The sequence below is a fragment of the Strix uralensis genome, chromosome 4 (genome assembly GCF_047716275.1).
Source record: "Strix uralensis isolate ZFMK-TIS-50842 chromosome 4, bStrUra1, whole genome shotgun sequence".
In the NCBI taxonomy this organism is placed as follows: domain Eukaryota; kingdom Metazoa; phylum Chordata; class Aves; order Strigiformes; family Strigidae; genus Strix; species Strix uralensis.
Window position 1 is genome coordinate 98,456,616 of NC_133975.1, and position 144,179 is coordinate 98,600,794.

At 37.4% G+C, this 144,179-nt stretch overlaps 1 protein-coding gene and 1 long non-coding RNA gene across 5 annotated transcripts; one reads left to right on the forward strand and one right to left on the reverse strand.

The window, feature by feature from the left end:
- Window positions 1-1,995: 1,995 nt before the first annotated feature.
- Window positions 1,996-62,089, reverse strand: SPRED1 (sprouty related EVH1 domain containing 1). Of its 4 annotated transcripts, XM_074868174.1 has the most exons (7): window positions 61,423-62,089; window positions 35,831-35,946; window positions 26,866-27,040; window positions 18,951-19,119; window positions 17,621-17,670; window positions 8,624-8,782; window positions 1,996-3,771 (listed from the first exon to the last, which is right to left on the reverse strand). In XM_074868174.1, exons 3-7 carry the CDS (start codon window positions 27,007-27,009, stop codon window positions 3,112-3,114), a joined length of 1,182 nt encoding a protein of 393 aa, XP_074724275.1. In that variant the 5' UTR covers window positions 27,010-27,040; window positions 35,831-35,946; window positions 61,423-62,089; the 3' UTR covers window positions 1,996-3,111. The 4 variants fall into 4 exon arrangements, with proteins under 4 accessions (XP_074724275.1, XP_074724274.1, XP_074724276.1 ...); XM_074868173.1 differs by lacking the exon at window positions 35,831-35,946; XM_074868175.1 differs by lacking the exons at window positions 35,831-35,946; window positions 61,423-62,089 and adding an exon at window positions 59,128-59,321.
- Window positions 62,090-62,228: 139 nt separating this feature from the next.
- LOC141942255 (uncharacterized) lies at window positions 62,229-63,596 on the forward strand. The gene is made up of 2 exons (XR_012628579.1): window positions 62,229-63,326; window positions 63,470-63,596. It is a non-coding gene; the product is annotated as an uncharacterized LOC141942255 (long non-coding RNA).
- Window positions 63,597-144,179: the final 80,583 nt, after the last annotated feature.

The following is a 144,179-nucleotide window of genomic DNA, read 5'->3' on the forward strand; positions in this document are numbered from 1 at the left end:
TAACATATTTTTGTAGCGGAAGTAGTGCACCGAGAGTCAGTTAAATTACTATGTAATCAAATATTGTGCCTGAATGCAGCTGAATGTTTTTCCCCCAGTAGATGGTGCACGAGTGCCGCTATAACTTAACCTCTTCCCCCACTTTCAAGGGGAAATACTTAATTTTCAAGGGAACAGAGACTTTCAACAAGTGAGGGACTGGATATTCAGTGATGACTTCCCAAGGCTCAGGTCTCCCCTCCAAGCAACACAAAAGCTCTACTACTACATGCCTGACAAACTACAGTTCTTATGTTAAGGGCAAGGGGAAGAGAAAGGATTGGAGAAGAAATTTCTCTTTTTCCAAATGCTTAAGAAAGGATTTCAGAAGAGACAGAATAAATGTTACATGCTATCAAAACCCGAAGATGCACGGATGTAACAGCCCATTCTGGAATAGGTTTGCTGTACGTCCACCTTCCACTACTCATCTTCTAAGTGCAACAGCGGGCAAGATCCCTAACACCAGAAGAAAAAGTATGTGTGCACCCTACTCAAACCAACCCCTACGTAACCACGTATCTTTGCAGTTCTTGTAGTTGCTCTCACACTGGGCATGCAGGCTGACGCTTCCAGCACAAGAAGAAAAAGTGAACGTGTCAGTTCAGTAACCCTTTTTAGACGGATCAAGCCTTCAAAGAGGAAAGCAAAAGATGAAAACACTTTAGCAGCAAAGTGGTTAAATGCAAGGTGAAAATATTAATGCACACATTCAATAAAAATATTAAAGCATATATGTTTCATATAAAATACAGTACAGGACCAGGAGTTTCACTATGTTGTATAGTGCTCAGAGGAAACTGTTAAGCTAATTTCTTTCTGAAGTACATACACAATATGATTCTATAGCATTTTCCTATACAGCCAGCAAGTTCTTTTCTTAGGTTGTTCATACCTCTCCTCACCTTGAATTAGGAACCTAGCACTTACAAATATTAAGTGCCTCTCATTCACTAGAAAAGCATCACCATTTTTTTATCAAAGTTGTTTTTAAAGTTAACAGTCTATTCTAGGCAACCAAGTTTAGCTGAAAATGTGTGAAGCATGAAAATCAACCGGAGTAGCAGCTTTCAAATATATAAACAGTAAAAACCAAGACTGCTGCTACTGTGTCATATTCTTGGACTTAATTCATCCAATCAACTCTTAATACAAAACTAGAAGCTCTTCCGTAACTTCTACAGTTATCAATATATTTGTCTTCTTTTCAATGTGAAATAATACTTTGAGATGATCTATGTACACAATGTGGTCAATTCAAGCTGTAATATAAATATAAATGTTTTCTTTTAAAAAGTATTTTACAGACAGATAATGTTATATACATTTGCTCATTTTACTTCTGGGCTACAAAGGAAAATTAAGGGCACTGATACATGCAGAGAGAAAAATTACACAAAATATACTGAAGAAATGCATAGGAAGTGAGAAAAGTATGTTATGTGCATCTTTTAAATTCAATTAAGTTTTTTGTTTGTTTAATACCAAGGGTTTACTGAGGACAGTCTGTCCCACTCCAGCCAGGATATCAAACAGGCACCTTTGCTAATGAGTAACGACTGTTTTTAGTGTTTTACTTATCTTTAATGAGATGTAAATGTTTCTTACTTCATGACAGAGCAAAGCATGTAATGTTTTAAAAAATTCTCTATGGGTTAATTGATTAATTCTTATCTGAATGTTAAACACCTAGTAAGTACAAAGCAGTAACAAATACCGTACACAATATACCACCGTGCATACACACACACACACACACACTCTCTCTCCCTCCCTTCCCCATCCTCCCTCCAAATTTCCTCAATTAAAGGAGTTCACTCCAATTTCGCCTGGGCTGTAATTCATTTCTCAAGCTAAGTCTTTTGTTACTGTTTTTGAACAAAACACACAGTACTTTTGTTCTTGCCCATTCAAATAAGAAAAAGTTGCAGTTCAAAATAATGAAAACAATTTCACTTTTGTTATTAATCTTTTGTTTTAATCATAGTACTTGATAAACAGCTGAACAGGATCCTAGTTTAACAGAAGGATAAACAAGAACACTGATGACAAGTCGTTACAACTGCCTTAATGTACCTTTTGCTTAATGAACATTTGAATATGCAATAAAGTATTTTTGGAGGACACCCCAAAAGAAAACAACTTGCTGGTTGACCAACAGAAACAACTTCCTTTTTGCTATTATGTTGAAATCAAAGTCATTTATATATAAAAATAAATGTTATGTTCTAACAAGAACATTTTAGACAATTACATCTGTGCTTAACAAAAAAATATTGGTCACTCAAGACTAGAATAATTAATATTTTAAAGGTTTTAGATTATCAGAATGTATGGATACAACTCAACACAAACCGTAGCTGAAGGGAAACAGGACTGAAAATATCAATTTGTCCATCTGGAATAAAAATGCGACTAAATTAACTCATTAAATATTTAAAATACTACCATGGAATGTGACAGTAGATATGGTCCATACCTACTATATCAGAGGGAAGGAAAGTTTAACATGTAATAATTCGTACCTTACACATTTAGTTAAATATAAACATTTGTTATTTATACATAAAGTCGCTTCCAAAAAACTATTAATAAGTGATTTAGTTGCACTTAAAATCAGTTTCATTTCTCATTTGCTGAGTATTAACTTTTCTTAATCTTAAATCAACTGTCACTAGTGCACTTTTAGTTAAGATTTCCCCTCAGGTAAGTTTTAATCCTTTTAGAAGAGCCCCCTCACCTAAACCATGAATGTACAAAGTGGCAAAAGTTAATCCCTTTTAGTATAATCATAGTTTATATGCTCATTTTATAGCCAATAATAAGAATAGGCTTTCCTTTGCAAAATCTCCTTCACAACTTGCAACAAATGCCACGCACTCAAAGGAAATAGTTAGGCATGGCTAGCACTTGTAAAATGCCAAGGTCTGACAAGTCTTGTCGCTTCCTCCACATCAAGCATCTCTTACATGAAAGAAGATTCCCTTCAGCTCGCCAAAAAGCTTCCACAAATCCAAGTTAGATGCTTCCTGGAAACAAAGATTTTTCAGCTCTGTTTGGCACAAGACTGATTCATCCCGCAGCTTTATGCTTTCCTCCACAGCACCCACATACCTCACCACAGTGATGGCATGCTCTCAAGGGGAGGTAGCAGCACATACATGGAGCAATGAACGAGAGTGCCACCAGTGCTAACCAGCGTAAGCAGAACTTGTCATCACTAGTGTCACACGAGCAAGGATCAGAGAAATCTCCTTCAGAGTCTGACATGCAGTGATACAGCATGCTCTCTGCGCAAAGCATGCAACTAACTTGGTAGATACATCTTTTAATAGGATCTGGCGCATCTTGACATTTTCCTCTGCCATTATCTTCATGATTAAACCTTTCCTGGCAGTATATACAGCGGGAACGCTCACCATCCTCTTTTCTTCTTTTTGAGTTTTTAAATTTTGATGAGGAAGGCTGAGTTTTAAATACCACAGAACTCTTTGAGTCTTTCAGGGAATTCAACTTAGTTCCATCCCCACATGGGTATAAATAGTCAGATTTTTTACTGTCTGATTTAGAAAATGGTATATTTGAGTCTGCGTCATCCCTCTCCAGGTCGTTCTTCCACATGTCAGGATGCCTGTAGTCTGCATAACGACGTATCAAAATGTCACGAGGGTTTATTCTAACAATTTCATCTTCATCCTGAAAACTAACGTGTCTGATTGACTTCAGTGGGACCTGGAATGGCAAAACAAGATAAGTTTACTATAGTGAGGTCCCAAATTTATGTCCACCTACAATGTAAAAATTAGAAAATTAAAAACCAGGATATTTTTCCTTGCTGCCTGAAGATAAAAATTTCAGCTTATTTTCTTATTAGTATGATTTACAGACTTCCCCACAATAACGAGCTTTTTGCATATGAGGACCATGAGATTTAGTATTCTTTCCTGACTTTTTAGTATCTTATAAAAGCTTTGGATACTTTGGTATCCGCATAAAACTTGATACTGTTCTCTGAATTATGCTCAAAATTCATGTTTTAACATCTTACAGTAGCAATTAATTCCACAGATCAATTACGCCTTACGTGAATTTGCTGATTTCATGTCAGTGATGATCCACTGCTTTAGGATTACCTCCCTGATACATTCACTTTGAGTTACTCATGTTATCTAGGAGAAGCTTTCCTTTATTCCTGCTCTAAGTTTTCAAACTCCCTCTGATTTTGCAACATGAGTATTGAATACTGGTTAGCTATTCTCAAAGCTGCGTTCTACATAAGGATTTTGCCATATGAAGAATAATATTCAATAGCACGATCAATCAATAGCAGGGGCTTCTAAATGCATCTCCCCTTAGCTAATATACAGTACTTAAATCAATTAGTTTAGGACACCAGCAGGCAAACACTTAAGTACTTTTTAAATTTGCAGTTTGTAATGAACTGACCATAATTCAAGACCTTTTACCTCAAAAGGCAAGTACAAAAGAATGTGCTAAACGCATACAAAACAAACAGCAGAGAGATAAGATAGAGTTCTCGTTTATTCTGCCTTACAATGAAAGGGCATGGGGACATGAAAAAGTTGTTTAAGGTGGCGAATTTGAGTCATCGGAATTGAAATACTGCAGACCTTAGATTTAAGTGTAAGATAGCAACAGTGGATTACCACTGAATGTTACTGAAATCACATTACAAGTGACTTTCAAGAAGAGGTGCAAATAATAACAGGATAAAAATTTAGCACACATGTATGGAAGGAGCTTCCGAAAATAGCTGACAGTGCAGCAAAAAAGCAGAAGTCTCAGTATCTCCCAGTATTCCTGCCTTACAGACAGGCAACTATTCTCCTACACTGTAGGGCTGTTATAATCGGAGCCAGAATATAATGGAGCTTCAAGTCAAATTCTGCCTTTTTCTCCTGTCAAGTGCAAGCCTGCAAATCATCTCACAGAAAAGACTGAGGGGGAGAAAAAAAAAAAAAAAAAAAAAATCATACCCTAACCCATTGGCCTTACAAATTCTTCCAGAATCATGAATTATTTGGGAATGCATCTTTGGCATCTGTTGCTTTGAGAGTGTTTACCTTATTAGTACTGATCAAATTCATGAGAATTAATGTGTCACCATTCCATAGTCTAGGACAACAGAGTTGAACTGCCTGTTCCTAATGCGTTGCAGTGTGTAACAACAAACTACTGAAGATGATGTTTTAAGTTAACACACTTTCACTTTGCACGTGTCTTATGTTCCTACTACACTGAAGTCTGCATGCCCTGGTTTTGGGATTAGGAGGCAGAGGAGGGAAGAGGGAAGGCAGCTGGGAAAGAAGAAGGAATAGCTTCTTAAAATATGCCAGCTTCTGATTATGTAAGAATACCTGTAGCCTGCTCTAACCATCACTGCCCTGCTTAATAATCCTTGTGTGATATATTTTAAGTACAGAACTGTAATTAGTGCTGCTTTGTTCTGGAAGTTTCAACTGGAGTATGCTAACAAGAGTAATTTTTTTTCTTGGCTCCAAGCCACGTAGTTGGACTTCCACAAGGTCTTGAGGATACAGGGTGAAGAAAGGTTATATCCTATTCAGCTAACATCACTGCTCTTCCATACTTCACCAGGCTCCAATGCAAGCAGTCATGCCTCCCCTTTGCTTATAAAAGCAGAGTGCTTCTCAACTCTAATCTGTTTTCAAACAAGAGAAAGAGCCTATTGTTTTAGCATCAATAACTAGCTATGGTGAATTGGCTTTTTTGAACTGTTAACAGCATAAATTTATTTAAGAGAAAAAGCATCAAAAATGTCATTACAATTCCGTATGTTACAGGCATAAAGGATCCTTACCACACTGTCCACACAGAATATTACACATGCATTTAAGACATTAAATAAAACCCATTGTTTAAAAGAAAAAAAACCTCAAACCAAAAAAATTCACCCTCTACCTCCTATTCCCCAGATGGCTAACAGCCATTAAAGATCACTACAAATACTAACAACTGTAAAATTTGACTTCTCCTCAGTCTTTGAAGGCTTTTTGTTTGAGCTGAACACACCACGTACATAGAATTCATTTTTTTCAAGTCCCCAGCCAAACACCTACTAAAATGCTTAAGGTCTGACATATTACAAACAAGGTAGCATTACGTTATTTATGCAACTGATACTAAGAAATAATTTTTTAAGAAAGCAAGTGGGAAATGCTAAAAACCAAGAAAATGGGAGAAATGTTGGAAAAACTTTATAAATAAAGTGCTTACATATTGGGTGTTTAATGGGATGTATATGAAAGCATAACGTACATGAAACCTTAAGAACAATACACAATCCAGATTCAGTTAGGTGCAGGTATCAGCAAAATTCAATGAGAATAACGCATATTAGTCCTCTAGCCATTCAAAATTATAACTCAGTACAAGTGCCATCTCTGTCCAACAGATGAAGCAGGAAGGGAGGAAGAATATTACAGCAAACTGAAATTCCACAGAGAACCTCATTAGGCAGAAAATTTCTGACACAACTGAACTCACTAGTATTACACCTGGCTTGAAGGGGTGCACCTTTAAACAAAGCTTGGACACTTGCTTGGTACTGTAGCCTTCTCTGTCTCTCCTCAAGCAGGTATACCTGACTTTGGTCAGCTTGCAACTTCACAATACGAGGACATCGGTAGCTGAATATATCATCGCAAAGTACTACATTTAAGTTAAACACACATCAGTGTATCAAAAGCTGAAGAGCTGAGGGACTTGGGTATTTTTTACTAACAGTCGAAGTATTCCAGGTAAAGACGTGAACTATCGTTAATCACTTCTTTAGTTTGAGCATATACTTCTTGAGATATTAAACTTATGAGCACAGTAAGAGTGTTCAAACTTACTTATACAATATTGAAACAAAATAGGTATTTACCTCAAGATCTGCTGTGCCACATGGTCACATGTATGGACTTTAGCTGACACAGCGCAGTGTGTGCACATACTGAATGTGAGATTTTGTTGCCTATGTTCCAAATGTGTGCACCACATGACCACGCAAAAAGCATGGAGTGTCAGATGCAGGTGGTGCTACAATATGAGAAAAATATTTTAAAGAGTATCTACTTAAATTTCTGTGGAATCTCACATAACTTCAGTCTGCAAGAAGTGAATTCTAACATTGTCATTTCAAAGAAATTCCCATTTAGTTTCTATCAGACAGGCACTACCCAGTATACCACAGCTTAAATTATCACGTTCTCAGTAGCCCATTCTGTATGTGCTCTTAAAACATACAGGTATTTTAGGCTACTGCACTTTACAACTCAGTGAAGACTAACAGCGCACAGAGTGCTGGTTACTGTAGCTGTTAAGTGTTAGCTGCAATAATCTAATCACCATTCTATTCTATTCTAAGAAATTTTTAAATTCTCCTTGCAAGTAAATGGGAAGAGGTAAAAATATGTACCTCTTGATAAACAGAACAAAAAAAAAAATGAGGTGACTTACACAAAAAGATAATTGGAGCAGATCCATGATTAAAAAAAAAAAATCAAAGTTTGTAATTTCAAGCTCTTTAGTTAGTTCTTCAGATAACACTGTTTGCTCCTTTTGCCCAATAAAGCAGTTAAAAAGCAGCTGACGCAAGACTTTAATACAATCCTGTCTTTCTTTGCAAGAATGACTGAGGGTATTAAAAAGCTTTATTTCAAGGAACAGAAATATTTTCTGATGAAGTGTTCACAACTACTTGAACTTGCATTCTGCTTTGACTTCTGTTATCAAGCTTATTCTGAAAGGTTTCCCACGTGTTTGCTTCTAGGCATAAGACCCTTAAATTAATTATTATCCAACTCACTATTATGTCTACTTCTACAGTCTACAAAAACTGTCAGTTCTTTGAGGCTTAGGAAAAAAGCAACACATATTGTTAAAGGAAAAGCTGTAACATTGCCTTTCCAATCTAATGTTGCATAAATATGACCTCTTTTAAGAAATGTCTGTACATCAGCCTTCCTCACGTGTTTTTCTTAAGTATCTGTTTACCAATAGCTTAATATTTTTGATTCATAACTGATAAAATGTTTTCCTTTCCATACCACAATAGAATATTTTAGTTTAAAGAGGCAGTTAGAAAACACAATGTTTCACTGAAAATATTAAGTTAAAATGCCCCACTGTGTGATGCATCCAAGATATCCATTTTAAAGACACTTTTCAATATTTCTAATCAAAACACTATTAGTATACATGTAACCAAGACTGAGCTCATGGCCAATTAACATTTTCTGAACAAATTTAAACAGCTTTTCAAGGCTGCAGATACAGAAGTGTGTAATACAGAAATCTGACTTCAAAGAAAGTGGAAGATTTATTCATGTAGTCTGCTGCACTACAGGCATAGGTAAAGCTTCACAAACGTTTACCTCTGCCACAATAATGCTGTAATATTTCAGCTGCAAAGCTTATATTGATAATTTCAAGAAGTTGAGAGTATAATGCTACATACAGGGACTCAGAATCAAAGTGCTTTCTTGTCAGAAACTACATACAGTGCCATTAATGCAGCAAGTGAAGTAAGAACTCGTTTTTTTGTTGGTAGTCTTACCTGGTTAGGTTGGCTAGGAAAACAGGCTCTCCTGGTGTTGAAATCCTCAAATGCTGAAGGCCTTAAATTTGCACTGTTGTAAGGTTCACTGGTTACTACAGTTTCGTGTTGGAAAAGGTGATCTTTCATTAATGAACCTGATGTATTTTCTTGAGTAGTCTAGAATACAAAAGAACTCCCTTGAAATGATTTTGCATTTATACAAAAAACACACCAAACATACCAAGTCCATATATGAATGCATTAATATTCTACATACTGCGTTAGAGGCATCCATAAACACAAGTATTTTTAAATACACATTTTTGAAGTACTCGTAAGTAGGTATTTTCTTTACTATGAGCCAGCCTTGGAAAATAAGAGTTCATTCTCTGCAGCGTGTACACAACTTGGGCATTAGACACACATGCCTTTGTAACTCAGTTGCCAAATCAGACTGAGGAACTTCTTTAAGAAAGAAGAGATTAGCCCAGTCTCTGAGATGATGTTTTCTCTAAGTACACCCAGAGCTGCCAGAATTTACAGGTATACAATTGGAGGAACAAATTTCTAGTAAGACTAATAAGGCAAAAGCTAGTCAGACCTTTTAATAAATTAAAAGCAAGATCAGCTGGAAAAGCACAGAAAGCCAGTTTTAACATAATACTGGCTCAATTAAAATACTGAATTACAGCAGTGTGTACCAAACAACTAATGACTGTCTTTTTGAAACTAAGGTTGTATCAGGCAATTTGATACAAAAAAGAGACCATGTGGCAACGTATAACGAGATATCACTCAGAATAAGGAAGAGGAAGTATGTTTGGGTGGAATATTGGCTTGTGAGATGATCCAATTTCTGAAAAGAACAGAAAAACAAACAGTTCTCATTCTTTAAGCTTAACTGACTGGGATATACTTAGGATACAGTAGAGTATATTGATACAAATCCCATCGGGCTGCCAAAAAATGTATTGTGTAATGTTTTGTTTGTATTAGAGACGCTGTAAAGTTAACTGGCTGTCATCATCTGATAGCACTGAGAAAATTCTGGCATCATCCAACTTCCAGCAATGAGAATGTTTCAGCTTTATTATATGAATTTGTGTATATCAAGAAAACATTAAGGGGGAAACAATAGAAATACCACAGAAAACTACTGAGGCAAACCTGAAGTTTTGGCAGGTTAAGTACTAACACTGAATCATTAGTTTTCATTTATCAAAATACTTAAGGAACTTATTCTGGGATTACATTAGCACCTCTCGTACATAAAAACCTAATGTATCAAGTTTGAAGACATCTAGATAAAGTGGAAGTAGCTGTTCTATAGCTCTTTAAGAGAAAGAAAATCATCACATCACAAAGAATTTATATATTGTTCAGAAGCGCTCTGAGTGGAAAAACATTAAAATTAGTAATTAATTAATGATCAGCTTTAGTTAATACTAGAGAGCATACACTCCATGAAAGACAATAGCTTAATCAGGTTAAAGTTCCACTGAAAAATTTTGAAGACAGGGAAACTCCAGAGAGAAGTACTTTTTGCAGATCCTTGAGCATGACAACATCACTAAGCAAGTTGACCCTGTTGTCAAAATTATATTTCCTGGTCAAACACTATTGGGAAAGGAGTACAAAAGAAACATTGAAATGACTGGCAAGAGTTAGATTTCATGGATATATACTTATTTTAAGAGCAAAAAGCATCAAATATTTGTGCAGTATCAAACATCTTCCTAGCAGGAGGTACTCCTGCAGGTACGTTGCCCCATGACATAAAAAACTTCCAAAACACTGGTTCAAACTACAGGAGAGCTGCATTCAGAATGAGGAAAATGCCTTCAACTATTTTTGGTTTGAGCAATGTTATAAATGCTTACAAGCAGAAACTATTTAAGCTAGGAACACACTTAACAGCTAGAAGCCATTTTACAGAAACCACAGTGATAAGCACTACCTAACCCCCTCACCCCCCCAGCTATTGTCAATTTGAGTGTTTTAGGGAGGAGGATGAGAGCTGCAAAAACTACTACTCCTTCCTTCCCAGGGAGAAAACACATACTACCCACAAGCCAGTCTTTATCCCTGGGTGAGATTTGCAGCAGCCTGCATTACTTCCTGTCCCTGCAGGTGATTCACACCTTTTTTCTCCAGAAATAAGTTACCCACACTACAGAGCAAAAAGGACACATGCACATGCTCACACAGACACTCACGCTCCCCTTGGCAGTCAAGAAGGGCTCCATCTAGTAAAGGATACAGGCGCTGATCACCTATTACAGTGCTAACTAGCAGTGCCAGACACTGATGCATGAAATACAAACCTTAATCTTAAATCAAGCCTTTGAGCCCTATACACAGCAATTATAAAGGAATACTTTTATAAAATTCCAACACAGACACCACAATTCAAGCTAATTGACTTTGAGGACAAATTTGGGGGTGGCAGGAGACAGTGAAAGGCATCTGACCTTTGTAAGGCAAGAACTGGAGATAGCAGTTTGGAAAGCACAATGCTGAGCCTACCAACGCAGACACTGCAGGTAAGTGGACACAACTTAACTTCTAGTATTTATGAAAAATAAAAAGCGATCAGGTCAGTTACGATCTTATTTAGTCTATGAATATTCACTATGCTGAACTACAGAAACGCCAGATGAATATCCTGAACTCTGTATTTTTAATTAAACTAGTAGTTTAGATACAGCCAAACCATGTTTATCGGTATTAAAAAGGCTTTCTTTGGGTGACACTTCCTGCTCCAGTGTGATGTTTTATGATAAGGTCATAAACATCTGAAACCTCACCTTTATGGTGGAAACACTGACATCCTGAAGGCAGAGGCCCTAGAAACAACAATGCTATCGTATTGAAAATGCATGTAAACATGCAAAGTTTTCCACAAGAAGTAAGCTTGGTATATTAAATATGTAGAATCATAGAATGGTTTGAGTTGGAAGGGACCTTAAAGATCACCTAGTTCCAACCCCCCTGTCATGGGAAGGGACACCTTCCACTAGACCAGGTTGCTCAAAGCCCCATCCGACCTGGCCTTGAACACTGCCAGGGATGAGGCAATCCAGCTTCTCTGCACCAGCATCTCACCACCCTCACAGTAAAGGATTTCTTCCTAATATCTAATCTAAATCTACTCTCTTTCAGTTTAAAGCCATTACCCCATGTCCTACCACTACACTCCCTGATGAAGAGTCCCTCACCATCTCTCCTGTAGCCCCCTTTAAGTACTGAAAGGCCGCTATAAGGTCTCCCCAGAGCCTTCTCTTCTCCAGGCTGAACAACCCCAACTTTCTCAGCCTGTCTTCATAGGGGAGGTGCTCCAGCCCTCTGATCATCACATTACACACATGCACAGATGCATACATTCCCCTTTTCTACTGCCCAAAGCAATTACACCGCCCACATTCAATATCCTTTAACCACAGCCTGCAAAGTACAGTACTGGCATAGGTTATTCAGTATCATCTGTAAAGTAACCTACGCCAGTTTTTAATGCACAACGGAAATCTGGTTTGCTCCCAGCTGCTGGTATAATAATTACTGTCCTATGGTTGCTAAGAGATACTCTGAATTTTTTTCCAAGACTACTAAAACATTTCTGTGCGCGCAGGCAAAAGGATGCTGGGTAAAGCAATAAAATGACTCCAGCTGTAGCTCTCCAGCAGAATTCAAAGCCAGATGACAGCTGTAGAGAAAATGAAAACCAGACTGAGCTTCTCTTCTTCTTCTTCAAATTTTCTCTCCTTACTTCTCCCAGTTTGCCAGAGTTAAGTCTGGGAGAGAATTCAACATTGTTCTGCAAACGTTGTTAAAAATGTTCTGCTCTAAGTAAGTTTAATGATTACACAGAAGGATGGATGAGAGACCACATTTCCGTTGCATCCCAGTTCTTGTATTTACTTCCCATGAGGTCTGAAAATCTGCTGTTTGATGCTAACCAACACAAGAAGCATTTAAATGTTTTTTTCCTTAATTTTTAAAATTTTGAATAAATGATACAAGTTTAAAAAACATTTGAATAACTTCCTTCGCTTTAGCTATTTCTAAGACTGATGGAACAACTATTTTCATACTTGGCAAAGAAACTCTATTATAATCAGGCATGTATTTCTGACATGGACTGAAATATTACCTAGATTACTCTGAATGTTTTGTACAGTTTAAAGTAAAAAAAATAAGGCATTTGACATGCCTCTTTCTTCCAAGGCTGTTCCACCTAAATATAAAAAGCATACTAGAGGTTATTAGGGATTCCAAGGAAGGAGCTAACAAATTAAAACACAAAGCATAACCTTAAGGAAATGAGAGAGATGGAGATGTAAAGAGACTGTTAGGGATACTAGTGAGGAAAAAAAAAAATTTCCTCCTCTTTTTTCAATACTGTTCCACAAAAAAAGCTTAATAAACCCAAATAATTTTAGCACAATATATTATTAGATTTATTTAAAATAGATAATACAAATTAGTATTATTTTTATTTCTAGAAACTACACCTAGCCAATTTAAGTGCATTATATATTGCTAAACTTTAGTGTTTTATGATGCAGTATTTTCTCCATAAAGACAATACTGTCAAGGGTAAATTATTTCACATTTCCTTACAAGTCAAAATGTCAAGTTATTTTTGTAAAATAAAATTTCTAAAAATCTTTTTTTACAAACAAAATAAATTGAATGGTCAGTAAATAGTGCATTATACAAAGGGGTCACTAAACAGTGTATTTACAGAGAGGCACATGAATCATTTATGTCCTTTTCGCCTGCACCAAAACTATTTCAGACGCACGTAAGTTGCAGGCCTTTTCCCCTTCGTATTGACAAAAAGCCCTATGTACCTATTTCTGAAAGAACAAGCCAAAATTTTTTTTTCTGCTTAGAATTTTTCAGTCTACAGTTTTCTTCCACCAGTAGTAAGAAACTCAAAAGCGTAAGTGCTCCATTTCTTTATTACTTCAAAACTGTTAAAATGCGTTGGTAGCCTATAAATAACACCAGTATGGCTGAATCAACAAAACCTGAAAGAAATTAAGACTCAACTACTCTATTTTTCAGTTCTCAAAAGCAAGACTTATGCATTTCAGTATCCAAAACCCACAAAAAAATACTTTTAAATGCATGAGCTCTAGATTTCATTTAGTTAGATTTACTTCTAAGAAGAAAAAAAAAAAATCTGATTTTTATGTTTTTTCAGTTAAGCTAAATGAGTTTTAGAGCAAGAAGTTTATATTTGGTAGAGGAAAAGAATCTGAGCCAATCTTTGAACAAACAAGCAAACTGACTTAAACAAGCTGCTTGCCTACTGCATTCAAAATGCCTGGTTTTATACCAGAAAAACCAAACCTCCTACCAAAACAAATCCTGAGTGTGTATTTCCATGTAAGTATATATACATTCCCAGGATCCGTTTACAAACATTACAGGAAGTCAGAGAGCTCTGCATTAACTCATTTGTGTATTTCTATTTGAAATTAAACTAGTAAGACTAAGGCTTATTTAATGATATAAACAATTTGCATGTAATATGTTCATTAAACAATAGTAAGCATTTAAGCAACCTTTACAAGTATGAACGCCCTTAAGTAATGGTATTTAATACTAAGATTCTAACATTATTTGTGAACAACAGAGCTTCTAAAGAAGCTATAATGAAGCTATGTCTTCTTAAAATGATAAATTTGATTTCAGTAAGAAGAATGCTTTCTCTGTGAGATTCTTCTTTGAAGAATGTAAAAAAAATTTTTTAACAATCTAGTGATTCAAGATTGACTATAGTGAGCAAAATGCTAGCCTAGAAAGCACAAGAGTTCAATTTTTGGATTTGCATTTGAGTTGCATATACAAGTTTTGGACAACCCTATTTCTGCTTGCTACGTCTATAACGTGATATAATTACTGCAAGTAGACAGCAGTGCCTCTGACTACATCAGAAGGCTGTGTTTTGATCTTATTTGGATCATTTTATTTGCTCTCTGTAGCACCAAATATAACCAGTCAGTAAAATAACTTATGAAGCATGTTTTACCGTCTTCATCACTAATCACCTTAATTTTAAAAAAAAGTTAATGAAATTTATGTACAAACTACATACTACGTTCATACTTCAAATATGCACTAAATACAGGATTCCTGATGGTAAGATGACTAGAACAGCATAGGCAAAACACCTTGATAGCAGATGATGTAACTGACAAAGACCTATTAAAATTAATATTTTCAAATGTGCCATGATGACATCCTGGGGACTTTACCTATCACACTAACTAAAGAAGAAAGAAGTGAAACTGGAGAATACCAATACACATGATAGTTACTACAGGGTACAGACAAAAATATAAGTACATTAACAAACATGCTATGAAAAGTAAGTGTGAAATAACCCTTTCTGATATTCTGTTGTTTTAGACAACTTATGGCTACTTAATATTTTTAATTAAATGGATGAGCTCCACTGCTTGATCTTTTGTACTTCATTCCTCAGAGGTTACAATTACAGTTCTGGAAGATTGTTCTGAAGAAACAACAAACATCCCATTGCCCTCATATCCAAGTGTCAAACTGCCTTTTATCATTCTGTCCACACTCTAAAATGTGCTTGCATAGATACACTCCAAAACTTACTCAAAAATACTATTAGAGATTTGGGAAAACAGCTTATAGAATAAAAAAGGGAAAAAAATATTATTAGGCCTTTTAAACTATAGTGTGGTGGGAAGAAGGGGGACAAGTCAACATGACTCTTCAAATACACATCTTTAAACAAAATGGTCTTATCAGTCTTCCAAGTTGAAAAAAACCCTGGGGTATCAAGTTCCACTTACAACAGTATCAATCTTGAAAGGGGGAAGGAATTAGTCATTTGGAGGAGAATGTACACTATTTGGTATTTCCAAGATATTCTTGATGACTAGAGCTGGTGCCTGTAACTAAAATGCTGTAACCTTTCTACACTGACACTCATAACACTGCAATTACAGCTTTGTTATTGATACATATGCCTGATTTAGATGAAGCATAGGTAAACCAGGGTGGGTTCAGCCCTCCCTGCATTTCTTTTATTTCCTCCTCCTAGTATTGTTATCGATAGGCAATTCTAGTATAATTTATTTTACTTTGGTATGCAGAGATATGGTAAGAGAGATTGGCTAGCTTTTTTTCCCCTCTAGAAAACAGGTAGTTCTTGCCATCTATCCACAGCATGAATCTGCAATTAAGCAATATGTGTTCTGGTGAAGTCATGAAATATGTTTTCCTGTCTGGAATGCAACAGACAGAACTATCAGCAGTTTACACCAAACAAGATTATACGTAACTTACAGAGACAGTCTTTTTAAAATATATATATTTATTTTTTTTAAAAAAAATCTATAAAGTAAATCTACATCATCTATTTACATATCTAAATATATCTATATTTACATCTATCTATAAGAGATGATGTAAACACACTTTTCTCTACTTTCCCAATAACAAACTCTGTAAATATAAAAGAATCACAGATATTTGCTTCAATTTTGGCATCCTTATAGAGAAACATAATAACTAAGCAGCATAATCAAGAGGTAATTAGTTTCCTCTAATCTCATTAGGCCTGTAGAAATTGCTCAATTATTAATCCTTGCAACAAAGCGTGTTTAAACAAGTCTTTTAAAAGCTGATTAAGGATTGCATTAACTTTGGCACACATTTCCTCTACCCTGTCAAAATCTCATTCCTATTTTAAATCCAAAATATCTAATATTTATAGCAATTTTACTTCAAAGTGCCTTTATTAAATAAAGCACTGCAAATAAAGAACAACAGGTGGTTGCACAGCCAACACTTACACAGAGATACATTTCTTCTACCATAAAATGGAAAGAAATCAGGAGACTCTTCTGCATTGCCACTGCATTGCAGTACCCTTTCTAAATACTTGACTCTCAGACTCCTATCATAATTTGATTCTTACCCATATCTTCAAAGTAGGCTGCTAATTTTCTTGATTTTGTGTTGTAGAGGTTCTACACTGCATCTATTTACACTGATAAAAAATTCAATGTTGCATAAATGACAAAACTCTTTCCCTCAAGAAACCACTTAGGAATACTATCAGTTTTTTGAATAGTCACTAAGACCCCTGAGTCAACTTGTTTCTGTATCAGCTTCGTATTAATTTAAGTATCTGCACTCTGAAAACTGAATGTATGTGTGAATAAATCCAAGACTTTCCCTGAAACTGTAAGTAGGAAAGAAGAGATGACAAGCACAGACACGTTTTTACTAAGTTATATTACAGCTATTTACTGTATAAATGTATCCATAATATTTGTTTATACTGGCTTTTTAATTACATGGATTCTTCGCTATTGCCAGGCAGTGCTACACATCAGTGTGACAGCACTTGATATTTGTGTAAAGCATTGTAACTCTGAAGCATAGCAGGAGATAAGTTTTTACCTCTTATGCCATTATGGCCTATAGAAATTGAATGGTGCCTATCAGGATCAATAAAAATTTGAATCTAAACAAGCGACTGCTTTATCTTGTGTTTTTAAAAATTATCTGAACTTCCATCCTTGTTTGGACTACATATTTCAGCATCTTTTCACCTCTAACCATACAATGTTAGAACTGTCTATCACTGCAGAGTGAAACCTAGGAAAACAAATAGGATGTGCATGTAAAAGAAGATGATTCCTGACCCCTCTAATTTTTTCTTCCCAGAAGAATATTTCACATTTCCATGTGTTCAAAGAGGACACATATCCTAGAAGAGACATTGTAAACTTAAAAATTAAACTCAGGATGGTTAATCATCCTATTGATTAAATATTGACTGCTTAGTTTAGGACAGGCAATACTGTAAGTCTTCTACATAACTATTCTGGAACTTACTTCATTAAACTGAATTTTTCTATTGCTCTTATTTTGCTTATTCTCATTAATAAAAACAAAAATTATTCAATGAATTTCTTCAAAAATTAACTGCACAATTAATTAAAAAGTGTAAATACTCACCTGAAAGCAGTCTTCTGCCACTTCAACATCATTTTGGGAGGGTGGATAACCTACAGAAAAAAAAAAAAACAACCAGATGAGGTTATTTTTATTTATAGTTTACTGCTTCCAGTAGTCCTCACCATCCTTTAGTATCCATCTGTGATGATATAAATATGCTTGTTTACTTTTTTAACCAGTAGATCATTGTATTTCAAGTTGATTTTAATAAGTACCATTCATTTCTACACTGTGTTTTATACACTGAGTACTCCTAGGCACACTTCTCTCTCTTGTTCACACCTTTCTTGTAAAAGCATTTCCAAAGCGTCATCAGAAGTCAGAAGCAAGGGAGTATATTCCTGTTAGTGTAGGATTTTGAAAATTAAAGGCAGATATATTTGGTTGGCATGAATGCACGCTGTGCTATATTTTGCTATAAACCAGCAGAAATTGGAACTGTGAGGCCCTAATAGAAAAGGACTCATATGTTCTCTAATTATTTCTCTTGCAGGGATATGGATGATATCAGCACAATTCAAAAGAAGTCATTCTAGTATGTCAACAAACATTTCCCTTCAGAAACATGTTTCTCCCTTTGCTAATATGATAACACACAATAAATCCCTAAATTTACAGCACATAACAGCACAGAATATTTTGTTTAAATTTCTCCCTTCGAGATACTTTTTACAAGCCTGAAAGAGATGTTCTTCCCATTCAATAGACACCTGTTCTCTTCCCTCCCTCCCTCTCCCTATCCAGTAATATATTTATCGTATTTTCAGCCCAGATTCAAGGCTTGATGATCTTCAGTTTGCTCATTAGTTTCCATGAGGACAGTGAAGCTCTGGAAACAGCCGTATTACTATCAGAGTAAATTCTTCTATTGTTCCATATAAGCCTGAGAACTACTGTTAGCTGTTAGTAAACAAATAAAACGATTAACTGAAATTATGTGCAGATAAAAAGATAACTCAATGGGTCTCAAATCACTCAACTTCACAGCTTATCCTCTAAGAACACAGAAGCTGTCCAAGACACTAGAACTTTAGCTTCCTCCATTTCTTCACCTCTCTCAAAAAAAAAAAAAGAGGCAATGCTTTATTATGTAGGGATGTTTCGAGGAATTACCTTATTAGTGTTTGTGAAACGATTTAAGACACTTGGATGAAGGGCACTTTAGAAATGCCAGAAATACTATTTAAAAACTGTCAATATCTCAATAAGCTATAGATCAATACACATCTTTAAATTCTGTCAGCATTAATGTTATGCAAAGTGCTGTGACTTACCTCATTTACTGAACACTCAACACCCACCCACCAACCCCTTCACCTGAAATATGTACCTTGAGAAATATCCTCTACTGCTCTCCGAATACCTCTGTCAAATGCTCTTGCATCAGCAGGACTCTGAAATGTGAGGCCAAACTTTTTGTCATCAATCTTCCAGTGGTAAAAAGTAGGAGTAACTTTGTTGTAAACAAGGTCCTTCTTTAATGTGCATTCCAAGACCACCTTCCAGAAAGGAGACAGGAGGAAAAGATATCACTGACTAAATATATCATATTTAAGAATGTCTTCATGAATTAACTGAAAACATACTTCATAAGGGCAGATAAAAGTCTATGTTTACATTTTTTCCTGTTATAAGAATGTAATTTTAACTTTGCTTCCATTATGGCCAAATTATTCACTTGGTGATAGGTGCTATGGGTTAAGGACACTATTTGTATACCGAGTGAATCTTCCCAGCCTCGTACCCACAGTAAGAACTTCTGTCAGTACAGACTAGCTAGATGTTCGGCATATGAAATACGCCACACCCCGAAAAAACATTACTGTGCTGATATCAATTATTACCGTATCACTGAGAATTTTATTTGTATACTTATTCTACAAAATTTGCAAGCACTTGACTAACTTTATGCTGCTTTCAGGCCATATCAGTTTTCTCCAAGAAAGACTACTGGACAAGAGAAAATAATACAAGAGAATTGTTTTATAAACTGAGATTAATCAAAACTAAAATCTTTTTGAATGTATTACTGCCTGTACCTAGACACAAATATATTTATGGCTTATGCTCAACTATAATGAAAACAGTAATTAGGAATAATTAACAGAATTATTTGGCTAGAAAACTGTTACAGGTATACATGCACATTCAATTATGAAACAAAGACGCAGTCTTCACATAATTTCCCCACTTTGAATTGACTGGTTTTTAAAATATATTTGCATATCTAATTTACCTGCAAAAATTATTTTATGCAACATTGTTACATTAATTGTTTCTGGATTAAAAAAATCCAAGGTGAATAAGAAAGTACGGAGGGACATGCAACTCATCTGCTCCTGTAGTGCTAGGTATAATAAAATGTACAGCAAGACAACCTGTATCTCTGTATTACTACTAGATTCTGAAAACCTACACTGAGAGGTGAATGAGGAATTTTAATATTCTATCATTTCAACATTAATGTATTTTCAGAATTTTCATTTTTAGTTTTGTTACATTTGCAGCTTTTTGACAGAAAAATACAAAATTTCATATAGCATGTGGAAAAATTAGGTTAATTATAAATATAACTGAGAAAAAAATCTCTAAATCAAAAAAAAAAAAATCTGTTTGTACTTAGACTATTCTTATTCCCCCTACCCTACACTAATCATCCAGAGTTTTATTGCCGCTCTGTCTCCAGAAGGATGACATTCTTTCTGCACATAGAACTCTTTCAGCATCAAAATAATTTTTGTTACTCCACTCTGAATTCCCTAAATGGTCAACAATATGTAGGTACAACTGCCCACAAGAAAGCATAGGAAGGAATCTATTTGCTGTAGCTGTGCAGGAAAAGGTGCTGTGGCAAAAAAAAAAGGTGTACTTCTGCAGTTCTAAGGTATATTAAATGATCATTCTTTGTTCCTTCTGGTGATTTTAAACTTGCTTCCTCCTAGAAGGGAGTTAAAAATCAAGATTTCTCATATCACTGCATTTTCTAGGTCTGTGAGCACTTTTGGGGGATCTCTACCATATTAAACACCAACTATTTTCACACTGTATTTTATGTGCAGTCTCACCAAAATATCAACAAAAAGTACTTCAAGCAAGACTGATTTTGTAGCATCTCAATGAACGCTTGCTCGCAAAGGAGTTAATCCAGATTACTTTATACTGAAAATTCATACCTGGATAACGAATATTTTTAAAAGATAGTACCACCGGAGATAAACTATTGGATTAAAACTCTACTGAGTAGAAGCTATGATTTTTCAAAGAAACCCAAACCAAGCCAGAAAACCCCCAAACCAACCCCTCCCCAACCCAAAAAGCAACACTGCTACCACTCACCCCCCACTTCCAACCCTCACAACATTTTATAAGACAAGCAATCATTAACAGAACAAGCAAACATCCTATCCAACATCATAATTGTTTTCAGCTTGATTTAAGGAAACAACAAATTTGACAGGACAACACTGATCTTTCAGATCTAAAGCTGTATGAAAACAACCACTTATATCTACTGTGTTAACTGATCTAATGGCATTGAAGGGGAAAAATTAGTTCCATCAAAATTGTATGTGTTATCAGATATAAGAATCCATGTAGGTGAGACTTTATGCCTGCCCCACCTGACAGAAAATGCAAAAACTATAGGTCAGAATTAGCAGTGGGACAAAAAAAAAAAAAAAAAAAAAAATCTATAAACACCCAGTCTTCAGTAGTTTTTGTTGCATCCAGAAATACTAAAAACCCAAACCAAACAAAAACATACCAACCATCCCCTAAAGCATTTTTTGCCTCTCCAAAACACTTCTATGCTTTGCAGCGGCAACATATTTTTTTCCCTGTTAAACATAATGCTGCCAAAGGCTTCTTTATGCTGAAGCATGCAAACTACTACCAGGGCTGGGGAGGAAGTATCCTAATACACATATCACCAAAGCCTGGAAATGGAAACCAAGTTTTCAGCAATACAGATTTTTTTTTTTTTTTTCCAAGCCTTCGAATGTCCAAGACTCCAGCTGGTTTTTACTGCACTTTGGTATGGTTTGGAACTCTCTACGTGAAGATGTTATCATATCCCCACATGGTTACCAACAATCTGCCTTCCCAAACCTTTTTAGATAGAACCTCCCTAAGATCTCCAGTGATAAGCACAACAATAACCTGCAAACTTTAAATTAAGTGCCTAAGACTTAACAAATTTGCATTTTTTAAATAAACATGAGTTACTGGTCTGAAGGTTTTCTTCATTTGGAGACTTAATATAGGACTTCCATGCCAATATGAAGCAGTCACCTTATCACGTAATGGGAAATGTTGATCCACATGATCAAGATCTAAATTTTCAGAGCATAAATAGGGCTGTATGTCTACTTACTACTATTTAATGAAAAAATCCTTTTAATATCCAGATGTCATTAAGTGCAACACTAATGAGTTCATAGCTACTCATAAAAATACTTGCTTGCTACATGTTTCTTTTCTCACCTCTACAAGCTACATTCTTCAGAGATACTAGAAACTGGTTTGTGCAGATAAGATGAATCTTTAGAAAAAGAAATTTTAACACTTCAAAACCAAATATTTTTAAACAAAACCAAGGTAAGTATTTAAGATACTAGCATCATTATCTAGGGCTTGTTTTGGAAACAAATATGAAAAATACCTTATTGCATTTGATACAAGTGTCTATTTTGATAACAGACCCCGTAATTGATCATTTCTGGATACTATTTAAGTGGTTTCTAGCTGTACTTTCAACAGCTTAAAACATTACACATAGATTGATAGTTTCACAATTTCTCATTCCCAGTCCAAATCTACAAACACGTAAGCATATAGTTTTTGATGAAACTTTTGAATACCTTTCCTGCTAAACAGAATCAAAAGCTTTTCTCTAATCTTAGGACCAAGCAGCATGACCTGAGTATATTCATGACCCTGTGACACGATTACTATTCTGTCTGTGCCTTTTTTTCCTCAGTTCAAAAAGTACAATGATGTAAGGACTGCACTACAACCCATCAAAATCAATCTTTTCTCAAACTTTAAAGCCAATTTAAAAAGTAAATGATAAATTAAGTTTTTGAACAGCAGATTTTTAGAAGAGAACAACAGTATTTACATTCAGTTTCAGCTTTTTTTCTCCCTTTACACAATTACCTGTTCTTCAAAAGAAAGATTTTAAACTTTGATTTTTCATTCCTGACTCACAATCCAAAAGATACTAGTCACTTTTTTTTTTTTTTTTTTTTTTTCCTCCTTCAGTGAAACCTTCCATGGCAAAGGACTGGAGAAGAAAATAGAACAGAGAAATCTAATAGACTTTTCATTCAAGAGTGTACAATTCACCAAAGCCTAAGAACCTATAAACTTGAGCTTAATGTATGTTTAACACTAGTGCTATTAAGATAGAAGGGAGCTACTGTAAACAGTAAGAGAGCAGCAAACCTGACCAGGTTAGGAGTGAGTGTAATTGTTCCAAGCAGACTGGCTGGAGCCAGATCTAGGAAGGTGAGTATACTAAAAGGAGGAAACGTGTAATTATGTCAAAGTCTTCACGAAATACCCTTACATTCCAATGCAGATCTAAACAACCTGAACAAACTAGCAGGGAGCATTCCCTCTCCTAAATTAATTTAATGGTGCCACCAGTTTGATTTTCTTCTCAGATAACTAGGATGCTTTTTGTGAACCCCTGAGATGTTTTAAATAGCTCAGTACTGCACAAAAATTCTGCAAGTTCTACATGCAGCCTGAAGTTGGTTCGTAAAAGGGCTGACAGAAACCTAACTCTCAGGGATATAAAGAAATGACAAGAAACCACCCCAACAAGGAACTTCAATATTTTGATATTCAGTCCCAAAGTATTGAATTTATACAGCTGACTTACAGACTGAGATCTACAGTCCTAATTAAATGGCACATATCCTGTAAAATATATGGAGAGACCTGGCAGATTGGAATGGAATTGCAACGTAGTGTCAGAAGCAGTACTTGGAGAAAACACAACTAAAGACAGTTTACAAGGAACAGTAAGAGATAAAAGATCACTCATTCTTTTTCAGTATAACCATTTAAGAGGCATCTGGAAGATACCTCCATCAAATACCTCACATATGGATTTCAAGTTGCTTTGGAACAAATTCCACCTTTCTACTGACAGACAGGTTAACAGCCATACTGGCATTATGTATTCCCATGGTAAAAGCCATAGATCTGAATTCCATTTTCTCTCTAACCTGAGGTATTTCAAAACCTATGCTTTCCTGTGTCCCAGAAAAGTGCTCCAAGTTCTACACTATAGGTTCTCCAGCATAAGGCAACTTCTGCATCTTTTCTGGAAGCTGAGCCAACTCACAAAAAGAAAAACTTACTGGCCAGAGGAAAATCAAACTATAATGGAGTTATAAAGTATTTTAACAGTGTGTAATGTGACTTGGGCAGGGAGGAAGACTCTATTTTTAAGGATTACTTTCTTTTTTAATTCACGTAAGTATTTTCAGAAATTGCTGCGTGTACCTTGCAAAAAAGTGAGTGAAGTAGAAATCATGGTTCAGCTGACTGAGCTGTAATGACTTCTAGATACTATAACAGATTAAACATTCCTGAAGACACATGTGCTCAAAGTCTGAGTAACAATGTTCAAAATGGTTTAGGAAGCTTTTTAAAAACAATATTCCTACTTTTTCTTTGCAAATACAATAGCAGAGCAACCAACTAAATAGCATATGACTAACTTCAAAGATCACTCAGGTATAGAGACCTACACATTGAGGCCATTCCAAAATGAGATTAGAGTGATGTTGGAGCACAGAAACAGCAGATTCAGTATAACACTTACTCAGAACCAGAAGATGATCAAAATATTTGGTCCCTACTCAATAACAAATACAATGAACCATAACATCTTCCACTTCTACTTTATTTTTAAAGAAAAACTAAAAAAATAGCATTTTATGACACAGAAGTAATCTTCAACAGTCCTCTTCAGGGTTGCTTCTTTGAGAACGCAGCCTTCTCTACTCTTTCAGTTGGAACAGACAATTACATTTCATCTTGCTGGTGTTGTTTTTCTTGGTCTTTTCTTTGTATTATGAAATATATAGTCACCTGTCAATTCTACTTGGACTGAAAAACCCAGTCATTTGGCTTCATTAAATAAAAGGTTAAAAATTGTGCTTAAACAGTAAATCCACAGGAATATCCCAAGAACAAATGTAAAACCATTAACTATGTTAAAAACATAAGGATCTGAACAGTTTCAGAATCAGTGACAGGATGGGTCCCTACCCAACAGAACTTCTCTTCCAGTCCCTGCTACGGTCCTTCTGAAAAAGTGTCATGACCTAACAATCTCCTCACATACCTTGGTGCAGGATCTTGCTTATGTCAACAGGGATCTTGTTGCATTCTGTGCAACTTTGTTGTTAATTCATTACAGACTAGCTGTTGCTTATAACTGCATTAGTTGAAGTCTGAAGAAATATATCCACACGTAACTTCCTTCAACTCCGTTACCAAAGCATCACTGGCTCTACAGTATTCTTCCCCACAGCCTAAACCTGTATTTGTTAGTTCCCTGAGTTTTATTCAATATACACTGGATAGATATTCTTCCTAGCTGCATTTCTTCCATCTTTTAATCACATGGTTTTTGAGGGGCTGACAAAATCTGCCCTGACAGACCGATAGGTCGCATGTGGAGGCAGTAGAGGGGGGACTGATGGACACAGGATGGGGGACACACAAAAGAACGAAAAAAACCAAAACAAAACAACCTGTTCAGGACAATAAATGTTTGGAAAATATATTCATACTAACATGAGCCTCAATTCTGGACAGGAAGAGCAGAGACATTTAAAACCTTCTACCAGAAGTGAAAACAAAACAAGGCTTGCCCAGGGGAAGCAAGAGAGCAAGCATAAACAGATCAGGATGCTCATGGCTGCGACATTTTCATATGCATGTGGGAGAAACATTAAACCAGCCTTAAGTTCTGAGCATTTTATTACCCTCATATTCTGAAGGCAAGATGCGAATGTTGAAAGTATTAAGAATTTAGAGAAAATTGTCAAGTATCTCTAAATGCAATAAAGCTCCTCAAAAACAGCCTCAATAAGGCTAAAAAAAGTTCTAAAGGGAACTACAGCAAAGTGAGGAAGGAACTGCAGGTGCACATAGCTGTGCAAGAACACAGGGTACTCTGCTAATAGCACTACGCCTCGCTGAAACGACTGAGTCAGCAGAATTTCTATTTATACGCTCTCTTCCTACAACAGTCACAGTCAAGGCAGAAAACTCAGCAGTCCTGCCTCAAGGGAGAAACTGTATGCTTGACAAAGAACCAGCAATATGGTATAAGAAGTAATTCTACCTTCTAAGCTTACACAGGAGTCATAAATTGGCAGAAAAGAGTAAGTTCTTGATAAAAGTCATTAAGATGGAGGTTTTGTGCTTTCCCCACTTCTCTTTCTTTCTGCAGTAAGACAGCCCTCCCCCCGCCCCCCTTCAGAAACCTATTTGGCACACAAGTATCTAAGCAAGTCTTAGTAAACCAATTTAGTTTTCCACAGGTCTGCACATAGAAATGGCCAAGATCCTACACCCATTTTTCTTTTGTGAGGCTGACTTTTGTGATGCTATTTAAGACAAGTTTATTACTGTCATTTTATTTAATGTAGCTGATAAATGAATACTGTCTATGTGTTCATCAAACCAGATCAATTCTTGGACCTGTCAGCTTCGTGGTTTCTTCCAATACAAAAATTGTTTTCACGTAAAAATGGCTACTTCTTGTCATAGCCAACTAACGGAAATCATTATTGAGGTATTCCTTCAGATTTTGTGTTTTTAACAAGTTATCTCATTTCCCAACACTCCTATTCAACACAGTATCACTGGTGTATTAACAGGTTAACAGGAAGATTTAACTTTAACCCTGCATTGGAAAAAAACCTGAATAGCAAAACATTTCCCCAAGTGGATGGAAATCTGCAATGAAAAAAATGTTTTAAAGTTTTTAAAAGATCAACATGCTTAATTCTAGAAATGCATGGTATTAAACCTAAACCAAACAATTGGCTCTGTAGGTATATAAACATTGATATGGTTATCAACATCAGTCTAAGCAGCAGCATTAGACTGAGACTATAAATTTACTTTCTAGTCTACAAGCAACAATAAGCAAACATCTATCCTCAGGTCCTGTGTAGTTTTAATAGGAACATTAAACGGATGTAAATTGTTACCGTTTTATCCCTGAGTCGTTCTCCATGGATAAGAAAATCAGCACAGCTATTCTCTTCCTGGGGAATGACTTTGAAGACTGTGACACAGCTTAGTCCACCCCCTCCAAGTGGTAACCATCCACCACTTGAGTCATCCCGGGTCATCACCACAGCTCGCACTCGTGCATAACTATTACTGGAAGAGATGCAAAAGAAATAATTAGTTTTCCATAAACGCAAACCAGCTAAGTCTAGTTAAAAAACCAAACCAAACCAACAAACCCACAACCAAGATCACAATAATTAACGTTGCGGAGGTTCAGTCCTTCCGTAACAGTCACCTAGAAGAAACCGGTCTAGGAAGACCCTCAAAAAAAGAAAAGAAAAAAAAAAATGTTCCTCTGTACTTCTGTGCCTTCATTAGGACTTCTTGGAGCTTATATGCGATTCCTTGTAAAGAAACTTAACCACACAATATAGTTCCTCAGAGTCAAAACAGATATTCTTCTAAGAACTTTACAATCAGTGATCTAGCTAGAGACAGCCACGGGCGGGAAGAGACTAAGAATCAACTCCCGATTTATTTTAGACTGATCATGAAGCCAGTCAGCCACCATGAAATTGCACAGAAAAGAGAACAAGAAAGCAGAAAAAGGTCAGGCCTTCTGCCACTGAAATCTAAACAAGAACAGGCTTCTAGTCAGAAACCCCGCTTCCCTTCGTCCCTCCCTCCCTCCCTCCCTTCCTCCCTCCCTCCCCCCCACGCACATAACCCGTCCTTTGCAAGGGTAGGTCAGGACACACACGCTGTGGGGTTCGACAACAGAACCAGTTACAGCTACTTAAAACCTAATATTTGCAGTGTCTACTAGCTGGTTCTCTCCTGTATTCACAGTTTGTGGAAAATTACTTGCATTTTACAATTCAACAGCTTTTTCCATCATTTAGCATTTTTATAAAATAAACAAATGGTTATCACTTCATTACTTAAAAGCCAAATTCCTTTTTCAGAGTCTCAGAAAAAAGAGATTCTGGTGATGCCTCTCTCTCAGCTTTTATTTACTTCTTTTCAATTAAATGACAAATTTTAGTTTTAGTTATGAATTTGCTGCTGGAAATCCAGCAGCAAATGAATTCAGCAGAAAAAAGAATCTGCTGTTGGAAAACCCCATGGTTTACCAAGGATGTTATAAGATCCTACATTCAATGTATGGTTTACCACATGAATGTAATAGTCCATGAATTAGTATTCCAACACTTCAAGAGAAATAAGCTTCATGATATCTTTTGCAACATATTTCTGATTGAGCATTTAAGTACTTATGTCAGTGATGTCAAATTTAAGGACTGAACAGGAAATATTAGAAGAGGACAAAGCTGTTCCTTCTGTACGAAATTATTTGTGATATAACCGTTCACCAAACTGTTGTATTTTAAAACGATCACTGCTTTATTTTTTTTTCCCCTCAAACGTCCCAAAATAACTGAAGGTAGGCTTTTTTGCGTAATTAATATATTACGTTCTCTCACACACATATGATTCACACATATGATTCACTTATATATATATAAAAGAATTTTGCTGCAAGCATCTAAAGCTTAAATACATAACGGTTTGCAAAATGGGAAATAAACCAAGATTATCCAATTTTAGCTTATAGGCAAGTGAACTTGTTTATAGAGACTTTGTTTGCCCCCTCCAAGCAAAAAACCAGCCTCCTCCTCCCCCTAAACCTCATAGTTAAAATGACAGTTCACAGTCAATGTTTCTCACCATTTCTGTACCAACATCTTTTAGTAACTCTTCCCACACAGCAGATAAATATAATCAAGAAAAATCCAATCCTTCATTGTATGCATCTATCAATTCTAATATCTGCAAATAAAAATGGTTGTATCTTCTTAATAATATCACTGAAAGTTGAATCATTCATTGGTCTCTATCACTGTGTTTCACTCAGAGATAAGTTCAGATTGTAGTTGTACACTTCAGACACAGGTAGTCTGTCTCATTTCTCTCAGGTGAAGACCCTTTTCTGACTGAAACTGAGGACACCGGGACTACACACTCTCTTTGCTGTTCTCCACAAATTCAGCGTTAAAGTTATTCATTCTATAGATTTGGTTGTAAATCCGAATATTAGAGCTTTCTTCTGTATAACAGACTGCAGCAAAAGTTCAGTTAAGCATCATTCAGGGATATCACAGAACTTCACTTAGGCTACATGAGAAAACTTGAACTACAACAGATTAATGTTTTCATTTTGTTGTTTTTTTTTCTTTTAATTAAAGTTTACACTCCACATCCCTTTGCTTTTCAAGAATTGCTAAGGAGATGCAAAGATGGAGGATTAATATCATACCTCAATAGCTTAACTACTTGCCAGAGTTTTCTGTCAGTGTTGGGTTTTTTCTCCCCTTCCCTATATTGAGGCGCCTAGTTTGGTCTAGTTAACAAACTTGTGTTTTGCTTCAATATTTTCTAAACTGTTTTAAACAACATTTATTCTTTCAAGTACTTTAGAAACTACTGTCAAATCCACTGCATTAGTGCAAGAGCCAAAATAAAATTTCCCAACAGGTAATATTTAACGAATAACCTCTTAAATTGAAACAAAACAGTTTTTCCAGACAACCACCCTGTAAATTAACTAGACGAACTCATTACTGTATTTGCAACAATGCCAAAGACTAAAATGAGACTGCTTAGTTTTGTGGGGATTTTTTTGTTGTTGATTGTTTCTAATATAAATTTTTATATTTTAAAGGAACTCACAATTGGTAATGATAACCATTTTTAGTAACAATATAAGATGGTTTGCAATTAGCCACAAAGCAGCAGCAGGACTTGAGTGATTTCCATTTCCAGAATCCTCTGTAAACAAAACAGCATCTGCTTGTCACACTATTGGTGCTACCGAAACCACCCAGATGTCTTGTATCTCTAAGCGTTATAGCCCCATCTACTCTAGGGAATTTTGGAACAAATTGCTAAACTGCCGGTATAGCTTAGCTGTGGGAAAAAGGGCAGACAAGGCTCCAGTGTTTTCCGGCACCACCCCTACAGCCTAACATTTTTACCTACTCTTGCGTGTTCAGCAGCTCTATCAGCAGTAACTAAACAAAAGAAAACCAAACAAATGGCAATCAGTTGAGTATTGCTCTTATGAAACCTTTTACTTAGAGCTACCACAAGCATGTGAAATGTAGCGTGAAGAGCAGCACTGCAACAGTGGGCCCAAACCTATTGTATCACATCCAACCGTTCCTGAGACCACCTGATTTTGGTTGCAGCCACTGGAAATTCTTGAAGCAAAGCAAGGCTTACAGGAAAACCCAAATTCTGTCCATAGAAGCATGCTGCCACCCAAGAGACAGTGCTGAGCACCAGTGGAGACTGGAGACAACCACACCAGAATCCATCAATTCCTAACAACTATGGTAACAGATCATCTCTCTAAGAGCTGAAGTGCCTCAGGTAAGGAGATGAGAGTACAGTATTCTTATGTGATTACAATGAGTTATAAATTGTGATGAAGCAGAAAAAGAAAAAAAAAAAAGAAAAAAGGTTCTCTACAGTGTTGTTTTGCCCTAGTAGTTGAGAGATACTGAAGAGCGCAGCATGTGTCTGAATGGTATACCTATTAAACTTGAGATGAAGTCATTTTAAGATTAGCAAATGAAGATGATTCTTGTACCAAAATCAAAAGCTGGAGTGGGGTGAACTCAGAAGCTGAAGAAAGCATTAGGGGGCAGAAACAAAGGGCTACAAACCATAAGTAGACAGGAAAGATGTGAGATTTAGTCCTTGCCTGCCATCAACTTTAAAAGCATCAAGCATTAAAATCTGACCACAGGTTTTAAAGGCTCTCTCCTCCCTCCAAAAGCTGTGTGTTTATATTGTTATAATGCTCCTGTGCCCGAACTGACTTATGACCTGGATGACCAAACTGTTGTTCAAGCCCTGCACTGCACTGACCTCAACAGGCTGGAACCTTCAGCTCAGCAACTAATGAACAATCCTGCTTTTGGTGGCTTGGGGGAGGAAGACAATTGTAATTTCATCACTATGTTTTTTTCGTAAAAAAAATTATTTTGATAATTTGAGGTATTTCTTATGTGTAATATCAAGCAAATTAAAGATACCAAGTGTTATTACAACATTTGTCCTTTCTTCCATTAACGATCCAAAAGAGAATGAAGGTTAAGAATGTTCTGCCAAAATATTTTTCCCAGAGAAAAAGGGGAAGAGATGTTGAAGGAGGAAAAAAAACCCAGCTATCTTCTTGCATTACATTTATTTTAACCCAGTTTCAACAGCATGCAAATCTTCCCTCTCCTAGATTCATATTAAGCATTACCATTCTTTTATTTGTATTGCATCTTGCTCATTTCTATTTTAATATAGGACTGAAAAATAATAAACAGTGATCCCAGAACTGTTTATTAAGACAATTGAACTGCAACTGCGAAACGTTTTTTAGTACTATAAAGCTACTACCATCACCATCAAGAAACCTGGATCTTCAAGTGGAATTAAAAACAGAACCATACAAGAAACTGACCCTCTTAGCTTCAGTAAAAATATTTCGCATTATGGTTTCTTTCAAAGCTGGAAAGTGGATTTGCAGAAAAGGACCTCAGGTTTCAGGTGGACACCAAGCTGAACATGAGCCAGCAATGAGCCCTTGCAGCAAAGGCAGCCAACAGTGTCCTGTGCTGCATTAGGAGAAGCATTGCCAGCAGGTTGAGGGAGGTGATCCTTCCTCTCTGCTCAGCACTGGTGAGGGCACAAATGGAGTGCTGTGTCCAGGGCTGGGCTCCCCAGTACAAGACTGATATGGAGCTACTGGAGGGAGTCCAGCCAAGGCCACTAAGATGATTATGGAAGTGGAGCATCTGTTATATGAGGGAAGACTGAGAGAGCTGGGGCTGTTTAGCCTGGAGAAGGGAAGACTTGGGGGTATCTTATCAACATATATAAATATCTGAAGGGAGGCCGCAAAGAGGATGGAGCCAGGCTCTTTTCAGTGGTGCCCAGTGACAGGACCAGACGCAATGGGCACACACTAAAACACAGGAGGTTCCATTTCAACATCAGGTAATACTTTTTCACTGTGAGGGTGCCTGAGCACTGGCACAGGTTGCCCAGTGAAGTTGTGGAGTCTCCATCCTTGGAGAGGTTCAAAAACCGTCCAGACATAGCCCTGTGTAACCTGCTTTAGGAGGTTAGGTGGTCCTCCTTGAGCAGGGGGAGTGGACAAAATCACCTCCAGAGGTCCCTTCCAATCTCAGTTATTCTGTGATTCTTTGATTTAATATCATATTTCAAAGCACAGCAATTTAAATAAAATACAGCTTTACAACAATAACTAATATGGGTTCATTTACGAGAATTCATGATACTTTGAAGTAAGAGTTGTCACTGTGCACAACTGCTATTTAAACACTTATGACAAGGCTAAGAAAAAAAAAAAAAGGCATTCTGAAAAATCGTGACACACTCTGCTATGAAATTACACTATCTTTGCTGGCACGAAAGTAACAGCTCCAGGCTGATCTTCGAATGTGAACTGGTCATGGATCAAGGCTCTTTACCTTTGACTGGCACTTTACACAAGTACTTTAACCCCTCCAACTTCTGCTGCAATACACTTATATGTTTGTAGCCTCACCCAAAGAGCATACATGAACCACACTTGTCTTTTTCTGACTCTTATTATCCATACAGCTTAGCAGAAGATTTTACAATTCCCAACTAGAGAAGTGCTTGTGAGTACAACCATGCCTGGAGTACCAAAGGTAATACCAGATCACTGAGTTGAAGTCTATTTTACTTGCAGATAACATTTGTTGAGTATTGACTCAATGTAGAAAAAAATAATTAATTTCACCAGTATCACATGAACATATCGGTACACTGCTGATGATATGAAGTCCTTTGTTACTAAGGTTTAGAGAATGACTACCACTGGCACAAAACATTAATGACTTATCTACAACAGAAGGAGATGCAAATATAGCACGAGTGCTAAAGAAGACATAATTTACATCAAGAAAACATATGACAGCACATCCTATTAATTTTTGTGAAAAGGAAACTGCTGTATATATATTTTTTGCCATAATAACAAGTATTATATGAGGCTCTGCTTGACACGTCTGTTACATTTCTCCTCTCAAAATTATACCAGCAAATCAGAATATACACCAAACTATTATGCTGGTAAAAGGCAAAACTTTGCAGACTCTCCTTTAAGAGAGAGGCAAAAGGTACTCTTCACAGGAAAGACAGGAGGTACATCAACCATGCATGGCTACTATGCCTAGGAAATTTACTTTTGTGAGGAGCTTAGCAAGAAAAAGACATGGATTTCCAGGAGGAACTACAGACAAATGCTGTTACATTTAGGATACTGGTACCCACACTGATTTACTGAAGAGGTTTGGACTTTGCCAAAAAAGCTGAATAAGACATTCCTGCTTGAACAAAAAAAACCAAAACCACAAAAACCAGAAGGCTGAACTACCAAGCAAAATGGCTTGAACCCAAAATGGCAGAAGAAAAAAAGCTACGTGGGAAACTGTATTCCATAAGGAAGGGATAACTGGTATCCTGAAAGAGCCAAAAATACTTGGTTACACAATTATTATTTAGTAGGAGGGGTTTGTAAAACAAGGTGTTTGACAGTGCACCTACAATTCAAAAGGGAAAGAGAGATACAAATGAACAAGTGTCCAGAACAGGAAACTATTAATATAGTATATTGCTGTTATGAAGTGTTCTCTTGGACACACATCAGAGAAAAAAAAATTAAAAAATAGCAGCACTAGAACTACATTCCTATTTGAATACAGACAACTTAAGATTTGTGACCATGTAAAGTAACCGATAGTGCAAGGAAGAATGGGTACTACGGCAAGAGCTTTTGCAAAGCACAAGAGTACATGAAGAAAGGAGAAGTTGCTAAAGATTTGAAAACCATGAAAACTACACCAAAAAAATAGACATTTGACATTTCCATGAATAACATTTTAGCCCTGCTCCCCAGCACCACCTCTTGTTTAATAATTGTAGCTAGTTTCTATTACTTCCGTATGTCATCCATGAGGATTGGTTAAATGAAGTAGTATTTTAGCAGATTAAAGGAAATCACGACCCATACTTGGGTTCCACCTCTTTTAAACTGTCTTCTGGAGGCCTATATTTTCATAATAGTATGGATCCTGTAACACCATCTGGTCAAGGCATATTACTTAGAAAATTGCATCTGATATCAAATACACAAGCAAATAAAACCCCCAAACTTATTTTTCTTTCTACCCTTCCCCACAGAAGTTAAAAAGAACCAAAGTAACAATCAAAGATGGGTCCACAGGTTTTGGACATGTGTAGCAGAACCAAAAGAACAGTATATAGTATGCAGTTCCCCTTTGTAAGAGTTGGTGAGATGAGCTGGACATGGCAGATGCTTTTTAATGACTTCCCAGATGCCTGCTTAACAGAGGACTAGTACCAGGGACTCCTGGACTATATGCCATGCAATTCCAGGCAGATGGGGTAACAGAATTTCAGTGGTCAGATCTTGCTACTCATATGACCCCCATGTTTAATGGCTTCCTCCAGAAAACCCTAAATTTGCCCCATTCTTAGAAGCCGACAGCCATGAACTCCAGAAATATCCACTCTTCATCCCAGCGCAGTTTCTCCTCTCTCTATATTCTCATAGTTTTTTCTCCCTCCTTACCCCGGAATTTCTGAAGATCCAGAGGAATCTCTTCACTCCATTTATAGCACAGAACTGTCTGTACCTCTTCTAATTTTGTGAAATCACTATTTGTTTCTTATCAAGTAGCAATCATGCTATTGGGCACTGATGCCATGTATTAATTGTGACTTGCTTACCATGGAAACATGTAGATAAAGATGAAAAAGCCCACAAATAAAACAGGAGTTAGTTTTTTAGATCAGAAAAGTTTCCATTTCTTTCCAACCATGCAAAAACAGAGGAACATCTAAAGAAACAATGGAAGACAAGCTTTTAATTTTCTCTGGCACTTCAGCAAACTTAGGACAAGCACAAGTTTGTAGCCTAAGGCAGATTCCACTGAAACTAAGACAACTTGACACTTCCAGTAAATGTCAGACAACATCCATCCAGTCCAGAAGGAATTCTTTTTTTTTAATTAAGCTTACAGATTCAGTTGTGTCTTATTTTCCTTGGAATTGCAATGATTACTACAGTTTATAATACATACTAAGGGAAGTTTTTCAGGTAATAGTTATATCTGAACAAGTCAGAATTCTCTCTTCTCTCAGGGCCATTTTCCTCCAGTCTTACATACTCACAAAGGCTCTGAGTTTCACTCAAGTATGCAAGTACAATTAGATCACCCTCACAGTCATCTAGCCATAAAGATTAAGGACGGCAGAACTCTGGAGACCCTATTAACAGCAGATGTGATGCATTAATCAACAAGTCATTTTGCAATAAAGTTCTTGACCATACATTGAAAGAAGACCATAATAAGGTTCCTTATGAACAATTTTAGCTACTCTAAGGTATGACAGGCTGTACTGAGTATGTCATTTTCAAACAAGCACCTGTGTACTTTTTGTTCCACTGCTTCTTGCATTTAAGATCAGTTCTTCACAAATGTCCAAAAAGCTATTATTCTTCTCCTAACACACATAAAAACTTATTTAGCAAAAATAAAGGACAAAGCAAGTAGACCCTGTTATACTTTCTCCAACAGACCTGACAACATTGTCTCAGATTTTATATTTACTATGCCTGAATTTCTTTCAGCTTGTTCTGGACTACACACTCTTTGGGACAGGGACCATCTGTAATGAGCGTAAATCAATAAAGAACTGAGTGCATGTTGGTATACAGAGCTTAGCTGGTGAGCTGCTACATACTCTTAAACTTTTTGCAATACATTTATGGAAGAAAATAGCATCAGTCTCACTGAGCTTACTCACCTCAAGCAACACTTGGTATTAGGTAGGCAACCACAAAATCTGTGTTTTAATCTTGTCACATCAAAACAAATTTATAAAAGGTCCAGATCATTTCTAGCATGCATTTCCCACTCAGCCTGCATAGAAAAGGAACAGAACCTGAAACCAAATAAAGCATATCCACACTTATAAAAATAATCTTCCTTTAACTGTCTTGCTGAGATGTGAGATTGCTAATGAATGCTGTATAAGAAATAGTGTTTTAAAACTATGTGAATTAAAACTGTAGTATCATTTGTTGATATTGTTAAATCTAAAGCTTGTCTCAACATTTACATTGACATGGCTTTTCAAGGACTTTAACCTGCTCATATGAAAAAGTGATCTTGCAAAGTAAATTATATTCTAGGAAAATCCCTAACACTAAATTGCTCTTTTTAACATATGACAAAAAAGCCAAACATCCAAAAGGATGTTTTGTTCAAACACACACAAATGGACAAATTATGAATGTTCACACTAACAAAACAGAAAGACTACAAGCCAAACTGCAAAATGCTTAACAAATAGCACCAAAATCAGAGTAAAAAAGAAAATCTGAACATGGCTTAAGGAAGATAGCTTGTGAACTTGCAAATCTATTTTAAAGGTCTATGTTCAGTGACCGAAAGGAAATTACCATTCCCTTGCTATGCAGCACCACACTTTGTGGTTTGAATCAGTCTTTCTGTAGTTTTAACAAACCATAAGTATTTGGGATAGAGGAAATAAGCCGAGACAGACAAGTGAAAGACAAATGCAAAGACTTCTATTACAAAAATCCATCAAGAGAGAAGAAACAAAAGAAAACACAAAATGTTTTAATGCTATGTCCTTCATATTTGCCATACATCAGCATAAACAATGTGACTTACATAGCCAATATATAACTGTATGATCTATGTTTGATAAACTCAGTAATAATTAGCATCCCAGCCAGCAGTCTCAAGCATAGAAATAAGTGATTCACAAGTCCTAAGGTCAGAGAACATAGGAATGTTAATAGTGAATCAAAAAGTACAACTAAGCCTTGTGTAACTACACTCCCTGCTTCAACTACTGCTAAAGTAATACTTTTTACAAGTTTCTACAAAAAGCTGTATGTAATGAATACATGGGTCATGCATGAATGTAACAGAGCAAAATAGCAGACTGAAAGGCCTCTCAGTTCAAAAGGAAGATTATTTAAATTATATTATTTGCTGCTATTCCAGAAAAGCCTAGAAACTTGTAACCAACAGCACAGAAGAATAAAAAGTATACATGATCCCCCCCACACAAAATAAGTAACAAAACAAAATAAGAATACATTCACACTTCCTAAATGATGGCTAGTCATGAGAACTCCTACAATAATCACTGAATCTCTCTGTCTACTGAGCAAATGAAAAGGGATCCGATCCACCAGCTACATTTTCCTTGTTTTGGCAATAACAAAGTCCTGAAGGGTTACAATACTGAGATCATGAGATGATTTAGTGTTATGATTACATCTCGTTGCTTCCTCTTTGGACTTTTCAAAACCATTAATACCATTAGAAGTTATGGGTCTGGAGGAGGGGGGGGCTTCACCATAAGGAGGAAGTTCTGAAAAGGGTGCTGGAGATAGCTAAGTGAAACTGCACAAAATATATGAGTATCAAGAAAGCAAGTGCAACATGACACAACGCAAGCTCAAAACTGTTTTTAGACAGTAGAATCCAAGCAAGGAGTAAAAGAAAGGTCTTTCTGCTCCAGTCAGTCTATGAGGCAAAAAATGTCATGTAGGAACTAGGCATATTTTTTTTGGTGCAGCTCTCACATATATGTTGCACTAGGTAAAACAGACTGCTACACACCCAAAAAATGTTTTAAGCGGCTATTTGCCACTTGTTACACAAAATATGATATAAGTTTATAAAATACAGTATAAAGTACAAAATTGAAAAGTCTAAGTCAATGAAATATACATTAAACTGTTCCACAAATATCTGTGTTCTTGTATTTAACACCACTGAAAATGAAACCTGAGTGCATAAGTGAAGAAATACAATCAGAAAATTAAATATCTCTGCTTAGAGAAACAAAAGACAACATTATATATTCAATAAATGTAAGGAGACATTACAGTGGTGGAATGGACTAATAGATGTAGATAGTGAAGATACAACTCAAGAAACAGGAATTTAAATTTGGCCGTTTCATTTGTACGCAGTGTGTTTTCGTTATGGACTTTTGCTCTTATTCCAGCAACAGAAGGACCTTCTCTATTCATATCTCAAGCACAGGGTCTACTATTAAAACAGTAAGAATTACTTATAATAAGGGAAAATTATTTGTAAGTATTGATTTTGAGTACTTTTATCTGCAATGAGGCTGTCCAAATAATCCCAGTAAACGAGGAGAGGTCATTAACTAGCTAGAGGAAAGCAGCAGCATTTCATTATGCATCCTGAAAAGCAAGATCAAAAGACCAATAACATATTATAAGTAACTTTAGTGATGCTAACAAACAATCTCTAATTTTTAAGACAAAATTTTCACTATTTAGGAATTTAAGCCTAAAGTACTGGCTGTATCGTAAAAGTTCATCTGACAGAATTTTGTAGACTTTGGTCACAACCCAACATTGAGAATGCATTCATCAAGTACAATCTTTACATACAGGATGTAGAATAATGTTTTTGAGGGCTCTGCTTCATGAATTTGGTTGCCCAAACATCAAAAAGTTATTATGTTTGAAGGGAAGAAAGAATACTCCCAAGTCATACAGTAATTCCTAGGCAGAATTAATTTGCCTGTAGTTTTTATCAATTTCTCACATTGTTATTAAAGACTTACTATTATTGTTAAAAATTTATCGACTAAAAGAAAAATCGAGAGCAATGATTGAGTCAAAGTATTCTAGAACCATCATTCTGCAATTTTAACTACCTGATAACTGAAGTAGCTCATCCTTGTTTTCTTCACGCATATGTTGATTGGGAAGTGCTGTGTGACCAATACTCAACACAACCATCTATTTGAGGCATTTTTACAAAAGACTGAGTAAAAAACCAATATTGACTATTCCACATAAAAAGCTGATGTTTAAAGAAAAACAGCTGACACAGTTGTTTCTTTAGAAAGCACAAAAAAGAAAAGATTGCCCAACAGTTATTTAAGGGGAAGAAAGGGGAGCTAAAAGTGCCAAAACTCAAGTAACAAAAATGAAGTAATAGATGTTTCAAAAGTCAGTTACATGAAAAGATGGGGGGGGGGGGGGGGGGGCTTGCATAAATTCTTCCCTATCAAGTAAATAACATTTAAAAAAAAAAAAAAAAGGAAAAACGGCCAGGGGTGAGAAGAATAGGAGAAAGAGAGAGGAAACAGCATCTCCTTCTCCCAAACAAGTAGCAGGCACATAAGAAAAAAACTGGGTGCCCTTCTTCAATGTGTGCAGCACAAAGTATTTGGTTTTAACTGCACAAAAAGCATAATCAAAGTGCATCACCATTCAGCATGCAATTCTTATGCTACAGCTTTCTGTAATACACCGATATTTTTTCTCCATCAAAAGAGAAGTATAAAATCTTGTAACTAAATCTAAACTAGTAAAAATTTGGTTAGATTGGTTCCAATAAAAAAGAACATAGTAAAACACTAAGATTTTTCATTTTTAACTGTATATGGATTCAGTATTTCCCAGCAAATACAAGTTATTGTATTACATCTATATCATATTAATAGTTTTAAGTAACACAGGTGGAAAACTGCTAGGGATCATAAGGAGTGGGAAGAAAGGTTCTAAGAAGCATTTCCACAGTGAGTAAGCAGAGACATATGAAAATGCACAGCAATCAGATTTCTTCTTATCTTTCCTGTAAACCACTTTCTGCAGCCTGATTTCAGGAGGTCCTTTAATGGAGACTGGTGAGCGAATACAAAACTACTGACAGTGCTACACTATCTTCTACTAACAAGTCCAAGGCAACTTTCATACCTACACTACCATTATTGTTACAAGCATTTTAATGTAATATGATCTGGCACTGTTGCCAGAAGCACTCTCCCCATCCTTCTCTTGCCCTGATCATTTACTTCTGCCATGCACTTTCTCCGCTGCTTCTGCAACTTTGCAGTGATCAACACTGGGAAGCTGATGTGAATCAAGAGTAATCCAGAAGAAAGGTTAACTTCAATCCAGAACAACCTTAATCAGTAAATGACTGATTTTAGTCACAAGGCTATCTCATAACTGCTTAAAGTGGTTCTGTAGATACGATACTTCAACATAAGTTCCAGAGCAGTGTCTGAACACGCATACAAGTGTTTGCTTCACCACCAGCAACTGCAGCCATATTTTCATTCACATAAGCCTGTATGGATCAGGAAACCAAGGGGTCAGTCACACTGCAGCTCAGTTGGAGGTTGACTGCTTCTCTACATTATAGATGTATTTTGAGATTAAACCACAACTAGCAATATGAGAATCTATTATTTAAGTCACAAAGTTGTGCACATTTGATCTCTTTCTGCAGTATCAGCATAACTTAAGTCTTAATTTTTCCTTTTTTTTGGCTTCATGCATGTGGAATGATGAGCACCAAATGTGTAATAAAGTTTTGAACGGTTTTCTTCCTCCCAAGAAGCGTACATTTTCTTTTTCTAAATTCTTGCTGCGAGAGGTTTTGGCCCTCTTTGTATTTAGTAAAGCCCAGTTTACATGCTAACAAAACAAACTGAATTTCCTTTATGTAATGACTGAATACACAAAGGCAAAGCCCTCTTGATTCCAGACGATGCAAGGGGATTAACTCTGGTAGCACAGAAAACAGATATTCTGAACACTGCAAAAAGTTTATCCCACAATGTGGTGAAAACTGAGATGCAGAGAAACCACAATTTTCAAGAAAGACAACTGAAAATACATCACAAGATGAGAATCAATTATAAGCACATGTAACCTGCATGCAGCTTTTTATTCTGATATCATTATTCCATGTAAAACCTAGTATTTTCAACAGAGAGATAAAAGAAATGAGCACTATCTTCTGCAGATTGAAACACTGATAGAGTGTACCTGGCCAAACTTTTACACTCATAAAACAGTAATTTTACAATAAAGTAACACTAAAGATTGTAGTCGGACTGTATGAATTTGGAAGTCTGTAATAAGACTCAGCAAACTGTAGCAAGACTCAGCAAGGGTTAAAAGTACTCAGTCTGGATATTTTTACTGGAAAGGAGTTATAGCAACCTCTATTTGGAAGACATTTAATATATACCAAACAAATGTGATTTGTCTGAAGTGATTCATCAGCTCGCTTTCACTGATGCACAGTCACCAATATGCAAGGAAATATCACCCCAAAAAAGTTTTAAAATAGAAAAGTAGCCTTTAAGAACAACCTAGAAAAATTCCTTTGACAAATGAACCTTTTCTGCTAGAAAACATTTATTCATTTTAAGGAATAACAAACATCAATGAAGTGACTATACTGTTTACTATTTGTAATGGAGACTCTTTAAATTTTAATTGAGGCTAGTCAATTTACTGGTACAACACTTTTTCCAAACTGCAGTATTGGCATCATGAACCACTGTTGCTTGTTACGACTTTTTTTTTTTTTTTTTTTTTTTTTTAGTTTGTGCTCCTGCATTATTATGCCAAGCACATAAGGCAGAGGAAATACAAATCTTCCCTCTTCAAAAGAGGAAGAAGACGAAAAAATGCATGAAAACCCTTCAAGTTTTGCAGCTATTCATCCTTTGATAAGGATCATTATATACAGAAGATTATTTGGTATTTGTTGAGAATGCAAGGAAATGTAACATCCATGAATTTCAAGATTTAAACACTGGGTTCCAGTACACTGGTACTCAGAAGAAAAACAGCTTCCAGATTACGCTCGTGCAAGCATTTTGACACAGACAGACGATGCATCGCCACGAGACAAATTAAAGGGCGATGCTCCATTGAACAGTTATATGATACAAGTACAGCATACTATGTATAGCACATAAACGCTACATAGGTCTCTCATTTTGTAAGCTCCTTATTAATCACAAGGTTTTATTCATAGGAGATGTCTAAACAGTCATACATGTAGATTTCTACCAGTGATTCAGCATCTGTAGGTCTGCCGCAAAAATTATTTGGTTTTGTGGGATAATGGAAGGCAACTAAACCTACTCACCATAACCCAGCCTGAATCCCTACCACTTTCTTCTCCTCCAGACTTGAGGCACAATTCTGCTATTTCCTTCATGTTAACTCAGACCAGTATGCAACTGTGAAGTGAGCTGGTTGTGCAACCGAAACAGAAAATCTACCATCCCAAAAAGACTGTTGTGACAGATCAGTGCCCTGAATCACCTGCAGTCCTGTGCCCCTTAGTTCTAAGGCCAAGGCTTTGCAGGTGAATGTAAACTATCCCTTTCAGTGGCAGCTCAAAACTACACTTCATCATTAGAAATGCAGATTTACACAATTATTTATCTAAACTATTCTTTGGGGGGGGGGGGGGGGGGGGAGGGATGGGACTGGACGGACACAGGACGACACACATTTAGATATAAATTAATCTTTTATCCAGAAAAGCCATAAAATTTGTTCTCTAGTCCATACACAAATTTTATTTCCAAATAGTTTGCTTTTTTGTTTGGTTGTTTTGTTTACTGTTTTAACTCTGGGAAACTGATGACCAGTAACGTAGCTGTTTGCCTAACACAAAAATCCATTTGTTCCTCCTGTACAGTATGGGAACAAATAGATGGAATTACCCCTTTGCTTTAAGAGACCCAGAAACCAAGAAAAATGTTCTGTTGCATTTGGCGTATTTCTATCACTGTAGATCTATTATACACACACTTCCACCACCAGGTGTAAATCTTAGGAGTCTCATTCAGTCAGGATACTGCTACAGTACTGTCTTCCAGATATAGCCAGTAGTGCTTCCATTCAGTTGTACATAAAGTTTAACAAAAATATAAATTAAAAGCAAAAAAATCAAGCCATTATTAACTTCACACAATTAGAGGCTGAGCATCACAGCCTTGTTTATATGTGAAATACATACTTTTATCATTCTAATTTGAAATTAGCCCTGTAAGTCTATTTATGCATTTACTCTTGATCCTCATGTTCCAGCTTCCCAAGCAGCAGTTACACGGTTAAAACCCAATGCCTATTAGAATAAACTTCTGGTGGGAAGTGCTAAGAATTCACCCCACTGCCTACCAATCTATCCAGAAATCTGTTCTCACTCCTACTTCCTCCTGTCTGTTCCTTTCTGAAACAGCAGTAGGGGGGTTGGGAGTTTGCCTTTCCTCTACTGGATCACAGTTGTGTACATGAACTATACCGGACCATATGGCAATCTCTTTCAATTCGTAAAGGCAAAACAAGCTCCCTACCAACCCAATCCAAAGAGATCCAGGTAAGAGAGAAACCCTACAGTGTTCACATCTCCATGTTTACAGAGAGCAGTTACTAAATTCTGCTAATATATTAAAGTAACAAGTAGGAACTATAGAAAATGTTGCTTCAAGGATAAGAGCAGCCCTGCGCATACTCACTCAGGCATTTACAGTGTGCTCCAGCTTCTCTCTCCACCATAAACAAAACTAGCCAGCTCCCATGCAACTTTGAGTTGTCCGAAGAAAAAAGAAAGACTCGGATGCATTATTCAGCATGCAGGAAGGCTTTGACATAAAGAAAATTACTGTATTGAAGGAAAAACAGGGCCTGTTTAATGAGTAATGCATGCAGAGGATAAGCCTACTTGTAGAAGAGTGAAAGTGAGGAGGAGAAAGGTTGAAAGCTGAAAAGAAACCTCCATAGCTGCCTGAAGCTGCCAGGCAGAGGCAGGCCAACCAGAAACGTAGTGGAGATGGATTTTCCCTTCGTGAGGGGAAAACATTAAAGTTTTATTGAACACTAAAGTGTAAAAATCCAATAGGAAAACAACCCCGAGACACAGCACCTCAGGAGAAATTCCACTACTCGTTCTCAGCGAACAGCGGGTAAGTTTCTCACAAGGGCCAACCTTTGGACATGAAATTGTGTTTAGCTCTTCAGTAAAACTGGGGCTGTCTGATCATATATACTGGAATAGGATCTTGCTCATTTCCTTTTCTGGAAAGTTAAAACAGATTTTTACAGATCTTTTTTTCAGTCTTACAAAATAATGATTGCATTTTACAACAGCTTTTAGCCCAGCAACCTAGTTCTTGTCTAAAAGAGTACAAAACTTTGTCTACATTTCCATGCTAAGGTTTAGGGAACATGACTTATGTGAACATGCAAGGATCCAACTTGACAGAAAATAGCTCCCTCAGCTGGAGCTTCATAATTTTTACTTTTTAGTTTAATTCAACTAGCAGAGTCAGTAAGTGTGTAACTAAATTATATTTGTATAACACAGTAATCTAATGTTCTTATTTTAACTTTACTGTTCACTACAATGTTCTGAAGTTCTTTACTACCACAGATAGCTTATTGAGAATAACAAGAAGCAACTGTATCAGAGGGAGAAGGGAACAAACCGAAAGCAGCATAGGCATTGCCACTTACCTGCCCTAAAGAAACACGAAAAACACCAGAGACAGAAAACTGACAACCAGCTGGAGATATATCCAGGATCTGCCTGTATTAAAACATAACTACAATAAAAAAACAAACTAGACCACTGCTTGCCATTGCATCATTGCTTCTTCAACCTTAATATTGTACACTATGTGGAGACAGACATGGGCCACACAGGATGAGATTGAATAATATTCGGCCTAACACCTACAGGTGTTAATGCACCTGTAATCTTCAGATTCACGACAGTTGGTATACTAACACCAGAAGTGTTATCGTAAAGAATCATTCACTCCTCATATCAAGGTTAAATATTCATCCCTCTCAATTTAAGAGATTTGAACATTTCTCTCTGTCCACACTTAGTTAAAAAAAAAGGGCATAAGCAATTAAAGAAATAAGGAATAAGGTGGCCAAGAGATTTTAACAAAATCTAAGCACTAAACTAAGAGGAAGTCTGACCACATCTGTATTTGCAGTAGAGAGAAAAAGTCATCCTTTACTGAAACACTGCTCCAGACATGACTAAAAATTGACAGTTCCAGAATAACAAAGGAAAGACGATTTTCTTTTCATTGATAAGCAGCTATGAAAAGAAGGCACTTTTGTATTTTCTCGGTGCTGCTCTATGCCATAATTGCATGTTATGAAAATAAAACACCCAAAAACCTTAAGGGTTCAAATGTTAGCACGACAAAGTTGAAGGGTTATAACATAACTCTCCCTCACTTAAACCTTACCACGAACACTGCCAAGAGGATGTCAAAGATGCCACTAGCCTATCACATTTTCAACCTTCAGAAGACAGCTGTAAGGAAACCAGCCAACCAACCAAAAATAAATAAAACCATCACAAAACCCCAAACGCACCCACCTTTGAAAGAAACTTCAAAATCTGTGTTTAACAGCAATGAGTTAAAATACTAAATAGTCTAAAAGTTAAAATACTAAATCTTAGAAGTCCTACAGGGCGCTATAGATTTCGGAAAGCTCACAATCTCTTCAGGAACAAGGTTCTCTAATTCACACCACAATAATTTAAGGTTCAGTTAGTGTCAAGCACCATTATTTCTTAAGGGCTTTTCTCAGACAGATTGTATGTCAAATAGATTTAACCCCAGAGATGTAACATGATCTTATAATAGTTATGACTAAATTACAAGTTTTAAAGTAGACAGCCATCAAAGTAAGGAGAACAGGCAATCGTGGATTCAGGAAATGTACATTCCCCCATAGTCAGCTAATGGCAACTTTAATAGGATGTGATGGATTTTTCTCCACCAGGAGAAAATACTGCCTGCATTTCTGCTTCAACAACCCACGCCAGCTGACTAATGGAGTTATATTTTTGTCTCATATGAGGACGGTTACTTGCCCATCCTCTAGCAGTTGCAGAATGAAACATTAACAGCAGCTGTGGGGCGAACAGAAAAGCTGCTCTATTTGGTAGCCAAGATCCAAAGTACAGGCCTTTCCCCTAGAACAGTGGAGCTCATTTTCTGTCACAGGGTGACGAAAAGACACAGCACAGAACAAGGCCACTTTTAGGGCTTAAAGTAGCTAACTGAAGATGCTTTTAAGGAGTAATAAATCTTCATGGGGAGGAAAAGTAAAGGATTCACAGAAATTAAAAATAGTGTTCTTGGGCAGATAAGAACCCTTGGGAGCTTAGAAGTTGTTAGAAAGAAATACTGGTGGGTCAAAACAGGTTTCTTAAAACAACTCTTATCAAATACTATTAAATGTAAAAACTCTTTACCTTGGCATAATAACAATCCTAATCAGAACAGACCAATCCAAAGAAACACTTCTGCCACACTACTGAATAATCAGCATATGCCTGCAACTAGAAACATCTTTTTATGCAAGCACTTGGGCTTCAGTCCTGCAAAAATTTAAATATATCACTCTGAGTAGACCTACAGATCTCTGTGGAAGTCTGTAGAGTTTATCACACACATAAAAGCTAACACATATTTATAAGTCTTGCAGGATAATTGCTTTTGGCAGAATATAAATAACGTTGTTCTAATGTGTTTCAGCATCATGGTCTCCTGCCTTAAGAACCAGGCATTCTGGTGAAGCCTGTCATTCTTCATATAAAGAGTGGCAGCTGCATAGCCCACAGAGACATTTAAACTTCTCTTTGCATTTCCTTTAAAGTTTCAGAACAGTGTTTGGGCATTCTTTAAAAGTAGCAAGAAAGCTAACAAGCGAAGCTGATAAAAATTGCCTAGAAATGCTTTCTTACTAGTGCCATGGATACCACTGGTAGGGCTGGAAGCAATTCTTATACAAACTATCTATAGCTTCCAACACTTCCAAACAGTACATCAATTAGGCCGTTGAGTTTACTAGGTATTTTTCCAGAAGCCAGTGCACTGGGGGACAAGACAGTAACTCAACATGAGAAGCAGTCTTAATAAAGGATTCTAATGTTCACTGTACAATACTTCAATGAAAAAACTTAAAGATCTGCTACAAGAAGAGCTTTCAAATAGCAAGACAGGCATCTGAAATAATTTTAGAAACTTAATGCCAGTAGTTTGCCTAATTGACTTTTAAATGCATACCTAAAACTAGGCCCTAGATTTCTCTCCTTGTCAGTCTTTATCTTTTCAGCATTGTCTTACTGTCTCCATTGCCTTTCTTTTTAACTTATAGCAAGGATAAACTTGAGCAAAGAAAAAAAAACTTTGGTAACTGTCAATGCCATTGAACATTAAAAGAATGGTATGTATCACCTCCTGCAGTCACTACTGCTTCTGCAAGCCCCAGCTGGAACAGCAGATCTGTCTTGGCAGAAGGCCCAGCTCTAATAAGGGGAAAGGAATTAATATATTTTGTAGACATAGGTAGCTCTTACAGCAGGTTTACTTTTGCCCTTCCACCCGTCCCCTGCCTTATTTTCATTTGATACCCTCATCTCTCTAATCCCACCTTGAAAAAACAAGACTGATGATACATCATCAAGATTTTACAGCTGAGAAAGCACTGAATGCAACAAGAACAGCCCTGGTGTAATTTACTTCTAAGAAACTGTATACAAGAAGTCCAACAACACTAACAGCAATGAGGGGAAAAAAGTAATTTAAAATGTCCAGCAGCTCTCTCAAACCCATACAATTTCACATTTACAGTTTGTATTGCCTTGGCCCAAATAACCAGTTAGAAATTCCTTGCATCCAATTGATTTCTATTAAGCACATTTTATTTTGTGTATAAAAATGACAAATAGACCTACAGGTAAATAGAACACATAGATCAATTTTGAAGTATACCTAACTTTTAATCAAGAAATCCTTTGTTTGAACCTCAGACGTATCTAGTGTAAAGTAGCATCTTTAGAAAAAGAAACAGTTTCCAACTATTAATAAGCCAGCCCTGACTGAACAGAGGCTGAAGGAAGGTGACACAGGCAATCCCCTCCCCACTTCATGAGGTCCTTGTTCAAGGCCAAAGCCCAAGAGCACCAGCACCTCCCAATTCCCTTTCTCCTTCTGCTAAAACACTACTTTAGCATCAAAAAGCAAGCAGTTGACACTGACATAACCATAAATAACCACAAATGCAATGCCATTTCCTAACAAAACGGAATAGCTAAGTTTTTCCCCAGAACATCATGCTTACCATTTTATCTCATTACCTTATTCACACAGTTCTTGAGACAAACTGTTTCAAGAAAAGAAATACCCATGCAGTACACGATGCTCTGAAATACTCCATTTAGATACTAAGACTAATTTCAAGTTCTAACATGCAAACATGAACAGCAAACTATACCAAAAGATTAAAATTGAGTAATCTGGCATAGCAATTTCTGTTCACTTCAACTTCTGAATGCCTGAAAACACAACACTTGTATTAAGAACAGATGAGCCATCCAAAACTGAATTGCTGCTAAAGTAAAACGAAGCCCTACCAACCACATGGTAAAGTTTTCCACCAAAGAATCAAGAAGCAAATAATGTATTTCAGCTCAAACTTCGTGATGAGGAAACAGATGCATGTGGAATTTAACAAAGTATAGCAAGTGGAAAAGACAGTGAAAGGATGTCAACGGATTTTTGCCAGATCCTTTATGGCAATTCTTATGTTTTTATGTAAAGAATTAATATCTTCAGGTAATAGCAGCACTAACATCTTAAAGATAATAAAATATAGGACCAAATCATCATTAATTTGTGATGTCCTTGGAAAACTTTGTTCAGATATTAATTGCATCTCTGAAGATCTTCAATATCTAAGTTATCAAGTTTCTTGAACATTTTCAAAGGGAGATTTCCAGTCTCCCAGAAAGGAGAAACTGTAGCTGACCCCTTTCTAGTTTTCAAGTAGTTCTGAACCATCATCTGCCTTGTCACAAAACCTTCCCCAAACCATTTCAAACCACAGATCTGCTTCACTATTAAAAAGCAAATAAGTGAGCAGTTAAGTTCAGTGGATTTTTAAATAAATCTACACCCACTCTCCCCTCATTAACTGATCTTGTCTGCAAATTTGCTTTAGATGCTTTAAGAGGTGGCTATTAACTACAGACAAAGTTATTTTGTGTGTCAAAATGACAGCACCGGTGCTATTTATTTAGTGAAACTGGACTTGTCAGTGTTGGTAAAATGCAGGGCATTAATGGAATTCTTTATATTTCTATTTTAAATGGCTTGTGTACTTATGCAACTTTAGCTTACTCTGAAATACTTCACAGGTTGACAGAAAGGATCTAGGCAAAAAACCCAACACCATTCTGAAGAGTTAAGTATTTAAAAATATGTAAATAGTCTATCAAAAACCATTAAAACAAACCCACCCATAGCATATATCAGTTATACCACTACAAAACTTCATACCATTTGGGGAAGGGAGCATTTAAAAAGTTCAGATTTACATCTCTTAAAAACACCCAAAGAATAATGAAGATTTGCTTGTGAATACCTTTTTCTGCATAGTTTTGCAAAGGAGCATCAACTTCCAGACCTTCAGAGCTACAGACAGATAGCTTCATGAAATCCCAAATAGTATAATTAATACTGAATTCAACTTAATTCCTGCGTATCTTGGAACCTCACTTGGTAGCAGTCTCAACCACCAGACTGGGCAACTGCTGCTGCAAGGCTACATATCGAAATGGATAAACTACACACAAAACCTTCTCGTTTGTGAAGGAAATGGTATATAATGTAGCTTAAGAGACTGAAGATGAATGAACAGAAGTTTTATCATTAGGAAAAAACAAACTTTTAAAAAAACGACAGAGAGAAATAATACATAATCCTCCCTACTTCTGCTGTCAGATATTAGAGTAACTTCTAATCATGTTCTCTATGGAAGTTAAAGGCATACAAATAATACTTGGCTACTTAAACCTTCAGAAGTATCAATCTGAGCTTCTTGTGATCTACTGGAATAACGCATGAAGAAAGGGCTAGACCAAGAGAACTTCCTGCTTTTTGACCAGCATTGTTATTGCCAAAGGACATATCCCAAAGTCAAACAGAAGCAATTTCTCACAAAATTATTTGCTGAGCTGTAATAAGAACTCATTGTGGAGGAAAGCAAAAACAGTCCTTTGGAGAACACCATTTTCCAGCATAAATAAAGACAACAGAAGTTGCATCCTACTGAAAACACGATACAACCAAACCAATTTTATTAGTTAATGATAAAAGCTTGAACAGCATCTTTCAATTCTACTGTTAAGACTGCATTTCTCAGGAATCAAATATACCATTTTATTATATAGACAAAATAAGGGAATATTTGTCTCGGCTGAGGAATACCAAAACTGGAAAAAATCCCCTTGTACCAAATACATCCTAGTTTATAGATATTAATGCTGTAACTGGGAAATGACAGCTATGCTTTCTCCACTGTAAAATACTTAAGTTAGAAAAGAACAAAAAAATGTAGAAAGCAATCCCTTCTACTGTAGAATACTATGATTTCTGCACTACCTGCAATTGCCTTGGATACAGACTGTGAAGCAACGTCAGAAAAGCTGGCCAAAATTACTCTTGTCCTTGAGAAGTGACACTTGCTGCTTCCTTTGACACGTGAAAGTTAATTAGGGTATTTCTTGCAACTTCTCTACCAAAATGAAGTTTTCCTGAAGCACATGGCAGAGATTTGGATCATCACGCCTTATTTGGGATGATACATGGATCAAAGCTCACTGTTTTGCACTCTCCAGCTGGAAGGAGCACGAGGACCTTAAAGCTTAGTTAAAGCTTTTACTTCATCCACTGAGCTTCAGTTGTGGGGATCAAGCTCATGCTGCACAGATTTGCCAAAAGACAGAAAAACCAATCCTACACCTCCCAGTAGCTGCTCAGGCCTAAAATACCTGCTGAACTAACAGATTTGGTAAACTTATTTTCAGTTATTCCACAAGGCTAATCCATACATTTTGATTTTGTTCAGAAAAGAAGCTATACATATAATTGTAGTTCTACTTCAGGAAGATTTGTTCACAAGTGTCAAAAAAGTTGAATTTTCTGTAGTGAAGACACTCAATATTGATTTTCAACATTTTTGTAATGTCTTCTCCTTTCACTGCTGAAAGGAGAATGAACTCGTAGCCTGTGGGAAGCATTCTGTCTTTCTACAGCAAACGAAACACATGTTTTTTATTTGAGTTATATTTTTGTTGTCCCAGAGTGGTAAAAACCAGGCTTCTTGCTAGCATTGCTCAAGGGTAAAATGCTGGTATTAAGACCTGTAAGGGTGCTCAGTGGGCCAGTCAAAACGTCTCAAAGAGACACTAACCAGCATCTTATTTTCCAGAGAAGCTTTTCAGGATAAGCTGTATGAGAACACTAATACGGAGAAGTGCTCAGAAGAACGCTTCCTAAAATGCTAAAAACAAAACAAAACCTACAAGGATGGGTCTCTTTAAAAGCCAGCACACTTCACAACACAGGAAGATATGCCACCTTCAGCTGTAAAAAAATAAAGAAATACAAATAACAAAACTAATGCAAGAGAACTAGTTTTTAAAAGTTATATCTGAGAAGGAAAAAGAGAGGAGAACCTGAAAAGCTCCTCTAATTAGACAACTACACTTAGCAGTTTTCCCCTAGTTAACCACAACTTACTTCAGAAGAAGGAGAACGAAAGGCCTCCACAGGAAATTAATCTATACTAGAGCACTCTAAATTAATGTCTTGTTCTGGAATACCTTCCTTGAAGAGACCTGTTCTTCATCCAGAATTCAACTAATAGATGAAGCTCACGTTTTCTACCTTGCTTCAGGGGAATGAATGTGGACATATTCTCCCTTTGCAGGATCTGCAGGCAGCCATAAGAAGAGAAATGAAAGGTAGCGAATTCCTGCAGTGCCAACCTAGGGAGTTCAAAGAAAAACAAAACTGGTTTTGTATCAGTGACAAACATGCAACATGCTCGCACAAGCATCTCCTTTACACTGTGCAGCACACCCTAAGAACAGGACGTAAGACACTTAAAAGCACGCGATAAGGCAACACTACTTCAGCTGCTTCTGAAACCATTTCCAAAAAGTCCTCTTCACCCCCCAAACAACCTGAAAACAGAGAAGTGTCTAATCCCATAACAAGATTCCCTCAGCCTGCCTGTAGCCAAGAGGCTGGGGTGGAGGTATGGTCAGGACTCAATTTTCAGTGCCCCAGGCAAACGCTTAACTGATTTCTGCAAATCCTCCATTACCTAACACGGGGTTGTTAACATGCACGATTCTTTTCCATCACCATAGTAACAAAGCACGTACATTTTAAGGTGCATATGGGGGCTCTTCTAGAGGATGTGTCAAGTGGAATACAGCTAAAACAATACAAGATATTTTAAGCTAGACCCGTTCAGTAGAAATACAGAAAGCATAGAAGTACTGTGCTAGAGATCATCACAGGACTGTTTAAGCAGCGGTTACACATCCATTAAAAAGTTTTCTGGAGGCTGAAAGAAGTAGATGATGAAGCAAGATTCAGTCAGGACATTTATGGGCCTTTATGCATAAAACCAGCTGTGTAATAACAGCCTGATTTTAAACATTCTCTCTGACTTCTTCAGGAACCACAGAGCAGAACATAGTGAAAAATTTTAAGAACAATACACTTCACCTACCAATTGCCAAAAAAAGAGAAGAGGTAAAAAAAATGATCTAATTAGAAAAATATATTTACTGATTAAGAAATGACAAGCAACTGGCATTTTCGTTTCAATGAGAGCTGCAAGTACTTTGCACTTACATGCCTGAAGTATGACACCATTCCTGAAGGATACATGAGTGACACCACAGAAACCCAGGCTTAATGGTAATCCATATATTAGGTGGCTCCACAGCAAATATGCCCATACATGTCAATAACCCAACTGCCACTAGCATGGGACTCACGTATCGCGTTGTGGCATGACTTCACATAACAGATGTCATTATCGCCTTAAAAGAACCAAACCAAAAGCAGGTTCACCATAACAGATTTATCATGCCTTCTATTACCTTCTCATACTACACTAGAGAGAGCTTCCAAATTGGGGGGTGAAAACCCCAACACCAAAACCCCAATTTTCAGATGAAGATTAAGAAAATCATACTTGCAGAAAGAAGAAACAGCATGCTACAAAGTCTGGATAGAATTACAGCAATATTACAAACATCTGAAATATTCCTATAGTCGAAATCTGAAGATTAAAGACTAAAACCAGACTAAACTGCAGAAACAAACAAACAAGCCCCTAACAAAATTGTTAGAACATTGCTTTACTTTTCAATATTAGCATTAATAGATTTTTAATGCTTATTAAAATGCAGTCTTCAACTACACAGCCCCACCTGTGCGTGATCAGAAGGTGCAATTCTCCTTTTTGGCACAGGATGAGCAACAAATGAGACAAGGGACTAAAAAAAAGGAAAATTGCCTACTATTGAAGGTTTGAGAGCAGAACCCAGGCAATCTGATTATATTCCTGGCTCTGTCGCATTATCAAAATCATCAAAATTCATACCCCCTGGCCACATGGATTATATTTGCACAAACAATCTCAGTTCTCAAGCCTGAAAATTCTCAAGCATTTCATTTTACAACTTTTGCATTTCCTTGGCACACTCATTATGTACCACTGGTACCGTAATTTCTTCTACAGTTTATTTTTTTTCTTAAAATCTTGCAAAGTTAAAGACAGCAACTCCAAAATTTTTCTGCATTACATCAGTAGCACAGATCAGTAGCATTTGAACTACAAGTGGAACTTGCAATGAAATAGGTAATTGCTCCCTGAAGAGGGCACAAACATACCTATCCTAAGTCTACTCTACTAGGAAACTCCCAATCTATTCTTGGTCCTAAAGCAAGCAAAGATGAGTGATTAGTAACAGTAACTAGTGCTTAAAAACATACAGGTTTATGTCAGCCACTTACATAGATTAATAAAAACCCCAGAATTTCCCATTTTAAATGTACAGGGTTCAACTCTAAATCCTGAATTAGCTTCTTTACGCCCTTTCAAAAATGTGTTCCTGTTCGAGGCTCAACATATATCAGGCTCAACCACAGGCTTCATATTAGGGCATGCTGTACCGAGATCCAGAGTAAGCACGCCATACACAGAACGAAATACCTAGGGCACAGAGTACTTCATCACATCCGAGAGACTGAAAATTTTCTAGGAAGCTGCATAAAAATTCCTAAATCTGTACTCCTACTTTTCACTACACTTACTTAATCCTTTCAAAAGGTTAAAAAGAGAGAAATCACTCATGCCCTCAAGGTTTATACCACTTCACCAAAACAGTTCTGCAGAATTTCTTAAGGAAAAAAATCTCAGGCAGGAATCCTCACTGAGAGTTATATCTCACCAGTTCTGGGTTTATTTAAGGAAGGCAGTCAATCTCAGTAACAATTTTTAATAAACCTGACACTAGTTTTCAGTAGTTACTTGGTTTCTTAATGAAATTCTTAATGCTTCTTGTTGCTACGCTTGTTTATTCACAGCATTTGACTTTACTGAAACTGAAATAAATCAGTTTCATTTTTGCTTTGACAAACTCCAGTTAGTGTCGCAACCCCTCAGTACAAGTCACAGAAAAAGGGTAATTGTCAACAGTTGTCAGATCATCTTGGGAAGGACCTATTTATTTGGTACTGTTTTCTGTTTCTTTAAAAAAAAAAAAAAAAAAGATAACTCTTCCACAGATTTTAATGACACTTGCTCTTGTAAACCATTCAAGCCAAACATCAGCTCACAGATTTCTTTAGGGGTTCTGAACAGGTGATTGTGTGACTCCCCGTAGCAGAAGTACCGATCACAAGACTTCCTCACATAACTAAAATATCACAAACAGCAGTAGTCAAAATTTTCAAACACAGGAATGAATACATCGGGGGGGGGGGGGGGGAAACGACACGACACACGACAAAAAAATATCTTTATCACTTCATTTTTAATATGGTTTAGATGTTTCAACAGTACACATTTAGGGAATTCTTATGTAGCACACACATGAAAGATACTTCTGAATGGAAGTCTGGTGTCAGGCAGCAATGCAGAATGAAGCACAGGAACTGCTGAAGTTTCTATGGCCTATTTTCCCTGTTTGAATTGAAGTATTTACTGTCATATGACAGTGACTTCTTAGAGAAAAAATGCTTGTGATCTCCTTGCATATAGAGATGCATTTATCATCAGTATACTGGGTCTTCTAAAATTATTATTATTTATTTTCCCCACCTCATTTGGAGCACTGGGAATTAGGGCCTGCAATTGTGTGTAACAAGTCAGTTATTATTTAATCGGAGTCACATTTATAAACAATTTTATTACTCAAAGCACTCAAATGCACATTTTTTTTGTCCCTTAGCATATCTAAAGATTTGTTGGTCATTTGGGTTTTTTTTAGATTCTTTTCTTGTCACATGTAGGAGAAAAACAGTGAATATAAAGCACTGAATATAAATAAACGAATATATATATTCTTTTAAGAAGCTGATACCACAGACATCTGCATGAACATTATGTAAAGATAAGCTTTTGAAAAGATGTGAAAACACATGCACTTAAGATATCTGCTTACTTCCTACAAGTAAGTGCTGTTCAATACCACCACAGTCTTAGATACTGATTCCTATTACAGATATTTTTCAAGCACGAGAGATACCATGTTTACCCTGGTACCATATACCATAAAATTTGTTACCATATACAACACAATACCACCTCATGTATGAGAAGAGCCACAGGGAGTAGTGCCAGCCAACAGATTTTACTAGATCATAGCCTGAGCACTAGCAAAAAAAAAAAAAATCTTAAGAGAGTACAGGAAAAGTAAGTGCAATGTAAGTATGTATTGCTATTGTCTTAAGTCTAGAAATGTATGTTAATACAGCACACCAAAAGAGCATCCGGTCTCCTTCCTTCCCTCAAAAAACAAGCATCACTGAAGGTCTTTTCTGCTGAATACCAAGACTGGTTAGAAGACTCACCTAACAAAGTATGAGAAAGTATTAAAAAAATGTTGCAAATCTGTTTACATCTTACTGAATTTTAATTTGGAATATTTGTACCACATTAGTCGCCAATAATTAAATAAACACTTCACAAGTAGAAGTGCTTTCAGAAAGAGAAATTAGTATTTTCAAGGGAGAGAAAGGAAGAACAAATTTTATATTTTCAGGGACCATTTAATTTTTGTTTACAACCAATTCCAGCTATTCAGTATCAGTTACCATGCTAGTTAAAGTTTGCTTGATTAAGTGTTGTTGCACATTAGAACAGAAAGGAAAAAGACAAAGATAGTTCCTTTTTAATATATCCATAAAGAAACTAGGATCCTCAACAACATGGCAACTTCCAGCCACCTTTCAAATTCCTTTAAGGAAACTGCAACATGTTCCAATCGAGAAAGAAGAGGGAGAAAGCAGACATTTAAACATTAGAACAACAGCATTGTATGCCATATCACAGTTACTTTTTTTGAATCAGAGGAGTAAAAATCCAAAAAACCCAAAAGTAGTTCCTCTGTCTCCTTTTAAAACTTGTGTCAATATTCTGAACAGTATTTTTGGTTTACAGTGTTTGTCATATCCCATCAAGTCATCACCAATGCATATGTTTTCTCCAGACATACACAAGAATGGGTAAATAACAAACAAAAATGCCACTGTTTAGCCAAAACCCACCAGGAATACCCTCAGCTTTAATCCTCTGACTTCCAATCCTGTCAAGATATATTCCTTTCAAGAAATGTCTCTACTTTTGAAATATACGCTGACGTCCTCACTGTCACTTTAACACTTCAAGAACATTAAATTTTAAATGAAGAAACATGGGAAAGACTCGTCATTTTTTAGTTCAAATATTATCGCTGGCTCCAGTTATGCCAAAACATCCAGAAAACCTTTTTCTGCAGTACTACAGTAATCAAGGAATGTTGCCAAGGTGAACCTTTTTTGTAAAAAATAAAAAAAATAATAAACAGAAAAACCCTGACTCCCAAATTATGTAACATGCAAATTCAGTTTCACCTTCAAAGTAGTGTGGCGTAACATAAAGCCAAAGAGACAGCAAGAAAGCAGTTCACAGGGTTGGAAAAGCCTCCCCAGGACTCTATGAAGAACAATTCCCCCAAAAGAAAATATATCAGAATTGCAATGATTTCATATAATCAATTGGTTTAGAAGACGCTTTCCTTAAAAAAAAAAAATCCTTACTCCTTTTTACAAATTCCTTACATTAAGGAATGAAGAATTCCGAAGTCTATATATGCCCTAAATCGAAGAAAGAAAATCAGCCAGCTGAAAAGTGTTAAAATCCTCCCAGAACTAATAAAACCAAACTAGTTGCCTTTACTTTCTGAGATACAATTTCATGTTCATATTTCAGTATCTGGGCTTGTAATATAAGGAGTTCTGAAGCACAAATGAAGTATAAACAGTATTTTTATAAATACTGAAGGAAGACATGAACATATCAAGTATTTTATTTTAAAAATTTAGCTCAGCTTTACTTTTTCAAATCAACACTTGAGGATGTTTATCACATCATAATCTAGGAGCTGTTAAGCACACAGCATTAGCATACAATCCATGTTTCTTTAATTTATAATCTCTTGAATTAAATTATCTAGGCAAATGAGTGTAAGATTAGCTGTATCTATGTAGCAAAACAATTAGCATATGACAGTCTGAATCTGTAAAAACACAGTACATAAAAGCAACTCTGAATATAATTCAAGAGCACAAGCATTCCCTGAAAAAGAAAGAGGCCACCTGCAATACAGAGGAAAGTAAACAAGCCAATAAAGCACTGCTCCTACTTTTCAACAGCAGCAACCCAGACTCCATCTTAAGCCTGTCATCATTCATCCCTACTGAATGGGGACTACATAACATAACAATTATTGTTTCACCTAACACTGAAATTCAGTAGCATTTCTAGACAGCAGTAAAATCTACCACCAAAACAGGAATTCGGCACAGTGCTTGCTGACCTGCCTGCTTTGACATTATTATGTCAAGTTGCATCAACAGCAAATTGACCCATGCATCCACAAATCCTAAATCATAATCCTAAATCCAAAATCATTTAAAAGCTGATTGTATTTATGAACACCACATTGTGTTCATGCTGACCACACTGACTGCAAAACACCACTGAGGGGAAAAAAAAAAAAAATTATCTGGATGTATATACTCTCATTTAACTAATACCCAACTCACAAATGCAATAACGTCACTACAAGAACAATGTAAAAATCACCAATGAAGATTCATCCGTGGCAATCAGAATTTTATAAGGCTGCCTTCCATATGTTCATGACTGACAAGAAACTTAGTAGTCCTTAATGCAGCTTTTTAATTAATCTTTCCCACCACCACTGATAATTTAACATTATTAACTGAGGTCAAACTCTAGACATCACAAATATTTATATCTTACTCCATAAAACGAAGTTTTATAAACAAAGAATAATGCTCAACTGCCAGAATATTCCCGGTAGTCACAATGACACAAAATGCATTGCAAAGTACCCGTATTTGCCTTTATATGCCAAGAGATTTCTTAATGAATTCAAGGCCACTGATGTCATCAATTATACTGATAAAATTAAACATAGATAACTCTTAAATATATGATAATTTCAATTGGTAGATCTGCCCTCTTTTCACAAATGGTTTATTTGGAGTTTCAGTCATATTTCCCAATCATTTAAAGTGGCATGCTTGTGCTATGTGCAAAATCAGCCAGAGAGGAACGACGACTCTGGCCTCACCAAAAATGCTGTCAAAAAAAGCAAATGAAACCGAGAAGAGCAATATTTTTCTTCTGATATTGTAACAACCAGAGTGAAAAAAAAAACCCCTATTCTTTGAAAAAAAGCACAGCTTATAGTGCTTTATAAGGTTGCACACACTTAGCTCTATAACAACACTGAATTAACTCAAACCAAATACTGTATGTGAGCCTTCCTTTCTCATTTTAAGTAGACTAGTAATCTTTCAGGTATTCTCTTAGGTTGCGCTAACAACAAAGCCTCCTCCACTCCACGAATGTATAATTAAGGATCACCTTAGTGTGATTTGTTAAGATAATGAAATAGTGTATTCATGAGCTCTGAACATCACCATTTTAACACTGGCAACCACAAAACAGTTACATCAAACAAATACATTGTCTGCTTCAGGGATCCTTCATCATTCAGTTTCATTCAATTTTATTTTCTAAAAGATCTCAAAATATTTAAAATCAAAGTTAATACACTGACCTCTAAACAGTTTATGCCGTATTAAAAACATTTCTCTGTTATTCTGATATTTCAGAGGTCTCTTCAGCCACGGCATAGGGTAAGGAGAAATGATGATAGCTAATCTGCTGTAAAATTCTCGAAGTAAACAGACAAAAATGAACTGCATTGCTGATTTTATCAATTGTCTTCATTGTTATCTGTGTTTTATAATAGGCAACATTTTCAAATGTCTCATTAGAGATGACCGACTTCCTTCTACACTGTGTAGGTATCTTGCAGATGTAAGACAGTATTGTTCAATAAGATGTAAACTACCCCAAATGGATTAACGTATTGTCTTGAAAACACATCCATAATAATGAATTTGATTTTCAGTATTTTAGTTTTGAGTCAGTATTTCTGGAGAGGGGAAGTATTTCCACGTTTTCTGAATAAAACTTCCTTGCTTAAGCGTCAGACAGTACAGAGAGAAGGTGCTTCTGCACTAATGCTCCTTTATAGGAAAAGGACAAACACGAACCATAAAAGCGACTCTCCCCCCCCCCTCCCCTATTTTTACAGTAACCCCCATGCTCGCAGCCACAAGCCCTCTTTCTGCTGCCCTCTCCGACAAACCTGCCGGCCTGGCTGCCTCTCCCTCCCCATGCAGGTCTGAGCTGCGAGGCTGCTGAATGCAGACACTGTACTGCACTGTGAATGGACAGCCAGGTATTTTATGAATGGAGCGGATCACGTGCTCCCAGCACCTCCCCGAGCTGATATTTCCCACATAACTGTGTCAACAAGCAGCGAACAGCACATATTAATACAGCAGGTCCTGGGGCCCTTCCTCCCGCAGCCGATGGCTGCAGGCTGGTCCTCGGCACGGCAGCAGCAGCTCCGGGCACTCCGCAGGGCAGGTTTTGCCGCAGGTCAGCGCTGATGACAGCACTTTTTTTTTTTTGGTTATTTTTTTTTTTATGAATGGAGATTGTGGTATGCAAATGAGAGCGATTCACAAAAAAGGAAACATGGCGGCGGCCCCGGCTGCCGGCCCCGCGGGCGCCGCAGCGGCTGTCGGCCCGCTCCGCGCCGCGCTCAGCGCCGCGGCCCCCAGCGCGGAGCTGCCCGGGCTCCGCTCCTCCGCGGGGCTCCGCTCCCCCCGGGGCTCCGCCTGCGCGGCTCCTCGGGGCCCGAGGCGCCCCGGTTTGGGGGCGCAGGGGGAGGCGCACAGGCAGGCTTCGCTCCGGGGAAGGCAGCGGAGGGGGAATCCGCCCGGCCCCGCGTCCCGCCAGCTCGGCGGCTCCTCACCGCCCTCCGCCCGCCCGGCGGCTCCTCACCCCCCCCCCCCACCCCGCGACCTCCGCCCGCACACAATGGGCGCGACGCTCGCTCCCTCCCTCCCCCCCACCGCCATGGCCGCGCCGGCACCGCATCATTCATAAAACCAGCCCGAGCGGGTCCCCACGGCGCAAACCCTAACGCCAAAGCTCGGGGACTGCAGCCACCAGCCTCAAACTTCCCGGTCACAGAAAAAGTTTCAAAATACTTCATATTTGGCTTTCAGCGCCCTGAAGAAGTCTGATGTTTTCCGACAAATATTTATCTCCTCCGACCCGAAATGTATCTCAAAGACAGATTACGTGCAGGGGGATACTGCCGCACACACACATTCTCCTCTGGATTTCCTCCAAACCAGTCACATCAAAAATATTAAGCGATCCTTGAACTGCCCCCTTCCTCTTTTTTTTTTTTTTAAAAAAAAAAAGAAGTCCCAAGTGCTCATTAAAAGGACAAAAAAAAAAAAAAAAAAGAGAAGGCTTTAGGGTAGGTTTAAGCTGTATTTACACTGACTGACTCATCCAATTAAAATTCAGGAGCAGTTTCCTGCAGGATGAAGCTCCCACACACTAGTTTCCATGTGAAATATCTACAAGTAATAGGATATTATCAGAGGTGGTACGTGCCGATGCCTCTCCGGGCTTCAAAGCCCATCCTCCCCCTCCAAGACACCATCGTTACCTGCACCATTTCCTACCGGGCTTTAATTAAACCACGCTTTTCTGGCCGCTGGCTCGCAGCCCTTCCGAACCCAGCTCCTTCACAAAGAGGGAGCTTCTGGGCTTCCATGGACGCGAGCAGAAATGCGCAGTACGCGCGGGGGGGGGGGGGGGGGGGGGGGCAGGACACGTCTGTGAGCGGGCAGAGGCCCCGCGGGGCGCGGAGCCGGGGGGACGCGCAGCCGGGGGGACGCGCCGAGCCCTGGCCCCAGCCCGGAGGGGAGGGCAGGGCAGGGAGAGCCGGCGCCGCGGCGAGGGGGGAACGGCCGCTTACTCGTTGTTAGAAGTCGCCGTCTCTTCGCTCATTTTCTCCTCACCGCGATCCGACAGGGAGACGGAGCAGCACCGACGCAGCCAGGGCGCAGCCAGAACTCACCAGAAACTTCACCATTGTTACCCCCCCGGTCTGCCGCCCCCGGCCGGGGCACGGACAGTGCTGTGAAGTGAGGGAGAGGGAGGGGGAAAAGGAGGGGTGAGGGGGGAGGGCGATCTTTATCCTGGAAACACGAAATCCTATCGTCCGGCGCTGGAGCGTATTTCCCCTGTCTTCAGAGATGATGATGATGATGCTGAAGGTAGTGGTGGAAACGGCAGCAACAACCACAGGTCTTCTGCTCTTGAGCTGCTCCCAGTTAAAGGGGAACAGAGTGGTGGAGACAAGGGAGGGCTCCCCGCCGCAAGAAGCTGCACCGCACCGTCCTCCCGCTGCAGCTCATCTCCCGCTGCAGCCGCCTTCGCTGCTGCTGCCCTCCTCCTCCTCCTCCTCCTGCTGCTGGTGCTACTCGCGGCCGCCTCCCGCGCCCAGCCGGGGCAGGCGGCGGCGGCAGAAATTCCTCCAGACACCGGAGCCGCCACAGGCCGGGGCGGGAGCGGGGGGGGGGGGGGAGGGGAGGGGGAAAGGGGGGCAGAGCGGCTCGGCTGTGGGCTCTCCCACCCCCCTCCGAAGCGACGCCGAGCACTGCGGAGGGAGGGAGGACGCGCCGGCCCCAAGGAGAAGGCTGGTGACTGGGGGAGGGAGGCGTTTTAAACCAGCCTGGGGGTGGGTAAGGGGGGGGGGGGGGGGACGGAGGAGAGGGAGGATGCGTCACGGCTGTTTGTGTGCGGAGAGGCGCGGGGAGGGGGGGGGAGAGGAGCTCCCGGGGCGAGAGAGGAGCCCCCGGCCGCGGGACGAGGGGGAGAGGGGGGAGAAACCCCGCGGGGAAGTTCAGCGGCAGCGCTCCCTCCCCGGCAGCAACTCCATTAGCGGCCGCCGCCGCCTCGGCTCCTCGCAGCCGCCACCTCCGCCTCCTCCTCCTCCTCCACCGCCTCCTCCTCCCAGGAAAACTGGGCGGAAGCGTTGACTTCAAGCTCCTTCCGCCGCCACAGCTTGATCCAAAATAACCACGGGGGAAAGGGAGGAGGGAGAAGCGGGACGAGCGAGGGGAAGCGAGCAATCCGCTTGACCCTGCGCCCGCCACCGGACGGTCCCGCGCCACCGCCCTCCCCGCGGCGCTCGGCGGCTGCCCCGCGATCGAGTTCCTGAAAGTAGTCCCCTCCCCCCACGGCGCTGCCTCACGCGCTTCCTGAGGAGCCGCCGCCGCACGCGCACGCACAGCGCCGCGGAGGGATACGCGAGCAGCGCCACCGTCGCCCTCCTTCCTGCTCCGAGCGCGCGGGGCCGCGCAGCGCCCGTGCCCGGGCCAGGGGGGGCCGCTGACGGAGGGGGGGGCCCGGCCCAGTCCGGTCCGGCGGCCTGCAGCGGCCTGCAGCGGCCGGGGGGGCGCGGCTGAGCGCCGGCGGGGTGCCGGCGGGGTCTCTGCCTTGCGGGATCGCTGCTTGCGGGATGGGTCTCCGGTCTTTCCCTACTTTCTTAAGCCGGAGGGAATGTAACCGCTAAGTGTGCGGCAGCCTCTGGGGAGTGCGGGGGGCTGTTGAGGAGGCACCCCCGGTGCCCCGTGCCCGATCGCTGGCACCGGTATCGCCTTTCTTGTAGCCCGCCGTCAGCCACCGTGTTCGGCAGCAAGGGGCCGGTGAAGAGGGCGGACTGGCGAGCCACGGGAGGCGGGCGTGCCAACCTGGACCCGCTGGCCTTCGGCGGCGGCGTGAGGCTGTCCCCGGCGTGCCGCCTGCGGAGGCGCGGAGCACGGCTTCTCCCGGTGTCCCCCGGTCCTGGCGCTGGCGATCCGGGAGCGGAGCTAGGTGGGTGATGGCACGGGAGGGTGTGCGGAGCCCTGACTTGGCCGCTTGCTCTGAACGCGCGGGGAAAGGGGAGCGCGTGTAGGTGGTCCAGGTAAGCAGAGAAACCGAGAAGCAGCAGCAACCGAACCCCAATCCCTTTTCAGGAACTTGCGTGGTAAACGTGCTGTTTGATCTGATGGAGAAGTGGAGCAGTGCTGCAAACCCCGAGGATTTAAAAATCATGAGTCAGACCATCAAGTAGATTAGATTATAATAAAAGATTATATTGTGGTTTTGTCTGTCAGCTGGATTGTGATTTCTTCCTGCCTAGTCTTTGTGTGCATGCTTGCCAACTGATAAATCTCATTGTCCGAAATGTATGGAGTAAAATACTGTGGTGGTGCTGTGAGAGACATCGCTTCCCTGATGCGCGTTCGGTATCCCTGGCTTCATGCTTCACAGCTGCTCTCCAAGTGCCTTCTCTGCCGACTCTAATCCCATTTCAGTTTTTCCCGTAACTGCGGGATTTCTTCCCAACTCTGTCAGTGTCGTAGGAGCAGCGATGAGCTGTTCTCCCTTCCCGTGTAAAAGATGGGGCAGGCTCCTTTGGCGATAATAACGTGTCCGATTCCCACACTACTGTTGGTTGGCTGCTTTTCCCAAGGCAGGGAGAGACTGGAACATGTGAACTCGGGAGAAGGAGTTTTCACTGTTCCAAGGGAACCTGGAGTGCCTCACATCATCGTAGGCCAGACTACAAACTTGCAGCATCAGTTTGAATGCACAGAAGCGGGGCGGTATTGCATTTATCGAGGGTATCTGTTAAGGAAATGCTTCCATTTCACCTAAAGTTCAAAGTAAAATTTGTCTGTGGGGCTTAATGATGTCCAAAGATTTGTCTTGAAGACTTTGTCTACGTGATTGAAAACTATAAGAAAACGTTGCAGTGAGGAAAAGTCATACACAGTTTCAGTAGAGATTTTGAGGAGTGGTTTGTTAAAGCTTTTTAAACATAAATTTATTTTAATTTTATAGCAGGCAAGAATAGGCACATTTCATTTCTAGATAGTTTATGTTCATTGCAATATTCCTATGGATTGAAATTCCATGTTTCTATAAGAGAGTTCTACCGTAAGCATAATGGAACAATTAGAGTAAATTGCTGTCATGCTCTCTCTGATAAAGGGCCTATAACACTTGTTTCAAGCAGCGCACATCTCAAACCTGCCGTGATAATGCTGCCTTCCTTATCTGGGAGGCTTTTGGAGGAAAATTTTGGAGGAAAATGTTTTGTAAAAACTTTTTTTTTTCCTAAAGAGTACACTCAAAAATGGATCGGTTTTTCATGGCACAATCTCATCCAAATACTAAAAATACATTACAAACCCATTTTTGTACAATTTTACAATTCACATGAATGAAATTGAGTATTCAATGGGACCCCGTCGAGTGTTGTGAAGCTCAACTTTGGGGATATGGTATTATTCTGCTTGGCAATGAGAATCCTTTCAGAGAACTGCCTGTCTTGTGACTGACAGACAATGTGACTTCCTGCTAATTTAATTCTCATTTTCTACTGGCTTCAAAGTTGAAATATTTAACACTCTGTAAGCTAATAGTTTTACTAAGATAATTTGATTAATATGGTCCTGTACAAGAATGCTCAAGCATCATCTGTTTGTCAGATAGTGGTATAGCTCTACTCAGATGCACCTGGAGAAAGAGACATGATGATGACCAGGAAGAGCATTAGTCTGGAGTTTTACTTTAAATTTCTTAAATGTATTTCCTGTACAAATTACTTTTATCATGGCAATTCAATAAAGTGAACTGCTTTGCAATACACCACAAATAATTTCAAATCATTTCAGTCTCCTTAAGGTTTTTGTGAGTGTCTTTATTAAGAATAAAACGTGTATTCAGTTGTCAACTGAAAATGTGAGCTTCGTCCTGCGACTTTCAGTTGTCTGTGTGGAGGAGGTAAGGGGAGAAGGGCCCACTGCTTCTTCACCTTGCTGGGTCTTCGGCTGCTGCAAGAAGTCTTATGCTGCAGCGTGCATAGCAGAGGTCTCGCAAGCAGTTTCTCTCCCTTCACCTGAATATCATAAAGAGGACAGAAAATCTGCACCGGTCTGTGTCTTGATTTTGAAATCCTGTTCGTTTTCCTCTGCCCAGGTTGGAATGATCAGAGAACACAATCCTGGAGTATCGGTGTCCTTTGGCTGAGCAGCAGTTGGTTTCAGGGCCTTCCAGGTTCGTTTTTTGGAGCAGAAATAAGTGATTAGGTGTTTTCAATGTAAACGGCTTATTTCAGAATTTCGTGCAAGCCCTGCCCCTGCAAACAAGGCAGAAGCGGGCTAGGCACAGGAGACGCCATTCGGAAACCCCAGACAAATGGCCACTTTGTCCCAAGCACCTCTTTCATTCTGCGCCCCTCTGCTTTCTGATGTTCCAGACTTTACAATTTAAATATCCTGAATCGAAATCTGGCCTTCCTGTACATGACCTGGAAGAGATAACTCTAAAAAGGAAAGTTTCTAGTACTTTTCACTAGAGCTGCTGAGGTGTACTCAGTCTTTGATATAGGTACAGGGATGACTCCTTAGAGACAAGGTATGCCCAGTATGGAATGGGATAAATGTGGTTAAAAATTATGATTTTTTGACATTGCTCTTGATGTTTTCCTACATCCAATGCCTACTGTAGTTGCACTTTACAAAAACTAATTTATACCTCAATGCCATGGCTCTGCTGTAACATTTTGACAACTGTGGACCCCTGAGGTGCAAGTATTCTCTGGCCTTGCTTTCAGAGACCCTTTCAAATGAGAAATGGGAAGGCAACAGTTACTGCTAAGGGAAACTGAAGGCAATGTATGTAATTAGGAAGCCATGTAGTATACAAGGAGAAATCTATGGAAGCAAAATAATGATGATCTGTATTCTGAAATTTTATTCTGTATTTTTGTAATTTCCACACATGTATGCATCCCAAACTCATCAGCCTTTGTCCTTCTGTGACTAACACTAGTCTTAAAAATGCTCAGTTAACCAGGAGTAATTATGATGAGACAGCAGCCTATGTTACAAAACATATTTACCTGACTAAGTGAGACTACTGAATGTAGAGCCAGCGTACATTTGGCCCAATATTCTTATTCACCATTCCTTGAAATGGTTCTACATGTGTCTGTGAATGTCTCTGATGAAAGAGGTGGTCAGGAGTGGCTGTGAAGTGTAGCAGGATTCTGAATCTGTGGCAGAAGAGTTCTGTATAGAAGGTGTATTAGGGGGGTTAGGTTGCATAATTCTGATCAGCATGGCATTCACATCTTAAAATCCGTAATAGGATCAGTGGAAGTTAAGTAATGCCATCCAGATTAGTTGGTCATTGCAGAACTTAAGTGACCAATTCTTAGTCAAGGTTTTAACTTTTAAGTATGAAAGTTTTGAACTCTGCCTCAACAAAACCCAGTGATGCTTATATTTGTATCCAGATGCTAATGATAAATTTATGAAAAATAGAGGTCGGATGGATGTTCTGCCATTTTGAGGAAAATTATTAGAGGTCATTTGGGAATTTCTTCTGTAATAGCTTTCATTCCGAATCCTAGTGTGAGTTAAACACTGGGTGGTCATTACACATATCTTAATAAGGATTTAGCTAAACCGAGCTGATTAAATCTATATTAGTATTTCTGCAAAGTCAGATTTTGTTAAGTTCTAACCAGGAATCCTGTTATTGCATACAGGATAAAAAGTTGTTTGTTCTACTTGATGCTACTGTGTCAAAAAATGTTTTCCAGCAAGATACAAAACCACATTAGAATCGAATTGTATCAATTCCAATGTATTTGAGAGGGATCTAACTCATCAGAATATCAGAGTTTCATAAATTATTCCAGTTACTGATTTGTAATAACATAGAACTATTTTTTATACTAGATAGAAAAATGCTACCAATTTCTGCTACATCTTAGAAGAATGGAGACCCAGGTGGAAGTGTGGGGGAGGTAATCTTGTGTGTTTTCACATGTATCAGCTGTTGTACCTTTGATGTGGCTGATGTGGCTGATCTGCTCGGCAGTCGCAGTGGTGATCTGTAGTATCAGTTGTTCAGTAACCTTATTCTATCCTTTTTGAGCATGCTTCCAGGATGTCTTGGGGATAAGTATATGTTCAGTTGTTGTGATACCTTATATGCCTTAAGGCATGGCCCGCTGGGGCAGCATTACCACTAAAAGACGCAGCCTCACCTTCCTCCTACTCTGCTCCCTTCCTTATCTTGCACCTTACTTAGTGGCCAAAATATTTGTGTGTTGAGCAATGAACTGCACTGGGAAATTCATGCAGATTAAAATTAGTGTGGGAAATGAAAAATGATTAGTCTTTCAGTATTTCCAGTTAACCATGCAACTGGAGAAACACCCATGCTTGCCCGGGCATGGATAACATGGTAGAGGGGAGCAAGAAAATGGTGGCAGCGCAAAACTGGTTTTTATGGAGGCAGTGCTGATTTGTGCCAACCTTAAGTGTGCCTTGATAAACTACTGCAAAATTTGGGTAAATAAAAGGAAGAAAACAGGCAATCTGGGTGTACTGAAATGACTGCAATCTATCTTGTTTGTTTGCTAAGGGTTATATTGAGACAAATATTCTGTGAAGAACATGCAAACATTCAGCATATCATTCTAAATTTAATGCAATCTTTCATATGTTTCTTTTTTTTTTTTTGGACTTTTTGGCCCGTTATTATCAATAGTCACCTAGAAAATCAGGCCCCAGGATCCTCCAAAGGGAAAGTCCCAAATGTATTCAGAAATTACAATGGTGCCTGCTGGCCAGCAACTGGGAACAGATTCATTGCAGTCATTTCAGCCTATGTGAAATAGGAACCAGAGATACATTTCTGTTCCATATGCAGAAATGTGTTGACTAGGGGAAACTGTGGTCTAATGCGCCAAACACAGAATGACCCGTCAGCAGTTCTGGTTCTCCTCCCAGCCCTGCCAACCCTGTGTTGTGCGCTTTGGCAATTCATGTAAAAATCTACGGGATATGGCCCGATTGAACAAGAGCTTGCAATGTAGTTGAAGAGATTTCAGCTGAGACACTGTGGTCAATTGTATGCAGACTTTTAATTAATTTCAGGGCACAGCTGGGAGATTAGTTTCAACCTACCACTTCAGGGAGTTAAAGCAAACCTGTTTCTTTTGCGGTAAAATGAACAGGGAGCATTTACACAACTGTTTAATATGTTCAGCCATGAGGAAGTAGGTTCCTACACCACTCAGCTTCCATGTGAGGTCAATTCTTACTCCACCCTGATTTCTCTCACTTCTAGAAATGAGAATGGAAATATCCACTATATTTTTAAAGGTGCCTCAGAGATTCAAATGGATACATCACTCTCTCAAGCTTTTCCATTCCAGTAAAAGCAGAAAGGAATCAGAAATGGATATGCAAGGTCTGAATGGAGTGCTCAAGCACAAGAGAATGTTGCACATAGTCTTCGCTTTAGAAAATAGTCTGTGTGGTACCAGGACTGCAAAGAAAGAACTTGCCTTGCACCACTTCAGGCGCCCAATTACTCCAATATCTTCTTCCACCATGCTTACTATTGCCATTTTATTGAAATTGTTTAATTTAAAAGAACATAAAAACCTGAGACTTTCTGCATTGTTCTTGTTTCTTTTTCTACAAATGGGCTTGTGCTGCAAACCAGTGTGACAACTAAGCTGTATGTGCCATTATTTCTAGGAGCCACACAGAGTTATGCTAAATTAACTAATGGCATGATTATACCATCAAACAAATTCAATTAAATTGTTATACGTGCATGCTGCCTCTTGTAGAACAGCTTTAACTCAGGGAAGGAGAGCAAAAATTTAAAACAGCAATATAAACTAATGTAAAAATCAAGCATGCGGTATAGAAGGTTTTTTTGGTATTTATACCCTATGTTTCCATTCCTCCTTCTTTACTACAAAGCATATTCATCCTTTTATTTAAAAAATCACCGTCTTTCTTCTTAAGTAATGGAGATGATGAATATTATTTTAGAATTGTAGGGTACTTCAGATGTGGGCTACTTTTAACTCCAATTGTCTAAGAGATTTTTCTTTCGCCCAAGAAGGTCTTGAAGCAAAAAGTCCTTTTGCTTACTTCCCCAATTCAAGCTCATCATGTGTAACCCTAGAAACTCACCTCTAGTTAGCACTCAGACTAGGAGGTATCTCTAGTTTAGTGACTAGCTTAGACCAGACACCCAACTTCTAGATGTCTAAACGAACCCTACTTAGGAGGTCTTTTTATACTTTAAAAAATGATCAGTCTAGCAAATTGGTATAATACTCTAGGGTCCCTCAGATCCTGAATTGCTCTGATGTCTCTCAGCTGAGAAATAAAACAAGGTCCTGATTAGCAGTGTTTATTAAAAGCCCTGTGGCACTTTCTGCCCGAGCTGACTATAGATGGGTAATCACATCCACGGTTACATAACGAAGATAAACATTTCACGGCATTATAAACTCTCCTGCTGTGAAGCATAAGCCACCCACCAATTGCCTGATTTTAGGAAGAACCCTCTCTATTACATAAGTGTTCAGTATGGGGGTTTCTTGCACCTGCCTCTGAAGCATCTGGTACTTGTCACCTTCAAAAACAAGATTCAAGATTCGATGGACAACTAATCTGAGGCAATCTGGCAATTTTTATGTAATCACAGGCTCTTTGTGACAGGAGGACGTGTCATAGTTCTCGCTGATGTATCTGCCGAGTTCCCAGGGCTATTTAAAATGTGTATTGTATGTTCTTCCTTAAAAGATCATTTTTAAGCTGCTTGATACAAGGTAATATTGTAGGAATCGCTATACAAATGTGCAAACGAGTGGGACTGTATTCATATGTGTGATTGTGGGTGACTTTTAAGTACATTTCTGTTCATGAAGAAGCAATGAATTGCTAGCAGAGAAAGTGGGAGTACTATTACATAAGTTGGAGCTATCCAGGATATCTTTAACGCGTTTTCATATGCTTTATGCATTTTTCCTTTCTTCACAGAAAGGGCAGAACAGGTGTAACTATTTAACATTGGCTGTACACCCTAGATTCAACTCCTCCCTACAGCGTTTAGCTAATATGGATTCCTGATTGCTCTCACAAGCAGATCACACAAATGCTACTAAAATGCTTGTGAAAAAATTTAGACAAGAGATCTGTGTCAGGGTCTTATATCATTTATAGGAAGAAAAATTTTAGATACCTTCTACTGAAGGTCTTTGATTTCAAAGCAATCTTCAAATCCTAGATAGGAAACCTGTTCTTTTTCATGAGAGTGCATTAGGCTCTGGGATGATAAATAGTCATGTTTAAATCAAAGTATTTTCTTTCTAGCCCATATTTAAATCTCACTGCTGTTTCTGAGAGTTAAGCACATGCATAAAGCTAAGTGCATTCTTGACCGCTTTGTGGCCATAGGATAGTGTAACTTGCTGCCTGTATTAAAACACATCTAAGCATTTCCTAAACAAAAGTCTCATAGTGCACAGCAGCACAGTGAAACATTTTATTGTGGGACATTAACAATACCATATCTAATTGAAACGTAATGCTCTTTAAATGAAAAATTGGCAGCATTAGATGCTGTATACATGTAATGACATTTAATATTTTAAACATCAGATTAATCTGAAGCTCTCCAAGCAATAGACTTTGTGAAAAGCTCTCCAAACATTTTCATCCATCGCTGTGGATTCCAAATGTATCAGCTCTTTGTCTTTTTCCTGGTTGCACTGATTGCAACTGTCACTGAGTCACACAGCTTGCTTTGGGCCTGCAGCCAAGTTGATTACAACAACAACAACTTGTGAACCATAAAAAGGTAGTCTCAGATCTCAAAGAAAGCTGAATTATAAAGAAAAGGGACACACTAAATCCATCTGAAAAAGAGTGAACTCAAAAAGTGTTTTTGCATCCTTCTCGCTACTTTCTCAAGAAAGAAATTAGTTATCAATGGTGAAATTAATTCTTTTGAGACATCACAGGCAGCTACAAATGAAAAAGATGTTGAAGCTGTCTGTAGTCTATCAGATGTTAAGGCAGTACCTGTTAGTCCAAAGATCACAGACACACAGGTTGAGGGGCAAATGGGCCAAAGCAATTTCTTAGTTACTTTCAGTGTATTTCAGTGTTACTTATTTCTCAGTAAAACCACTGCTCACCAGCTGCCTAGGAATGTTTGACATCTCCAGGGTGTAAACAATAAAAGTAACACTTTTTTTATACAGTAATATTTACATGGATGACCTTTGTACAACGGGTGATAAACATACCAAGTAGGAAAGAACTAAGCTGTTGTGTTTTGGGGGAGCCTAGAAAGCACTGTTATTAAAAATAATATCACAGCCTTTTTTGGGTGACTGACTAAAAAGTTTTCTCCCTATCTTTCACAGCACAGCATGGCTCACATAAATCATTTGGGGAAAAAAATACTCGAGTTCCCAATGTTTTAACCCATATATTTTAATTGCACAAGTTCAATGCGGGTTGGGTTATATAGATAACTTTTAAAGGTTTCAGTCCATCTGGTGAAAAACCATTTCAATTTAAAAATGTTTTGCATTAGATATGCTAAAAGTGTTCTATAAAGTAATAAGGAGCAAGACATTAATTTGACGTATGTGGCTCTGCTGACATGAGCACCTTTGTTATATAATTTTTTCTTCTGTAGTGACCAAACTTCATGCTAGAACAAACCTACTTGTTTCTCCTCCATATTCAGAGTGGAAAGCTGATCTCCATCTTCATTTCCTAATTAGGAGAAAACATCCTAATTTCCAGCCTAAATTTATTCATGATCAGATCGTACCCACGTGTTCTCATGACAACACTGTCTGCTAGCTTAAATATTTATTTTCCCCCTTGATATATCAGTCTCTATAGTCTAGATGAACCAGACCATGATCTTCCATTTTCTTCTCATATACCATGCTCTCCATTTCCAAGACCAGCTGAATAGCCCATCTCTGCAGCTACTTTAGCTTGAATTCATCCTTTTTGAACACGAAACACAGGAATTGCGCAGAATAGTTCATATAAGGTATTACCAAGGCTCTGAACTAATGGTTTTACTCCTTCCATGTCTCTGATATAGCCTATGAATGCATTTCTCTTTTTCTTATAGCAGATTGGTAGTTCAAATCATTTTGTATCCAGTTAATGTATACATGTAATTCTCCTCCTGAGTTGTCTCTAGCTGAGGAGCTCAGATTTTATAGTAAAACTTTTGTTCTTAGTTTCTAAATGCTTGATTTTAGCCTTTGAATTCCACTTCATTTCTGTTACTCCAGTCCTCAAAATTATCCAGTTTTTCTGGTGCAATATTCTCCTCTGTTGTCATCACTTTACTTTGTCAGTCCATCTCATAACCACAGATGTTTTCTGTGACATCTACATCCACCCAGATGCAAATAAGATTGGTCCCAAGAGAAGTGCTTGAGGAACTTCCCTAGCTGCCTCTCTCCAGCTTGGTGCTTTGCTCTCAACATTTGATGAGAAACATCTGCACTTTGTAAGGCAACATGGAGACCACTGCTCCTGCATGTATTTTTAAATGAGATTTTACGATGCATTTTGTAAACAGAAGAACTAGAGACAGGATAACTGATTTTTTTGTCAAAGAGATTAGAATCCTCATTCAAGGCCTTAAAGCTATTTCGGTTCCTCAAAGTTCCCTCTGCTCCCTCAGATTGCTAACATTTGCAGATAATTCACTAGTTTATATGAGAGCATTTTAACACCTTCAGAACAATTAAGGGCAAATAAACAATCTTAATATTCAGATTAAGTATAATGAAGTATAATCTAATTTTGATGCTTCATTTGATTTAGAATTCAGGTTAGAAGGCATCAGAAAACCTACAGCTTGTCTCCCCTTTCATCCAAGTTTGAATAAAAACTATGAAAATAAAACTAAAAGCCTTTGTGAGAAAGAAGGTCCTCAGGTTCATTCAGATCCTGAAATTCAAATACGTCTTGGAACGGTAAGGCAGAAACCTTATTTACTGTTTCAGTTTAATCTGCAAACCACAAAGCTGCATCAAAACTAGCAACAATTTATATAATTCTTTACAGTTTCAGTATACAAGGCAAGGCATAAAGACTAAACTAACACCTACTATCTGCTTTCTCTCATTTTTTAGATTGTAAACTGTTTGAGGTAGGGCGAGTTTTAAGATTATTCTGTTTCCATCATGCTTAGAAAAGTGGCACTATTGTAGGAAACACCATTTCTGAAGAAGTATGGACAAAAACTGCCCTGTTGTCAATGAATCATGGATAATAGTAATGCTTTACATATTTCCTCTAAGCCTCCACACACATTCTGTAAAGGTGTCTTTTTTTTTTTTTTAAAATCTTCCACTGTAAATAACAAAGAACATGTATTTGCTGTATAAAGAGCAGTGTTCAGTTAATGTAATGACTAAATCCAATTTACAAATATACGAAAAATTTAGTCAGGTTTTAGAAACTATTTTTTATTCTTTCCATTGTAGAATGGAAACACGTATGATATGACATTCCTACATCTCTGATCTGTAGAAGAGGAGAAGGGGATTTTAAACCCTATTCTTGATTTTCTGAGATTGATTAAAATGCTTCGGCACAGCTGAATCGTGCAGGTGTAAACTGTCTGTGTGTGGGAGGAAGAGACAGAATTGCTTCTCTTCAGCCTGATCTGACTTACACTACAGCAAACAGCCTTTTCTCCTTTACGCAATGTGTGGTAGTCAAGAAGCATCCTGCTTCTCTTGTGATCTGGGGTACTGACAGAGTGTTTCCAGTTATTCATTCTAGATGGGAAATGCAGACAAGTACAATGCAGAACACATGGCTGGAAATGTGCTCTGGGTTTTTGTGGAATTCTTCCTTTGCTAAATCAGTCTCCTCCTAAATGTATCTGAAGTGCCTTTGTTTTTAAGCTATCTTTTGTACACACACACACTCATTCACAAACACACATGCATGTCTAGCCATGCACACACACTCGTGTGTGTGCATAGATATGCATACATAGTGCATGAACACATATCTCAGTTGTTCCTGGAAAATGAAGTTCTTATTAATTAATAAACCTTGTCAGCTATTTTTCTTCCATGATATTATACCTACTTGGCAGGCTTTGATGCTGCTGATGTCAGAGTGTCTACGGGGCTCAAAGATCTGGGCTTCATTGCACCAGCCATCGAATGCGCACACAGAGGAGAATAATCCAATAAAGTCCAATAGTGTTTGCAGACAGAAATGGGAGGCACCTACAACTGTTATCTGTCCATTGTCTGAAGATGGATAGGGAGACTAGACTGTAAGTGAGGCACCTAGATCATATGCCTGAAGGTATGTGTTGAATATTTTTTCCTGCTGTGATTTGCCCAAGGTTGTATTGAGTCTCTGTGGTAAGAGCATGAATTGATTCCAGATCTCTTGATTTTAGTCTAGTATGTTAACCGCACATTATTCTCCTACTGTTACTAGAAAATATGTACTTGAAAATGCTGTGTATCTGAGATTGCTGGGAACTGTTATTTGGCTTGACTGGCTCTGAATCAATTTAGAACAGTAAAAGTGGGCATACTAAAAGTGAATTGGTAAAGTGTTTTGGGAAATTAAGAAATTTTAAAAGCCCCAAGAGAAAATCAAAGGGTAAAACTTTCTTGGAAGTCAATGGAGAGCACAGCTGATTAACATATATTTTATAAAGAACTCAAATCCACTTAGTGTACAAGAGCAATTTTTAATGTAAAAGCAAATAAACTTTTTTTTTTCAGTCACTTGACTAGAAAGAAACTTGCTGTTCACAGGACACAGAACACAGGTAGAGCTACAAAGGGTCATCTAGTAGGAAATACATTTTGAGGATGTTCTTTGGACTCGTGACTTTTTAGATTCCTGTCAATGAAGTCTTGAGATATCATCTCTTTGCTGATACGCCCTCCTCAATGAACGTAGTAATTACCACTATTAAAATAGCAAATACCCTCTGAGAAACACTCCTATAACCACAGTTCAGGTTTCAAAACAGAAAAAGAAAATACATTTATCTTCAGGAACGAGGAGGAGTCAATCAAAACAGTCATTCAACACATTTGTCTTTTATGTCCCCTGATCTCCTGAAACCATCAGAATTTTGCTGTGGTGTGTTTCACAGTGTTAATGGTCCAAAAGGGTAAATGATATTTGTTAAAAAGTTTTTAAAAGTCCGGGAATAGACAAACTGGGACAAAGACATAGTAGAAAGAATCAAGGAGGGCATTTTTCTTTGTCTGGTACTAACTCTCAGTACTTACAAGCTTTCAAAGATCAGCTGCTGTATTTTGCAGTGGAGAACTTGGATACAATAGCTAGCAATAAGGTTTTGCTGGTTTTTATTAGTTTAGCATTTACGTATTTAACATTGACTGTAACAGTTAACTCAGACTTTCAGGCAATAGCTGTGTATGGACTACTATTCCTGTATGTGTTTTCAAGTGCTATGTTGTATGAATTCTACTGGCAGGAATTTTCTGTCCTACACTCTATTACTTTTCTAACAAATGTTACAAATATTCAAACTGCCAAATATGCATATGTTTACATGTACATTCTCAATTTTGCTTTTAGAAATGTTACCGTGTTTTGTATGGCTTACAAAAAGGTTTGGGATCAAATTTCTGCCTAGTGTGAGAATGTAAAATTGTATTACTGGAGAAACATTAGCTTATGGCAGCCATAAGTGTATATGAAATGCAAAGAAAACATATTCTTCTAGATTACAGAAAATATGTTCTTTGATATCTTCTTCTGCCAACCCAGCAGTGCAAGGGACATTTCCCGAGGAAAGACATTGTTACTGGGAATATATAGTTTTGCAATAATTTGCTAACAAAACACTCTCTTGATCTCATGATTTAGTTTTAAGTTAAGGCAGCCCTGAAGCGATCTGACCTTGGGACCAACAACTTCAAGACTTGGTGAATGTAAGAGGAGCAGCCTCTTGCCACTACTAATCCTCTGAACATTTCAACTGCATTCAGCTAGACCAGGGTGTTTTTCCTTTGTCTTTTAATCTTTCCACAACTCTTCTTCCTTCCTCCAATAATGTCAATGCTGTGGGATTTTAATTTTGTTTTCCATCAGTAATAGAGTCATAATCAATGGCTTTCAGGATTGGTGAGCAGCTGAAATTTGCTTTGGGATTACCCCAAACTGTCAGGCCATTACTATTTCCTATGTGGCCATGACCATATTTCACTGCTTATATATGCTTATATATATGCTTATATATGCTAGCTACTGTATGGTGATTACTTATATTAAATGCATCAGTAAGAAGAAGATTTGCCAGCATCTTAATGAATCTTCTAAGAATGATTCTCTTGTGGTTCAGCTGCCTTGCTGTAACTCCCAGATCTTTCATTTTCAAATCTACTACTTAGTTTTCCACAGACTTTTGTCATTTGCTCACAGATAAGGTGAAGAAGTGTGAAGTCCAAGAGCTGGTGCATGCTATTGCTTTCCAAATCCCACAAAGATTCTTCAAACACTGTAGGCCACAGCAAATTTCTTAGGCAAGTCAATCTATGGTAAATGAAAAAATCAGATGGAAAAAATGCTGATGTAAAATTATATACATTTATGATTGAAATGCTCTCATGGGATATAGTAACACACAATATATGCTCCTCTCAGATTACTCACAGGATTGCTAAAGAAGTCATCCTGCTATTCTTAGAAACAGTTCTGAGAACATTTCTTTTGCTGTACAATCACAAATAAATCCTGCTTCATCTCAAAACCCACAGACACGCAGAAACCCTTTCTGTGCCACCTTCAGATTGATCAGGATACCCCATTCCATGATTTTGGATGAATCACTGAATCTTTTTGTGCAAGAGTGTTACTATCACATAACTACCACCAGGATAATAGAAATGATGCTCTCTTTTCATATTGGTGTCTGAATAATCACTATCTGGAAAAAGCAATAACTAGTATCAGGCAATACACAAAAGGCAGGAGAGTCAATATTCACCAGCCAATGTGATGAAGAACTGAGCTGGAGTATTCTTCTCTAGCTTCAAATAATTATCTTTAGTTTTAATATTACATTTTTAACATGAGACTGAACAAATGTATAGTTATTCATGTGGAGCCTCTTTACATATATCATGGTTCTCAGGCTGCACCTTACAAAGTGTGATCAGCATTCAAAGTAAAATCTCTTACCTGATCAGCTTGTCTGCAAAAAATATTTTAAAGAGAGATGCCCTATACAGGATAGGACTTCTTCTACTTCTGTTTGTATCCGCTTGAAAACTGTCTTTCTAGATTTCAAAAACTGTCCCTGACTTGGCTTTACACTTTTCTGATTTTGTATTCTGTTCTTCCAATAACATCCATTTCCCAGTCCTATATTTTCCTCTGTCGTCTTCTTCTGCCCCTTTCTTCTGTGAATCATTCTTCCATGTATACTACTCATCTTTTCTTCCAAACAAATGTGGCCAGTTACTCTTACGTGGAAACTAGAATTGGTGCAAATTGCAGCAATGCTTCTGAAAAAGCTACGAAATTTTGACATTTTCATAATAGTTTCACTGAATAGCTTAAGTTCTACTTCAGACACACTTCCTCTGCAATATATTGGTGATTTAGTATATTGAGTACGATACATAAATCTGTCAGGTTTTGTAATGCAAAAATACATGAATAAACAAGTTCTTAACAATCAAAAAGAGGCATTAGATCTTCACAGAGAACAGAATTGTCCACTAAGACTGGCAGGTACACTAATGATCCCTTAGACTTCCATCAGACTACTTGCATGAGAAAGCCTTCCCTAGTAAAGCCATGCAATCATACAGTGCAGAATATTCCTATGAAGCATCTGCTTGGGGTTTATTTTACCACGTTGATGTTGTGCTGTTTTGGCATGACCATCATTAGGCTTTTGAGGTTTGAAACAACCCTACAATAAAACACTATTTTTTTAGTATAGTTATAAAACACTCACAGCATGAAGTCCATCGCTGCCTCCTCAAATACCACAAGTTAGGAAATAGTGTGGGATAACACTTGCCTGTTGCTATTTTCTTAATGACATTTGTATTTTTTTTCTTTTTTTTTTTTTTTTGTTTACAATCCTTATATTTTCCAGAGGAGGGTGAGCTACCAGAAACCAACACACAAAAAGCTATTCCAGATATATGAAAAAAAGGCAAAGAAAGGAGAAGTCTGAGGAGACCAGTGCTATTTTCTGTGAGAAGTTGTCAGTGAAACACACTGATAAAAAGTAACTTGTGCCCATTCTTCTTCTTCCTCTTGTTTGAAATGCAGTATTAGATGCTATCTGAGATTAGAAAACACACAAAACTGAATCTACATATGCAACTAATTTAATCAAAGGGATGGGAGGGGTGACTGGAACAGATCAAATGCCAAAACCATATTTTGCCACAAGAAAAAGTGTGGAGCTGGGAGTAGAGTGGGTAAAAAATTTAGTCCATATGGTCTAATTATTGATGTTCAATGCCTTTGTCATCTGCCAAGCACAGGGAGATGTAATTGGAAGTATGTTGTCCTGGCTGAACTTTCTGATGGTTGCTTTCTCCATATTCCTGTTTAAAGAGTGATAAATCACCAAGTACTACTGCATAGCAATGTTTTCTTCTTACTCAAGGGAAGGCTGTGCCTCCAGTCCCCTCCAATTATAGCTTAATATAGAGTCTGTGGAGAGAATGACAAGAGAGCACGGGGTGTTTCTTACTGTGCAGGATGGTCTGCTTGCCTGTGGCATCTAGAGGGCTGCTTTAAGCAGCATAACTTTTCTTTTGATCCTGGCAAAGATTCGGTAGTAAAACCACATTGTCTTTGCAAGAGCCCTTGGGTCAGGGGAAACTTCCTGCCGGCTGGACACATGCATGAGGCCGTGCTGAGCTTGCCCAGGGGAAGTGGTAGGAGTTCCCGTGTTTAGGGAACTGGGCCAGGCAGGCTCTGGAAAATGGACCTTGCAGTTACAGAGAGACTGATGAGGTATTTTCCCACTGACCATAACTGTTTACAGTATCCCAAATTTTCTTGGATTATAAAATAAGGATTGTGAAACACAGGGGCAGACTCTTTGATGCAGTTCCCCTGGGAGCAGGAAGGAAAAGTGAGCAGGAGGTACAAAACAACCTAGATTTCATGTTTTTAGCTTTCAAATCATGCTTAAATAGTTGACACCATTGTGATTAGTTCTTATGAGCTACAACTTCAGCTTGGGAGTCGTGCAGCACAGAGACGTTGCCGGCAGTCTTTTCATTGGGATTCAATTTGGCACAGGAGTGCAGGATGGAGGATGGAGAGGCCTGACCGGCTGGTAGCACAGCACAGGCCAGCTGCACTGTGAACAGCACGGTGTTCATCCTCCAGGTTGTCTCATTGTTCTTCTGATGCTTTATCACATCTGCGTGGGACGTGTTTTTCCCCACTATGAGAAATAAATTTAACTCGCAGTACTCTTATTACTCAAATAAGGTGAGGCATACATGTTTAATATCAGTGCTGGCATTTTTGGAAAGCTTTGTAGATTATGTTTCCTGCGTATTCAGAATTCTCATCTGCTCAGTAAAACAGTTTCTACCCCTGTCCACCCCCCCCTCCCCAGGCAATCACAATTGCCAATTTTCAAAACAAAGTACTCCAGCTCTTTTGAGCTTCTTCCTCTTAGAAAAAGCATATCTAGTGCCAGTACTAATAAGCAGATTTAGTGCCAAGCTTCTGCTTGGTTCAGTCACACATTTTAATCAAACTTTCAGAATTGAGTAAAGCATTAAGCACACTTCTTCCACTATTCATTTTTAGTGAATTATTCAGTAAGTATAAAGCAATAATTGGCTACCGTATGTTGTGACAGATAGCCTCCCCTCCACTAAGCCACAAGTATGAATACTGAAGGAGCCATCTAATTCAGACTTGGGTTGTTAATGTATTGTTATACAGAATTTTTTTCAGGTGGGCCAATAGCTGACATCTCCACTTATGGGCAAGAATGTTTTAATCCACAAAAGGATTAAAAAAACAACTTATGTTTACATGAATTTTACCAGCAAATTCAACAAGATTAGCTCTGAAACAAACCATTGGAAATCTAAGCAAATGCACTTTTACTACACAGATTTTTAACACTTCTGTGTTATTGGTTGAAGATAAGTTCAAGTCTGTGAAAGAGTGAGTATCTGTCATTTAGCCTCTGAGAAAGGTGCTTGTATACAAGCTGCCATTTGTACCTCCTTACTTCAGTAAAAACAGTATGAATAGCTCTGATCAGTGCAAGGAGCTATATTGTGTTCTAGAGCAGTCTAATCAATTGCCAATTTTTAGTTTCCAAATCAAAGCTGTTTATTAGACATTCAAGAACAAATCTATATGCATTCAAAAGTGTAATTTTTAAAGGAACTCAGATAACTTAGAAATAACTCTGCTTACTAGGAAAATAAGCAAACCCCAAGACATGAAAACCTGAAGTAACAAATGTGTTCCCAGGCTGAAAATATTCCAAGTTTGCAGGGAAATTTAAATATTGTCTATAATTTCATGCAAAGTGGTTAAAGTATTACCGTTATAGTTCTGAATGTTTGCCCTTCCTCTGCACGAGTGTAATGACAGTCAGACCTACACTAATCAGAATAATTAAATCATATGGTGATAATACAGCACATAAACATTACAAAGAAAATAATATGATTTATTTTATCAATTCTGCATGGCATCTTCTCTGGCTAAGTATAAGAATGTCAATGAAAGACATAACATCTTATCATGCAGATATTACACATATTAAATGAACTGAAACCTGATCATTTAATTAACAATTATCTTGCTGTATAAAAGATTTTAACTGCATTTGCATATATTAAAATATACAGTAAAGATTTTATAAGTTTTAAATCCACATTTCATGCAGAAAGCAGGAAATAACTCTGCTTGTGTGTCATATCATTATCCTGGAACCTAGCAAATATCAGTCAGATTGGTTGTATTGTTGAGACTGAAGTGTTACAAATTTGGGGAGTCATTCGCAGATAGGATATCTGTGCATATTTACCAGTTTTCATCTTCATGTATGTATGTGTTTCTGTATACACCCCCACACATATATATACAGTAGAAGGTGGAGAGTACTGTTTTAAGTAACTCGTAAATAAGTAACTTGATAAGACACCTGCATACAGAGGCAATGTTACCTTAAGGGCAATGCAAAAGCTTTATCTACAGCTTTGCCATAATGGAGGAGGCTGTGTTGACTGTATATTTTTCACAATGAGGATAGAAATGTTCAGATAAGTGCCCTTAAGGTAGATTTAGACAAGCTCATTGAAGGAGTTCATGTGCTGTAGAGAGTTTATGCTCACTGTTAACCTGAATTATTTTTAGTGCTAAGGAAAAGAGAATCAATGTAATTATATCAAGTTTGGAATAGCAGCTCTCCCCTCTTAGGCACAGGTAATAAAGCACTGAAGGTAGCACGGTTACCAAGGGTTTCAGGTGGTGCTTAGTTTTGGTGAGGTTGGAAAATGCATTGATCGATTTTATTCATGAATGAAAACAATTTCAGGCCAGTAATATATCAAAAAACCAAAAGCCATTTCAGAGTTTCACAGTACAAACAGTCATATTTTATAACTGAACACAAATACATTGTCAGCTATTGCCTGACCAATTATGTATTTCTGAAATGGAGTTTTACAATCCCATATTACCCCTCAAGAAAAGAAACAGAGAAAAGTTTGTCTTACTCTGATACCTGCCTGAGTCTCCAGCTTAGTCACTCTTCCTTCCTGAAGAGTAGCATCTGACTGCTAATGTGGTAGCACTTATCTTAAAATTATTTTAAGAGTTCAGAAAATACATCCTACAAAAACTGCTGCTAGTAACAGGCTTAGTTCTAAACAGAAACTCACAACAGTACTTTCCTCCAACAAAAGTCAAAGAATGAAGCTAGGTTTTGGTAATTCTGTAACCACAGTAACCCACGCACTTCCACACTGCTGTAACTCAGTATGGGTTAGCTTTTGCCCAGTAACCCAATTTTTCTCAGGTCTGGGACCATGAACATTTGGGTATTCTTGTTTTTCAGAAACTGTTTGGTATTTTACACATGAAGGAAATAGTAATAACAACAACAACAACAACAACAATAATAAAAAACATAGACAAATGCAAAACATGCATCAGTGATCTATGACAAAAGATTTCCAGCACTGAAAATGATTTCCGAGATGCATGGAGTTAGAACTCTGAAAAGGCTGGAAGCTTGAATCAAGCCAAGCTGGACTCAGCACCTTGCTTGATGTTTTCCTTGTTGACTTCCAGATACAAGGCACTCTTCAAATTATTTTCTTGTCAGTTCTGGGTGTTTTCGTGACAACAATGAGCACTGAACCTAGTATCTCATAGTGGTCTTTCTGTATGCCAAACCCATGCTATTATCAGTATTTCATGCTAGGGTTGTATGATTTAATTTAGAATATTTGTACAGTTCCTTCGAATTCCCTTGAAGTTTTTATGCAAAAGGCAGAGTGGAGATAGAAATTACTTTCAATAATGAAACTTTTATGATGATCCTTTGATACTGTGAAACATGAATTCCTTCTACCTATTTTGTAAGTCAATTAAGAAGAAGAAACTAAGTTCTGGCTTGTGTAGTGACTACCAGGGGCACTTACAACTCAGAAATGATACTACTAACAGAAAATTTATGAAATGAACATGTTCACATTTTTTCAAAACAGGATCTTTCAAAAGCTAAGTTAGCACTAGTAACTGATTTCAGATTTGTTCCTTTTCTTTTTTTCATAAACATAAAACTCTTTCTAAACCCTAATTAATAGAATCTTTGGCCCAAACCAACTTGACAAATAATGAAGCTGTAAAAAAAATAACAGCAAAAAAATCCTGTGTTTGTGTGTGAATTTGCACATATCTTATCCCGTACAGCATGTAATATAAGCAGGATAATACTTGCCCTGACTTTTCTTCTTGAAGTTCCAGTTCTCCATTGCTCTTTATCTTGAGTAACGATTTACGCTTGAACTAACTGAGAGCAGAGAGTGTAAAATAGCATCTCCACATTTAGGAGCATTTTATACCCAGTTTAGGCTGGCATTTGTGCAATTGCTATGCAAGAAGAACAATGAGTAAAGCCCTTCAACTGTAAAAATGCATGATTCAGCAAACTGTTGCTTATATGAGTCACCCTTACTCTGATGAGCAGATTTTTGATCTTAACAACTCTCTACACCATCCTGAGAAAGCATTCTGAAGAAATGCTGTAAGGAAAGTAACTCCCACCCATTGCACCCCTACTTTGCAGCAAAGAGTACGTATTACCTATAGTCAGTTTGTCTGGATGTAGCTGGCAGGTTATAAACTGAACACATTCAAATCAATACAATACTTAGAATACAGTCTGTATTTTCAGGTTTGTTGTCCACATACATAGACCCAGAATTGCCAAGTAAATCTGCAGCACTGAATGGTTTTATTTAGCAAGTCACTAATTTATCACTGGGACAAAGCCCATTCCTACCAAACAATTTGAGCAGTTGGGCTGGTGACCTTGTCTTTGTACCGAAATCCTAGGTGAAGGACTTCTTATGCATCTCATATACCATGAAAGGACAAGAAAGCCAAGCCAAGAAGTTCAGAAAATGTTTTAAATGCTTTTTAGGACAGATTTAACTGTGCACCCCTGACAATTTAACTCTTTAGTTACAGAAAAGCATTCTATAATTGTCCTATTCATAAAATACTTTCTGGAATGACCTCCATGTAAATTGAATTCCCAAATCAGTTGTTGCCTCCATATGAGCAAAACCCATCAGTTGAAATTGTGGCTTTTATTCTCAAATAGAAGTTTTCTATGCAGGTCATAAAAAGTTCAATCTTAAATGAGAAACTTTTCAAAGGTTGTGTCCAATTACAAACCAGTAATTTAGGTCAGCATGACTGTGTGGCCAATTTGTAAGGCAAGATGATGCAAGGACTGGGTAACTGAGCTCACCACAAAAATGGTATTTTTTAAAAAGTAACCCTAATTTTGCAAAGTTGGTTATATCTATATTTGTGAATTATTTATCCTAGTAAAGAACACTGCCCAGTGTAAGATTCTTTGGTTTCTTATCTACCCTATTTACATAATTGGCAATGACCTGCATGTGCAAAGCAGCAAAGTATTCATTCACTGTCCTGTGTTCTGCCAGAACTGCATGCTGCCTTTTAAAGTGGAGGTAGTTTTTTAGTTAAAAAATGCTTTATTTGACAAATTCCAGTCTTAATCCTACAAACATACATACCAAATGTGGAAACCTTTTAAATCCTTTGACATTTCATTTATACACCAGATCACAGACTAAAGGTGAACAAGGGTATCCATTTTGCTGGAACTCATCAGATAGACCACTCCTCCATGCCATACATCAGCTAGCAAGTATGTCTATCACTCATGAATGGGTAATTACTGGGAGGGCAACAAATGCAGTCCAGCCAGTTTTGACACCCACAAAAATGCTTTATTTTTGTGCCTATGATGAATAGCACATCAAAAAAGTTTCTTCTTGTATGGTTGGCATCCTACTTCTTACCTTGATGAGTAAACATTGTACATATCTGAAACTTACAAAATATTCAGCTTTAAAAATCTGTTGCCTTACTATCTAAATAATAGTTTGGAATAGCCATTAGGCTGAGTCTAGAGGAGGGGTTTTTTTAAAACCAACATTTCCAAACAAAAGTCTTTTGCTTATATTCAGTGCAATCTTTAGGGTAATATATTTTCAAAATCAAGTACTGATCACGTTCACTATAATAAAACTCAGGTACTATAGAAACATTTCACCAGTTTATCTTATAATACTTTACAACAAAGTAAAGTTTAAAACCATTTTATAGCTGGAGAATTTGAGTGTGAGAAAGATAAAGTAACAAGACTGAGGCCATGAAAACAGCTAAGCAAAGACAGAAAACAGTCGAAGCTGACTATGTTGCAATAATTTAGCCACATTTGGGAGGGATTTATATCATTTTGGATAGAAGAGATTCAAACATTGGGTTCTGCTCTGAGTTTTGGAATTCTGAGTTGTGATCTCAGCTGAGATCAGTCTCACTGATTTATGGTTATTTAATACTAGGCTATTTTTGGAAGAATGAAAATATACATATTGTGTCTTATATATCAACTAATACTGAAACATGATTGAAATCACAAGGAACTGAGGGTAGCTTAAGAGGGACATGAACACAGCTAAAAAAAGTCTTTGTGCTTACCAAAATTTGGAGCTAGAATACAACCCAGTCCCACCAGAATGTGACAGGTTGCATTCTCCTTCAAATGAAGTGATTCTGGAAAAGAACAGAGCGGACAAAGAAAAAACTTTTTATTTAGAGAAGTTAAAGGAACACTACTTAAACACCACATTTCAGTCAGAGATGGGTCTGACAGGAAGATACCCACTTTCTCCCAGAGAGATGTTTATGCCAGGTCGTTGGAAAAGGGAAAGCTGAAGATGTTGTAGCCACTGAAGCTGCTCGCTGACCACCTGAGAATTCTCTTTATATAAAGCCTATCAGCAGTTAAAACTGTTTTGTCTCACTGGAGCAGAGCTGCCAAGCTGACCCAAGGGTCAGTGTCTTCATAATACAGATGAGAAATTCAGAGACTACTCAAACTATAACATCAAGTAAAGAAACCTGATTTGTGGCCTTCATAAATCCAGTCTTCTATTTAAGGAAGAAAAAGGTTTGGGGATTGATTAACTGTGCCAAGGAGGGATTTGGAAATACCAGAGTAGAAACCTCTAGCATTGCTCTAGTTCAAAAAGATAATTGTTAAGTAAACAGAACTTTCAAAGCAAGAGCTTTGCTCTTACATAGCAAATAAGCACTTAATCAGGCATGTAAATGGAAGAGAGGCATCTCAGGTATTTTCTGAAGGTAATTTAGGGCTACTTAGTACTGCTGTTATGCGCTCAAGTTGGTACCCCTAGTAGATTTATAGAAGTGGTCAAAAGAGATTTTGAGAAACTAGATAAAGGTTCTTCAGAGCTACACAGGAGACTGAAGATCATCCTGGAAATACCATAATTGCTGGGAAGTACTTCAGGTTTATTTTTCCTTGTTACTCCTGGAAAAAAGGGCTCTTATTAGTTCCATGTTTGAGGAACACGGAAACATTCTTGCTAAAGCAGAAAAAGGATAGCAGGAAAAATCACAGAAGAAGCTGTGTAATAAAGAATTGAATTATGCACGCATACATTTGAAGTTCTATATTCAGAAAGAAAAGATGGCAATGAGGAACATGAGGAAGTACTGGGAAGAGGATGCAAATGTTCTGAGGGGAATTACCATTGCTCATTTCTCTTCCTCAGCTGGTCAGTCTGTTTTTAGGTGAATTACTGAGAAGATGTGTCACACGTTACGTCTCTATTGCTGCAGGGATGCTACTTAAAGGTGGACTTCACACATGTAATTTGCTAGTGTAGGCATGGATAGGAAGGATGGGGTCCTAGCTGAGCAGGAAACGTAGCAGCATGGGGACCAGCAGTGAGTCTGGCAGGGGAGCACTGAACACCGTGCCCTCGTACCTCCCCTCTTCCACACAACGCTGCTGTCCGTGGGTCCGCACCCTTAGCCAGCTGACATGGGCCCAGCTTCACAACTGGGGCTCAATCGGTTTTTGGGTACTGTTACTGGAGAAAGAAGCAATATAGGTGTTGTCCATGGAAAGAACTAAATACCCTTGTTGTCTGGTGGTTCTCTAGTCAAAATACAGTGTAAATTCATTTGGACAGCTGAGGTATGACTCCTGGAAGCCACTTCGTCATGTTCTGTCCCGTACCATGCGTTTCCTGTTTGACAGCAGTCACCACGAGTTTCCATGAATACTTAGCAGAATGCAATTTAGATATTTTTTCCTATGTATACACTGAATATATTTAGAATAATCATATTAGTGATTTCCTTCACCTTCTTTTTTCAAGTATTGTGAAGGAAAGTGATCTTACCTCCAAAACTGGATAAAATTTGTCCAATTTATATAATTTTCAAATTTTGACTTGTGCATCTGTAAAAAGAAATTAATTGCAAAACTAACAGAATTTTCCTGTTAACTATGCACATTTCCAAATGGAAATAAATTGCTTTTAGAGACTGTCTCCCAAATAAATAAAGCTAAATTCAGTGGATAAATTGAATAACATTTTACATATCTCTTAAAAATATTTTTTGTGCAAAAAAACCAAATGATGAATATCAAAAAGAGCACTTAGAGTAGACAGAAACATTTAAAGCCAGGCTGAAACTTCAGTCCATACAATAAAAGACATGTACCACCAATGTAGGATAATTCAGTGGTTCTTAAAATTACAATCTATTATAGTGAGCCAATAATTTTCTAAATCTGCCATCAAAACCACATACCTCACTTTTTTTTTTTTTTTTTAAAAAAAAGGCAGAAAACCTGTTATTTTCATGACTTAAAGCCATATGGTCTCTCTCAGAGTTTCCTCTACAGCACAAATTTGCTTGTAATACTGAGATTAATTCTCTGTTCAGTAAATGCTTGTGAATCACACCTTCACCCTTCAGCAATCCTGTGCCAAAGAAGTGGCACTCCTATATCTACAAACATTTCATTCACCTTGGTTTTTTGAGTGCTGCTCTCAGACTACATTTTCCACAGATTTTATTGATTCTTCATTTTCATGTCTGTCTGTCTCGTGTTCAGTCTCTTGCGGTGGATATACTAAAATGTGATTGTAATGGGTGAAGTGACCAGACTGCTGACCTGATTCAAGGTAGATTTTCTGAGAACAGGCCAAATGATCCCATTTTCATAGACAATAGGTCACAAATTGTCTCCCACAGAAGTACTTTGCATTGCCATTAAGCAGTTGTGCTTGTAAATGTGTAAATATTGCTTTACATTTTATAATTAACTTTATTCTGACAAAAACTGATTTTCTGTCCACATGATTCTGTCCTCAGGTTGTTTGCAAAATAGTTTATAGAAGACAGTTCTGTGCTGAATTTTGGTTATTTTTAAAGCATATTTTGGCAATGGTGAATACATTACAATTTCCAATCTCACACTGAGTGAAATAGGTAAAGTTGCTCTTTAGGGACAAGACTTTCCTTTTCTCTGTGTGTGTATGTATGTATACAGAGACTTCCATAGTTCTTGGTGTTGCCAGTCCTTTGCTGGAGCTCGCAAAGCCACCTGTATAATAAGAATAATGTGACATTAGGAGGAGAATAAGGAACATAGATCAACAGTGTTTTATGTTCCTGGTGACTCGCAGTTTTTAATAGGTACAGGTTGAAACTAATTTGGCACCACACTTAAAATATCCCAAGACCTCTTCTTGTTCATGTTTTCAGAGGTCTTGCCACTGTTATGATAGAAGTAGGAACTACTGGCTTCACTTCCCAAGTTTTTTTTTTTTTTTCTTTTCCTTTTGGTACATAAAAGGCTGCTGACGTTTCAAATGACAAATCTAGTTTCCTCCAGTTCTCAAAAGAGGAAGCCTGACTTCAGTGAACATGTGAATCAGATACGGCTGCCAAATGGAAATGGTGTCTTTTTGGGCTAAAGCTTCAAAGAAGGGATCCTGTATTAGCAGCACTGAGCTTACTGTGTATCTTGAACACAAAGCCAGATAATGACCTTCAAATCTGAATATGCAGAAGGCACCTTTACTAGCAGATCTCCCAACTCCCACAAGAAAAAAAGGGTTTGGCAGCCAAACTGAGGAAGTTCTGCAATCACTCCCATGTCCATTAGAGAAGGAAAAGCTGCACAGAGGTAAAAAAGTGCAATTTAGGTGGGTGTTAAGGTATGGTGAATATTATTTTTACCTGTCCTTTCAAGTGCTGAGAAGAATTACTGGATAGAAGAATTAAGTCACAAGCCACAAGGATCAGTTGGTGACTCTACTTTGTTAAAGCTAAAGTAGCAGAGAATCAGGAGTTGAGTGTGTCTGTTAATTTTTAGAGGTAAGGCCTCTTAGTTTCATAGACAAAGACTCTTGGTATCTGAAGAGGGAAAAATTCCCTTGTTCTAGTGAAACAGCCTGCACTGTTTCTCTCTTATTTCTCTCTACAGGGTTCTCTTTCACAAGCTTTACTATGGTTGGGATGCAAATTAAAAGACAGGGTGGGGAAACATAAATTATGACCTATGTCAGAGAAGTTTAAAGCAGAGAGAAATTCAAATGCAAGTGTAAATAAAAACAAGGCAATATAAATAAAAGTAGAGGTCACATCTACTCAGCACAGTCACTGTTGTTTTTATTGTGGGAGCAACAAGGGACTCCAGCAGAAACACAGATTCCCGCTGTGTTCACTGCTGCTCAAAGACAGAATGTAACAGGTATCTCTGCCACCAAAGGCTTCTAAGTACAGCCTAATTTATTCAACATCTTTACAGAAGAATGTGTTCTAGAAGAAAGTCACGTTTCTTTGAAAGAGGGAAGATACCATAGAATATTCCATACTGTCACAAAAGGAATTGCATCAGAAATGCTTTCACTGATTCCACTGCAAAGAGAAGAAATTTATATCTTTTTTACATAGATCTCTTTAGAGATCATGTTATTTACAGTTCTCAGGAAAGTAGAGCCTTTCCCAACCCCCCTTTGAGAAAACTGTATATAATTATGGAACAGCACTGAGTGGCCTTAAAGCAAAAGTGTCCAGTGTGTTCTGAAAAAAAAATATAATGTTTAGGACACTATATGAATCATCTTTATTATCACAAAAGGAAGCATCCAATTAGAAACAGACATCTGAAATTTTGAGTGAGGGCATGGCAGACCACAGAGATTGGTAAAGTGAGGAAAAAGCATAATAACACGCTTGTGTTAAACTGGTATACTATTTAGTACCAGCGCAACTGTGGATCAGAAGAATGTTACTTGCCAAATAATGTTTTTGCTTTAGTGGTCTGGATACAGTTACAAAGTAACTGTGAATGACAATCTTGGCATATAAATGGTTAGCAGATATTCATTCCAGAATTTAGGCAGCTGTCTGGTGCAACCCGATATATTTTGTAAGTAGTTTTCCATATAAAATGTCTCACAGAAGGCTTTACAGCTAATCACCCTTTCTATATGCATACACAAGAGGATACCAGTTGCAATATAATCCATATTTGGGATATAGAGACATCATATAGGCAGAGGCCAATGAATTAAGATCTACTGTAAAAGCAGATACTTGTAAACAGCAGCTAATTAAGAGTTTATCAGCATGTGACTAGGCACAACAGTCCCTAATATTTCAGTAAAGCATAATAGTATGTGCAAGCTCAGCTGTCATATCTTATTGGATTGGAGGCTTATGTGAGGTGAGGATATGGCACTGCACACAGCACTGCACTGTACGTGGAAGCAGCAGTGTAGAGTATGACAGGATGGTTCTGCTATAAATCCTCATCACTGCTTATATTTTTCAGAATTAAAACCTTACAAAAATGCCTACTCAATACAATCTTTTACCTTTAGTAAGGTAAGACATTGGGCTCTTTTTCCTAAAAACAGAAAACAAGAACTAAGTAAGGTATTAATATGAAAAAGCATCCTACATTATCAGAAGACAGCTGCTTTCACAACACTGAAGAAGCAGCTGAAAAAAGGAACGTTATTAACTGCTGCTGGACATTCACCAATATGCATATGATGTGATTGTATGAAGCACATCATTCTTTCAGTGGGAGAAACGTGGCAGAACTAAAGTGATACTTGTTATGCCAATCTGAAGAATATTCTCATTTCCTTCCATTTTCTGTTAGTCCTACACAACTCCCATTTTCCTCTCCACAAAGTAGCAAAGATCACACAGCAACCATATGAAACAGATACTTTCTATTTAACGCTTTAACTTGCGTTCCCTCCATCAGGATCACTAATTGTGCAGCTTAGGGGTCATTCAAAGTCTCACAGCTTTGCAGTATTGCTGAGGGGTCAGCTGGGACAGAGTCAAATATCCTGAATGATCAGACTTCAGTTTGGCAGTGGTGAGTCTCTAACTGTCTAGAGTCAGTATCATTACAAAAACTCTTGTTTCCAAGTCTTCCAGATCTGTTTTCTCAGGATCAGAAGAAGATTCATTACTGATGCTTCAGATGTTTCAAGCAGGCAGCCTGGCTTCTGGAGTTCCAGGGGTATTAGACAGAAAGTGCTGCTGAAATCCAGAAACTGTGAGGGAATGGAAAAACCTTTGATCTGGAAAAGCTTCTTAAAGAAAGGAAAGAGACTGTCCTTCCTGTCAATGAAGAAAGTAGACCTGATGGAGCCATTTGCTTTTTGAAAAGCGGAAATGTGATTCTGAGTTACATCAGAATCCAACTGACTGTAATTTTAATCCTTTACAACATTTATTAACAAGGACCAACTGTTTACAGTCCCTAGCAAATGCAAGTAGTGGCCATCAAATGAAGATATTAGCTGCAAAGATCAAAGCAGAATGGGTAGTAGACTTGTGGAACTTGTTACCAAAGGACACTGTGGATGCAGGAAGCTTACAGGATTTCAAGGAAATGTTGGCTAACTGGGAGAGAGATCTGTTGGTGGATTACTGAACAAACCGTATCAGGCTTATGAAGCCTTCCAATCTGAAAGAATCAAGAGGCTGGGAGAGTGTTAGAGGGTATATGCCTGATCCATTTTTACTGAGTTTTATGCATCTGTGAACATAGTTGGAGATAGAATATGGGGCTAGACAAACCGTAGGATCTTCTGTTCTTATGTAAAGAAATTTATGAATTACAAACTTGCTTATGAGGATCTTCCAAATATCAGGGAGTGTTGACAATATACTCATCCTGTTCTTATATTCTTCTGTAGGTCCCTGCTGTGGATCAGGGCTGGAGACAGGATGTGGGACTACATGGACGTTCAGATCTAGTATATCTGTTCTCATGTTCAAGAACAGCAATCTAATTCAGGATACTATTCCAGTAACCTTTTTATCAAGACTGTTCAGAGGCATCTTCTGGCACATCCTACTACTTTTCATGTGTCAAATAATCTCTGTGGGTAATTCCAGAAAAAGGAAGTAAAAACAGAGCACTTAGGAGAATGACTGTGATCATGGCTTGGTTCCACAGCTGCAAAGCTTTGAAACCCCCCACTATTCACAGTCTCACAGAATATAAGAACATTAAAATTGGTCTCAAAAATTTCAAGAACAGTTGTTTATATAAACAACCCTTTTATCTTCAAACAATGTTTTTTGGTCTAAATACTGCACCTATGATCATAAATTTCTGCTTATTATGTGGCTTAAAATAAACAAACAAAGGACAATAGAAAAATTGCAGTAGGCCCTTTTGCTTAATTTCCTGAAAATACAGAAGTGGCTTCTTGGTGGGACTTTCCAGACGTATGTACTCAAGTCAGTTTTCTCTGAAACCACAAAAATGTCTCAAAGTTTATGCCTGTTTGTAATTGTACATTTTAGAACATTTCTGATTCTCTGTTAGTCAGAACTTGATGAAATATTACAGGAATGTGTGCTTAATTTTTTTTAATGCTAAAGCTAACAAAGGATGATTTTCAAAAAATATCCAAGTCAGGCATCTAAGCTCTTTTACAAAAGTGACTTTTCCATTCAGAAGCCTAAGTTCCAGTGAAAATTGAAGTCATGTATTCATGAGATGTTTAATCAAGGAAAAAAATGTTTTAAGTAATTAGCTAGGACTGTTTACACACTGAAATGTAAAATGTCATCTAAGGTCACTGACTAAACTTATAGGAAAGGCTTTTTTCTACTCATATTAGTACTACATGCAAAATATATAGAAAAAGGTCTACAGAAATTGCCAGAATGGGTATTTAAAATGCAATTTTAATGATGCCAGAACAGAGAGACTTGGTTTTTCACAGTCTTCTACATTATGAAATTTATTAACATCCATGCTTAAAAACAGTGAGTGGGAGTAAAGGTTTCCAAAGGTCCATGGTGACTTTTAATGACCACAAGCAACAAGGTAGCAAATGTCCAATTTCAGCACCGTCTACATATCACTGTTTTCTTTTTCACTGAGTCATGGCGCAATATGGCACTTCGCCGATCCAGTGAGGTCTATGTATTTTACACTCTGTCCATGAACATGTTGCAAGCAAGCTGTGGTACCTTTTTTCTGATTTCATGTCAGACACCATAAATCTAAAGCGTGACTGTCAGACTTTGTCCTCAACTGTGAAGAGCCTGTTCTATATGCTCAAAAGAGCAAGTATTCTGCAATGAAACTTTTTCTATTAGTCATATGCATTTATTATTTCATTGTCGATATGTAAAGATTTTGCAAGGCACAATGAATGTAGTTTTACCAAAGAGGCTGCTAAATTAAGTGGCAGGGATTTGTACTAAATGTCATTGTTCACTAGCTTGCTCCTGCAGTTTGAGTACCTGCTTTCTAGAAGTTCTCTTCATATTGACCCCCTGAAAAAAATTCCTGGATTCCTTTAATGAAAATGTATTAGACCATGAAAAAAATCTTGAGTTAAATGGGAAAGAGGGAGAGTGTAGGCAAAACTTCAGAACTATGTGGCTATACTGTGGAAGCACGTAAAAAGTGACACTTCTAGGGAACATGAAAATCCCTTAAACTAAGTGAGTCTGCATCTGATTTTATACATAAATGATACAAAGACTGAGTTTCTAGTTTTCAAGAGGATCACGCAGAAGACAATTTCTCAGTAAGGGCAGGAAGAAAGGAAGGAACTATGAGCCAGGAAGGAGAGCCATTAATGGCTTTTTTTCTCAAAATAGCACAAGGGAAATGGCAGCTGAGAGAAAGAATTAAGTCTAAGAAGCTTTCAGGAATTTGCATGGGAATTGATCAGCTGTGAATGAATGTACTTGTCAATTTTTGGTACAATTTACTGGAGGAAGATGTAAAAGCACGGTCATTTATGACTCTGATAATGTAGGAGTGCTTACATACATTTTGCTATCTTAGCTCTTGCTAGCTACCACTAATTGCTGATAAAATTTAAAGTAAAACCTGAATAGATGGTCAGGTCTCAGGCCAGAAAACTTGAGCCATTTTTGTAGATTACAGTCTCAGTCCTGTTTTTAAGTATTTTAAAACATACGGCTCAGATTTTTGCCTATTTTACAAATATCTTGATAATATCTGGTGCAGAAATGGTCTAGTTCATCTGTGAGATGAAAGTCAAAAGAAAGTTTAGTCTGAAATTCAGTATATCTTACAGTCCCATTCATAGAATAAGCATCTGAGATAATTAAGAAACAGATAATCTGCTTCCAGAAGAATATAGTGCAAGTTGGTTTCTTCTGAAATGAAAAAAGATTTCCCTAAATTTGCAAAAGAAAGATTATTCAAGTCTATACATTTTTGTAGGTGTCTTGACAAAGAACTGTTCACAGCTGTTGATGTTAGATTTTGGGCTGTACATGCTCACTTAAACAGGGAAGCAAGTAGACTGATGAATGGATTTGTATTTGAATAGAGGTGATCCTTGAATACAAACTTTAAAAATATTAAAAGTGGAGACTCTTAAGGGAGTGTTGGGAAAACTCTGCAGTACAGTGGGTATGTAACACACCTCAAGGATTTCCAGGAACCAGACTTGTGTGCTCCTTGATGTCTCCTATATGCCCTTCATAGAACAAGTATTTCTGTGATTTAGTTTTCAGTCACATATGTTTACCACTTCATTGAAAAATTCTGAAAATTTTACAAGAAAGCGCAGAGAGAATGCGATCTGCACATGTAACATCTAGGAATTTCTCTCTTCACATAAAAGCCTACCCTAATATTTTTTGATAATGTGTACCAATAGCTAGACAGACCAATAAAGAATATGTCAGTAAATATGAAAGTCTTGCCAACGATATGTTGCATGCTCAGTCTTGAGATGCTAGAATGAAGATTTTATTTTTCAGTTATGTAAAGTGTGGCCATTTATTCCTATATAAGATGAATATGGATTGCTACCAAACCAGACTTTGATCACTGAACACAGAAATCCATAATGAATTTTTGCTCCATCTATTGCTAGGTTAAATTTCCCATCAGTCCATATTGGGGAAATCTTTATTCAGGGAGGGATAGAAGGGAAACCTCTGGATCCAAACTAAGGCAGCTTCTGATAGATCATTTGTACAGATGACTGTGAATTTATAGCCATCCAGCCCTGTAGATTGTGCAAACCAAAGTGAAAGAGACCCTCGATCTGTGAAGACAAGAATTCTTTGTGTGCACTTGCATCCATCTTTACCACCATGCTGGTGAGTCTTCTTGGTAGCAGCTGCAGAGGTAGCTTCAAGGAGCACTATGCTTCTGCTCTGTGTTATCTTCCTATTAGTTTTTTATAGAGAAATCCAGAGAGGATTGTGATTCAGAGAACAGCTGCTTCCTTGATTTGCCTCTTCCTGTTCTCACTCAAAGGCTGTTGTACGTAAGCAGAAGGGCATCAGTGGGGTCGCAGGCAGGGAGGGGTGGAAGCCGTGCCCCAAAATAAGTACTGCTTTCCTCAAAACACAGGAGGAGAGACACTTAAACATACCTACTTCTTTTTTATTCGGTTCACAGAGAAATTTGGATGGAGTGCAGCATAAAGGTTTTTGGACACTGAGTAATATCCCAATTCCAAAGTAAGAAAGTAAGAGGAAATAGTGTCATTATATCTAATGACTCTTAGATTTTAAAATATCTGTGAAAATTCTTGACACAGTTAGTAAGGAAACATACACCAATTGTTCAGAATTAGAAATTGTCTAAAAATCTTCACAAAAATCTGGGTTACAGTTTATATCCCACTCAAAATATGATTTCCCTATGCTTCACCAACACCTGGAGTCTAGTATGTATTTGGCTACCCGTGGTAGACAGAATTGTTTAATTTAGCTTTCTATATACAGCCTGTAGGTTAAGAACAGCAGACAGTACTCTGCAATTTTAGTGATTGTTGTCTGTTTACCATAATTACAGAGATATTTTAAACTTCCACATTTTGTTGTAGGCAAAATATTAGGTAGGGAATAGCAGCAGAACATTTTGAGTAATCTGTTATTGTGGACACATCCTGAAGACTAGCTGAAGCTATATTTAGTTGCTATGTGGTTAACTGTGACTAGACTGAGGATGTTATTTTTTGTTTTGTGTTTGAAGTTGCAAATGTTGATTTTTGCAGTCTGAAATTGCTCAGTTAAAGAAATAATAATCTCAGTTTTAATTCAAAGCTGTGCATATGCAAACACACATGCAGATTTTTCCTGTTATTTTCTGGTGACTAGTTCATATTGCTGTAGCCCAATTTAATTCAGTTAAGTTCCTCTTGAAGCAAAGTACCTGGACAATATAAAAATATAAAATCACATTCAACTCCAATATAACCCTTATTAAGGATATATCCTTAATATATTCTTTACATATATATATACAGATCCAGATCCTGTATCCTGATCTTGTTGCTGCTAAAAAGAATCAGAAAACACTGTAAAGGACAGAAGTTTAAGAAAAACATAGACAGATGTTACTCAGCAGGTACATCTAAAATGATAAGTCTTTAAAAAACACCTATGTAGCTTTAAAAGTAATCTTTTTAAATTGGTAGTATTTCTAGCTGCAAGGGCTTGATTTACCATTTGGGGTTAAGCTGTGACTGCCATAACCTCCTCTTAGTTTTGTGGCTATTGTAAGTACCATCAGCAATTGCAGTCTCTGTTCAGGGAAGTTCAGGAATTCCTTTGCTACAGGATCAGGAGCCCAGAGGCACAAGGGATAGGGAAGGAAGCAAATCACACTGTTTCCTCACCGCACAGGACAATACAGTTAGTAAATTATAGGCATTGTTTGCAAAAAGCATAGGCGAGTTGTGAAAAAATTTAAATTGATTTTGAGCTAAGGGTAAAGTTCTGTTTTTATCAAAGATTCCATCTATTTCACTGAAGCCATAAAGGAACCCTGAAATTTTGTGGCTAAAATTTACTGAGATGTGCAATTAATAAACATTTACACAGTTTTGTTTTATGTGTGGAGCCTGCACTGATACAGCGTCTTATTTGTTTCTACTGTAATTTTCTGGATTTTTGATAAACAGAAAGGTTGCTCTTAGTAAGATGTACAACATGTGACTTTCTTAGGACACAAAGGATCACCCATGAAACTCTGGCTTTCCAGAACAAAATTCAACATCATAAAACTTAGAGAAATATTAATTTTGAAGCAATCAGTCAATGCTTCCAGCTATTATTTTTCCCAAGTTTGTCATAACCTCTCTGCAAGAAGTTCCCCTTTCTGCTTCTCTACCAATAGAATGGTTCACAGGGATGCTTCCTAATCCACATCAGGCAAAACCAGATGGTAGATTCAAGTGTTAGCTAAAGTAGTTTGCCAGTTTTTAACACTGCAAATTAGGGAGTGCTCCAAGGAACCTCTCTCCTGACAAGCAGTGAGGACCAGCAACCTTAAAAACAAGAGAGGTGATGCAGCTGGAGATATAAAATCTACATAACAGCATAAGAATTGCAAATTGCTCCTGCCCTTTTCAAAAGAGTACATGTCTGCTGCTTAAGTCACATAGATACTCCTGAAAATTTTACCCTTTGTTAGTAGGAAATGATCCATGTTTCCAGGAGATCCAAACATGTTAATTATGGGAAGATCCTAGGCATTTTAGGAGCACACATGGTGTTTTCCAGCTTGTAGTATGAGCTCAATTCAAGGGACTAGTCTAGAGAGAGTCTGAAACAGTATCCCTTGAAATACACACAGTATTTCAAATCCTCAATACCAATTGTTTTATTCTCTGTATCCCAGCTCCTTTTTGGCTTCCACATATACTGGTAGCAACTTTAACTCTGAACAAATCAGAATTGTTTTGTCAGCTTTCTTTCAAAAATAGTCTTTCAAAATGCAATTTAGACAGCTGCTCTACCGCATTTGCTTCAGATTTATGCCAAAACCTTTTCTTCTTCACCCATACGCCTCTAGCCTCTTTCAGCTACTCATGAACCCTATGATCTCTGGAGATCTATCTCTTCTCCTAATCAAAACAGTCAACTGTTTAGCAAAGGCTATGGGCCATGCTCAAAGAAGTTGACTTTAGGCATACATAGGGCTACTCTTCCTCAGTCACCTACGTTAAATGGAGAGAGAAGGCCTCAGGAGTGAGGACTCAGGATGATAATTGACTAGAACTGTCAGTTGTTGAATGTCAAAATGTCAAATGTCAACCCCATATTACATACAGATGAGAAAATCCTGCCTTCTGAGATATTCATAAACCTTTCCACATGCCAGGTAAAAGAGTGCTCTTTATTTTCAGACAAACCTGCAGTAATCATCCTAAACTGCTTTGTAAAGTACAGGTAGCTATAATTATCCTCATAGTACAACCTGGGTAAACCAAGGCACAGAAAGATTTAGTGATCATTTGAAGATATGAAGCATGTCAGCATCAGAAAACATGATTGTTTGACTTCTGTGTATCATTTGACCCCCTTACAATGCATACCTTCTCAAGGCAAAAGCTGTATTACAGTAGGTAAGAGAAGAATAGAGTTTTAGCTAAAAACATTATCTGGCAAAGAGTCAGTATTAATCGTGATTAATACTGCAGCCACCCAGATCCAACTGTATCACATTTTAATCTAAAATAAAATCTTCTTCCTGTATTATGTGTTGGCCACACCCATATGACCTTTTAATGATCCCCTGTGCTGTTCAGTGGCTTATATACACCTTAGCAGAATCTCGTAGAATCACAGAATCATTGAGGTGGGAATAAACCTCTGGAGATCATTCAATCCAATGTCCTGCTCAAGCAGGGTCAATTAAAACAACAATTATAGTTGCTCAAGGCTTTGTCAAGGTGAGTTTTGAGTATCTCCAAAGATGAAGACTCCATGACCTCTCTGTGCAACCTGCTCCACAGTAAAAAAATTTTTTCTTATGTGTAAATGGAGTTTCCTGTATTTCAATTCCTGCCCATTGCCTATTGTCCTTTCACTGAGCACCACGAAGAAACTGGCATTGCCTTCTTTACTACCCCTTGTTCCCCAGTATTTATGCGCATTGATAAAATGCCCCCTGAGCCTTCTCTTCTCCAGGCTGAAAAATCCCAGTTCTCTCAGCCCCTCCTTGTATGGCAGATGTGCTCCAGTCCCTTAATCGTTATCATGACCCTTTGCTGGACCAGCTCTACTAAGTCCATGGCTCTTGTACTGGGGAGCCCAGAACTGGACCTAGCACTCCAAATATGTCCTCAACAATGCTTAGAAGAGAGAAAGGATCACTTTTCTTGGACTTTTGGCAATGATCTTCCTAATGTAGCCCAGGATGTTGGTTGTTGGCCTACTTTGCTGCTGGCTTGTGCAGCAGTATGCCCTGGTGTTTTTCTGCTAAACTGCTTTCCAGCCAGTTGGCCCTCAACTTGTACTGGTGTATGGAAGTGCAGGAGTTTGCACTTCCCTTTGTTGAACTTCATGAGATTCCTGTCAGTCTGTTAAGATCTCTCTTAATGGCAGCACAACCATATGGTGTATTGTCTGCAAAGTTTCTGAGGGTACATTCTGCCCCATCATCCAGATCATTAATGAAGATGTTAAACAATATGGGGCATTAGCACTAATTTGTATGACCACACCAGGAAAAAAATTAGTCTGGAAGTGGCTGCAATGGATTATAACAATCTGCTTCTGTTCATGGTGAAAAACATGATTTTATAACTGCTTCCTAAAAAAGATGAGATGCTATCATTTGTCTACACCATCCCCCTCTTTTCTCCTTTTCCTTCCAAGTAGGAAAACTCAATACAGGCCCATTCCTATGTGAGTGACCTTCTTCGATTTTCCTTGTAGTTTTTCTTTTTCATGGTCCACCTCATTTATTGCACTTGGCCAGCATGCCAGTGTCTACCAGCTGCCAGCTGTTTAAAGAAAATAAAGAGAAGAAGCATCCATACTAAACCATTTCTCTGTCTTTCATGAAAACAGTTTGCATTCTGCACAAAAAATTCATCCGTGGTGTAAGGGAATTGACGTCAGTACTGTTACACCCAGGATGATTTTGGCCCTGCATATCTATTATGCAATACTTTCAGATGCACAATTCTGCGATGAACAAATGACTGCCAGATGTGAGAGTAGTATTTTCTGTTTTTTTTGAGGTCCATAACAAATTCTCATGTGTGGACTGTAAACTTCCTCAGCATATGTGTATATACTTTAAGAATAATTCTATAGAAAATATTTAAAATGGCAACATAAGAAAGAATAACAAAAGAAATCCTACAGTTATTGCTCTTAAAAATATAAAGCTCTTAAAACTTACTTCCATACATGTGACACAAGCTCCTCCTTCCTTCCTACCAGGCAGAAACTGGCAACTTCTACCAAAATACTGACTACATCCAGCTTTGGGAGAGAAGCCCCTGGAAGGAAGAGAAGATAAAACTGGTATCTTGGCCTTCTCCTGAAGTCATGATGGAATGCTGCATAAAGAGACCTGTAGTTAAAAAATTATAAACATCACAAGATGTGGGGAAGAATCCAGTGGCATGAAACCATCCATTGGCTTTCCAAGTATATCCACAATATTTTTCAATGAATCATAGTAAAAAAACATGAATTTTTCAAAGCTGTATTTCTGCATTTAAACATCTAAGTAAAGACCTAAAAGTCCTGAATATTCATTGTTCCTACAGATTTAATCTTGATTTCATGAGAGTAGGTCACGACAATGACAAGCTTTGCAAGGATACTTCACCAAATACTGTTTTTCTTTTATGCTGATTTCTGCCCTTTATGACAAATGCCTTGGATTGCTTGTTCTTCTTGAAAAGATCTTCCCACCTAAACAGCTCTTTACAACTGCTTCTTTTACCTACTGTCTAGGATCCTAATGCTACTGATACTGCCTCTAGCAGTTTACTGCAGAAAATAAACAGCTCAAGTGAGGAAAAAAGTTCCTTCCAGATCATGTTTTCACAACATTTTATTGAAATCTCATCTTCTATAAATGTGGGTGATAACTAGAAAACACTTATTGCCTTATCCTTTATTTTCATTTGTTCTTTGTGCTTGTATTTGGTTTGCATGGCAAGGTGTGGGGGGGCTACAGGGGTGGCTTCTGTGAGAAACTGCTGGAAACTTCCCCCGTGGTTGACAGAGCCAATGCCAGCCAGCTCTAAGATGGACCTGCCGCTGGCCAAGGCCAAACCCATCAGCAACAGTGCTAGTGGCTTTGTCACAACATATTTAAGAAGGGGAAAAAAACCTGAGCAACACCAACACCAATTGCAGCCAGAGAGAGAAGTGAGAATATGAGAGAGAAACAGCTCTGCAGACACCAAGGTCAGTGAAGAAGAAGGGGGAGGAGGTGCTGCAGGCGCTGGAGCAGAGATTCCCCTGCAGCCCATGGTGAAGACCCCGGTGAGGCAGGCTGTGTCCCTGCTGCAGCCCATGGAGGTTAACGGTGGAGCAGATCTCCGCCTGCAGCCCGGGGAGGACCCCACACCGGAGCAGGTGGATGCCCAAAGGAGGCTGTGACCCCATGGGAAGCCCATGATGGAGCAGGCTCCTGGCAGTACCTGTGGACCTGTGGAGAGAGGAGTCCATGCTGGAGCAGGTTTGCTGGCAGGACTTGTGACCCCGTGGGGGACCCACGCTGGAGCAGTCTGTTCCTGAGGGACTGCACCCCATGGGAGGGACCCACGCTGGAACAGTTCGTGAAGGACTGCAGCCTGTGGGAAAGACCCATGTAGGAGAGGTCTGTGGAAAACTGTCTCCCATGGGAGGGACCCCTCGCTGGAGCAGAGGAAGAGTGTGAGGAGTCCTCCCCCTGAGGAGGAAGGAGCAACAAAGACAATCTGTGATGAACTGACGACAACCCCCATTCCCTGTCCCCCTGTGCTGCTGTGGGGGAGAAGGTAGAGAAAATCAGGAGTAAAGATGAGCCCAGAAAGAAGGGAGGGGTGAGAGGAGGTGTTTTAAGATTTGGTTTTATTTCTCATTACCCTATTCTGATTTGATTGGTAATAAATTAATTTCCCCAAGTCGAGTCTGTTTTGCCCATGATGGTAATTGGTGAGTGATCTCTTCCCTGTCCTTATCTCGACCCATGAGCCTTTTGTTGTATTTTCTCTCCCCTGTCCAGCTGAGAAGGGAAGTGATAGAGCAGCTTTGGTGGACATCTGGAGTCCAGCCAGGGTCAAGCCACAGCAGTGCTAACCCTTCCCCTGAGTGCCAAATGCATTGGACTCCCGGTATTTATGACTGGGACTGAAGCATCACATATGGAGTTAATTCCTATTCTGAAGAAACTGCAAGCAAAAGTCAACACATTATTACATGACTTAGGTTCTGTTTGCAGTACATTCGGCACTTGAAGCTGAGTCAGTCTCCTGCACAGACTAGCTGTACTCTAAACAGTAACAACTTAAGCTGACTATCAGCACTGTCTGATGTTAGCAGTGAAGTCTTCCTCCATGCACTAGCCCATTCCTACTGCTCCCACTGTTTACTACATGTGTTGTAAAGCCAGACTAACAGCAAAGAAGATTTTTACAAGTAACACTATTCATGAACATCATATTCAGCAAGTGGTAAATACAACAGCAGCATGAATCAGTAAGAAATGTCTGATTTTAAGCCTGTCTCAGACTTATCAGTAATGGATTTTGACAAAAATACCTGGACCACTAGCATTAACCAGGGATCCTAGGTATGTACTTCCCATGTCTGCTTTGCAGATACTGAATGTTTTTTGAACTTCAAGGGAATTAGCAAAAGCAATGTTTTGCCAATGAATAGTATAGGACAAATAATAGTATGACTCTTCAGTTTCTCATCTTAGTGTGTTTTTTTCCTATATCTTTCATCAACAATACAATGTCTCTCACTGTATTTCTTCTCCAACCCTGCTTTCCAGCTCAACATTTTATATTTATAGCCTATTCTTAATACAAATGACAATGTAACCTTACCATATCCAGGCAGATTGAGATATGCATCAGATACTATGTCTTGTCCCAGTGATTAGCTCCCTGTTAAAGATTCCTTTTTTTTTTTTTTTTTAAATAGTTTATGTTCTCATTTTTGATAAAATACCTCCATAAATTTGCCTGGAAATTACATATACCATAAGACTGAAGTAGCCTTGTATTTCTAAACACGGTCTGAGGTAGACTGAAGGTTAAAATATTATTTAGAAGACTGTTGCTTTCAAATAAATTATATAACATTTCCTAACCTTTACGACAAGTAATGTGCCAAGCTTCATTTCTATACAGTCCTATCCTGAAGTATTTTTAGTTTTTAACCAACATCGGAGAGTTGGACCTGGCTTGAGTTATACACAAAAAGCAAATATAGTGTAACTAAGAACTTCAGGATTGTGATGAAGCTGCACCAAGAGATCCTTTGAACAAGAAAGATGGGGTTTGACACAGATTCCGTCTTTTTGGTTTAACAATCAGGTAAGAGAACACCTGAAAATAAGCCTATGTAGTTCTCGATCTTTCTGAATGGTAAACCTCCCTCTTTGGGATTATGTCAGATTTTCATCTTCAGTCTCCATTAAAGCTAGGAAAAATTGTAGAAGCTCATAGGAAATAATTAAAATAATTAAAACTTTAAAGGACAAGTTCAGATGGATGGCTCAGGGACAGAGACATTTACGTCTGCTGTAGGAAGTCACAATTGCTGCAGTGTGTATATTTTCAGACACAAAATATCTTAAATAAAACACAATTTCCCTGTGAATCAGGATTAACTGTTTGTTTCTCTGCTCTTTGGAGAGAAATGCATTCTTTTTGTGACAGACAGGAGGCAAGATTCTGCATGAAGCAATACTCATCTCCTAGCCATGCCCAAATGTATACTTGTATGGGGATGGTGGTGAGGAAAGACTTATGGAGGGCAACAAAATCCTCTCCCTGGTAATAAGAAAACTAGCTTGGGAGATCCAAAGCAGCAAAGTCAGCTGGAAGGAAGGGTGCATAAAACAGAACTGCAGAAGCAGAAACAGTCCCCAGGTAAGAATCACTTTTGGGTGACTCAACCCATTTTGTTTTTTACCTTATAAACATGAAGGACTGGAAAGCATGGAAATGCAGAAAGGCTCAGACAAAAGGTGGTCAACATATCTAAAGTGGAAACAATCTTGAGATCTATTTCTAGTCAGCACTCCACATCTGTATGCATAGCAAAAGCACTACCCAGTTCATCACAGAATTAACAGCCTAGAGCTATTCATGAGCAATCCAAAATGAGAGCAGCAGAAGAATTGTGGACGAAGGCAGAGCACTAGAGCTGGGGGAGCTGGGGAGTTGTGTAACACCTGCTCGCAATACTGTTGGCGCTAGCTACCACTTTGAGACTGTCACTTTCCAAGTTTTCTGAAAAAGTATAATATAAAAATCTTAGGACAAAAGGAGTGGTGTTTCTGCAGAATTCCCTTTTCTTATTCACAGCCATCACACACCAACCAATTTCTGAGATGATGTATTCAGTATCTTATGGAACTTTAATGAATTCAATGAAGTTATTTATGGTATAAATCAGAGTCAGTTTTGCTCCGTTTCCTTTAGATTTCATATGCTTATTACCCTCAAAACTAGCTGGTCCCTCCTCCTTTTATTTCTGCAACTCATTTCCCACAGCTGTAGTATTTATTCAAAATCCTTGGCTGCTTGTTTCGCCTCTCATTCTGCTGCCTGAATAATTTGATCCTCTGGAGTATACTACTTTAAACTGTGTTGTACACAGCAGATGAGGGATATTTTTGCACCTCTTTGCCAAGGCCAGATTAGAAATGAAATTACTTCGGTTTAGATAGCTAAACACTGATCTTTAGATAACTAAATACTGATTATTTTTTTTTTTTGCTTGAGTGTGTATCTCTCTTTTTCAGTATATACATTGAAACACAGCCTCTGACAGCATTATTAGACCCACAAGCAGGGAGTTGAATGGGAGCCAGAGTATTACTTATTAAGACATTCTGGGCAGTCAGTGAGGTAAAGGCAAGTAATTTATTTTGTATATCAGGCCCCTTGATGTTATTTTTGTTTTTCATGCTAATATTGTTCTAGATCTCTGCTGTGTCCACTGCAGTCAGGAAACTAGTCAAGAGTGGTGTGTCCTTTAGAACAAAAAATAGTTACTTTGAAGATGCAGTAAGAGCAGTAATTGTTAATTTCTGAGGTCCTTGTGGAGATAACTGCTTTTAGAATGGCTAGCACTGAAACAAAATGATCTAACAACAGTTTCTCATCATCTCTATTTGTTTAAATTCTGGAAGGAAAATGTTCAAGATTCACGGAGTGGACAAGGCTTAATTTCAAATAGTAATATAATATAAATATGGATACTTAGCTCTAAATGTAAGGATTGACATTTCAGTCCTCCTTTCATACTGACATCTTTTTAATCACCCTTCATCAAAACATTCCTTCATGTAGGATAACTTTTGCTCTGTTTTCTCTGAACTTATTATTTTTATGTATTGATGGTTCTAATCCTACAGCTAGTGCTTCATGTCTGTCAAAGTTCTGGATGAAAGTTCAAACTGGTGTTTTCTTTTAAACAGTTTGGTTTGACATCTGTTAGCCTGTATTCTGACAATATGTTTCACCTATAGCACTAGGCTCAGAACTGGGACTTGGAATGTAGTTTGCCATAGATAAGAACTGGAGACCACACATCAATTAGATGATTAAAAGTGTTTTCACCGATGTTTAAAAGAACCTCAGATATTTTGTGGAGTTTTTGTCCATACTCATATTCTTTAATGTATATGGAGTTATTTATATTATGTATATATTTATACTGAAATATTTTACACACACACAAGCATATGTGTGTATATATGTATGTATATAAACATGTATATACTTATAATAGGCATGATAATTTACATTTTGATATTACTGCAACCATTACTTGGCATTGCAGATATCTGGCTTAGTCCAGAACAGAAAAGTCTGTAGCAGCTGTCTTCTCTGCTCCCAGGAAGATTCTCACTTTCTCTTGACATATACCAAAATTTTTTATCAATTTGACCCTTTCTGTGGTTCCTGGTGAAATCTGACAGATCTCCCTCTGCTTTACAAGTTGCACTATTTTACAAGTTAGCAAAACTCCTCTCTAGTTATATTGTTTTACTCTGTTTTTTCCCAGAAGTAGTTACGAAGCAACTACGCATTTCTCTACCCAGTGTTAAATTTTTATTTGTCAATGTATTTAGGGTCAAATTATCTCTTCAGTCTTCTGTGTGACAAATGCAAAGTGGTGACAATCAGCAACTGTTTCCTCAAAGCTGTTAAAAAAATACCATTAGTTTTATAGCAATAGGGTGATCCAGTCATGGCTTTGGACACTCAACAATCAATTGTTGCTAGTTATGGGCCAACACAGTTTTTAAGCTGTAGCAGGGGTGTAAGATGCCTTGGGGCATGCTTTGATCTCATGTGCTTCAGCAAAAATGGAACATGAGGCAGTACAAACAATAAAGATATCCCCTTTAACTTGCTAAAGAGCATATTTTAAATTTGGAGCAAAGTTTCTCCTTAAATGTTTCTCATTACCATTGTCAATACAAAGCTAATGTTTAGGACAATGGTTGGCACATTAATCATCAAGAGAGTGGAGGAAATGTCCTAGCTAAGCTGACTAAGCGGAGGCATTCTGGAGAATGTTTGCTCTAGGAGTTAGTCACCCTTCCACAGTCACAGAGCTGGCTCCCACTAACAGAGAGGTAGCTGGCTGTGGGGTTGACTATTTTTAGTGTGAATACATAAAGATGACTAACACTGCATCATGCCTTGGAGTGAACACGTAGCATTTGTCAGAAATACATGTTCAACGGAATTTAAGAAATATCATAAGTGACTATATCTGTGTCTCACAAATTTACCACAGAGAGGAAGTGATTGAGCACACAAGGAAACATCTAGGTATGAAGAAATAATGAGGTTTTTGAGCAGAGAGGAAGAAATGTGTCTTTCAAAATGATCATCAAGGAAAAGATAGTAATGAAATAAGTCAGAAAGATCATCCTATTACAAATTGTCCATTATCTATCATAATGTTAGTGAAAAAGAAGTACAGTGGAAGTGGGTGTATATATGTTATTGACCAAATCTCAGCAGGGAGGATGGGAGCTAAGAACAAAGAATGAAGTGTGCACTTTGTGTTAAGTACATAAAAGTTGTAAAACATGTAAAGCTGTGAGATGAGGTACTGAAGGAGATATGAAATATATCTGTTTGTGCTGCTATACTTTTTATCACATGAAAGAAATATTACTGTGACAACAATCAGTGGATGCATAAAACTGAAAAAAGGAACAGAAACCCAGTGTAGATAGTGAGGAAGCCCCTAAATTATCCCTTCTCCATACATACACACAATACATCTTTTCAACAGTCAAAAGGGGAGTTGAAGTTCAGCATCTAGTGCACAAAGAAGTATAACAAGTACTCAAACCATTTGCATAAATATCAGAATATAACATGGTAAAACACTCAGCCAACTTGTATGACAGCATGAAGAGAAAAAAGGGAAGAATAAAAGGAGTGAACTAGTTCAGACAGTAGGCTGTCATGCAAATGGAAACATTTTTTCCCATTTCACATGCAAATCACCTGCAGATTTGTTTCTACTGTTGCACTATGTTCACCTATTTCTAACTTTTATTGTTTGAGGAGGAATGATATTTAGTCCCAGTAAGTATTACCTACATCAAGGAGCCTGTTCTCTACACCCTGGCATATTGCACTGTGAGTGGTGAACAGTACATGAGAAACCATGGTGTCATTTTGACCTGAGGATCTTTGCAGCTTCTGGCTTGGCAGAATTGCTTGAAACTGACCTGTTTGAGCTACTGTTGAAATAATAAAATATAAACATCAGAAAATAAAGACTTATGGATACACAATATCCATGTGTAGCTTGCATATACTGAGGGCTCTGGTTAGGATCCGAAGCTGGCTAAATAAAGTTTGGTGAAAGGACTGAGCAGAAATTCTGTCTCAGGTTTCATTCCATGCAATTCAATGAATTTTGTACCCTGGTAAAAGTAGATAGTAGAGAGAGTGTGATCTGTAAAATTCACAGTGCAATCATGACAATTTTGATGCTTTCCACTTACTGTGAAGGGTCCTGAAAGGGTCCTAAAAAATTAATCTATTTTTTCAGAAATAGCACCAGCCGTCCTCTCTGTATGCGAGAATATAGTTATTTATATTAAATCAAGGATGCTTCTGTTTGAAATGACATAAGTATGCCATCTTTTTTAAAAAAAAGAAATAAGATGGGATACAGACTGTCACAAATGTGATTAGATGATGAAGGTCTTCAGTTCTCTTTAGGGGGCTTGAGTGCTGCATAGGAAACACTATAGAGGGTTGCACCTTATAGACTATGTGTGGAAGAGCACACAGTCAATGAAATGCCATTGCCAGTTTTCCAGCTTTCTGACGTAGGTCTGAATGTGTCCAGTGGACAGATAAGGGGAAGAGATGCTTTTTACAATTGCTTTACCTTTGCAGCTGGGCATGTTTCAGCTACAGCTCATAAAGTGGGGCTTTGGAGACCAGACATGCCATCTTCCCACACAGGAGAAAGATGACCAAACACAACACAAACTGAAAATATAGCTCAGGCAGTGAGTCACTTGTTTGCAACATTCTCTGCTATGGTATGAGGAGAAATTTCAGCATATTATTTTCCTGTAAAGTTCAGCCATGAAGCTAATTTCAAATGAAGCCACACACATATCTGACACACCCAAACCCATACTTCATTACAAGGGACATCCCATGTTTTAGACCCAAATTTACATCAGTCATGTAAGGACACAGTGTTCTCATTTCAATTATAGTAAATTACTTGCATGAGAAGCACTGAAACATAAAGCTCAGGTTAAAAGCCTTCCTATTTAATTTAAACCCCCTTGCGCTCTTTGCTTGTATGTTGATTTTAGGATTCGGGCTATGTCACCAGCCTTGATTAGAAAACTTCCCTAAGCCTTACAGAATATTGGGAATAACTCTTTTCTTTATAGAAATTAAATCAATAAATTATTTTGTAAACAGCCTTCTGTAAAAACCTTGCCTCAGAAAATAAACTTTTTATCCTTAGTAATCAGCATGAAGTAATGGCATTTGAACTCACTGGTGATATACCTACTTATCCAATTACCAAAGAAAGTTCTACAAAAACAAGGAAAGCATTTTTGGAAGAAACATTCTAGGGCACAGTATTCTACCTTTGAAGAAAAATAGATCTATTGACTATTTGCTGTTTACTTCTTTCTTTTTCTGTTTTCTGAAGAAATATTTTTGAAAGCAAGCAGTTCAAAAAACATTTTTTCAGAAACATTTTCTTTAAAAATACTTTATTTGTTGCAGTACTGTTTATATGCTCTTTTGGAAGGGCTCAGATACTTCACAACCAAAACATATCTATCTGTCACTGCAGTGCAGCCATCTCTGAGGTGAAATACAGAAGCTACTCTAGTAGCAAAAATATTCACTATTGAATTAAATAATAACTTCTCTTATATCTCTTCTGCCTCATATATTAGTTATTTAGATGATTGTATCCTGAGGAACATCTATTAACATTATTTTTCAGTAAACCCAAATCTGTAAAAGTGGATTCATCTTGCTATAAATGCTATTTGTTTGTGAAATTTATGTCAGCTTTTCAGAAATCTCTGAATGTCCGACTTATAAAGAGATCACTGTAAACTCAAACAGCTGTGATTTCCTAAGAAATGGATGTACCAGAGAACGTAGGGAAAAATTTTCCCAAGCTGTGCACATTCTTTATATGTATATATAATTTTTGGTCCTGCTGCTTGTTTCCTTTTGTATTAAATCAGGCTATGTTCCTGTTTCTGACACTGAAGCTATGCCAGATGCAAGGAGAGGGACCAAGCTGACAAATTCAGCTGTCATCATCTCTCAGGATACTTAGTGACTCAGAGAGATACAGTAAAACTGGTATTGTACTACACTGCCTCCTAACTACCCTTTAACCTCATTAGAAAAAAAAGTGCATAAAACAGGACCAAAGAGATGAGCTGGAAAAGTAGAAAGGAGTTTGATTATCTTGCTCTTACTGTCTTTAACAGTAAATGTATTGAATGATGTAGATTAAATTCATTTGCTATCATCCTTTATCTCGGCGAATAATACAGAGCTGTGTAGAATTCAAGTATATTGTGAAATCAGAGAAAGAGCATCAGCTGAAATGTAATCACATTTCTGCCTTAAACACATATGCTTGACAATACTAAACTCAACATCACTGAGTCATAGGGAATGGCAAAACATTTTTATCTATATTTTAAATGTGTTTATATTAGTTTTGACAGAATTTTCACTTCTTCTCCTATAAAGTCTGTCCCCCCTGTTGCTTTGTGGATCAAAAAACAGCACAAAGGATCTTAAGGGGAGAACAGGATTCTGAGTCATACTCCAGTACTTGAAATGTCTTTAATTTTCTTTTTTTTAAAGAGCTGAGATTTCAATAACCGTGATACTTTACATAATAGATAGTAACTATATACACACATACACTTCTAGAATTATACATTGTGCCTGGCTTTTGCTTATTCTCATTCTACTGAAATGTCAACCACTTTTCATTTTCAAAGCTTTATATAAACAATTTATTTATTAATCTTGAATGCTCACCTGTGAGATCAGACAATATTGTAATTTCTATCTCCCACCATAGGAAAATAAGAGTCAAAAAGTATCTTATCTTATTCAAAGCTACAACAGATTTCATTAAATTCTCAGACATAGAAAAATTATCTGGATTTTAGGCCTGCAAGTGGATTACAATATTGAACTTCTTACAGATCCCTTGCTCCATTATTTTTTTTTTTTCCTCATTTAAATGCCCTGGAATTTCTAGACCTTGCATTCTCCCTTCTGAAGAATGACCTGGCCAGGAGGTAGCCTACTACAGAGATCAGACATATTTTAAATACCAGTTTCCTTCAAGAATGCTTTTAACTACAGAGAAGCAATCAAGTACCAATTAAACTGACCTACCAGTTACCCGAAAAAAACTCAGAATCTGATGTTCAGTTCTTAAAGTAATTACCTGGCTCTAACAGCCAGGACTTGGACTGAATCTTGCCTCAGGCAGGCTTTTCTAACACAACAATTAGCACAAAGAAACAAAGCAAAAGGAAAAAACAATAGGTATGTGAAATCAGAAGAGTGAAGCTGGAACTAGAGTGGAAAGAAAAGAGTGCTCAGGATTTTTGTCTCAACTAGACTAATTTTTCTGTGCCATCCTGCACACAGCAACAGTGCTGTGTGCCACAAACAGATTGGTGGTGATGCTCACATAAGCCTTGAACTTTTAATTTTATTCTTTTTCCTATATTGAACTTCACAGACTTCACAGAAGTAAGGATCTGTTTGTTTACATGAATCTAAACACAGAATCCCTGCCACCACAAAATATGTTGATATGTATTATTTTCAACACAAACAAAGAGAGAAAAAAAAAATCCTCTTCAAATCATTAACATCAGATGGAAAAACAGGAAGAAACTTTGGGACGTTTTATGTGTGTGCAATACTAAGAACAGAGGAGCATGGATCTCTAACTGATGACTGAAGGTGCTGCAATAATTCAAATAAAATTGATAAAAAATAGCTGTCACTGAATTTTTTTTTTTTTTTTTCATGTGGAAGAACCAAGGTCACAAAGCTCTTTGGTACAGCTGCCTCCAAGCATATGACTAGTTGTGAGATTTAGATTTTTTATTATTGTACTTCTCTGCTTATAACTTTTAAAGAGATGCAAGGCCAATAACATCATGATCTTGCACAGATGAAGATGGAATTCCATACAAGGATGAAATTCCTGTATACAGAAGCTGGTCAAAACTCAGTAAAACTGTACTGCTTGTAACAAATACCAGATTTGTTTGCAAACCTGAGTTGAAAGGGACTGGTATTCTCTAAGTGCATGGATTTGTTACAGTTTTTCATTTGTAATTTCACTTTATTATAAAATTCATAGTACTTCATAGGCTGTCATGTTGATTTCTTACTCAGATGAATGTAGATGAACACTGGTAAGGACCATATAACTGCTTTAAAAGGTCAAAATCCTTTGGGCGCTCCATTTGCTGGACTCTGTGAGGGTACAGGAAGAATTAAAACAATTTTACAGGGAAATCATATTTCCCAGGCCACTACAGCAGAAAATATCAGTTGACTGACTAGGCATACTCTAATTTATGGCATTGTAATGCACTCTTAGACATTAAGCTGAAATTCAGAGTATTGTCATCCTTTCATACTCCTGCACCTATGGCAGAGGCCAAACTAGAGAGTATTACTGAAAAAGGGTAAGGTGGTCAGGCAGAAGTGGTATTCTAGAATGTAAAATATGATTAAAAATAATGGGTGGGATTTTGAACACAAGCATTCTCTACAGATGAAACTAACTGCAGGACCATTCTTCGGTGTGAAGAAAGACACACCAATTCTGAGTCAGGAGAGCCTGACTTCTAACATTGTCCCCATAGCTGCATAAACTTGGAAAAGTAATTTGTCACCTTTAACTGAGGATGATGATACTGTTCTAAATTCACAAGTACAAGGAGACAACTAATTCGTAAGTTTTTATAAAATACTTTGACCATATAACTACCGTGTCTGATGGAAAACTGATGTTAGACAGCTCTTAATGCAACAAAGTACTGAGACAATTACCTCTGTTTAAATGTGATGTTATGCTGATGGTTTCAGATCTTCATGTCTAATATACAAGGCTGCTAGATGCTTCAGATGTCTAAATAATATCAGATTTTTCTGAGAATTACACGAACAGATTATTTTAAACTGGTTTTATTGCGTTGCCATAACAGTCACAAAATCACTTTTTTTTTTTTAATGTCTCTGTACTTATAAATCAGGCTAATTCAGCTAATTAAATGCTGTAAAATAACTTGGTTGAATTTTACACTGTGAGAGCAGAGAAACTTTTATCTAGTAGTTCTGTGGTAATTCAATATCACCACATCTCGCCCAGCATGGTTTGTCAGTGGATGATTACAGAATTACCACAGAGAGGAGGGAGAGGTAGATTTAAAGCCCTCTGGCTGAGACAGACAGTCCTCCATTTCCTATGTCCTAAATAATGTCACTAACCTTATCACAAACTTAACGGACAGCAAGTTAACTTCTGTTTTCTGTGTAAGAATGAGTACAGGATCATCTCTTTTAGAGGAGGCTCATGTTTCTGGAGTGTTAATGAACAAAGACTGAATTTTGACATACCATCTTAATATATATCCTAAAGAGTAACAAAGTTCCTGGAAGTTCCAGGACAACCAGAGCCAATATCATGGGAAAACACTGAGGATGTGTCAGTCTGAGCACTGAGATTTGTAGTGCATCTTAACTCTCTTGCACATGGCAAGAAATAAAACCTGTAGTCACAAATCCATGCATAGCAAAAACATCAAGTGCCACCTGGCCTAAAGCTGCTGAAGGAATTAAGACCTGCAGATCATTATCCAGTTGAATCTAAGTTCATGACTAACATTTGCTGCTGTATTTAGTTTTAATAAAGCACAGTCAAGAAGAATATATTCCTCCTCCTTTTTTTTTTTTTGTTAGATAGAAGAGACAGCATTCCCTGTGTAGTTTCACCTTTCAGAAATGCCACAGTCTTGTCAACATTTTGCATTGCTTTAAGTTACCTAACAGCTGTTTTTGCATTTCCTCCAATCACTTAAAATCTTCACAAAATGATACCCCTTTTAGTAGGCTGTCCTTCATGATTCACTGCTGCAGACTTCCATTTCCTTTTTTAGGTGTTTTTTAAAACCGTTTCTAAATAGAATGTGGGAAAAATGTTGTGGGTATTATTTCCTTGATTAGATCATTAGACTTTACCAAGTAAACTGTCCTTCATGAAATCCAGCAAAAGATATGCAGAAAAGTGATCGAACTCTTCTCTGAACCCTAATGGGTGAAAGTATTGCCCTTTTTTGCTAACTATGTTGCCATGGGGAACATATTACAATTATTTTAAAGCCATCCTTCCATTTAGGTAAGTAATCAACTCACTGGAATCAGCTTTAAAGAGTTGCTAAACTAAATCTAGTCACACATGTAAGATTTATGAAATAAGAAAATATCTGCTACACCGATGCACCAGAACCTTACTTATTTAAAATGATTTTAAACAATTGTGAACTTTACATATCATGAATACAAATTAAAATTATAAAAGCTGGAAATCTTTAAAGTTTAAAAAAATTGTGTAGGTAGCAAGTGTTTTCTGAAAAATTCTGCCTAATGCTGTCAATTCAAGGAAGTGTAAATTCAACTTGTAACAGCAATTTGTTAAATTATTTGGCCAGTGAAAGGAGCCTCTGAAATTTGATCCTTAATTAAATGCTGAGATTAATAATTCTGATGGTGTTAGAGTATCTGTCACAGATATTTTGGTTTTGAACTATGTTACATGACACTACTACTGTAAATACTTTTTCTGCACAGAGATTATGGTAAACTCTTAACGGTATATATACATGGCTGCCAAAAGCAGCAAGTGAAATGCATAAAGGCTTTAATTCCTTGTAAAGTCTGAATTTTACACACTAAATGAATCTGCAAACTGTAGATAAACACTAAGTTAAAGGAACTGCTGATGTGATATTTTCATTGTGATGAATAAATATAGGTACTTGCACTGGACCAGTGCAGCCCTTGTTGTTATCAAAATGAATGCTAATTATATTCCTGAGTAAGTATAGTGTCTGTAATAACACCAGAGTTTTTCCCTTCAGTAAATGTAGCTTTAACTGGGTTTCAGATGCTCCTGTAATTTATCCTGTATAATCTAGTAATTGCCCACAACAAAGAATAGAAGACAAACCAATTGGCATGGCAACTTTACAGCTAAGGAGGAACAACGCACAGTGGTAAGAACGCAGCACTGAAAACCAGGTCTCCAGCTGAGTTTTCCCTTATTGGTTTCTGTGTATTGTGTTGCCTCCTTTCTTGCCATGCAGTCTGACACAAGTCTTCTCAGCCAAGGTTTTCATCAGCACATATTGATTGAGTACCAACCGATGGACAAAAATCAGGGAAGGTTCATTCCTATCGACACTGAGGAAGCAAAGTAGCTGCCGTAACTTTGCTCTGGGCTGAAATTGTCACTAGATGAGCGCAGCCATGTTCTGTTTAATCAGGTGGGGACAAAAATCAAGATGACTGTCCTCAAGTCTTATTTTAGTGGTGCAGGGACTGGCTTCTCCTGGAAACAACCACAGCTTCTATGGGAATGATTTAGCCTACAAACTATAGAACCATAATTTCTGTCTGGAAACTGAGGACTCAGCAGGCTTGTCCTGAGAAGCTTTAGGAAACATGAAGCTGATTCCATTAGACCTGGACTTCTGTCTTCTCATGGATTGGCAAATGATATTTTAAAATAGAATATGTAACTTTGAAACTGAGAAAAATAGTGTCTCCCATCATTACAAATATTCATGGAAATGTGTGCGGAAAAAAATGAAGACTAAGACAAAGTATGAAATCAGTGACTTAACAGCTTTGGAATTATGTTATTGGTTGTGGTTTTTTTGTTGTTTTTTTTTCATACGAGTCAGAAATCAGGTATAAAGAGAAAATAATTGATAACATTATTCAAGTTTCATTTGACCCTACACGGCAATGAAGTCAAACAGTGTAATGTAGTTAGTCAAAAAAGAGAACAAGGATAGTGTAGAATGGATTGTAAAGAGCTCCAGTAGCAAAAACCTGATAGGTACCTTTTTTTTTACCAGTTATCCAAATTACATAAAGGATGCTGATAGCGCAGGGTAGCTAAAGTGAATCTTGGCTCGAAGATTTGCATATCTTGCTCCTTAGAAGGGAAAATTCAAAGGATTTTTTGTGTATATGTGTGTGTGGTGTAAGCTGACTTCAGTAAGAGATGTTTTGGTCTGACATAATTACAGAAATATAAGAAAATGAATATATTATTGCATTAATCTTATTTTTAATGTGGGTGAGTATCCTTTTATATGATTACTGCCTTATGGTTTTCCATTTTTGCTTCCAAGGTTCCATGAAGAAAACAGAAGTGTCTTTTCTAAGTCATGTGAACTACCCAAAAGCATCCTCTCAAATGTGAAAGAAATTAAGGCTGCTGTTCTTGGTGTTACTTGTCAGTCACAATATTAGTCTTGGACTTCAGCTTGTCAGAAATCCAGTTCTTTGGTGCTACAAAGAATGAAAAGATGGCATTTTGCTGCTGTGGAATGGTAATATTGATATGCACAATGGAATCTCAAGTCCCACTTCTTGGATAAGTTTTGCCTCAGGTGAACTTGAAAATTACTTGACAAGAACAAATAATGGTAAACATGAAGTCCTTTTCAGTGACGTTAACAATGCTTTGAAATAAATCTTTCTTCATACACAAAAGTAGGGAAACGTGAAAGAATACCAATTCAATATTAAGAAGTTCACTCAGAGCAGTTTTCAATACTAGCACCTTAGTACTAGTACTAGTTACTTAGATAATCTTCACAAAGTTCACGACAGCTACTTTTTTCTGGGAATGATTGCAGAAGGAAAAGGAAAAGGAAAAGGAAAAGGAAAAGGAAAAGGAAAAGGAAAAGGAAAAGGAAAAGGAAAAGGAAAAGGAAAAGGAAAAGGAAAAGGAAAAGGAAAAGGAAAAGGAAAAGGAAAAGGAAAAGGAAAAGGAAAAGGGGAGGAGAAAACTGTATGTGGTATGTACTAAATCCCAAATATTTAAAGCTAGATATGTTACATAAAAGCAAACTAAGAGGAATGAAGGTTTCTGACACCTCATATACATTTTTATATACAAGTCCGTGGTTTCCATGTGGAGGTTTAGAAAAGTCTGATCTTTAGTCTTCTGGAGTTTGAATTAACGTCCTTTACTTAATTTGACTTGGGTGACGGAGGCTTCCCCAGAATGCAGAGATATTCCAACAGTTTTGCCAGCATATCAGAGCACACGTTTCAGCATGTCTAAAACTAAACTGAACACATGATAAACACAATAAATATAATTTGGTGATTAAATTTAGAGATAAATACAATAAAGGAAGATCTTGAAAGGGTCCAGGCTAAGTGACTATCAGGGTTTTTTCCCAAGTTGAATTTCTGTGAGTGCAAAACTTTGAATGAATGAGTTTCTAAGTCTTTCATCTTGTCATGATTTTAAAGTAGAGTCCATGGTTAAAAAAATTGAATTGGATTTCAGATCTTGAACAAGGCACAGATATATGCCTTACTACTGTTGTCTTACCTGAGCACATACTGAGCACTTCAGGGGAGTGCTGAGTATCTGGACTGCCCCCAGACCAGGAATCAATGTATCATAGTATCATAGGGCAGCAGTTTCTTGCTAGAAGTGCTCAGGACTATCAATATCAGGGCCTACTTTGTCCCTCTGAAAGAACTTGATTCCACATAGTGCTAAAAATTAGATTCCAACTTGAGAAAGAAAAAGGCATATGGTAGTAATAGAGTTTGGTTGATAAAGGTTAATAACATTGCTAGAACATTCTTAAACTTTTACAAGGCATTCAACTAATCACTGAAAAAACCCCAGAAATCAAACAGTAACAGATTGTTCCGTGAGTACTACAATTAAGGAAGCTTGGTTTCTCTGGATTTATACATTGATAGATACTCTTAGCTCAATACCTCAGGCTCCTACCTACATCTTACATCATGTCATTGCTCACAACTTTCTATAGCCTATAGAGCTGTGCCATTAATGTATTTCCTATGTCTCTGCTTCTGTCCTGGATATATTCTGGCTATTTTTTCCTAAATTATATGCCTTAGTTCAAATAAGAATTTGGTCAGTCAGGGAAGTCCTTTGTTCTGCATTGTTAACAAAGTAAGACTAGATGATCATAACAGTCCATCTGAATCTTATAAATTTCTGAATTGGTAAATGTGGTCAATAAAATATGTCAATTCTTCCAGTGAGATTAATTGTGACTGTCAAAGGAACTAAAAGTGATTAGTAATAAACTGGAAATATTTAAGGGAGGGAAATTATCTTTAAATAAGATAAAATTTATTTTACTCACAGAGACTATAGAATAATATAGAAACTTTGCTGTTGGAACTGTAAGGAACTGCTGAATCCTAAAATTATCTGAAGAAACATTTGCAAATATAAAATCCCCAGAAAAAAAACATTTCCTAAGGAAGAAAGTTAGGAAAAACAAGCACAGAAGAGACATAGGAATAAACACAAATACAGAAAGTATTATTTTCAGATACTCATGAGAAAAACTAAGCCAACAAATGAGACACATTCAATTTTAAAATATGATAGCTCAATGTGAACAAAAATACTTCTGCACTTGAAAAAAAAAATTATACTTAATTTCTTAATTATAAATAACAAATTTACCATTTCTTACCCTGAAATATTTTCAGGAGAAAAAATAATGGATTTATGTAGATATAAATTCAGATGCTAAGAAGGAAAAAAGATGTTAAACTAGTAAAAGCCAATAAAGAAAACACTTTTTCAGAAAATTTCTCAAAGTAAATCAGTCACTGAATTTATGCCATATATGATCAATAGCTACTTGAAATAAAATAAATTATATATATAAGAAGTATTAATGGATGTTTACCAATGCACTGCCTTCTAATTTGATGGTGTGACAGAAAATCACAAAACAATCAGTGAAAAGTAGGCAGATTACAAACGTATTCTCTGCTGAGAGATAGCAATTAAGATTAAATTTATACTGATTCAAAGATTCAGAGGATAAAATCCTGAATGCACTGAAGTTGGTGTCAAGGTGCTATTGAATTCAATGTAGCAAGGACTGATTGTTGCTTTTAAAGTCTTCATGTCACCAGAGGCATCATTATTAACATCAAATTTAATCTTTTGCATAATACAGCCATGGAATTTAATCAGAGAGAAAACATTAAAACCACAGAGAAATATGGAATACTTCCCTCTGACAGCTTATAGCCCTATTTTTGACAAAATGGCAAATGAAAGAAAAACCAGGGAAATAGAACAATAATAAATCCAGCTGTTTTTTAATTATGGCAGTGTGTATAGCTTCAGGTCTGTATCCTTTAAAGGAATTAAAAATAATACAAAAATTAAAACCAATTCCACAAATATGCAAACGATATATTTATGAAAAAATACTTCCTTAGGATGTATTAGAGAGTGAATGTTCCTTGCCCCACACTCTGTGTAAATCCATAATCAAAACCAAAGAATGACACATGCAAACCTGAGACGCACACAAAAATGAAGGGCTGATAGCGAAGTTTTGTACTTGTGACCATCCATAACTGCCTTTGATGAATCCCAAAGTCATTCACATACTCTGTATGACATTTGAGAGCAGGATTTGTGTTAAATATTCTATTCATGAATATGTGATACAATGGTAAATGAAAAATGATCCCTCTCCCACTAGAAAAATATAGATTTTGGAAAATAAATTTCAATAGCTGAAGTGTGTACTGTTAAAAGTGTGGTAGAATGTGGGTACAAAAATGTGTCTTTTGGGCAAAACACGGTATTCGGTAATACCTGATATAATAATACATGACGCACTGGGATGTTCTTTGTAGTAATCAATTAGTAACAGAAAGCATTCATTATTTCTCTCTTTTGCAGATACTGGAAAGCATTTTTTTTTAAATAAACAAATAAAAAAATCTTTTTTTTTTTTAAGATTTTGAAATCTCTCTGCATTTTTTCTCCAACATAACATCTTCTTTTTATTTGGTTAGTGATTTTTGAATTAAACTAATGAAGATGATCTTCGTAACTTGGAATGAACCACCGTGCCAGCGGTAGGGCCAGCGGTATTTTGTTTATGAGTATCATAGTTTGTTGCCAAAAGCTATTGGAAGCTAAATTCAGAACTTCTGAAATGTTATGTACAATTTGTTCAGCATGCAGGCAAAGAATATTTTCCTAGACATCAAGCAATTTAAAGAGGAGTTTTCACTAGGGACAGCTACATACTACAAAACTGAATGTCCTAAAAGATCTTTCTATCTACTCCCTTCTTTGTTGCTAACAAGAGGTATTGCTGAGTCAGGTAGTATCTTTAAAAAAAGAGGGATATTATTCTATGTAAGCAAAGAACACCAGTAAATTTCTGAGTTATAAAAATGGTTTTGAAGAGAAGCCATATCACTTTGTTCAACTAAAGCAAGGACTTGTACATTCTGTAATCAGTCAGAGACTGACTAAAAACAAAGTACCACCATAAAATTAGAGAATTATTTTGTGCAGATCAAACGTCTGAACATTTTCCTTACTGCACAAATAATTCCACTTACATTACTGAACATCTTTTTTACCATCCAGTTTAATTTCATCCCTAGGAAGCTTAAGGACCTCATGTAAATGTTCTGATCCCCTTAGGATGAATTTCTGGTTCTGTTTGTTCTTAAATACTTGGTAGTTCCCAGTTAGTGATGAAGCAGAGAGAAACAAACAGAGAAACAAACAAACAAAAAAAGGCAAAGGGGTCTCGCACAGTTTCTTTTAGTCAAATGCTATTGGCTCAGCCAGAAAAATAATTGTGAGTGTTCCTACAAAAAACAAATGATAAAATGCTTGAGCAAACCCTTATAACTCTGTTTCTTACACAGAACCTGTCCTGAATAAAAAGCAAAATCAACACAGCATCAGTTCATGTTGGTACTTCTTGTGATCAATGGACATTCTATATTTTGTTTTACTTTTATGCAAATCATCCAAGACGGTTGAAGAACAGCCTTGCGGCTTCTGTTTCTCTGCCTTCTCAAAAGCAGTTCAGAAGACAGACTAGACCCTAAAACAAGCCAGGTTTTTACTGATCTACTCCTCCTCTATATCAAGTCATGTTAGCAAGCAACTCTAATCACAAGTAAAGTAAAAGTACTTCCACTTTAAAAGGTTCTTTTGTTATAACTGTGGCTAACTCAATTCTATTATAAAGTGGCTATTTATAATGTGTGTAAGCAAAAAAACACAGCAGGATGTGGGTTATTGGGAGATAACCACATGCCCAGTGGCTTTCCTTTTATACCCATAAATATTCATTTAAGATGATCCTTTCTCATTGAAGTCAGTGACAAAACTCTCACTCATTTCAGTGGGAACAGACTCAGGCCTTAGTGCAAGAAACACATATAAGCTGCTATCTTCTTCTGGTTATGAAAACCTCATGGAAACCTATGGGATTCTTAAGAAAACTCAGGACCAAAGTACACAGATTGAAATTATTTAGTTTGTACTAATAGGATAGGAAGTTCTTTCTAATGATGCTTGAGCTGAATGAAAATCAGAGCGTCATCTGTTTGAGACTAATAATATTGCAATACATTCTTTCATCTCAGAGTGAAACAAAAGCTTAAATTCCTATTTATTGTGTTGAATAGAATATTTTAAAAAATACCTGTGCAGAAATAAGGAAATAACTTAATTTCGGCATTTTCACAACTTAAATATTTTCATATGACCAAACTGAAGTGTTTTGCTTAACGCACAGGTCGTGTGTCTTTGATGAAGCACCATCCGTCTCATTTGAAAAGAGTTTGGCCAAGAAGCACTAGCTTGCAAGAGGGAACATGGGTATGAGACATATATAGCAAAGCAGCTGCAGAGGGGTATGCATTTCAGTATGTGCTGACTTAAAATGAAACATTTCAGATTAGTTCAGGAAACCAGAATATTTGGCTTCATATTCAGCCAACTGGAAAGAATCTATTTCTTTTCTTGGTTTTCCTGATGGGAAAATGGAGGGAATCTACACAAAACCTTTTTCCTGTGGGGGACAAAAAAAGTAGTGCAACACTATATTTTCTGTAAGGAGAAAAAGAAAGCCCAAAACATTTTGATATAAAGTCTTCAGCTAGATCTAAGGTATATGAAACCCCATGATAATTGTGCAGGCCAGACCTATTGGTAATAGGACCCCAAAGAAGTTGCTTCCTGACTACTCCTTAAAAGTTTTCACCAGGCTAACAAAGATGCAAGGTTGTTTTTATTTCACAGCTTGTTTTTTGTGTGTAGGCAAGATGAAATATGCCAGGAACTTCTTTCTAATAGCTGAGAATTTTGATAAAATAAAAAACTAGAAAAGATGGAATTAATTATCACTTTTTTTTTAGAGGTGTTAGATGGTCAGTCAGTGACTTGGAGACCTTTCTATAGTAAGAGATCCTAGGGTATTTTTTTTCAGGTAATTAGTAGACAATACAGCAAAAGCTTGCATTTCCATGACTACTGCTTTGCCTCATTTATCTGAACAATGGCTAACAAAAGAATTTGTGTCCCAAGGACTGTAAATCTGCTGGCAACAACTAGAATTAAATACATTTATAGATAATCTGAAAGGTCAAATAAGAAGAAAATAGAATAGATGGACTTCTCATTTGGTTATGCTCTATATCTTGGTGAAACAGAGAAGCCTACTTCCTTACCCTTTGCATCTCCTTAGGCCAGATAAGGATTCTTTACTACAGTAGCATCATATTGGCTGTATCATTTGGTTTCTTGAATGCTATCTATATATATTTTTTCTGAATCAAACTCTCTCCTCCTTCCTATACCTCTTCATTACAAAAACCTAAAAAGAATTGAGTTGATCATTTGAAAATATGAGGGAAGAAGGAAAAAAATCAAAACAATCAGACAACTTTGTAGCCACCAAAATTTGCAGGCACTTGTATAGTTGGACATCACTGTCTCTATAAAATTCCATTAAAATTCACTGACTGTCTGTGCATCCTGCAAGTATAAGGCTGCCACATCATCGGGAATTTCTTTAGCAGAAAGTCTTATATATGAATTTTGTTTGGACAGTTGTGTGAGAGATGGCTGTTTAACAGCGGTGCACATGTGTGCCTTTCAAGTGCAGCCTGCAGAAGGTGGATTTCAGGAATAAAAGTCCAAATACATATGTGTGTATGTGTTTATGTCTAAATACAAGAAACAGTAGTATCACATTGAAATAATGAAGGATAAATCAAACATTCATGGGTTGTTTTCTTCAACTGCTTTTTTACAGTCTATCTTCACTCTTCCAGAGGCTGATTCTGAAGGGTATAAAAGTTGATTACCCAAATAAGTTTATGCAAATGATTGACCCATTTCAGTTACAGACTCTTTATTCCCTTACAGGGAATACAAGAAGTATAATAAAAATAAATCAAAATTCAGAAGTTTTAGATAATATCACTGTTAAAGATTTTTCTTCAATCTTGGACTCGAATGCTGATGCAATTGTTTCAAAAATCCTTATTCACACAACTAGAGGACTTCCTAATTTAGGAGAATGTTGTCAGGTAAGGTGTAACAGCATTCTGCCTCTTGTTTGCAGTAGTATAAATGATTCAGTTAGTAATAGTACTCAACAAATCTAGCTATGCCACTTAGTCTAAGGACAAGTATACTAAAACTTAGAGCTAGGCTAAAAAGTGCAGAAAAAAATTTGTCAATAGTCCGGTAATCTTTCTATGTCATTAGGTGTTGGCTAGTTTTTGCACTCCATTCAAATTGCTTTGTTCTTCAGAAAATGCTACTGGACAAATTATATTTAGTCAGTAAAGAAACTAGGGAAATTATTGTGTGGAAATAGCCAGATCAATCTATCTAGAATAAAATTAACATGAAATTCAAACCGACAGGAAACAAATCTAATCTTTTAAAAATGTTTTGTAAGCTATTGCAAAGTTATTTCTCATGCCTCGGCACTTCTCTGTTTCAGCCAGAACTGAAATCGGAAATGCCAAAATACTGTGAGAAAGACTCTTCCTGCACTACAGCTGACCTGAATGAAACAAGGAAGAACTGTAAAATCACAAGACAGTCTGTTTTTAGGAGATTGTCATATAATTTCCAGACTAGAAAAGTTTGAATGAGATCAGGTAAACTCTGGAAACCATTAAACTTGATGTATATCTGAACTGAACCACCAAATCTTTGTGACTTATCCTTACTGATGTCCACGTGTTGTGGAGATGACTGTAAATAAAATGGTTTTACTTTGGGAAAGAAAGGAGAAAACACAACATACTACACAAATCAGAGGTTTGCTTGCATTATCCTTCAAATTAGAACTGTACCATATATTCAATTGCTCTCATCATAGTGATTTAAATAAAGAGTATGTCTCTGAAGTCACTGGAGCTAAACTGTTCCAACTGGGATAAGATTTCTGCCATATCTGTTAATCATGCATGTTATCATGCATGTAGTTAAACTGCAGACATACTGGGCCTTATCCATCCATGATATAAATTTCCATTGCTTCAATGATATTTCATTAGGAATAAAGTTGATCCACTAATCCTAGCTTGACTCTTTAATCGCTAGCTTCTGATGTTGTACTGGCACAGTTCATAATGGTGACTCTGTGCTTAAATGGTGTTTATGGTCATGGTGGCTTAGCCTCTCTCAGCCGTATCTGTTGTTTCTCTACAAAGCAAAGCCTGACTTGCAAATCTTGTATGGGTACTATGTAATTTAGGGCTTGAAAATGAAAGTTGTGACCTGGTTTTTCTCATTACAGAAACAGATGTGTTGAATGTTGGCATGGGTTCTCGCTAAGAAGTGTTAAGCATTTTATGAAGCTTTAACGATTTTTGTGTATTTTTCATCAACTTGAAGTCTGAAAATGAACAAACACTATGAATAAGGTGTGACTTGCCTGCTGCACCTTTCCTTTTCACTTTAAACACTTAGTTTATAGATTAATCCTATTTTAATTATTTAAACCAGAAAAGGTCTACATTAATTTTCTTAAGCAAAATCATATTCTAAAGTAAATTTTTTAATGTGCATAACCTAGGAAATAGATATGGGAAAACATCTCACTGATATAATTAGTTTACAAAATCACAGGGGGTGGGAACTTTTCAAGGGATTGGATCGAAACAACACAAAAGTCAGGAAATGACCCCTGCGATGGGATTTCAGAGGAGGCAGATTAGAAACAATGTCCTCTTACAATTTTTGTAACTTTGGAACATACCACCCCACCACGCAGTTGGGGTAGTGGAGCCAGCCACCTGAGCTCTGATGTTAAGTATGATCCCAAAAAATACATGTCTGTATGTAAAGAGCGGGGAAACAAAAGCAAGCCACAGCTGATTCTAAGCGCTCACGCCAGTGCTGAAAAGGAAGTCTTCATCCCACTGGACTAATTCAGGATGCCGAACAGGCGTCCTTGGGGAGTTCTGTTCAGGCAGTGAATCCTGTGTCGGTCAGATAGCATGCTCCAGTCAACCTCGCCGTGGCCAGAGAGTGGTGCGGAAGGGAAGCTGCTCTCCATGCTGAATGGCGTCTTTGTTCGCCCCGCTGCAGCACTTACATTCTGCAGGCCCTGCAGATACAACAGTGGCTGTATGAGAGTGGAATGGAAATGAGATGCTGGCTCCCCCCAAAAAAGTTCTGCTTCTTTCCATTAAAACTGCAAAGGAATTCTGGCAACCGAAAAATAACCCTCCCTATCGAGCAATATTTTCCTGCCTCTAAAAGCCAAGGGAGCCAAAAGCACAAAGTGAAGCTAAAATAGAGCATAGATGGGCATACATGAACATTTTATATCTTGGTTACCTTGCAAAACAGAATGAAGGCTTGCTAGTACATTTAAGGCAAAAATCACACAGTGGCTGCAAACTACCTGCAAATCTATAAATTCACCTAAGCTCTAAATAAGAGTAGAATTGTAATGCACCCAAGAGCGATCTGTTTGCTAAACAAGTTCAACATTGAGAGCTTTTTTTCCTAATTGTCTTCTTCCAAACAGACCTTGCTTATATTCAAAGTGGTGTAAAATATCAATATTTCTTTAAAAGTGAGACTTTGGGATAGTCTTGTCAGAGAAACCAGAGCTGTATAGTAAATGTGAAGCAGGAACTGATTCATATATTGCAATTGCATTATGTTACTACTTGTGGCCTAACTTGCTTTTCTATCCTATTTTATGTGGTAAAAGGGCAGTTTGCAGTAGCAGAGCTATTTCCTATTGTGATCATTGGTTTGCTCACCACATAGTTGTGATTAGCTTGATTCTAATGTGTGTATTCTAGTTGTAAGGCTCACAGTAGTTTTTCCAACTCATAGTAGTTCCTACAGCCTGTATGATTTATTTTCTAATTTTTTCAGTTAAGAGTACTCATGAAAAAAAACCTTACAGTCACATGGAAAACCTTACAATTTAATTTTGGAAATGCTTATGTTACCAGTCCTTATTCAAACAAGAAGTACCATTGGTGTAAATAAATACAGGATGTAGGATAGATAGAACTCTTGCTTTGTAACAGTTCACTCATAGGCCCCAGCTGTGTGTTTGCTCAGGGAAATAAAGGCAGCGTAAGAAACTCTTATATTCCCTGAATGACCTAAGTATTTCACAAGAACAAGCACAACTACAGCAGCAGTTCTACTTCGCAACCTTTAAGTAGCCATCAACATGTTGACCAGAGCAAAAGCATTCATCATCTTCAAGGAGGTGTCCAGCTGCCCAAAAAATCAGGTCATAAATATTTAACTCTTCATGAGCACAAAATAACTGAAACCATACTTTTAAGTACCTATAGGAAATACCACTGAAGTGAATGGTCTTAGCTGGAGGTGGATGGAGTGCTTGAGAGGAGATTTTTCTGCCCACTAGACATCAGCATTGTCAGTGAATGTGAATGCAGAATTTGAACCTGAGATGGCAGAATTTACAAAGGGTTTTCTGTGAAGCTTTAAAGCTATATTCAAAAAGAGACTTTTTCAAAGGTAACTGGTATGTTAGACACTGAGCCTTGAAAATCTGGAACACAGAAATCACAAATATATGTTGAACCATATCCATTGAGGTAGCTATTGACAGACTGCAACTTAAACACGTATGCTCATATCCATCCCTGGTAAGCATTAACTTCCTAAGCTACATGCATATTGTGTCTATACATGGATAGAAGTTGAATTGAAATAGCAAAATAAACAAATGGTAAATATCCATTTTTAAAAGTACATCTAGTCATTCTTTTAACTTAATAAGTTTCATGCTAAATATTTGTAGCTTTTGAAGACAGATAAAGATAAAGATAAAATACAACCTGATAGAATAAAGTAAAGCGTTCTTCATAAACTGGTGCAATCAGTAATATATTCGTGACAACATCTGCTACAGTGTCTAACACAGATAATTTTTTTAAAGTTAAAAGCTTTATTTGCTTATTAACTCGTGCATGCTTTTCTACACTTGTTATTTACCTAGAGGCTAGAAAAGTAGAACAAAGTTGAGCCTTTATTTGCTTAGCAACCTATCAAGAAATTGCCCAGAATTATTTTTAATAGGTCCAATGGCAGCTCTTTTGAGTTGTGTGTTGAGTTTTTGTTTATCTTGCTGTTACAGCAATAATAGCAAGGTGGGGTCTTATTCACTCAGTAGGTAGGACCCTAAAATTCTGAATGCTTCACTGTTTACCAAGTCACCGGACACATGAGTGCTGGGTTGGACCATGTTTACCCAAATCCTGGTCCACTGACAACTAGGTGTGGCTTTATTGGACTGTTACTCATACAGCTTTGACAGAGAAGCTCAACTTAGCTACAGAGCTTTAAGGAAATTATAAAGATGTGCAGGGATGAACTAATATTTATAGCAATACATATTAATTGGGAATGTTTTGCTTATGGGAACTATATCTGGATGCAATGACCAGAGGCCGGAAACTAACAGGCTGTGACAAAGAAAAAAAAATCTGTTTGTGCTAACTTTGTGGGCAGCAGTTAAATAAAGGGAACATCTGTTTATCAAAGGCAATGTGCTGCTTCTAATTAAACCATCATCTTGCTTGATGCTAAATTAGTAACTAGGGATGCAGATCACACCCTTAAACAGACAGACTTGAAGACTTCTCTCTTCAGTCTGCTATACTGTCAGAGAAAAAAAAAAATCCCTGTTTCATATTTTGAATAGGTGTTGTCTCATAATTGTAGTTGTAAGACTAAGAGAGACATTATGTAATGCAGTTCTTGCTGCAATGTATGTTTAAAGTTACAGCTTAATAACTTAAGGGAAAATTTAACTGAGTAGGAGTTTAGCTGCTGTGACCTTTAACCAAGGAAAGTTGTCATATTGTTTACAATGAGAAGACATTTCAAATACTTTGAAGAATGATGAACAGTTTGAAGTACTCTAAGTATTAATTATGACGATAAGGCCTGAGCCTTGGAAGTAAGTTATTACAACTCTGAATGTCTCATCCTTTGGCTAAAATAGTTTCATTTTGGTTAAAATAATTTCATTGTATGGCTGATATATTCCAAAGGAATTATGACATTTCCAGGAAAAAAGGAAAATGGTTTTTTAATAGTAATCATCTAAAGCAGTAAATCATGACAGATTTTTTATTTTTTTTTTAAATTCCCAGTGTGCTTATTCATACAGAAGGAAAAAAAAAAAGGAATCTGTTCTGTTCTCCAGCATTTTTTGGCAGGCAGGTGTGATGTTTGAAAAGATTTTAGAAGGACTCTGTTTTGGCAAAGCTGGTATAAAATGGCTACAGTAAACAATCCTCTTTTACCCTTCCCTTCCCTCACCATGAGAAATACCCTGCATAGCCAAATCTACAATAACACAGAAAGTCGTAATACAGAACATTTCTTAAGGGCACTACACGTCCAAGAATATGGTTTTCAAGACATTGGTAAAGTCATTAATTTTAATGGTATGATGTCCTGATCTACAGCTATTTCAGCCTGCTCTGGAGACTGCCTGCTTCAAACCCTACTCAAGCAACTGCGAGCTTCTCCCTTCCTGTGCCTCCTATTTTTAAGAGAACATGTCTGTCTTGAAGCAACAGCCATATACAAACACATGATTGTCTTCTGTGATGTTGTTTGTAATTACAGTATCCAAACAATACATGCAACACTTCATTCAGTAAGGTCAACCCTTGGGATCCAAGCAATAATTAGATTTTCTTTGTTTTATATGTGTCCATAGCCATGGTGATCAAAATACTATTTTCTATCTGTGCTGACATTCTTGGATTTATTTTCTGCTAAACAAACATCTGAATTTGTGTAGTGGCTACATTTTTTTTTGTTTCAAGAAACCATAATCTGATACCTTTAAAGAACAGCTCACACAGTATTAACAGATCCTTTTTAAACTATCTGGAGAGGATAGAAATATACTGCACAACTACCAGGTATGAATAATCTTAACTACTGACTCCAGAAACCTTTTCTCAGTAGCTGCTCTGGTGGTCACAGTCCATGCTTCATCAAACCTTATAGGCTTATTTAAAATCAGATTTTTTACTAGACTCTGTTGCTCTGTTTATATTTGTCAAATACTCCAGAATGGCTACCTGGAATCATAAAATCTCCCCCATCCCTGTATTAAATTTTTAAATCACATCTTTTTTTTTTAGCTTAAAAAGAATCTGCCTTTTTGGATACAGTTTACAATTCAGTAATTGGGTTAACCTTCTTCTCCTATAAATATATCCTCCTTCTATAAATGAAAGAGGAATAGTAATAATAAATAAGGCAAAACTTTCCACGGTCAGGGATTGAGGCCAAAGTCATCATCTCCTCTGTGAGTATACTGACAATTAATTATTATTAATGCCTGTATGCATAAAGTACTGTCCTCCACTTCTATGAAGGAAAGATACTATGGCCTGAATTTGAAGTATCCATGGATAATTTAGTTTTGTATGATCCAGTACATTAGCAGGACCTTATTGCCTCTTTGAGTGCTTCAAGACAACATTTTTCTTATAACTAACTCTCCATATCTGTTGAATATCTCTGCATACTAATACTCCCAGGTTGTTAGTTTGGTGACTTTGATTAGGCACAATCTATCTCTTCACATTTCATCATCCTAAGAAATTTGTTTGCTTGTTAAGTTAGGTTTTTTAGCTGGTCTACTTTTGCATTCAGGGTGACTTTTTTTGTTTTGGTACTATGTGCTGTTCAGAAATTACTCAGAGCCAAGGAACTGAAGGACGTCTGCTTCAGTAACTGTCTCAGTTCTTACTAATATATACTGCGTAATTTGAGTCTCTCCGCAATATAGCAATCCATTCTCACTGAGGGAGCGCTTTATAAAGGTGCTGTTCCTCACAGGATGAGAATACATGTATTTATTGAATGGAGAATTCACAAGGATGCTAACATTAGATTTAGAATACAAATTTATGTCATTTAATGATTCCTAGAAATACATAATGCTGGCTCAGAACTGATAAATACCTGTCTATTCACTTTTTTAATAAAAGGAAATGTTACCTTTGTTCCATTGATCAGCAAACATCCTTTGGTAAGTGGGATTTGGATGGAGTAAAAAGTGAGAAAATATGCTGGAACATTGAATTTACGAATCTCACATGGTCCAGGAACCGGGCAGGTGATTAGTAGTATTGAAAGTGATAAAGTTTGAGGTGGACAGGGTTGATGATAGCATAGTTTAGGGGAGTCTTATATGTAATCTACAGATTTTCCAAGGTGTAAAATGGTAACTCGATTCCATAATATACATTTGCCAGTATTAATTCTCTTAATGATGGGGTGATTATTTTTTGTACAGCATAAAATACATATAATTTCTGTCATGCCTATTGAGCTGAACAGCGTAGGCAGGGCTAGCAGACACATGATCATAGAAGAGATGTAAAATTCATGACTCAGTTCCCAAGTGTGTGTTCAACAACAGTAATACTACCTTCCTCTTTCCACTTCTTCCATCCTTTGGTTTCCTTGGGAAGGAAATACAGGTGTGTAGGCTAGAAACCACAGCACATTCCATACCTTGATCTGAATATCTTCAGGACCAGGATTGTTGGCTAAGTTGTGGGACATACTTCAGGCTAGACACAGACAAAGAAAGGCTCCATCCAGTTCAACAGTAAGTGAGATGAAATGTTTCTTCTGGAAGGAAGGGAAGACAGACTCATGGAGAGATAGTTAAACACAGTACACTGTACAAATGCACAAGTACAAAGAGCTGCGCCAAAACAGTTGATGGCTGTATCCTTATTATGGTTTTGTACACCAAGATGAAGAGAACAAAAGTAACGTGGGAGAAGACAGTGAATATTCTCAGTAGACAGACAGTACTGCATATTATGAACTGTTTGCATGAATCAAAAAAACACATTTTTGTTAGTTTTGTGATAATATTGATTTAACTCGTAGAAAGACAAGGTGCATGTAAGGTACCACATAAAACTCAATAGATAAAATTTCTGAACAAAAGCTGTTTACTGCAAGCTGAAATCTGAATTTGGAGGAGCATTTAGTATTGCTAGTGTCACAGGGAAACACATACTGAAACATGTACTGAAACATATACTGAAAAACGTGTTGATGGATAAACTTTCCATAAATATGTTCTCACAGCATTAAAGACAGAGTTGAAAAAAGCCAAATCAAAAGCAACAGATGGCCAAACAATCTCATGTGAGGAGACGAAACAGCATATTCAAAGCAGACAGCAATTTACTTGAAAACATAATTCTGTTCAAAGATCAGACTTGCATATTAGAGAATTACTGGTATGAACTACCAACTCTCTACCTGATGCTAGAAATATATGGATCACTACAAAAAGTAACAAAGGCAAGCATAACTAGAGAAAGAGTAGAACAGCTCCACTGAAACCGTTCCCATGCTGTTTGTATTCTTGATGGAATGAGTCTGGTTCAGAGAGCAAAGAGTGTTCATGACACATCTGGAGAATATGAAGCATTTGTTTAGCATTTAGTACTATGTAAAGGTACAGAAAGCCATGGAACTTGGGCTGTGTTTGACATTTACTGGAAAAAGAGACGCAAGACCTAATATCAGATTTGTTTCAGGAATGTAACAGCAGATCAAAAAATGCAATAATGGAGAGAAGCCTTACCAAATAATTATTTAAAGAATGAAAAAAGCTTATAAACACAGAATACATGACAGTTCTGTACACAGCAAGCAAGTTTCTATGTAATATGCTTCAAGCTAACGAAAGACAGCTCTGAGGGATATCAGAACCTCATGCACGAGATTTTCTTATCTACTGCTGCATATATTCCCATGTTTGAAACGAAAAGTTAGTCACGCTTAGTGGTAAAGACAAATACATCCTTGTGTGCTGCCTTGGGTTTGACAATGAAAGGTCTTGCCCGATCAATGAGAAAGAGTTGGACAAACTCATACACAGAAACCAGTACGATGTCTCAGGAGTCAGAGAGCATTGACTGGACTGCATGGCCTTTTTGTTTTGGTTTGGTGGGTGTTGGGTGTTGTTTCTTGTTGTTTTGGTTTGTTTTATTTAAGTTTTGATCTATAACTTTTTTAGATCTTCAGTAGGCAAAAGAAATGTTTATGCAAAGGGATCAGAGTCCATACTTTAGAGTCTGGGCAATAAGAACTCTTACCACATCTCTTTCAGCAATGGCAGGCACCGACATGACTTCAGCATGTCTGTAGAGGTCTGATGACTGATTCAAAGTATACTATTACCATCTAGTTTCAGAAGATGTGAAACCAATTCCACATAATTATCACTAAGCAAAGATACCATGCACTTATGCAAAAGCTCAAACAGGAATTTGGAGACAGTCTCTGCAGTGATATACACAAGATATGGCTGGATAACTCAAGCAAAAATGAATTTCAGTACTGTGGTAGGTGACTGCATTTTTAGTACCCAAAGTAAACCTGAAGCTTTGAAACACAAATGTGTCCATTCCTTGCAAAGCAATATATTTCTATGCATTAATAATGGACTGAAATGTACAGAAAAGTATGAGCTTAAAACTGTACTAACCAATGTATCGGTGATGAAAACACAAATATTCATACACTCAGCACAATAATTGTAACAATCTGTCCTCCAGTGTATTGAATATGCTTTTATGACGGGATAATATTGTGTTATGTATTTATAGCATTTGGTACAGTTCAACAGCAAAAATATTTTAGTTCTTTATTTCTTATAATGCAAAAATATTTTCAGCATGATAGGTGGATGTTGTTAATGTCAAAATTACTACTGAGCAACCACTCAAAGTTATTAAAACTAAGAAATCCTGCAAACATAGATCTTCAAAATGTACCACCAAATTTCGTACCCCATATGGATGCATCAACTAATTTTTTTAACTTTGATTTATTGACTAACACAGTGGCATACAGTGACATATAGTAGGTGAAGATTTTCAGTAACGTTAGTAGTTTAATCTTTTACAATTAGTATGTGTTTTAAATATGCAAAGAAATAAAAGATTAAAATGTATTTGGCTCTATTGACTTCTGCTTCTCAAAAGCAAAAGTGAAGATAAGGTAGGTCTCAACTCAGTTATCCATCACACTTAACTTTGTTCCTCTAACAATTCTATCTCATTGAGCAAAGCAGTATATATTTCTCCTGTCAACACTTATACACTTAAATGTTAACCATGTGTTGTCTGAAACCTTAAGCTGGTGAAACTCTTCTTTGGGTTTATATCTGCTACAAATGAATCTGAGAAAGATTAATGACAATATTTTTAAAAAGTGTACTCAAAAATGCACGTCATTTCAACTACTTACAGCTTTGAAAAGGTATGTATGTAGTCAACCAGCTGTCTCTGTTCATGGTAGGGACAGGGGAAGAGAGAGATGGCAATTCATTCCATCTATGCTAGACACTTGTCTTTGGATGGGATGAATCACCCTTTGGGAGTCTCTACCTCTCTTCATTTACTACAGAAGTGCAGATGACTACCTTAGACTCAATGCCTAAATTTAGATTACTAAAATTAGATGGGATGTATTCCACTTTCAGTTTTCAGTTAATTAATCCCGTTAAAAGAATGATCTATTAGTTGTACTGGAAAAAAAGTGATGCAATTTTGTTGAAAGCTGTGAAAATACTGTCCTGCCTTTGAACAGTCTGGAGTTTAAGTAATGTGTGGGTGAAATGAAGTATCATCACCATTTTACACACAGGGAATTCAGAATGCAGAAAGACTATGTGAATCACTCTAACTTACACTAAAACTTTGTGTCAGAGTAAAAAGACAGTGATAGCCTGTTAGGCAGCACAGAAAACATTAGTCAGTTATCCAACAGAGACCCTGTATTTCAGTTCACAAATAGATATAATATGTGATGTAAAAGTTCTGTTCTGTTATACTTGCAATTGCTTGGACCAGAGTTATCTAAATGATTACTAATTTCTCAGCATTCGTTAAATTAGTTACAGTCAGCCTAAGATCTTGAGTCCCCACTTGAAAACTAGAAGCCCAATGACACCAGAAAATCCACTGTGTTGCATTTACAGAACCAAAAAATTGGTGTATAGAGTAATCTGTATTTATTCCAAAGCTACCTGTGGCAAAAAATAAGCTTTTACATTTTCATGGTTTTGGAAAACATAGTATTATGCTTTCAGCTTTGAAAAAAGGGAGTTATGTTTCACATTTAACCTTTGTCAAGGGACATGGGTCATTAATCACAGATATTTAACACTGATATTTAACTGAATCTTATTCATTACTCTTGAGAATGTGTTGGGTAAATTCATAGCATAATGAAGTCCTATAAAGAAAGGCTATAGCTATTAAAGCAATAATGTCTGTTGGAATATTATTTGGAAATAGTTCAAATTACCCTACTTTAAAAAGTATTTTGTGCTTTTTAAGATCTTTGTTCCAGTTATTAATACAGAACAATTGTTAAGGCAACAAATTAAATCAAGAATTTGATCTCAAATAAACTAAGGCCTTTTGGGTTAAATGGAAGATTTATGACAAATCCTGAGTACTGCACTGCCACAGTCCCAGCCTAGAGTGATTATGATTTATAATACTCATCCCATTCCTCCATTTGCTCACGTGTGGGTATATATAAGTTTGTGTGTGTTCATATGTAAGTGTACATATGCATGTATATAAGAGCATCAGCTGTATGCAAACTATACATGCTAATTCCAAGCTTAATTAATAACTCCAGTAAGCACAGCAGAGTTTCATTCCTTTCAGAAGAGGAGAGAGGAGTGCCAGGCACTTCTCTGCTATTCTATATAGAAAATATTTTGAAACATTAGTGGAATATTCAGCTTAAGCTGTTAAATATAATAGAGGTAATTAACAGGTGTGTGAAGACATTTTGGCCTTACTCATCTCCATTCTTAATTTGCTGTGTTGTACACCATATTAACAAGACTGCTGCATGACATATTGATGAAAAGTCCTAAAAAAGAAATATTTTTTTCCTCAAATATGCAATTTTACAACCTGCTGTTTCATTTTAATATATTTGTGTGTGCGTGTGTGTGTTAAATTGTTCACAGTAAGCATAACTTGCACAGATTATCAAAACACAAACATATCGAACCATTGCATTAATGCCTGATTTTAAGAGCAAATGGTGATGATCATAGATTTTTATAAGGGCTGAATTATCAAATAAAATGTAACGTTCTCTGTTAGTTACTGCAATGTTATAAATATATTCTGGACTGTATTTATCTGCAAAAATCCGTATTATTTTTTCACCTCTGATATCCAGAGCCTTTTCTACCAGTATGTCAAACAATTTGTTTAAATCAAGATTAGTAAATGACAGTGGCATGGTGTATGTTGCCAGTCTGAATCTTTTCTTTGTATTGTCTATGAATACCCGAATATTCAGAATGTATAAGGTAGAAGAGTTGCATTTTGGCAGACAGCTTGTGTAAACCACTGGATCATTTGCAGAGTGGCATTAAAACACATTTACAGTGGGGCCACAGGCAATCTTTCATTGAATCTAATACATGATCCTAAAAGCACTATCTTGAAGGTCATCTAATAACAATCAACTTGGCTTACTTTTACTCAAAACCTGGTTAGAACACATTTTTTACAGTGACCGTTGGCTATAATCACAATAGACCTGTATTTGTGCCTTGTTATACTAGTGGTCTTTATTGTTACTTGACATTTATTCTTTACTCTGCTACACAGGCAATCTAGCTAATGATACTGTCTCCCATTTCTTTGATCTTTTTCTTCAGCTTTTTTTGCAGCATCTGCATTACCAGAGACAGCTGGTTTTCTAAAATACATGCCACAAATATGCTGTGTATTTTTCTAGCCTCATGATATTTGTCACTCGAAATAAAATAAATATCTATACTCTCGAAGATGCAGTGAAGTTTCTTGTTCAAGCCAAACAGGGAGATATAGGATCTTTTGGTCTTCTTTCTACCTCTCTTAAACTTATCCTAGTTTGAGTATGTTAATTAATCTTTTTTATATAATTTTGAAATCTTTATTTATAACATTGTGTAGTTGAATAAAATATTATTTCTAATGTGTTTGCTCCCAATATTCTCACAATGTGGTAACAATTTTACATTTCAGAATACACCATCTGTTTCTTCTCTTTTGCTTGGAGGGTCCAGTTTATGCAGACACATATATCAAAACTGCAAATCCATCTTTGTACCAGAAAGACCTTGATATCCTGATAGACTCTGAGATACTCTTTTTTTTTGTCAATTTGTCCTTCCTTTCACTAACACTGAATATACAGTAAGTAATATCTTTTAGATGCCAGTAAAATGTTTCTCTTCTCAAATGTTATGAACAGAAAACTATTTCAGATCATCCATCAAAAGCAATTTTTACATGTGTAAAACATGGAGGGCTTCAGTGAGTGAACAATCCTGGATAAAGTCTTCATTTTAGATGAAAGCAGTCTGCAAAGACACCAGTTAGTGGTGACACTCTTATGGTTATTAAATTCCACAGTAAAGGTGGGCAGATATTTAAAAAATCCCAGTACTGGAAGAAATTAAACTACCAGTGATCAAGTAAGTGAAGAGATGATGAATTTCCAACAGAATACAGTGATGTAAGACGAACTGAACAGAAAAAAAAAATCAACTCTTTCATATTGTCTCTTCTCATCATATTATAGCAATATTGGTTCAGTTCTGGCAGATTGGAATGATCTGGGTTCTATATATTTTTCTCAGAAACCTGGACCACAGAAATCCCCCTACACCCTTACCATGGGCAGACAGGTACCTGTGTTCCACTCCAAGTTAACAATCCCTTTTGGACTAATATTTGCAGTGCAAGTACTGCAATACCAAGTTGACTGTGCTATCTAGGGATTTATACAACTACTGCACTAAGCTTTAGGCTTCATTGTTAGATCTTGGTTCATTTTTCCCTATCTACAATGGCTACCTTAATGCCATTTTTCTCAAAGCTTTGAATTAGAAGAGGGCCAACTGCAGCATTTTTCTTCCAAAAGATCCATTTAAATGAAAAAAAAACCCTCCACTAGAGCTAAGACTTCTGAAATCAGAAACATGTATACTAATGTTATATTGCATCTTTGTTATGCTCTACATCTAATTCTTACTTGCTCATAAGTGAGCCTTTTGGGGTCACATCTGATTGCTCTGTTTGCCCATGCGTAGTATACTGTGGGATATATCTTTTCAAATTGGAAAGGATACATCCAGAAAAATCCATGAAAAATTAGCTGAGGGGTAAGAAACATGACTAACAATAACAGATTTAAACTATCTATCTATTTAGCTTATCAAAAATAAGCTGGACAGAAGACATGACTGTGATGTGTAAAAAATACATTGATAGAAAATACTAATTATAAACAGGTATTTAATCTGATGAAGAAAACTAAGTAATTACTAGATGAAAAAATAGTGGACTATTAAATTAGAAACTTCTTATAGATCCTTTTTTCCCTCCAAAATTTATAAATATTAGGGTGAAAATACATGCATAAAAATGAACCCTTATGATGTCTTGATAATAAGAGCTCAGACTTGATGATCTAGTTGTAGCTTCAAAATTTTATACCATTTAAATCAAATGTAGGTCCTGTTATATTATGTGGATGTCAAATAAAATCCATATCATCCACCATTAATGATGCACTACTCACCTTCCTCATTGCTATCTACAATTGTAGGTTATACAACATGAGTCTTAACAGAAATGGATTGCTGTCAGATCTGGTCAGAACAGATCAAGTCAGACCTTATCTTCTAAAACATCTTCTGTTTTGGCAGAGGGGATCACAATCCACCAAAAATCTACAATAGTCTTTCCACTCTCCATCCTTCCCCCTCCCCCCCCCCCCGCCCCTTAGAACAAGATTTCAGTTTGGTTTAAGAAAAGATGAATTTTCATTTGAGAGCTTTAGTGCCTGTAAACACGCCTAAGAAGGAGCCATTTTCCTTACATAGTGTCAAGGACACACACACACGTAATCCACATCCTAATCCCTCCCCTCCACCTGTAACAGCTGTACCAGTTACAGAGTGAGTGAAATCATAACAGTAAGTTCGCCAGTCATACTTTAAATATTGTGTTATTATGTGTGTACTTTGATTGGCATTATTTGTAATATTGAAAAAAAGGAACCAGTCCACTGCTATATTTGGGGGAAATAATGTAGAAGATTACAAGACTAGTGTATTAAAAAATACATTCACAGGCTGGTCTAATATCACTGTACGGTGAATATGGTACACATCTCCCATCATTGTCATATTTCTGCAATAAACTGATAAAACAGCAAGACCAAATGCAGTTAAACTAATACATTTTAAAGATAGTCTAAGCATAGCTCTGACCACATTTACAGTAAAAAAAAAGTTCTCACTTCATCACAAGATTTATTTTGATTTACTTAATCTAATTTTTATCACTTATTATTTCTATCCTTTTTTAACCTCTTTCCAAACTTGTTAGGATATTTGTAAATGACAGTGAGGGCATGATAAAGTATCCAAGCAACTTGAATTAATTTGCTGGCATAACCAAAAAAGTAGATGATTTTTCAGATGACATTTATGTTAAAGAGTCTCTGTTTATTTTTTATAAGAGCTCAGATGAGAGGATTCCTGTAATGTGACAGCTCATTGACTGTATATGCATCATATGCCATATGATCTCCTGGTAAAAGCAAAAGACTAGCAGGCAGAAACTTCCTTGGTTGAAACCCCAACCAAATTAATATCTCACGTGTACACTAGGGCACATCATGTGATTTTCTTGTGCTTTTAGTCAATGGTATTGAAAACTGACTGAATAAGAGAACTGAAAGAATTTCTGTTAAACGTTATATGTTGGTTTCTAGAAATTACCTGACCTAGGTGAAAACATTTCAGAATTAGTTAACACTGGCAAACCTTAAAGTTGTGGTAAGCACTTGAGACCATCTTGGAAAAATTCCTTATACTCAGTAATGAGTAAGCATTTTGTGTTTCACTGACAGAAAAGAAAAGCTAACTTCACTCAGACTTTCAAGCATCTCATAAACTTGAATGCCAAGTGGTACTTTATAATTTTTGGAACATGAAAAGATTGTTCCAGATTTTTATATGAAAGAAGATGCACAATTGTCCATTCGTTCTTTTGCTATAACACACCTAGATTACTGAAAATCTTTTTAGAAATATCCACAGAATCTTTACATTCATTCTTGCAGATTTATAAAGTTTCTCCTAAAATTTTTAATTAAAGTGTCTTCTCATACAAGAAAAATGATTACACCAACTTCCTTGGTCACTGTAATAAAGACATTAAAATTAGTAATAGATGTGTCTTTTATGTTTAAGGCATTTGTCCTTTCCGCTAGACCCTACTTACAACTTTTCTGATTTAGCAATGACCTAGAATAATGGTTCTCTTCCTGAAACAACCAAACCAGCTATTATTTTCTGCCAAGTCGTCTACCCACAATTCACTAAAGGTTGCTATGCCTAAAATTGTGGAGCTTCATAATTTCTGGGCATGATTTCATCTGTTTATATATTTTTAAAATCTACAATTTGAAAATATTTTATAAGAAAGCAAGAAATATGACAGCTAAACATGAGCTGGGCTTCTGAGTCATAGACAAAAGGAAGCTACAATCTTCTTTTCCACTCAGTTCTAGGGAAGACAGTACTTAAAGAAGATGGAGGAGCAATTCAAAAGCAACAGACTATGACCCATGCCTCTCTGTCATGATGCTTGCCAGTTCCCTATTATCTATAACAAATGACTTCGCCAAAGCACATCCTGTTGGTCAAGACGCAACTAACAAATGCAAAGTTTTCCTAGTATAAATATGTTAACATCATAAATGATGGCAAATGCCGTATGTATTTTGGGCAGCTCTGACACGGAAACAGGCCAAGAGAATGACATGAACATTTTGTATTTTTGCCCTTTTCTGGAAAAAAATAATTTAATTTAGACTGCCCCATAATCGCAGATAGATATATAAAAGATGATAATGGATTTTCCATGTTTACAATCCTTAAAATATAAGTCTTTAACATGTCATGACATAAGATGGCATTGCTTAAATGCACCTGGAAAAAAGTGTTGAGATTATTCTTATTCTCAGAAATGCAGCCTCATTAGCAAGAATTTATATAAAACATAAAAACATATACAGATTCGCATACATTCAGTCTCTGATTTTCTTAGTTTGTAGATAAGCTGCAACTTTAAATAGTGTTCATCACTTGAAATTCTACTCTGGATGCATTTTTATGAATAGTTGGTGATCTATCATTCATATGCAGCTTACTGAGAGTATGTGACATTTTACATTGAAAATGATTGATTCTACGGATTATAGGATAGTAATCTGTATAAACTAGTCAGTTTTCATTTGTTTTAGAATCAGATCTGTGTAACTAACACTTGCAAATATAAATGCAAAATCTGGTGTATTAAATTAACTTTTAAAACTGTGATTTAATAATCATAGCAACATGAATACTGATTAGAACATGTATAGTGTATACAAAAAAGCTCAGAAAACAATAAATCAATCTAAATATTAGTTTTACCCCTGGAAAGTAGAAAGCTTGTAATGTTTACTGCCAGAAAAGGGCTCTTCCCACTATATTTTGCTTGGTCAACTCTTCTACTCTATGCACTTTGAGATATCAACACAACAGGAAATACAAAGGAAGATAAACTTCCTCTGCAGCCTTCCAATTTCAAATACGCAGAACACAGATATAATGACAAAGTGAAATTGATGCTTCTCCCTTTAATTTCTCAGGACAAGCCACTTTTTGAAAACTCTCAAATTTTCACATTTGTATTGATGGCATATAGTGCCCCACAAGGAGATGGAATTAGGCTTGAGAGGCCACTTTCTGGCATAAAAATATATTATCACAGCTATTTATTTATATTGCTGTCAGGTGTAAGAGTCCTAGACTAAGACCATGTCCCAGTTGTGCTTGACGCTGTTCAAATGCAAACCCAAATCAATACCTTTCCCTGGTTTACAATGTAAAGATTAAATAAGAGATAACAGAAATATAAGTGAAACAATAAGACTATTCTTTAGAAAGACAGATGGTAGTTTCAGCCAGTGAACCACATCCCACCTTTTCTAGTTTTGAAAGAGGATAATATATTAGCATATATCACCATATTTGGATGGCCATGAGGACTTCCTCTCAAGCATGAGAAGCAGCATGAGAGAAAACACATATATGTAAACATGTTAAAAATGGTTCTGAGTCAAATGGAAGCTAATGTGATGGACCGGTTAAAGGCAGGGTCCCAATTCCTCAGGTTGTGAGGCAGAACTTGCGAAGAGCTTGAAAACTCTGTGTAAATTATTTGAGTTGGTACAGAAGCTTAGACATGGTCAAGTACTGACTAGGGAGATGATTTTTCAGAAACATCCTGTGTAGGTGCTCAGCTGTAAAAACCTGCATAGGGAAAAGCATGAGAGATGGCTGAAAGCAAAAAAACGAATACAACGTGATGGAAACAGAGGCAAGAGTTTTCTTTGTGCATGGACATGTTAATTGTGTATTATGTTAATCATGCAGAAAGAATGAACAAAACCTAATCACTGAACTAATATGAGAACAGAGAGGTCAGAATTGAAAAAAATGCTCAGGTTAACAGCTTGAACAGGCAGGATGTGGCATTGCTCAGGATGAATGACAGAGGAAGTAGTGAGGAAGGCTGTGGGGAAGGAATAATAAATTCTGGTTTGATCATGTTGAGCTTGAGCTGAACCTCCATGGATACACCAGGGTGAAATTTTAGTTTGGATAGGAAATAAATTTGTAGTAAACAAAGGGCAGATAATCAGTGCATCAGTGAAGCAAAGTAACTGAATTTGTGCTTCTGTGTTAGATTGACACTAGTTGAGGTGTGAAGCAAGAAGAGAAATTGAATTCTGAGAAGACTGTTGGTGAGAACATGTGAAGAATGTCTTGAGAGCATGCAGTTCAAAGGAACCCTCACTATACCTGTCTCAAAGAAGCAAAGAGAGGACAGGATTTCAAGAGACCCATGGGTGATATTGTAAAAAACGGCTGTCAAGTCACACAGAATGAGGTTTTAATACTAATCCTGAGTTTTAGCTAGGAAGATGTAAGTATAGGCTTACCTGGGAGCACTTCCACCAGAGTGTCATGGCAAGAAACTAGAGAACATCTAGCACAGAACTGGAAGAAAAAGTATAAAGCCTCAATTGTTTAGATATAATACATGAATATTTGTTGAGCTTAGCAATAATGGATGAAGGACAGCAAGCAGTTGGAGAAACAACTAGAAACAAAACAGGTTTTTTGGATGGGAAACATACACATAACTATATTGTATGTGAGATATTGAACAAGAGTGAAAAATAGAGAAATATCAAAGGTGGGAATAGGTGGGATGGGAAGGAGGTGTTCCTCAGGGCTCGGTGTTGGGACCATTTCTGTTTAACATCTTTATTGATGATCTTGATAAGGACATAGAGTGTATCATCAGTAAGTTCACAGATGACACCAAGTTAAGCGGGAGTGTCAATCTGCGTAAGGATTGGGAGGCTCTACAGAGAGACTTGGATAGATTGGATCGGTGGGCCAATGTCAACGGGATGAGCTTCAACAAGGCCAAGTGCCAGGTCCTGCACTTGGGCCACAACAACCCCATGCATCGCTTGGGGAGGTGTGGCTGGAGAGCTGTGTGGAAGAGAAGGATCTGGGGGTTCTAATTGACAAGCAACTGAACATGAGCCAGCAGTGTGCCCGGGTGGCCAAGAAAGCCAACGGCATCCTGGCTTGTATTAGAAATAGTGTGACCAGCAGAAGTAGGGAGGTGATAGTGCCCCTGTACTCTGCACTGGTGAGGCCACACCTTGAGTATTGTGTCCAGTTTTGGGCACCTCAATACAAGAGAGATATCGAGGTGCTGGAGCGAGTGCAGAGGAGGGCAACGAAGCTGGTGAAGGGCCTGAAGAACAAATCCTATGAGGAGTGATTGAAGGAGCTGGGACTGTTTAGTTTGAGGAGGAGAAGGCTGAGGGGAGACCTCATCACTCTCTACAACTACCTGAAAGGACATTGTAGAGACGTTGGTGCTGGTCTCTTCTCACAGGTGATTAGTGACAGAACAAGAGGGAATGGCTTTAAACTGCCACAGGGGAGGTTCAGACTGGACATTAGGAAAAAAATTTTCACAGAAAGAATGGTCAGACAGTGGAATGGGCTGCCCAGGGAGGTGATGGAGTCACCAGCCCTGGATGTGTTTAAGGGTCATTTGGATGTGATATTGGGGGATATGGTGTAGGGGAGAACTTTGTACAGTAGGGCTGATGGTTGGACTCGATGATCCCAAGGGTTTTTTTCAACTTGAATGATTCTGTGATTCTGTGAGATAGTATGCATGCACTGGGATGCATAGAGAAATTGGAAGAGACATCAGGTATCAGACTCTTATTTCAGCACAAGAGAGACAAATGATGAAAATGTAGAAAG

Bases quoted from the DNA above. Each gene is read 5' to 3' on its own strand.
- SPRED1 (XM_074868172.1), bottom strand. From the start codon at position 51,662: ATGTCCACATTCATTCCCCTGAAGCAAGGTAGAAAACGTGAGCTTCAT. The intron at 19,120-26,865 runs GTAACAATTTAC...CCTTTCTGGAAG, and splicing joins AACGACTCAGGGATAAAACG to GTGGTCTTGGAATGCACATT. The intron at 17,671-18,950 runs GTACATATTTCA...TTTTTTCTGTAG, and splicing joins AGTAGAGGATATTTCTCAAG to GTTATCCACCCTCCCAAAAT.